Here is a 144,179-nt window from a genome sequence, read left to right as displayed (position 1 = left end):
GGCGTTATCGCCCACTTTGGGAAAGACTGACGTAGCCAAATGACCTTACTCCTCCACTGCACTGTGTCCCAACCGCCACTTGAAGCATATTTCTGTATTCCTTGATACGTGTCCGGCACGCACGCCGCCGGGGCGCGCCTCCGCGCCATTAATCTGCCGTCGGGCGCGTGACGGCGGACGCCCTCGGCACACCACCGAAATAAATTGATGGGAAACAGCAAACTAAAGAAAACACTCATAACCAGAAATGGTGTGGAAATGAGTAAATGACAGCTTGAATTTCGGGTTCATCTGGTAGTCAAGTCCTTAGTAGTATACAGGCAGAATAGATGAGCAGTTAGATAAAAGATAAACACACGTTTAATTTTGCAATTTTTAGTATGTTATTAAGGCCTTAAAGTAGCAATAATAAGAGACTTCCTTCATTTTATCATAACGTTAAGAATATCTGGTATCGCTCCTTGTCTGTTTCACCGCAACATCTATTGTTATTGCTCGTACCGTGATTTTCTGTTATTACATCGATAGTCTTTCTTGCAACACTGCGCCCGCCGGATAATTGCATCCCCACTGGAGGATGAAACTATCTCCAACAATTTAATTTAATATCCCATAATGCCAGCTATCCCGGCCAACCCGGCCATACGCAGTAACCCGCCGCAAAAAAGGGATGAATGGGAAGATGGACAGAGCGATAGGACGCCAGAATAATATTCGGATCACTCCATTGTGAATTTGTGGAGATAGACGTTGATTATTGTTTCAGTGAGAGCTAGGGCTTTCGGTGTTGTGTTTGTAATTTATTTTATGGAAATTATTTTGGATAATCTTGCCAACAAAAGAAAGAAATATACGGTCAGACAATAAATGTAAACAATTTTTAAGTCTAATCAAGGTCGAAATTAGACGAATACTTACCAAGATAACAGGGGTTCTTCCCAGACGTTGAATCACAGGGTCACAGGTCACTAAAAAGTCCACGTAAAATGTAAACTTAGCACTTAACTTTTCGGCGTGAAACCAAAGTTTAAATAAGTACCTATGATGATTTTAAATTATTAGTATGACGAAAGTCTCAAAAAACAACCCTCTCGGTTAACTTATCAGGATTATTCAGTCAGGACACGCATGGCGGCATTTTTTGGCAGTTACTTAAAAAAATGTTATTTTTGTGCGTTCTCGTAGCGATGAGTCACGATTTGCCTCGACTTTTTGCTTCAACCATTTGCCTCCAGCCATCCATAGCTGATCAGGGAATCGGGGTAACGAAAATACAGAACAATAATAGTGTTTTTTACTTCACGTCCCCGACTAGGCTGAATGGCAATACAAATAAAAGCAAATTGAGTGTGTCGAGGGCGAAAGCAATCAACTAAACAAATTCACGTTTTATTATTTCTATAGGAACTCTAAAATATATTATATTAATGTAATCTTTTTTTTTACATAAAAGTTTAATGTACCTTATTACACTCTCATTTTTGTTTGGCTGAAACAAACTTACGAGCGAAAATATCAACATCAATATTCCATCTTGCACCAGGTTGAGGTGACGACAAGGTATTAGGTAATTTATAACACATAATAGGTTATTCTTGTTTGAGGTAATCATAAAAATTACAATAATTGTATCTAGTATCACAGCCTTGTATTGTATTTCTAACACGTATCTATTTGCTAAACTTGGAAATTATGTAGAGCTCATCCCTACATTTGGTCACTGTGCGCCACCTAGTGGCACAGTGTGTTGACGATTCGAAAAATTGTGCTCGGTAGGACGTACAGTCGTTATTTTTCGTTATGTGAAGCTAGTTTTTCCCTTCGGGTGTAGATGTCGTTGCAAGTTGCAAACTTTAATTTTTTTTAATACTAGACAAGGCAGATATAAATATGAGAATCGCTATGAATGAATGTGAGAGCACCATTTTTTGTATCGACTACTATCTGAATAGTAAACAAATACGTAACTCATATCTATTTAAACATCAAAATTATTAAAGCTATGTTTTAAGGATTTAATTTTTTCTTTACTTATTTATTTTGTGTTATGCGTTTTACATTCACTTACTGAAAGTTACTTACTGAAAACAGATTTTCAAAGCATTTAGTTGTGTTGGTACGATGTGCATTTACTTACAATAATTTTATTCCATAGTTATTTAAAAAAATAGCGTTAAAAAATCTAACTGCCTAAGATGGGAACACCGAACACCTTTCCATTGCAATAACTTTGCACAAAAGCGAAGCTTTCGCTTAGTATTCAATTACATTTTTATTGTTATTATAATTTAATAAAGAAAAAGTTTATTTAATTTATATTTAATAATTAAATTAAAAATTGCTATAAGTAAACAATCATGATAAATCAATCAGTAATTCAATATCAATTTTCTATGTTTAATAAAAAAACAGAACACACAATTCAATTAACAATAATGAGGTAATCATAAATATTACAATAATTGTATCTAGTATCACAGCCTTCACAACTATCACTCATCTGTTTGTTGGCAAATCTATTTTAATAAATAATAATCTGTTACTGCCACCACGTCCGAAAGTCGAAGGGGTTGAACGCCTGCACCTTCACTTCGTTTCGTTTCGTCTGCGTCTCAGACTTGTACAGGAACATGCCCCGGGAGTTGTCGCTGCAACTGAACCCCAGTGCAGTCAGGTTTCCTCGGCAGTCGGCCCGCATGAGCTCGTCCCAGCTGCCGCACTGGCGGCCCGTCAGCGCCCCCTCATCCATCACTGACGCCGCGTATAACCGCCAGGCCTGCGCGTGGTCGCACTCTATCGTTATCCCTCTATCCAAACACTCTGGCTGCTTCACCAGCACCCCGTTCACGTAAATGTCCACGTGCCCCACCGGCTGCTCCAGACCCAACACCCCAGCGCTGGAATGCACCACCTGCACGAACTTGGCATCTCTTCGGCCCAGTCTAAAGTCCGCTCTACCAAAACAAGGCTTAGCTGGATCTAATGCAGTAATCCTCCCAATTTTTCCACTTAGTCTTTTCTGCACTAACTTCCCAGTGATTCCAGCCACGTGGGCTCCTAAACTGAAGCCTATTATGTGAATAGAAGAAAGGGGAACTCCCTTTTTATTCAGGTTCTTGATGAATTCGAAAATGAGGTTGGCAAGGGGATTGACTCGTGATGCTGAGGCGATGTAGCCTCGGCAGAAGCATAGTCTTGTGTCGAGAACGAGGACTGATGGATGTTTGTTGAGCAGAGCATTCACCAGAGCCTCCGAAGATTCGTCAGTGGGGGTGTTCCACCACCCCGGTATGTATAGCACCAAGGGGTATGGTGGCCGGTACTCTATGGTTTTGTGGGCGCGGGACAGACGCAACTTTCTTCGGCCGGAAGCGGAGAACTCTACCACTTCTATGAGCGGTAGTTCAGCGGTGTACTGCCGAGAATACAGCAGCTCCAATGGTAAAACTTCACCTGGAATGGGAAAAATTCAATCATTAACATTTGATGTAAATAATATTACGCAGTTAATAGCACTGCGCAGAACATTATTTTTTCATTTGTTTTGAGTCACAACTCAATCTTTGAGACAATTTCTTGCGTTATCTCAATCAAGAGCGAAGATAAGTACGAATTTTACGAAATTATTATAGGTATAGATTAATAAGCCCTGTCATGTCACGTTTATAGCTTAACCTATTAGACCATGAGTAGTTTAACCTATTCCTTAGTAACTATTATTTTCTGAAAATAAACATTAATCACAGGATATAGTAAACATTACTTTTAAAGTGGATTCTTTTGTACAATGCTAATTTATTTTTGTTGGGTTCCTAGTAAAAGTTTGACGAATGTTATGTCTGTTAATATCCCAGGTCAAAAGTCAACTACTGCTTTATACCAAAATTCGTAAAATACGGACCGAAAACCTAAAAGATGGACTTGCGTATTTAGTAGTGGATGATATCATTCATATATTCCTTTAAGCTGATTAACAAAAATACATATTAATACCAGCAGTTCCAGCGTTTGAGGTCAAGTTTAGTTACTCATCGTTTATCAATAACTACGTGATATTTGCATGTCAGAGTGACAAACGGACGATTTGCTTACATATTTAAAAACATTTATTTACAGTGATGTGGCCTCACCTTGTACGAACTGCCTTGTTTTAATTTGCTACTCATCATAGTACTACACGTCTAGTAGTATAGTACTACACTAGTATTATATTATCCGTGGTACTACTCATCATAGTATTACGCGAATTAATAACTTAAATAGTTAAGTTAAGATTGTTGTACTAGTATTTTTTTCTCTTCTCATATCGTACCTATACAGTGTGAGTCACGTTAAAGTGTACATATGAAAATAGATGAAACTAGACCTATTTTTATCGACAAAAAAGAGGTCAAAATTTTTTTGAGATTCACAACAGAAAATCAAACCCAGAACTGAGAGTCTAACGAGTTCTTCTTTCTAACCACGTCTTGGACTCTACTACTAAGATTACTTTGCTGAAAAAACATACAGTCTAAATTGAGACCCTCCTCCTTTTTAGAGTGGATTCGACCAAACCAGAGTAAATATTAATCTCAGAATAAATCGTTAGTTTTGACATATTTCCCATACTGAAACTGTCAATGTGCCAGTTATACCAGGAGTTATTATCGGATAAATATTTGGTCGAATCGGGTCTTAGCCGGTTAAAAAGAAACTTCTTATACTTAGAAATTATATTTTAAAATTAGTCGATTTTCTGTGTAAGAAAAGCAAACAGGAACTGATGACTCACTCATCACGAAATCTCAGAAACTACAAGTGCTATGAGTCTCAAATTGCATAGTGGTTCCTATTAGAACGTAGGTGCTCTTTAAGACGGGATTTTACAAAATTCAACCTTAGGGGTTGAATTTAGGGGGTAAAACAGGGTCCACGCGTACGAAGTCGCGGGGAGGCCGCAATATTCCTTGGCTTCATCGATTTTGTGCACGTTTTTCTTTGTTTGGACGTTCCATTTAATAGTTCAAGGTTTATATTTATCCACTGGCATACCTTTAATATTAATAATTTCTATTAAGAACACAGAAAAATAGAAACATAATCCATAATAGTGTCATTAATTCAAAACTCCTACGCAATTTATCCGGTTTTGAATGCTTTGCCATAGAATTATTTAAATTATACGATTTATAAATAAATTAGACTTTGCCTTATAAAGTTGATAAATTCCAATGATGTTTACAGAATTTAACTATAAAAATTGAAGGAAGTATTCTTCTACTCTATAAATGCGAAAGTAACTCTGTCTGTCTGTCTGTCTGTCTGTCTGTCTGTCTGTCTGTCTGTCTGTCTGTCTGTTACGCTTTCCCGCTTAAACCTCGCAACCGATTTTGATGAAATTTGGCATAGAGATAGTTTGAGTCCCGGGAAAGAACATAGGATAGTTTTTATCCCGGTTTTTGAAACAGGGACGCGCGCGATAAAGTTTTTCTGTGACAGACAAAATTCCACGCGGGCGAAGCCGCGGGCGGAAAGCTAGTAAATTAATAAATTTTCTCGACTTTTGGTTTGGTTATATCGTACTCGTGCATAAACATTTAAGTAGGTACTTCAGCCCTTATTTCTCTTGCTCATTATTTTATTGTTTATATTACTCGTAAATAGGTTAAAAATAAATGTCCTTAACACATAAAAACAAAAGAATACACCTATATGGCGTTAAAACAGCCTTCGTCTAGATTGCTAGACTTGAGTGTTTTATTTAATTCTATGCCATTATCTGCTGCGGTAATATTTGGCAGTACAATGGAAACGGCACTTGTATTGTTCCTTTAATTCAACAATCCGTCAGATGCTTCTCACGAACCCAAGATATACTATTAAATAGTAAGCTCTTGAACAAACCTGACGTATGTTATAAGGTCGCGTCGGTATTCGAATCTGTAATGTTAAGGCCAGATCAACAATGTGTCGATTATGCCACCGCGTTTGTTTGAAAGTAGCAATTTGATATATCGTCATTATTTATTTGTCCTTCTCCTACTTTAATTGGAGTTAAATGCACGATAGAGTTCAAAAAGAGATTCTAATGCACGTTTTCACCATCAATCCCTAATTTTTAAGTAACCCCTATGAACACAAAATTCCTGTTATGTGTTACCATAGGGGTCACTTAAAAATTAGGGATTAATGGTGAAAACGGGCATATGTCTATTTGTTTATTTACATAAAAAATGTCTGTTTATAAACGTTTATTTAGTATAACTAGCGGCCGCCCGCGACTTCGTACGCGTGGATCCCGTTTTACCCCTTTCGGAGTGGAGTTTCGTAAAATCATTTCTTGGCGGATGCCTACGTCATAACATCTACCTGCATGTCAAATTTCAGCCCGATCCGTCTAGTGGTTTGGGCAGTCAGTCACCTTTGAGTTATTAGATACTTTTGTAAAACAAAAGTTAAAAAAAATTACTTTTGAATAGAGCCGTTTGTTTATTATTAGGCTTCTTGATACTCAATCTCATACGAAATTTAATTGGTTATCAAACTAACACTGATTATTCATGATATTTCCTAGTTGTACTTAACAGAACTTTTTATACCAGAACTCATTAGTCCACATAATAACTTGGTATCTCTTTCCGTGATAACAAAATCCAATCCAATAAAACACGAAACATACACGAATTTGATGCAGTCTTGACGAACTCTTCAAAATTGGTCCTCAGGAACGGGGGTAGGATCGCTCCGAGGGTGGCGAGCGTCTCCGCGCTCGCGAGCCGCTCGTTCGCGAGCAGCGAGGCGAGCAGAATAACCGCGGCGAGCGGAGCGTGCTTCGCGGGCGGTGCACGCGTGCGCATCGCTGGCACTGTGCGCGGCCGCATCACTGCGCGGCGGACGACCCACGCGCCCTTGATATAGTGATGGGTAAGTCGATTGAATTTTATATTAGCGATAACTGTTATTTTGAGACATGAGTAATGTCAGGGGAAGAGTTATTTTTCTTATACCTAGGTAACTACTATGTGTTATTCAATACTGATACAGCTCATGGCGAAACACAAAGTATCCAGTTTTTTTTTATTTAATACATCTTACACGGAAAAGGAAAGTGATGTCATCGTAAACTCAACTAAAATTATTTTAATTAATCAGTCTGGATTTCTATTGTTATATTAATCTAGATTCTAAGCTTAACAAGCGTTATACTACATAGTTAGTTAGTGATATTGATTTGATATTACTATTTTGAAAATTTATAATATTTTATGTAAAATACCGCTGAAAACTTGTATTGCTTTAATACAGCGTATTTTAAAAAATGCTACTTGTTCTTATGAAGAATTGTAGAGACTTGCGCAAAATGGAGAATCTGAAAAAAAACCATTTGGACATTTTCCTAAAGTTCCTATAAAATATTTATTATAACTTTCGTTTCTAATTTGAATAAATGTAATATCGACATAAGGTGAGGCAGCACTGGCCGTGTCCAGCCTTCACCTCGACTCTCGGTTTCGGCGCCGTCAGCATACGTCATGGCGCCCATCGTACACGTAATAATCTAATTAATCAACAAATATAAACAAAACATGATCGATTCGTAACAAATATTTGGACAACAGGTAGAGTTTTTTTGCACATCTGGAGCTTTGTTTTACGTATACAAAAACGTGCAAAAGATTTTTTCTAGCTGGCTACGGCTTAACATTAAAACTACATATTTATTTATGAAAAATAATGTAATTTAAAATAAATAAAGCATACCATCGAACCTGCCATCGTATTTCATAGACAAGTTCGTGCGATATCATTAGGTACATATTTTAAAGTTTCTTTAGGGCTGATTTTTCAATCGTCGGATAACATATAACTGAAGAATAAGTTTGGCACACTTCAGTCAAAAGCTAACCAGCGATTGAAAAATCAACCCTTAATGTATTAAAACTATGGATTGTTTTATTTTAAATCGACAGTTAAATTACTTGAGAATAATTTAATTTCTCTGATAAAATAAATGCAAAAATTATAAATTAAATTGAAATAAAAAACTACATTATTATTTCAAAAGATGAATGAAAGGATCAATATTTTTGCTTCGTTCATTGTCCCGTATCATTTGACACTTTAATGTGCGCGTGACCGCGTGGAATCGTAACTGCCTAATTATGGTCTAATACGTCGCTCCTGGATGTGGTTTAGGTGCAGGCAGCTGCATTTATTGGTATTCCCGTTTTATTTTTATTGTGTTCGCTAACTGTGTCTTCTAGGTAGGAACTAAACGTATAATAGCCGCGATAGCCGAACGGTGAAGGGGTCGAACTAGCCGACTCGTGATCCGAGGAACGAAGGTTTGAATCCCGCCACCGCTCGATTATTGTGGAACAAGCATATTTAAACTGGGTTGCACCATCTTACTTTGTCTGTAACAAATGTCAAAAATTTGTCAAACTCCATACAAAAATCACCGGTCAACTTCAATCAATCAACTTTAATTACGGTCAAAGTTTGGTGGTGCAACTCAGCCTTAGTTTACCACGATTATTAGGGAACGAACGGGGTTATTAGTAATTTGTTTAAGGACATTATTAAAGGTGTTTCCGTTCCTTTAGGCTAATAATTTCAATTGGGAAGTGAATAAAATTAGTTAGTTAATGCATAAAATAATCGAATACTTGATCGTTAAAGTACGAGTAAAACCTTGCCTAACACATAAAATAAATATAAAATGATTACACAATACCTGGTCTACTGCCGTAGAAAATGCAAATGAAGGGTTCGTTAACGTTATTAGTTGTTATGGTCGATTTAAAATCTAAATAAAATTATTTTCGGCAAGAACTTCAAATGTTGTGTTACAGCTAACAGTTAAGTAGTCATACAGTTTATAATCATCGTTAACGAATTTCCGTCAGTTAAAAAAGGTCAAGTTCAAATCAAACATCTAACTAAATATTTATTCTTTGAACGATGAAAGGATTCATTCATAGATACTGAGAATTACTTTCCTAATGAGATTGACTAATTCCTAAAACGAGTGTGTATTTGACTATAAATAATTCTTATTTATTTAATCTCCAATTCCTTTGCTTCTGCTCTCGCACTCGCGTTATATGTGGAAGCTGGAAACATTGAATTTTCAGATAGATCAAGTTTATTCTGCAACCTTTTCTGATACCGTTTGACAGAGCTCGTGAAGCATTTTCAGGATCAGTAACCAGTTTTTTGATGTTTTGTACATACAATAATATGTAGTTTAGAAAAAATCGAGTGAGATCACTTATCGTTTCCACCATGTATTAGTCCATTCGTTTATAGGTCAGCCATGAAAAGAGTTTAAGCGATGGTCGTCCCGTGTGGTACAACAATGGGTCGAACCATTGCCATTGAACAATGAACATACTTACTTACAGCACGACACGAGGTGCTCGTGATAGACACTGCTGTTAGCTCATAAAACTCATTTATTTCTGTAAGTAGGCTTTAAAAAAGCACTTTTACATGTCCCAAGCTTTATTTGACTTTAAAGCTTGGGACATGTAAAAGTGCTTTTTTAAAGCTTTATTTGACTTTGATATGCCACTCTATTTCAAAGTTGTAAGTGGCTGCAGATTTTTGCTGTTTGGATACGTGAATCGTAACAATGCCAACTAACTTGACCGAATCGGATAAAAAATAAAAATGATAAAGATTTAAAATGGGTCACAAGCTTCTTAGGTATTCAATAAAACCTCCATCCTCCTACTAAGTCACACTTGCAGTGCCGCTCCCTGCCTAATCTGTTTAAAAGTCACATATTTCACCGACTTAGGTACTTACTAAAGACTTACCTACTGGAATAACGCAGTGTCTCTAGCCATTATATTACCATAGTTTTGTACGGATCCAATACAGAACCATTGATATTACGAAAAAAGTAACGTATTGCTTACTAAAATCCCTAGATTAATTTTAGCTACAAGTGTGATTTCTAAGATAATACATTATGACCGCATACAACGCACTTGGTGTTCTCAGCCTTCAGTGAGGCTGCGACGTCCACTTACGGCACTTACACATTTATCCCATTATCGGACTCCTGCGCAACGAACACGAACGATTGCTAAACAGTTGAATGTAAACTGGCATTATCCTCCAAAGCGATCACGTCACGCACCTATGTCTGGAATTGACAATGATTTTTCTATACTGCGAGTGTAAGATTTCCACACTAAAGTATTCACAATAATAGGGCCCAATGGCCGCCAGAGGGCCCTGCTGCCTTGCCGATTGCAACATATCTAATAGTTACTCAATCATTTAAATAAATATTATTCTGTAGCATTTAAGGCAATGCGACACCTATAGAAGCTGCATTAATTATGATTGTTATCTTAAATGTCGACCAATAATGTCAGAGCAGTTACGCAGAATATTTCACTGGTTCACTTTTTTGGCACTAGTTCACATTTTCAATAAGTACCCTAGGTACTCGTTGAATATCACTACATACTATAAAACAAAGTCGCTTTTCGCTGTCTGTCCCTATGTATGCTTAGATCTTGAAAACTACACAATGGATTTTGATGCGGTTTTTTTAATAGGTAGATAGAGTGATTCATGAGGAAGGTACTTAGCACCTGTGCGAAGCCGGGGCGGGTCGCTAGTCATTCATAAAGACGTCGTTGTTAGATATGTTTGTAATTTTTGTCCAATTCAACGAATTTATTTATTTGTTGTAGAGGTTTCTTGTTTGGCATACCTAATAAAAGTTATTGTTACAAAACAAATACATGAGTAGAACTCGTTGAAATGTTTTGAAGTCTTCTCTGCCGAATGTCAACGGCATAAGGGACATGTTGGATTGACCGTCGTGACTGCTTTATGATTGTTTTCATTGATATGTTTTTATTAATATTAATACTGAATGCAAACATAAGATTTGGGCTACTTTATAAATATAAACTCAATGATATAAAATATCAGTTCAACTCCGAGTGTATCAGGGGAAGGCAATTGGAGAAGTAATAATTGCGTTTGATCTGGGAATTTGAAACATGTAAGTAGAAATTACAATTTGTAAAGTAGGTAATAGTTTTTTTTTTAGAAAATATCAATTAGTGCATATTTTTCAGGAATCAATTGAAAATTATTCTGGTTACCATGATGCATATTTTGATCATCAAATCATCGGTAGGTAAACCTTTAAAAATTATAATTACTTATATGCCCGTTTTCACCATCAATCCATAATTTTTAGGTGATCCCTATGAAAACAAAATACCTGTTATGTGTTACCATAGGGATCACTTAAAAATTAGGGATTGATGGTGAAAACGGGCATAGACACGCTTTTGTAGCTAAGTTTAAATTTTACATTTAACGATTCAATGTTAAGAAAAAAAAAGAATTGTAAAAGCCGCTAAGCCAGTGGCATTTTAACGTAATTTATCTCACCTCTAGGTGAGATGGGTCGACGAGGCTGATAAAAGGGGACCAATCGATATGGACATATTCTTCGACAGAGTTGTTTTAATTGGCGCCGACTTTGCGAAACTGAAAGAAACTATGGGTGAAAAATACCCATCGGACTGGAAGGATCTGAAAAACGAGTACATAGCTCCCGGCGTGTTTGTGACTCATCAGCACATACTGACGTCATATAACCCTTTCAGAAGACTCTTCATCGTGCCCAACGAAGTCAACCAAGTAATGTTCGTGAGCGTGCTAATGGAGCGCGCGATAATAAAGCCTAAACTACATCAATACAAACTAAAAAACATTACATTCCACTGCGGTCACCAAATCATACCAATCCCCAAGCATAGGTTGAGAAAAGATAGACAAATGCATGGGAACGATGGACTGCATAGCCCAGTCCATGACTTGATGGTGTTGCAAATAGAAAGTACACAACTTAATTTTACAAATAGTTCGGAACTGCATTCGTTCGACCAGTACATCCCGGGTGAATATAAAGTCGCTGGCCCCACGATCACCACTGTTGCAACTAAAGCAGATGATCTGAGCGCAGAAGGCATCAAATTTGTGTCGTTGGGATTCAAAAACATTCGGCGTATCAAAAAAAAGGCTAAATTGGTTTCGAGGACTTATGACGAAGACGAGAATGTACTTGTGGACTGCGAAGAACTAATGCCCGTGTATTGGGGCTACTTCATCTGCGTCAGGAACGACGACCACCAGCGCGGCGCGAGCTCGGGCGCGCTGCTGTTCCACGACACCAAGTTGTTCGGCGTCGGCAGCTTCGCTCTGACAAAATGCAACGAAAGTATACTGGTCTTCACTGATGTAAGACCGTATCATGAATTAATATTCAATACTTGTATGGATATACTTGCTGAACCCACTACCACTTCTACCACTACCAGTACTAGTACTACCACACTTAGACCGTACGCTTAGCGTAAAATTTGTATGGGGATAGTTCACTTTGTGATACCGCCACCAAATTTTAATAATTATGTTGTTAAGCATGCTATTCTGGCTTAAAAACCGTCGGGAGCCCATCTGTAAAATGTCCGGTCCTGGAGAATAGACGTCATCAAAATGTTGGCCGACGCATTTTTAAAATTGCTTTTATTCTTGTTCTAACAACCTTATTCGCATGTGTGGGGTATCAAATGGAAGGTAATTAAATGGTTTATAATGCTGTAATATCGTCACATGAAATATGAATTGCTGTAAGGGACAAATTGTTGAAATTGAGTTTTATATGTGTGAGAAAATAAATCATTTATTATTATTATTATTTTTCAAAAGAATTTTGATCTCGACCGAGCAACATAGGGCGCAGTGCTGTGGAACCGGAGGATAAAAATTTACAAACATTTTACAGATGGGCTCCCGACGATTTTACTATGACGTGACGACTCCGTGCACTCTCGGAATGTGTGAAACAAGCCCACCACCGAAATATTTACATAAATAAATACTCGTAGAGCACTGGAAGTTATTGTTAGTTGATAAAAGATTTTTATAATAGTGTTCCGAGTCGTGACGTGCGGGGCGGACCGATTTTTTTGCACGCAAGTGTATCATCCCGGAATCCAAACCCACGACCTCCCATTTACTGTCAAAGCTATTCAAAATCATCATTCGTTTTCAAGTTGAGTTATTATTTTTATTGTATGTACCTACCAGCTACCTACTCCAACAGTAAGACTAACCGGCAATAATGTGACGTGGATGTGGTAGGCTCAGCTTCTGTATCGTTTACAGCTCAAGATCACAATCGAAACTTGCATTTTTTTTACACTTTGCTCCTCAATTTTATATAACGAAAGGTAGTCAGCGAATTACCTGATCTAAATACCTACTAATTTGATCACGATATATTATGTACATTATAATAAAAAAAATCTGAGATAGTAAGTACCTACATATCGATGGTGGAAGTATCAATTAATGTAAGGGACATTTTGGCCAAAATGAGTTATATATACCAACGCATTCAGAATTTTCGGCTCTATCGATTATACCATCTTGATATCTTTAAAAAAACTGTTGGTTTTAACTTTTTTGAACTCATTGAACCTTACTTCATTTTAAACTTTTTGATTTATCATAATTAGGCCCTTACGTTAATATGCATATAGGATATCAATTACTTTTTTTGGTGGTGATATGCATTTAATGCCTCCCACTCCTACTACACTTTTGAACACTAAGTTGTCTTGTCTCTATCTTTTTTCTGTTCATTTTTACGCAGTTGGTTTTTTGACCGAGGGGCTGAAGGCTCTTCAGAAGCTGTTCAATTCCGTCATCCTCGAAGGAAAAACGCCTACGGCATGGCACAGAAGTGTGGTGATACTCTTCTTCAAAAAAGGCGACAAAACCTTGTTGAAGAATTATAGACCCATCTCACTTATGAGCTATGTCTACAAGTTGTTTTCGAGAGTCATTACGAATCGTCTCGCTCGTAAGTTCGATGACTTCCAGCCTCTCAAACAAGCCGGTTTCCGAAAAAGCTTTCGTACACCCCATACATACGCCACGGCAGATTATACAGAAGACCGAGGAGTATAGTCAGTCACTTTGCCTGGCGTTTTTGGACTATGAGAAAGCTTCGATCGAGACTTGGGCAGTACCTACTACAGTTTCTTCAACGGTGTCAAATTGACTATATCGATACATCGAAGTGTAAGGCTTGTACGAAAACGCCACAATGTCGTTCCGTCTTCAGGATCAAGACTCGAAACCAGTTGCAGCAGCAGACAGGGGGAACTGAAAACTCCGAAACTGTTCACCACCTGGAGAACTGCTTCTGGACTGGAACGGATTCGGCATAAATATCAACGGTGAGTAAATAACCCACCTTCGATTCGCACTCTAATGGTTGGATACTCTACACTCGGCAGTTGTTGACAATTATTATATACAGTACAAACAGTCCAGTTAGGCTGGTTATAGTGTCACGCGGACCGTCCAGTGCGGATCCGCTCCACACAGCCGATCTGTAAACTTCAAGGAAGCGTTTTAGAGTAATGCGGTCCGCAGGAATCGCTCGCTCCCTAGCAGTTCATACAGATTGGCTGTGCGGAGCGATCCGCACTGACGGTCCGCGTGACACTAAAACCAGCCTTAGGTAGGTCCAACTTCGAGGAAGAGGTCAATCGTCGAATCCAACTCGGCTGGCAACGTTCAGGAAGCTTCGCGATATTCTCACGTCTGAAATATCGCACTGTCTCAAGACAAAAGTCTTTGATAACTTATGGATCTATGACGTGGTCGCTTACTGTGGGCCTCATAAGAAGACTCAAGGTCAAAGGCGATGGAGCGTGCTATGCTCGTAGTGATTGAACCAGAAATGACGTGATCCGCAGGAGAACCAAAGTGACTGACATAGTCCGCAGAATCGCTAAAATCAAGTGGCAGTGAGTGGAGCTCGTAGCTTGCAAAGCTGATGGCCGCTGGGGCAGAAAAATTCTTGAGTGGTGACCACGAGCTGGAAGACGTAATGTGCTGCAGACCTCCACTAGGTCGACCGACGATCTGGTGAAGGTTGTAGGAGGTGCCTGGATGCGGGCGGCGCAGGACCGGTTGTTGTGGAAATCCTTGGCGGAAGACCTCTGTCCAGCAATGGACGTCATTCGGCTAAAACGAACGAACGATGATTGAAAAAAAACCTAACTGCGTAAAAATGAACAGAAAAAGATAGAAACAAGACAACTTGTTCACAAATGCAGACGTAGGCATCATCAGTGACTAAATGTTTTGTTGGTGATGTGTATTTGATGCCTCCAACTGCATTTGTGAACACCAAGTTGTCTTGTTTCTATCTCTTCTCTTCGTTTTGTTAATGAAAACTCGAATGCAACCTCTACTTACATCAGGTTTCAATGTTAAAATTGTCAAGTTACAATAATATTACTGTAGTATTTATTCCTAAATGTACCTTACAACATACATGACATTCCATACTGTGAAATTTCAACATTGTAAGGTACAGTCAAGCTCGTTTTTTTAATGTAAGGGACATGCTATCTTTTAAACTACCCATTTTTCGAAAATTTGGCGTTTATATGGCGAAAATATTATGAAAGAACAGAAAATTCTAAGAAACTTTGCCATAGAAACGATTTAAATCGTAACATCTCATAAAAAGATATTGAGGTATAAAGAAAAAAAAATCGTTTTTTGGCTCTCCTGAAAAGTCGTGTTTTGTCCCTTACAGTAATTGATATTTCCACCATCGATCTGTATAAGTTTTTTGCGCAACTTATTCTAAACAGGGCCCATTTTAAGTCCTGAAGAAGTGGTGGGATTAAATTAATACTGAAAAGCACTTTTTAACAGAGATGTTATGGATTTCTGTAACCGTAACCGAAACTTTCGGATATCCGAAATAAAAATATATCGGTAACCGTAACCTATTCAAAAGTTTCGGATAGTTTCGGATGTAGGCAGAGTCAAGCAAGTCCCTACGCTGATTTAGTGATTGTTGTGCCTTGTTCCATAAAATGAAAGCTTTTTATTACCAACCATAGGAGCGCGACAGATGCCAAATAAATCTCTTCTGTACCCATTCTATTCGTATGGAATGAACCGTGTTGGACAACTTTTGCGATTTGCATTCTGCACAGATATCCGTATCCGTAGGTAACCGAAATCGGTATAATATTATTTGTATATCCGTAACCGTATTCATAACATCCCTAATTTTTAAAAGCCTATTTGCGGAAAATAATTAAATTAATAAAACCTTTTATTGTGCCAACGCCATGCCACGGTCCTGCTGCGCCTGCGCTTATAGTGCTGCGACTGCTAGCGCCGCAGACAGATGATATCGATGCGCTACGGAACTAACGTTTTGCTATTAATGCCACCAACTCACCTTGGTTTTTGGCGGTCGCTAAATATTGTATGATGAATATCGGAGTTGTTAGATAACTACGGACTAAAGTTAACAGTTTGAGCATTTTTATTGTACATAATGACTTATGAAATCCTTGAATCTACCATACACATAATGGTTTTTAAATCTAACCTACCATGGTCTGTGTAGTATTGTTTATAAACAATTTAAATAAAATGTCATCATCCGGTCAATTAGTCTCCTCTCTTCAAATTACCAGGGGCAAATGGAAAATTTGGTCCACTCATCCTACGTTGGCATGGGGAGGCCTAAATTTTAGCATATTTTAAATAAACAAAGTCTTTATTTTCTCATCACAAACATTACAATGACACAAGTTATTCAATATATTACAATTCATAAAACAAAGTTGTTTGTGTAAGACTGATGACTGTGATAGGAATTGTATACCTGCAGTACAGGTCATCAGGCTCCCACCACCCCAGATATTGACACAATTTAAAATGAATTAGAAAACCGCTAGTATAATGTTATATTATTTCTAGCTTTCGTCCCGCGGCTTCGCCCGCGTGGAATTTTGTCTGTCACAGAAAAACTTTATCGCGCGCGTCCCTGTTTCAAAAACCGAGATAAAAACTATCCTTTGTCCTTTACCGGGACTCAAACTATCTCGATGCCAAATTTCATCAAAATCGGTTCTGTGGTTTAGGCGTGAAAGCAAGACAGACAGAGTTACATTCGCATTTATAATATTAGTATAGATTATGCGGGAAACCCGTCTCAGCAAATCATTTCATGCATTTTTGCATTAAATCAAGCTACATATTTGCAACAATCTTAGCAGTTATAGAATCAAGCAATTGTGGAAATTCGACCCATTACATGGGCTTTATATGCCATAAGTGGTAACCTTTGGAAGCAGTACTGAAACACCATGGCGACAGCAAGGATCCCGTTGTGTGCACTTCTTTTGGTGTTGATCGTAGAAAATGTATGGAGCGGTCCAGCAGTGAGTACATAGTCATATTTTATTAGTTTAATACTTATATTTCCTTCAAATAAAAATTACTTACATCTTAATTCATTGGTAATCGAATGTGAATTATCAATGATCATCCACCTCCTATTTTCAAGCTGTCTTAATATATTTGTTTATTTGTCTTAATTCAGTTGTGTCTCCGACCTATTACTTATACGACTTGCCCATATAAATAAGCCAAAGTTCATGTTGAGTACTGCTCAAGTTGATGCTTGGCATAGCTGCTTTAACTGAAAAAATTAACAAGCCAACGTTCCCCAGTTCTACCACGACCCAGAATCGTCGCACCCGCTGTCGGCTGTATCGGGGCTGAGCTCCCGTCTGGCGGCGCACGCGCAGCGCGACGACGCGCGCCTGCCGCTGCCCACGCCGCAGGAGCTGGAAGCCATCAAGAAGGTCGCGCAGATCCTGGTCATGCTGGGGGAACAGGTACTAGGGTAGGCTTGCTGTTCAGTTCTGTTCCTTGTTCTTTTGTGCCTAAGGATCATTATAGCGTGCTCTGGCTGACGCTGCTAAACCGCAGGAGCAGGAGGCCATCAAGAAGGTCGCGCAGATCCTGGTTATGCTGGGGGAACAGGTACTGGGGTAGGCTTGCTGTTCAGTTCTGTTCCTTGTTCCCATGTGCTTAAGGATCATAATAGCGTGCTCTGGCTGACGCTGCGAAACCGCAGGAGCAGGAGGCCATCAAGAAGTTCGCGCAGATCCTGGTTATGCTGGGGGAACAGGTACTGGGGTAGGCTTGCTGTTCAGTTCTGTTCCTTGTTCCTATGTTCTTAAGGATCATTGTAGCGTGCTCTGGTTGACGCTGCGAAACCGCAGGAGCAGAAGGCCATCAAGAAGGTCGCCCAGATCCTGGTTATGCTGGGAGAACAGGTATTGGGGTAGGCTTGCTGTTCAATTCTGTTCCTTGTTCCTATGTTCTTAAGGATCATTATAGCGTGCTCTGGCTGCCGCTGCGATGCCGCAGGAGCTGGAGGTCATCAAGAAGGTCGCGCAGATCCTGGTTATGCTTGGAGAACAGGTATTGGGGTAGGCTTGCTGTTCAGTTCTGTTCCTTGCTCCTATGTGCCTAAGGATCATTATAGCGTGCTCTGGCTGCCGCTGCCCACGCCGCAGGAGCTGGAGGCCATCAAGAAGGTCGCACAGATCCTGGTTATGCTGGGAGAACAGGTATTGGGGTAGGCTTGCTGTTCAGTTCTGTTCCTTGTTCCTATGTGCCTAAGGATCATTATACCGTGACCTACTGGCAGCCGCTGACCACGCCGCAGGAGCTAAAGGCCATCAAGAAGGTCGCGCAGATCCTGGTCATGCTGGAAGAACAGGTATTGGGGTAGGCTTGCTGTTCAGGTCTGTTCCTTGTTCCTATGTGCCTAAGGATCATTATATAGCGTGACCTACTGGCTGCCTCTGACCACGCCGCAGTCGCGAAGGTCACGCAGATCCGAGGATCTGCGTGACGAGTCATGCTGGGAGGAAAGGTAGACTGGCTTCTTAGTTCTGTCACATGATACTCGTTCTAGGAGCTTAGCACGACCGGGCTGCAGGAGTTAGGGGCTATTTCATCATTTTGTATGTATGTAGTACGTAATTTAGAGACGTTGCGAAGCGATCACGAACGTCAAATTTTGTCTACACTCTCAATGCATGCATAACAATGAAACTTATTGCAGATATGTAAACAATGACGTAATGATTTCAGGTCATCCCAGCGATAATTGGCGACCCGCCGTCCCCGGGCAACTGCGAGGGAGCAGTCGAAGACGTCCCCAATGACATCGTCAATAATCCCTAACTAAACGTACTATATTTTTGAAATCCAATTTACAATTAGTAAATTAAACAAACAACGAAGGCAGACAGCAGCTAAAATAATGCCAAGAAACTTATGAATAAAAACCGTTGTTTGAATTTGTAAGCTCTTCTCAAAACTAAAATAGCGCCAACAAATGTCCCTTACGGCCTGATTCCACCAAACTTTTATCCGAGAATACCTCCTGCTGGTATAACTGACACATTGACAGTATCTAGTAATATATAAAAATGTCGAATAACTGACTTTTTATTCTGAGATTAATATTCACTCTTGATTGGTCGAATCCACCTTAAGTCTGTCATTTATTTTCCTATAAAATTCAAGGTTAAGGCTATAGTTAAATGTAACATCTTTTAAAAATACGTCATTGAACACTAATTCAAGATAAATCATCTCGGTAATGCTTAAAACAATGCAGATTTAATCTCGTATTATTTTGGCCAGTATCGCAACCTCACGCAGGTGTGGCGACATCTCATTGAGAGCAGTTTCGCAAAGGACGCTTCTTTTAATTCTCTAACTACGGCATTATATCCGAATCGTTTGCCTAACCGCTCGTAGGCGCACGAGCGGAAAGATCTCTTAACAAATCTACACAATAATATTTATTTTGACAGTAAAGACATCATAACCATAACCTTAACAAATAAAATCATACAACAAAAGGCCAAAGAAGTTTATCTATTACGCAAGCATTTTTATCAAAAATATTGTAAACTGGATTTCAGAAGTTATCTTGAATTAACTTTATTTTGCTATTTAACTAGTTATTGTTTGTGCCAAGCTGTTATTTATATTTAATAATACAAAAATGTTTTATTAGCGACTGTTTCTTTAGAAATATAAGTAAGCTTAAATAAATTAATCAATGCAAATTAGATTTTTGTTTTTGTTTACTTCCGTTATAATATCTGTTATCCTTCATATCACATTTTTTCCACATTATTTTGATTATAATTTTATAGTTAATATGTTACTATAATCGTATGGTATAATATACTACGTGATTACACAATAAAATACATTACAATAAAATCAATTGTCGTTCTTTAATTATGCAGAGGTTATTGTGTGATTTACTAACTATAGTTTATAAGACCTTTGTTACTAACACTTTTATGGGCTATGCCTGAAATAAATACCTTTTATTTATTTTATTTATTTATTACATTACACGTTAGGCGTGGCGTAGGTCGAATGACATTTTAATTATTTTTACTAATTGTTTATACATGCAAACATAATTTTTATTCGATTGGCAAACAACCATTTGTTAGAAAACAAACAACTTAGGTGTGTACGCATATTGTTAAAATATGTTACTCTACAAAAACAAGTTTACGTATCTCTTCGTTTGATCCGTGGTGACCTCCGCATGAAGTGGTAGACCCATCGGAAGGTCAGGTGGAACACCAGCTCGGCCACGGATATCAGGGAAACCCCCAGCATAAAACAGATGTGACAGCTGATTGTGGCTGAAAATTGAGTAATAGTCCAGTCATTTAAGCTTAAATTAGGTAAGAATCTCGGAATTCGAGATACCCAGCTGTAAGTCTGTAAATACTTGTATATTGACACCCTAAAAGTTGTCTCAAAACCTACATATGGTAGGGTGTAAGCAACTATTAAATTTTAAGGTCAAAGGTCACAAAAATCGGTTTTTTGCGCTTTTTTTGGAAATATCTCATTTCCTATGGGTTTTTTGCTATTTGTATTTATTATCAATATTGTAGAATACTAAATTCTCTACAAATTTTGTTTAAAAAAAATTTTTATACGGTGAACCGTTTTCGAGATAGAGAGCGGCCGCTAGTACCTACTTATAATAAATCTGTAGAGGTCAATTCTATACATGAAATATATTTTCAAAATAACTATCAGGGGGTGATTGGTGATCGATACTGATGCCAAAAATGCAATCAGTAAAATTTTTGTCTGTCTGTCTGTCCGTCTGTATGTTCCTTATAGAAACAAAAACTACTCGACGGATTTTAACGAAACTTGGTACAATTATTCTTCATACACCTGGGCAGGTTATAGTATACTTAGGAATTCCCACGGGAACAGGAATTAGCGGGAAAATCCTTTTGTATGAAAAATCTAAACGCTTAACGGAAGTTAGACGCTTGAAATTTGGCATGTAGGTACCTTAGTAAACTTAAAGCTTATTTACAACAAGGAATTCCCGAAATTCCCACGGGAATTTGCGCTTAAGTTGACCTGAAGTGATGCAGTGACCGCGCGCTCTCCGCCCTCTATCTCGAAAACGGTTCACCGTATAAAAAAATTTTTGAAGCAAAATTTGTAGAGAATTTAGTATTCTACAATATTGATAATAAATACAAATAGCAAAAAACCCATAGGAAATGAGATATTTCTAAAAAACGCGCAAAATACCGATTTTTGTGACCGTTGACCTTGAAATTTAATAGTTGCTTACACCCTACCATATCGCACGTCCTCTAAAAAACTGTCATAACACAGAAAAAGTGTGATTTTAGTTATAAATGTAGTTTTATTTCGCTTTCGATTTCCTATCGATGGAAAAAACAGCCGTATCTGTGGTATGAAAAAAAGATACTAGATGGCGCAAGTGTCAGTTTTCACGGGAGCAGGAATTTGCATGACTCACTCACGAACAGTGTCGTATAGATACTTGCGACGAGTGGACGTGTATTAGTGATCGTGAAAACTGTCATAACCTGTCTTGGGGCTGTATTTTGGGTAAGTTAATTTCAAATTGCATAAATACAATGCGTGCAAAACTGTCATAACACGTAATACTACAGTTTAGTGCATTCATTATTTATTAAAAGTTCGTAATGTTATCCAAAAGAGTGTTACATTATAGTTTATGGCGTTGTTTTACTCAAAATTTCCAGTAGTTTGTGTTTTTTTTGTAGGCAAAACAGATGCATTCTAGGTTGTGTCACTTTTTTCTTTTTATTGAGCAAAAACTTGTGCAAACTGATTAAAAAAAGAGACACGATATAGGTTATGTCTTTTTTATTCATTCCAGTTTTAGATATTTTAAGTTATACGTGCTTGGAATTCTGTAATATTGTAGGTTATGGCCGTTTTGTATCTGACATATCCAATCTTCTTTTCGTTTACTGTTTAGTAACGAAGTGTGTTTCGTGTGTTTATTATGTGTGTGTGTGTGTTTATATTGTGTCAGATTATTATGATAGCTCTTATAATAAACTATAATGTTTATAAATCTAATAGGAACATCAAAAAGTCACATAAAAAGTTTTTCCTTAAGCTAAGGTACACATAATCAGTCATATCCATCCAAATTTAAGGTAGTACTCTCGTAGATTTAATCTTAAATAAACATGAAATTACAAACTTTTGAAAAAAGAGGCATAATTTGGGATGTGGTTGCTCTCTACCAAACTCAGAAGATCCCTTTTTTTATTTTCTTTAAGATTTGGTTTACATTTTTATAAGCCGGTTTCATTTTAATATTTCTAGCGGACAGTTGCTTTTTTGTGATTTGAACTTCCTGAAACACAGTTTGTTTATATGAGTGTTTAATAAAAACTTTAGAGGGTTCACCTTGAATCACCTTGAAAACTTTTATTTCAGCTGTTTTTAAATTTTTGGCATTAAAACCCATATCGTCAGCTAAACTTTTCATAGAGAAAAAAATCTTTAAAACTCATTTCATTTACATGGTATGGGTTGCCTTTCTTCTTGGCATTGCGTATTATTTGAGCGTACTGGCTGGGGACATAAATTGGTCCAGATCTGAGGTTCTTCTTTATAGATTTTTCTATGGTGGAATGAACTGAATCCCCTTCATTCTGGGTGTGGCCTGTTATAAGGTATTTGTGGGTTATTGATTTAATATTGGCATACTTTATCAAAGCGAAAATATACATAGAAAAAATAAAAATTCAGGTTATTTAATTTTGACTTATAATAGAAGACAGAAACATCTCCTTTTGGAATTTGAAGCACAGCTTGAACAATCTATAAAGAAGAACCTCAGATCTGGACCAATTTATGTCCCCAGCCAGTACGCTCAAATAATACGCAATGCCAAGAAGAAAGGCAACCCATACCATGTAAATGAAATGAGTTTTAAAGATTTTTTCTCTATGAAAAGTTTAGCTGACGATATGGGTTTTAATGCCAAAAATTTAAAAACAGCTGAAATAAAAGTTTTCAAGGTGATTCAAGGTGAACCCTCTAAAGTTTTTATTAAACACTCATATAAACAAACTGTGTTTCAGGAAGTTCAAATCACAAAAAAGCAACTGTCCGCTAGAAATATTAAAATGAAACCGGCTTATAAATGTAAACCAAATCTTAAAGAAAATAAAAAAGGGATCTTCTGAGTTTGGTAGAGAGCAACCACATCCCAAATTTTTATGCCTCTTTTTTCAAAAGTTTGTAATTTCATGTTTATTTAAGATTAAATCTACGACAGTACCTTAAATTTGGATGGATATGACTGATTATGTACCTTAGCTTAAGGAAAGACTTTTTATGTGACTTTTTGATGTTCCTATTAGATTTATAAACATTATAGCTTATTATAAGAGCTATTATAATAAATAATTCCATTTGCATATATTGTATTATTACATAAATTACAACACCCTAATCAAAAAAAGTGTCATATTATGGGCCATTTTTTATAAATTTAAGGAAAAATCTATATTTTTGCAACCTTTTTTCCAACTTAAAATTTTCTCAAGTAAGTTTAATAAATTGTCCATAAAATTCATATAAAACGATTAAGAAATTCATCTACCGAGTGATCATAACATTGTTACGAAGTCAAAAAAAAACTTAAAACCGCTTTTTCTCGAAACACGCTTTTTTATGTTGTGACAGTCTTTTAGAGGACGTGCGATATGTAGGTTTTGAGACAACTTTTAGGGTGTCAATATACACATATTTACAGACTTACAGCTGGGTATCTCGAATTCCGAGGTGAACTTACTATAATGACTGGACTATAAAGCTCTGTATCAGTGAGATATCCTACTAATATTATAAATGCGAAAGTTTGGATGTCTGGATGTTTGTTATTCTTTCACGCAAAAACTGCTATAATTACGGATTTTGATGAAACTTTACAGTATTATTGTTTATAACCCAGAACAACGAATAGGCTATAATTTATGACGATCTGTGACAAACGAAATTTTACGCGGGTGAAGCCGCGGGGAAAAGCTAGTAAAATATAAAACAGAAGATTTGAGAGACACAGCACTTGTGAAAGTCTGTGAGGAAGTCCTTTGTCCAGCAGTGGACGGAATGCTAGAATGAACGAAAAGATATTTGTTTCACGACACTTACCAAAGGCCTCGTACCAGCTCATGTTGATTTCCACGTTGTACACCTGGTGTTTGAGCGTCGTGTAGTAGAACCGCAGCACTGTTGTGTTGGCGAGCGATACAGCTAATCTACAACAAGACAATGTCATTGTACTCACGAAATGAAACTACTCAAGAGAAGTAATGATAAGACTTCAGGAAACATCTTGTTGAGAGTGAGACCCTTTTTAACGTTTCGTTAATATTGAAGAGGATAATGAACAACGGTGTCAGAGAACACTGAGCTTGTAACAGTGTAGGTGTGACATAAACTGCAGATTGATTCAGCAGATTGAGGCAGCTCTCATCAGCCATCATACCAAAATAGTACGCTCTAATTGCCAGCATCAATAGTCAATAGAAGGGACAAAGTCAATTGATCCGTCCACGAGAACATTAATCTAGAGCCATTTAAAAGTATCTCGTACGCAAGTACAGTCACGGAATGAAAAGGTTTGTCAGTTTTCAAATTGATTCCTTCAACGAATCGCGAGCACATATTACCTTTTGAAACTATGTTACAGAATAATCTCGAGTTAGAGAAAATAATCTTTAACTGTTCGTAAGTAAAGTTCAAAATTATTCAGATCAAAGTTGTTTGACGATTTATCTTGTCAAGAAGATTATCATGATTGATAAACTAAAACCTTCTTGTTGGTTCAACCTGCCATTATTATGTCTATTAAATAAATAAAAAACTATTGTCAATTATTGGTCAATGTCATCACTGCATTGCACTGATGGGATAGAAAAATAAACAAGCAAAACCTTATTCGTTAGCAAACGTCATATTTATTTAAATGTTAGCAGTAGTACTGTTTCTTGCACTGTTATGTTGGCAGGTTTGACTCTTACAGTACCTAGTGCAAGCGAAAACCGACACTAAGGTGACGAACCTTTTCATTCCGCGACTGTACATTATGTCCAATGGATATAAACGTCAAACGATTTGTGATAGCTTTATTTGATTGTATTCTGGCAGAGGATTTCGACGGAGAAGAAGCAAGCAGCAAAATCACCTGAACTGATTGCTGAACAGCTTCTCGGAGCGATAGTAGAGCGTGTGGAAAGCGTTGGCGGAGTGGTAGATGCGCGCGCAGTCGGGCTCGCAGGCGGGGCACGACTGCGAGTCCTGCAGCTCCTCGCCCAGACTGGCGTCCTGCATGTCCCCCGGGTAGTAGTACCTCATCTTCTCTGGGCGTTGATAAAAGTAAACTTAGAGCTTCATGATCATTTCAAGACACATGATGGTCAATAATTGGTCACTGCTGAACATAGGTCTCCCCCAATTATGGGAAACCAATTGGAAATTGGCGAGAGTCTTCATCATAGTCATCATTTCAGACACAGGATGGTCACTGCTTAACATAGGTCTCCTCCAATTTCAGGATAACCAATTGAAAATTGGCGATTTCCTACTATAACTACGTCATAGACGAAAGCGATGGAAAAGCAGCTTATCACAGCTTGAAGATGTTGACAATGGCTGTTTTTTTCATTCTATGTATAACCTTATTTATGCCAATTTCTTCACCAACACACTAATGTCCTCAATCGTAATCGTTGACAAAATGCATAGCAGTAGATGAGCCGTAAGCCAATGCTTAAGCTTATTTTGTTTGGTCCAGTAGAGTTTATTTTGCAAGGAAACGCTTAAAAAATGTTGTTACTTTACCCCTATGTTTGTACAAGCACTGAAGATGCTCCGTGGTGCAGACGATGTCGGTGGCGTTGCGCGGCAGGTAGAAAGGCACGCAATTGCATATCGCCATGGTGACCGCGCGGCGGCATTCTGTCAGGCACCAGGCGAAACTACTACGAGGGGACTGGCTGATTCGACATCCTCGCTATAAAAAGAAACCATGCTATCATCTGTACAAGGAATGAAGCTATAGTTTCTCCCAACGCAATAATAAATTCAGTGATTCCATATTAATGCCACAATACTTCCTTTGCAAGATATGTTTAAAATGATGATCTTTTGGATGAAGAACGCTCTTAGAAGAAACAGAATCGAAGAACCGAATCACATCTATTATTCAAAGATTCCTTTAGACAATGTGCTTGAATCAAGCCATCAAACTTGGAAGAATCTAAAAGTTGTCAGACAGATTTCTATTTCCAGACAGATTATTTTCCTGATAGTTTCTTTGCTGCAAATTTACTGTCAACTGTTGGCCTGCAAAACCTGTCAGAGTGTCAGGTATACTAGTTTTTTTTTCATCTTTCTGACGTTTTTGAAGACGATTTGATCTTTCTTTCTTTTCTTTCTGAAGTCAAAGAGACTTATAGAATACCCACCCTCTCCTCGTCGAAGTACTCCACGGAGTCAGCTACGTACTGCGCGTGCGCCTCCAGCTTGAAGTAGACTGAGTCGTTGATTCCTGCGCAGTACGTGCGCACCGCGCCGCTTTCCAGTAGCGGGTATTCATCGCCGTCGAACACCATCACCTGGAATCATTCGCAGTTTGATCTAGCGGTGTTTCTTTTCAAATTCAGAATTTTTATAAGTATGGAGCCCCTTTTCTTGGCACCAATATAGTTTGCCCGACCATCAATACGGAACAACATATCTGCTGGTGCTGAGTAGAAGTAAAGGAAGAAATTTAACAATGGCCATTGTTTGCCTCGCAGGGATATCCCCTCTTGTTTCCATCACTGCAATTCCTGCATATAACAAGGCTACTGTTTGGCAGCCCAACCAACAAAGGTTGAGCATTAGTCCTGAGATAAGGAAATACATACAATTTAATGGTTTCGAAGTGAGCAAACTTTTTCAATTATAATTTAAAACTCACATCCAAACCGATTAGAGTGGGGCGTCGGATGACCGCAAAGTCATCAGGGTTCTCCTTCACAACCACCAGCAGTCCATGGTTCACGCCGGTCCTGTCGAGTGTCTTTGCTCCGTTATTCATATCCACTGGGCTAAAAATAGAAGTTAAGCCCGTTAACTTTTCGTTTAAACAGATGCAGATTTAGAAAGCTGTGATCTCTTTTTGTTCTGTTGTCAGAACTTACTAGTATCTAGAGTTGAAGACACAGCAGAAGCCGAGGGGAGTGGCCCTCTCTGCAAACATGATCTGGCAGTCAATCAGGCGGCCGCGCCAGGAACACTTCTTAAGGATGGAAGAACACTTAGGTGCCAGCTGGAATTTTAATTTTAAATTAAATTCTATTTAGTATCTCCTCTCCATGCCAAGTAGACCAAATCCTTCACTTAATTAATTTGAGGGGGGGGGGGGGGGTTGTGCTCTTACCTACAGTGGAGACTAATGACTTGATGATGATGACATAGTACTAGGAAAATTTCATTATTGATTTATTATTACTTTACCTTACCTTATACATAAGATCGGTTATGTTAAAGTTGTTATCTATCTTGTAAAGGAAGCGTAGAAACTGCAGGTCCTCATTCTTCGGTCGGGAGCTAGTGATCATCGCTCCGAAGTTCTTTAGATAGGTCTTTATGTCCTCTCTCGAGAGTGATCTGTTATTATCTTTTGCAACCCTGAAATCAGTCATAACTTGTGAAAGAATGTGATTGTGACAAATCAATGGTTATGAAAAAACGTGAGCACCTGTTGTTAAAATTAAAGCAATGTCACAGATCTTACCATGTCGTGTGGGCTGTAACTTCTGAGAAAAATAGGAGGCTGATATGTTTTGGACGGAATCATTTTATTTTCCGGACAAGCAAGTGGATTAAACCAAACTGGGAACAAATACACAGAGTGATCTAACACTAAGCGTCTCGCAACTGAGGATCAAAACCAGATCCTCTGAGTACCTATAGAGAATCCAACTTGACTAGTACCACGGAAAGCCTCCGAATACCTGTCACCGAATAGAAACTGGCCATCATACGCACAGCTCATAAGCATAAAGCTAAAGTGCCTTCTTGCTTACGAGGCAATAGGCTAGTTTCCTAAAAAAAATTTTTTAGTCCGTCATGTTTAATATCAAAAAATATTGGACACATATATTTTTATTTGTCAATCTAACAAATAATTACATAGTTATGGTGCGTTGAAGTTCCGCACGACGTCACAACGTGCGGCACTTTTTATGCACGCATTGACGTCACGGGCCTCTTCTTATGAACTTTGGCGCGCTTTATCTCTTTAAATTTTCATTAGTTTGAAAAAGTGAAAAATACGTGTAGAGTATTTTTTGATAAGTTAACTGACGGACTAATTAAAACTTTTGCTTTTTGACCCAGGAAACATCCCTAGGGCACTGAGGACGTACTCGCTAGCCTCAAGGTTGATTTGCAGATGAGCACGTGAACGTGGCCTGTAGCAGTTATACACAGCTCATCAGCGTATAGCTAGAGTACCTTCTCACTGACGAGACAGTTGTTGCAAGTGCCGAGGATTCTTGCAATCATACGCACAGTTCATCAGCATAGAGCTCGAGTGCCTTCTCGCTGACGAGGCAGTTGCTGCAAATACCGACGGCCGGGAAGGGCACGGAGGGCGCGCCCTCGCTATCCTGGAGGTTGATCTGCAGCGGAGGACGCACGCGCGCCCTGTAGCAGTTGAACGCCACCCACGACGAGCCCCAGATCATGAGGAGGAGCATGATGATCCTGTAGCACCACCTAGGAAAGCCGTGGCTCTAGCTTTTACGTGGAATTTGAGTTTGAAGATCGAAGAAAACGTACTTATGTCGTTGAAAGGCATTATTGTAATTCTATAAGCAGTACAGCTACTTACTCGTACTTAATTGAGTGAGATTTGAGAAATTGAAGAGCTACTTTATTGCACCAACCACGATATTTCCACGGATAATAAAAACGATGGGATCTTTTATTTTGAAATCACTGATTACTTCAATGGTACCTAAGCGATAATTCACCGCCAGGTGATTTGATAAAGCATGAAACTAACAGGCGTACCTACAAATTGGCTCACTTTAGCTCACTTTCAAAGAATTTACATACTTATGGTAACATACTTGTATGTTACCCACCTCATAGCCGTCGGAGAGTCCTTATCCGTCGCGAATCTGACGCCCTTGATCGTGCAGTGCGTGACGTACTCCTTGAAAGCGTCCACCAGACTCCTGCGCAGCCTCTCCTCCAGACTCTCGGCCTGTTGCCAGCTCAGCTTCACGCCGCTCTTGGCCTTGTACTTGGACCAGACGGCCGGGTCTACTGTGCGCATTGTGGGGATTAGGCTGAACCGAACAGAACAGAATAACCTTGGTACTTCGGTTTTGTTCCCCAGTCGATGAAGCACCTGATGTCGTGCCCTGAGTGCCCAAGCAACTGCACTCAGGAGGATTTGATGAGTGCTACTGACAACGCCACTCTTGTGGCGGAGTTTTGGGCTGACACTGTGTAGGTTTGTAGTCGACACGAAAAGAAGAAGACCTAGGTACTTGGTAGTTCAGCCCGTAATTCAAGTAGGAGTAATAAGAACATCTTTTCCTGGTTTAACTGTATTTACAATAGCAGAGAATAGCGGTATTTATAAATTATTTTATTGTAACTTAATTGATGGTCAATCCCTCACTGCACGACTGCACGAATCACTCCACAATAAAAATCATACCGCATGCAATTAATATTCGCGTGACAGTAGCATGATTGTACTTGTACATTTAAAACAGTTCCATGATAGTTTCAATTATTTACTTTGTTTTTATTTACCTCGTTCAGATATTTTCACATTTTACTAAATTAACAATTACTCTATTTAACTGTTGTATGCCACGCCATGAAGTTAAACCTATAACTGCAGCTTATTTTAGTTCTCGTACGCATTCGTGGTTAGTTTAATAGATGAATATTAATTAGTAGAGGTAAGATAGCCAGTTCCTCCGTGGTTGAGGATTCCGGGTGAAATTCGCTTCCACCTTCGGCCTGATCGTCACTTGCCATCACGTGAGATACAGACCAAGAGCGTTCTCGTTGTGGATAAAAAAAATTAACTGATTTCTTTTAACTGTTGTTTCCATTCGAAATTTGCATTCGCACAAAATGTTTTCTACGTACACTTGCAAACTGATGAAATTTTTTCTTCGAAAATTCTCTGTTCTCCATTTGCCATCATGTAAATGTTTGCATTCCAAAATGATTAGGGGTTCTGTGTCCTCTGAACTTCAGTTCAGTATTTAGGTATTAGGATTAAATAACTATTACATAGAAAATCACTAAGTAGGTACCTACTAAAATATTAATTAATGAACCTGATCAAATTGCTATTAAGAAAAATATGTTTCCTTTTATACAAGTAGGTCAATTATACAATCAGGGCACTAAAGTTATACAAGCTTATGTAAAGTAAAAAACAGAATCAATGCGGTAACTCTTTATTTCGTTTGTAAATATTATAATCCAACTTTATTAAACGAGTAGGTATAATTTCAAACTTTTCAAGGTATATTAATTACGAAAATCTGTTTTGGATAGTAAAATATTTAATTAAATATTTTAAAATTCTGTTCTATTTATTTATTTATTTAATTTGATTTTGTTATATTATCTGAAAGGTAATAAGTTCATATAAATAGTAGGTATTTTTCCATCGTAGGCGTAATTACATGAGTAAATTACAAAAATATTGTCCAATCTCTCTTATTCTTTACCTATCACACCATAACTATGCAGACTGGGGTCGCACCCTGTATAGGAAAATAGTTCACAAAATTAAAACATTAAAATAATCCTTTATTACAGTTTCACAAAGAACTGAAACTCCTGAAACATCAATTTTAAATTGTGTACGAAATGTGGTTTCATTTTTAATTATATTATTTTTACATTTGAAATTATCATTACGTATATTAGACAACATTAAAAACAGAATTATTATAGGTAGCTTAGGTTGCTGTTAATCATTTTAATTTCTGTGAACTATTTTAATTCAAACACACACAGCCCATCATTACATGACAGCCCCTTACACTAATGCACCTTTGGCGTCGATACTGAACTTAACATAAATAAATAACGTCTAACCAAAACATTGTACAACGTAACATTAACTAAATCATTGGTTTTTCAAAATAACGAAAATATTTTAAATATTTGCAAAGTTAATTTTCTTAAATATAAATGCGTAAAATTCCAAAATCTAAAATACAAGCAAGAAGGTAACTAACATATTTTTAATTCCAAAGGAAAAATAGCTTTACATTTAACTAAAAAGCCTTCTATTCAGTGCAGCTAAGCAGACACGAAGCTATCTTATAGCCCTGAAAATAAATTAGTGCTTACTAGTTCACTAAACTTCTTTAATTACAAGTATCTACAATTTATACATCGATCGAAACAATTAATTCTTATAATTTCGAAGAACATTTAAAACTACTATATTAAAATTATTTCATTCAAGACATGTTTGATTATTATCCATGAGTCAAGATCAAGAATAGGAACGAATAGCTATTCTCTTCTTTCTTCTTATTGTGCCCAAAGTTCATTATTTCAACTACTCTCTAGTTACAAAAGAGATAATAAGAAGCAGTCAGTTTTATTTAAATTTAAAAAACATGTCAAAAAGTATAGCGGTCCGCTTAATGATAGTGAAATAGTGCATCAGTAACGAGTTATGATTGAAGAAGTACCCGCAGTTACCCTCAGCAATTTAAAGCTTGAACATACTGAATGAGTCGAACGAATCGAATGTCTGGTGGTTCAGCAGATGAGTAGAAGATAAGCTCCTCACGTTTGGGAAATTGAAATGTTCTCTTCGTAATGATATTGATACATTAGTGAGAACTAACAGTTCAGCAGTAAACAAAAACTAATCCAGCAGAAGATGATGGTCCATGAGATCAGAAGATAAGCTCCTTGCCCATGATAAATTGAAGTGTCCTCTTCACAAACACAGATATTAAAGGGTCCAAGACCAGACACAAAGCTTGAAGAAAAACTACATCCAGCAGAAGCCAATATTAATGTTGATAAGGATCTAAATCCTGTGCACTTTGCCGCTGGTGCCTACACGTGCGCGGGCACAAGCGGCGCGCGCGCAGGCGCGTGTCACAGGTAGGCCACAAACAGCAGCATCGACAGCAGCAGCAGCGACGCGCCGCTCACGCCCAGCCGGGACGACTTGGACAGGATACTCTTCCCTGGAACGAGATTACTTGGATTAGTTATGACGTCCAATGACAGAAACCAAGAGCATGAATATTCAACGAGATTGATCTTTAGAAATATCTACAAAACAAAGCAATGGAAGGAGTTAGTTGAATTTAAACGCTTAACCATTCGCGACAGTAAGAATTAAAAAGGGCACGTCGATAACACAATCTTATTTCCTGACAAAGCCGAGACTTGATGATACAGAACTTGCAGACGCAGAAACATAAGATAATTCGGCATCAATATTAATCGTCTTGGTTTGTTTGGAAGATTCTGCTTTACAATCTGGTTCTATTGTCGCAGATGAAAGGAACCTTGCAGCTCAACCTAAAGCTAGGATTCTCACATCGTTCAGCCAGCTTGCGATAGCAGCAGCAGTCCCTTAGACGTGTGTAGCGGACGCAGTCGTGCGCCAGGGGACGACACCTCGCTGGGCCGACGTAGCTGGTGTGCGGCAGCCAGGGGAAGGGCTCGGCCAGGAAGGGCAGCAGTGGTCGGAAAACATGCGCGTCTCCCGGTACTCAATAAGTCAGAGGATACTCACATCGTTCAGCCAGCTCGCGGTAGCAGCAGCAGTCTCTCAGGTGCGGCAGCCAGGGGAATGGCTCGGGCAGGAAGCGCCGCTCGCAGCAGCAGCGGTCGGCCAGCACGCGTGTCTCACACTACTCCATAAGTCAGTCAGCAGCAGTCTCTCAGGCGCGCATAGCGGACGCAGTCATGCGCCAGGGGACGACACCTCGCTGGGCCGACGTAGCAGGTGTGCGGCAGCCAGGGGAATGGCTCGGGCAGGAAGCGTCGCACGCAGCAGCTGTGGTCGGCCAGCACGCTCATCTCACAGTACTCCATAAGTCAGAGGATACTCACATCGTTCAGCCAGCTTGCGATAGCAGCAGCAGTCCCTCAGGCGCGCATACCGCACGCAGTCGTGTGCCAATGGCCGGCAGCGCGCCGGGCCTACGTAGCATGTGTGCGGCAGCCAGGGGAACGGCTCGGGCAGGAAGCGCCGCTCGCAGCAGCAGTGGTCGGCCAGCACGTGCGTCTCGCAGTACTTTAAGTCAAAGAATACTCACATCACTCAGCCAGCTTGCGATAGCAGCAGCAGTCTCTCAGGCGCGCGTAGCGGACGCAGTCATGTGCCAGCGGACGGCACCTCTCTGGTCCTACGTAGCAGGTGTGTGGTAGCCAAGGGAAGGGCTCGGGCAGAAAGCGCTACTCGCAGCACTCAAGCACGCTGCCCTTTAAGTTTGAGGATACTCACATCGCTCAGCCAGCTTGCGGTAGCAGCAGCAGTCCCTCAGGCGCGCATACCGCACGCAGTCGTGTGCCAATGGCCGGCAGCGCGCCGGGCCTACGTAGCAAGTGTGCGGCAGCAGCAGTGGTCGGCCAGCACGCGCGTCTCACACTACTCCATAAGTTAGATGATACTCACATCGCTCAGCCAGCTTGCGATAGCAGCAGCAGTCCCTTAGACGTGCGTAGCGCACGCAGTCGTGTGCCAATGGCCGGCAGCGCGCGGGCCCGACGTAGCAGGTGTGCGGCAGCCAAGGGAACGGCTCGGGCAGGAAGCGCCGCTCGCAGCAGCAGTGGTCGGCCAGCACGCGCGTCTCGCAGTACTCCATCTCGCTGCGGCTGCAGGTACCGCAGCCCGCGCGGGTCGATGGCACTGGAATGAGGAGAGGACAGTTGAAAATTACTGGATTCCACATTTTATGACCCTGACAGCAGCAGAAAAAAAGACACGTATATGGGATGCTGCTCGGTTTCTGGGATGATACAGGCAAGAAGAAAGAACACGATCAGTCACAATGAACCAATCAGGATACAACGTTTTTGGGGGAAAAGTCCAGTCGAACCGAAAATTCGAACTACCTAACTAACTACATGAGCACCAAAAATGGGAGATAATGAAGGTACTTTGGTGGCGTTCTTTTAAAGCAATCCTTGATCTGTTGGCCTAAGTTATTTTCAGCAGATGTCACAAGATCAAGCAAATTGAAGGAATCTTTTAAATTATAAAAACTTAGAGCCAAGCCAAGCAAACCAAACAACAACTTTAAAATTAGATTCCAGTGAAAGTTGCCGAGTAGCAATTGGATCTTGAGAATCCAATCAATCCGAAGAAACGATATTTGGAGTTGAAAATAAACTGGACGAAATAGAATCGTCAAATGTTTGTCTAGATTGCGTTCAAAGCGGCGTAGCTCAAAATTAGTTTATCATACATTCATACGACAAATATGCCAATTCTGTATTCCATTCATTCAATGTGGTGCGAACATTTGAGGCAATGCGTTTCCTATCAAATGTTTGAACAATGGTTTGCAATGATTTATGCCGGAGAACCACAGCCTGTTACATAATGCATTCCCATATGTGGCTTCGCACTGAGCCTTTATGTCTGGTGGTTTATAATAAGTGCGGGTATATTGACGAATTAGTCACTGCATTGCTTGCTGTGGCAGTTTACCGTCTATTATTATTGTTGTTAGTACCTCGTAGTCGTGGAAAATAGACGTTTTTATGCAATCACGTAAAAGCGTGGTGGCGTGAAAAATGGAGAAAAAACATGATGACAAAGTAAAATCGAAGGTTGCAAGTGTACCGACGGTTCCGCTCGACCAAGCGCCATCACGGAACAAATACAACACTTTTCTGTTGTTAACGACTAATAAAACGTTTTTTGCTTTACTTAGTTCCGGAACCCTAAAACATAATACCATATTCTCAAGGTACCTATGCCTACCTCATCAAATCAGTAGCAATGGATTCGATACTGCTGCTATTTATTAGACCAAATGAACATAAAAGCCTACAAAAATAAACATTATTTTTTTAAGGTTACCCCTTATCAAATAATGATGACTAGCTTTTCATACTTTCCAACATTTATTTTAAGTTACCTACGATTTGTAAGCCCACTGCTATGACTCATTTAAAACTTTACAACTTTAACCTCTAAACAGTACCCCAGTACTTTGTAAACAAATTAAGACTAGTTGTTTTGGGAGTTAGTCAATGTCACAGCGCCCTGCCTCCAAACCTTGGTGATGCTGCACCGTGTCATTTGGCTGCCCCGCCCTCGGCCTTGGCTTAATCATTGGTTGAGAACATTGCTGAAATCTAATTAACTGACATTGGGATGTAATTATGGTGGAAACTCATGAGTACGAGGATTAATGACTAATAGGTTTCACCTTACCAATGTATAATTCCATATCGTCGCAAACTAAAAGTTAAATTAAATTCAACAGGAAAAATACATACTTAAAAGTCATTATATTTTGCAATAATTACTTATGCCCATTTTCGTAGTTTAGAGGATCGTTTAACTAAAGTGATGCTTAGTTAGGAAACGCTCGAGGGATTGATGGTGAAAACGGGCATTAGGCTATTAAATAGCGCTTTTAAGGTATTAAAAGAACCACACCGTTAAACCGCCATAATTATTTTATCCTTTTTTTATCTACAACAAGGAAGCTCTTGGCCTGTATCTCACCTTCATCATCTTCATCATCATCATCATCATTTCAGCCATAGGACGTCCACTGCTGAACATAGGCCTCCCGCAATGCTTTCCATGTTGCCCGGTTGGTAGCCATAGCGGCCTGCGTCCAGCGCCTTGCTGTTTTATGATTAAGCTTACATACAAGGCTACTATTATGTATTCTGTGATACAAGTAATACCAGTAATACTTAGTTATCTTAGGGAGCGCGCACATGGTTGACTTTGTGGACTTTGTGAGTGTGTGGTTTAATAGTTAGTAAATGGTAGGATAGTATAGCACATGCACCCTGTAAAAGGGCATAGCAAGTATTTATTAAACTTAAATATATTATTTTACTTCATTAATTCTTACTTTAGATAAATTAAAATTTTATAATAAAAAAATAAATTACAATATTAGATTGGGTAGTACAATTTTATTATTAACTAGCTTTCCGCCCGCGGCTTCGCCCGCGTGGAATTTTGTCCGTCACAGAAAAAATATCGCGCGCGTCCCTGTTTCAAAAACCGGCATAAAAACTATCCTATATCCTTTCCCGGGACTCAAACTATCTCTATGCCAAATTTCATCAAAATCGGTTCAGTGGTTTAGGCGTGAAAGAGAGACAGACAGACAGACAGACAGAGTTACTTTCGCATTTATAATATTAGTATAGAAGATAGATTTTGTTATTTCATTATATGTATTTCATTTAATAATATACACTCGGCATCAAATAAATCGCACCTCCCGCAACAAGCACTTTTCAAAAGTATGCATCCTCACTTCCCACCAACAGTGGTACTATTTGAAAGCCTAGTTCTAAGCTTAATTTCATTAAAGGAAAGGCTTTTACCCCAAAAATGTCTCTTTAGAAGGATCCAGAGTCACTTCTTCAAAAAATAGGTAGTTACGCTTGAGCCAACTTTTATGGCTATAAAACTGTTAAGTTGGGATTAATCGCTATCCATCTGTTAAAGAGGACACGTGAGGTCATTATTTGGTTTTATAACCATAAAAATTGGTCTTATTGATCCCACAGGTGAGCCCAAAGTGAGGTTATTTTTCAAGTCACATTTATGGTATATGTTAATCATTTATTAAGAAATTAAATGTGTTTTTCTTTAAGGATATTTATTGGGCTTTCAAATAACACCAATATTATTGGGGCACCATGATTATGTCAGAAGAAAATCTTTAAAGTTCGCGTCGCGGAAGGTGCGATTTATTTGACGTTGAGTATATTTCAAAATTGCAGCCTAGTATAATATTCATCAATTTAGTAAAAATGAGTAAAATCTCTATGTAGTCCCTATAAAAAATTGAATTTGTTTTGAAGTGTAAAAAAAGATAAACTTGTCACGATGCCAAAAGTCAACCGTGTGCGCGCGCCTTTACATGGTGCGAGCATTCAAGCGTGACGATGTACTCTCGAGTTCGCCAAACGCGTCTAAACAAGGGTAGTTGGTGTGAAATAATATTAAATTAAAAAGTGGGTACTATCACAAGATGATATTAACGGCTTGTGAGGGAGGCCAGTCTCATTTATTATTTCGTTGCAGACGCGTGGTGCGAATTCTCTGCAACTAATTATTCTTTTTTTCGGGTTTATTGGATTTATCGGTGTAGATTTCGGTAAAATCAAGATAGAAACTGAAGTGAATACCTAGTAAGTGTAAAAAAGTGTGATGTTTAAACTGTGAAGTGACAAAATTACCAAGAGGGTGTTCTTCATGGACCGCAAAAGTCGCGAGATGGAAAAGTAACAAGGTAGGATTTATATTTTCTAATGGTTTTCTACATTTTTGTTGTTGTTGTTAATTTTGTGCTTTAACCTAATCAACCGTTTGACTCGTAGGGAATTCTAATCTTGATTGGATACAAATATTCGAATTTTAGTGTGAAGTTTTGGTCGTTAAATATTTAATTTGCCTACCGTATTGCGTATTTATTATTGAAGTGCGCAATAACAGACCCTGTAGGAGAAGTACTTATTGCCCTCGCACCCTCTGACGTCACCACCAGCCTCAGTTGGCTATGACTCACTTGTTTTGATTGCCCACCCCCTGCCCTGGTTTTGTTTATCGCTTGTTTGTTCACACGACAAAGCAAATATGTACCTACCTACAGGTACAGTCTACGGAACACCCTGCTAGAATTTTTTGAAACACATCCCTCCTGGCTAGAGATGGGTTTGTAGCCAGCTAGTTTGGATAATAACTGATTTTTATCTATTAATAGCCATTATTAGCCATCCATTGGCTAGTAACCCTGCTATTAATAGTTTCTTACGTTTTTTCTTCCACCTTTAAAATCAAATCAATATTAAAATCAAATATTACTCAAAGAAACAATACGAAAGGAATTACCAAAATTCTCAAGGGAAAGGGAAATAGCGGGAAAATCCTTTTGTATGAAAAATCTAAACCGCTTAAGTTAGACGCTTGAAATTTGGCATGTAGGTACATTAGTAAACTTAAAGCTTAGTTACAACAAGGAATTCCCGATATTCCCACGGGAACGGGAATTAGCGGGAAAATCCTTTTGTATGAAAAATCTAAACCGCTTAAGTCAGACGCTTGAAATTTGGCATGTAGGTACATTAGGAAACTCAAAGCTTAGTTACAACAAGGAATTCCCGAAATTCCCACGGTATTGGGAATTAGCTGGAAAATCCTTTTGTATGAAAAAAGTAAACCGCTTAAGTTACACGCTTGAAATTTGGCATGTAGATACCTTAGTAAACTGAAAGCTTAGTTACAACAAGGAATTCCCGAAATTCCCACGGGAACGGGAATTAGCGGGAAAATCCTTTTGTATGAAAAATCTAAACCGCTTAAGTTAGACGCTTGAAATTTGGCATGCAGGTACCTTAGTAAACTTAAAGCTTAGTTACAACAGGATTTTCCAAAATTCCCACGGGAACGAGAGTTAAAAAAACATTTGTAAATGTTTTTTCCCGCTAACTCCCGTTCCGTGGGAATTTTGCAATATCCTGTTGTAACTAAGCTTTAAGTTTACTAAGGTACCTGCATGCCAAATTTCAAGCGTCTATCTTACGCGGTTTAGATTTTTTCATATAATTTTTTTTTCCCGCTGATTCCCGTTACCGTTGGAATTTTGCAATATTCTGTTGTAATTAAGCTTTAAGTTTACTAAGGTACCTGCATGCCACATTTCAAGCGTCTAACTTAAGCGGTTTAGATTTTTCATACCAAAGGATTTTCCCGCTAATTCCCGTTCCCGTAGGAATTTCGGGAATTCCTTTCTTAGTGCACCTCTACGGTACCTAAGCTACGTCCCTTCCAAATTTCAAGTGCATATGTTTAGCCGTTTAGGCTGTGCGTTGATATGTCACTAAGTCAGTCAGTTTCTCCTTTTATACATATATTTAGACTAGCGGCCGCCCGCGATTTCGTACGCGTGGATCCCGTTTTAGCCCCTACATCTATCTTACGCGGTTTAGATTTTTTCATACAAATGTTTTTTCCCGCTAACTCCCGTTCCCGTGGGAATTTTGCAATATCCTCTTGTAACTAAGCTTTGAGTTTACTAAGGTACCTGCATGCCAAATTTCAAGCGTCTATCTTACGTGGTTTAGATTTTTTTATACAAATGTTTTTTCCCGCTAACTCCCGTTCCCGTGGGAATTTTGCAATATCCTCTTGTAACTAAGCTTTGACTTTACTAAGGTACCTGCATGCCAAATTTCAAGCGTCTATGTTACGTGGTTTAGATTTTTTCATACAAATGTTTTTTCCCGCTAACTCCCGTTTCCGTGGGAATTTTGCAATATCCTCTTGTAACTAAGCTTTAAGTTTACTAAGGTACCTGCATGCCAAATTTCAAGCGTCTAACTTAAGCGGTTTAGATTTTTCATACAAAAGGATTTTCCCGCTTATTCCCGTGCCCGTGGGAATTTCGGGTATTCCTTTCTTAATGCACCTCTACGGTACCTAAGCTACGTCCCTTCCAAATTTCAAGTGCTAAATTTGTAAACTATGAAGGGATATGTTTAATCATTAGTATAACATTAATAGCAGGGTTACCATCTGAAATCGGCTATTATTGGCTATTAATGGCTAATAACTGCTTTTAATCCGTTACTAGCCAATTGCTATTAATCGGATTATTAGCACTTACCCATCTCTACTCCTGGCGCAGTTGGATAAATAGCATATAGTTTGTCGTTAAAAGTGTAGGTTAAGTAACCTACTGAAAGTTTACGTAACAGAAAAATAAAGCAATCGGCACTTGGCATTACTTTGAAAGTTAATTGAGAGTTTTTAAAGTTGAGAGTTTTTATCTCATTCAAAAAACCTTCAAAGAAAGTCGTTTAAAATTCGTAGCACCTTGAAAAATCTCTCATCAATCCGAATGTTATAAAAGTGTAGTAACTATTATACTTCATTGTATAACAAAAATCATTTTTCTTATTTGCGTTACATGCCTAATTAACTATCTGTTTTATGGTCGTAAACCGTATTAATTGACGAAAGCCGAACAGATTGCAAAGTAATAGGTATTGATTAACAATGGGTTTTCACAGCTGATCCGACCTTGGGAGCTCAGTAGGGCTGCCAGCTTGGGGAACCAACAAAAGGGGTCCTTGAGGACAGAAGATATCATTCAAAAGGGCAGAACGTTTGTGAATTGATTCATTTGCCTTAAAGTAATCGAGCATTTATACTTATTACTTTTTTGACAGTGTAATTAATTTTGCAGACAACAATAGTTATTCTTTTATCGCTCAGCGTATGTTAGGTTAGGTTAGGACCTGTTACATATTGCATAATTATGCAATTTAATAAAAAACAGTGTATTGCATGTTAAATAACCCAAATTCCTTTTTATCGGTCATTACATACATTACATAAGTAACAACCGTTACGTTTCGATTAATTTTACTAAGTCTAGCAATGCATCAATGGTTTTATATTACATATACTAATTAAAACATTTAGTGAACATGTGAATAACCCAATGCAATTTTGTTTTAAACACATTAATACACGTGTTTGCTTTAGCATTGTCAAACCTAATCGAATTTTTCGCGATTTCCAAAAATGGAATCCGATTAACAAGACAACATGATAACAAAGGCGGAGCTTTGTTTTGTGTAGATAACGTAAAAGTATGTAAATTCACGATAAGCATTTTTGAAGTTGTAAATAATTTAAAAATGCAAAAATTGCATTCGGGTAAAACTTAATATTATATTTGCGTCAACCCTGAGCATCGTAATAGTAGGTACTGGAGCTATGTCCAACAATTAATAATACTTCGTAGTGCAATTAGTAAGCAACGCCGTGATTACGGCTAGTTTAGAGAACCACCAGAGACATTCAAGACGCTGGCCATGAGAAAACAATGTGCTAACAACTACGAGTCATTTAAGCGAATACTGAAATTGGATACCAATTTTCAATCAGTTCTTATAGTTGCAACATGCGATTTTCCTTTTCAAACATCCATTCATAAAGTACTAAAGTAGTTGAACGATGGAGGTGGGGCGACCCCCTGTCAATGTGTTTAGTGGGACAGTTCAGTGTAGTTCATCTATAGTCGACTGCCCTTACCAGTCGATTATTTAACCAATAATTTAATACTACTTATCCGAAATATAGGTACATTTTCAAATCCCGTTAACACCGTGACTACAATCTTTTAACGTTTCTATTCTCAAAACTATCATTATCTTCATTTTATCACTGCTGTAACAAACTTGAAGTCAGATTATAATCCGCCATGGGCGTCTACCATGGCTCAATCATCATTACCCTCCATTAGGCTCATCACAGGAGTCCATCCAGATTAAATGACACCGATGCGGAGATAGGCGGCAATTTTTGTAATTCGCAGCCATTTGCACGGCGCATCGCCCATTAGCCCGCGGGCGACAATCACGCAAATTAAATGTGCGCGCATTTGTGTACTTGAACACTATAGGGCTGCATCTGGGATCAAGATTTTCTATGTCGTTTTGTATTAAGTATTATGAAAATTCTCGAATCAGATATTCTGGCCCAGAACTTCTGGGTTTGATTTTCGGATGGGGAATGAATCCACCCTGTCCTGGTTTAATTAGAATATTGCAGTTTTGAATCGATAATAATAGGTGGTTTGAAATAATAATTATCTTAAAAACGTACTAAATCTTACTCAGACCGGAATTTAGATCTCAGGTGTAATCAACCCACACGACTTAAAAAATTAATACTTTAACTCTTATTTTTTACTTGTGAATAGTAGTAGTTACACTCGCGTTATGCAAAGTAATTTCGAGAACAGGTACTAAAATCTAGACTGCTACAAAAGAATTTAAATTGCAAAGCATTCAAAGTGTAGTTGATACCGTTACGTAGGTATAGTTACTAAATTGATCTTTGGGACGCTCCATTGTTTGTACTTATTTATTGTCTCGGTTTTTGCTAGCACCAGGCTATAAAGACAAGTTATTTTTTCTTATTTTATTAGATATTACATACTGTCTATTTGCATTCATGTCTCTACTGTCTAGTTCAGCCAAAAATAACCTGATGAATAACTAGGTACTGATTGAATTTCTTTAATATTTTAGCTTTTTTTTTTTATTTATTTATATGGCATACCAACAACATATATTTTATACTCTTATGATTAACATTTATGAAGATAACATTTCTGATATATATGTCACTTAAGGGTAAGCACAACATTCAGACGGTTTTCTTTTAAATTACATATTATTTAAGAGATTTAAAGCTTTAATATTTTCAGCTTCAAGCGCACTTAAAGCGCTCTATCATGTCATTCTATGAAGCAGTATCGCATATCCCCCAGCGGACCTTCTAATTGCCGCCGCCTACGGACACGTGGTGGAAGCGATCTAACCGCCGTCGTTATGTCATTGTGTTAAGTACTTGTTGTTGGCGGAGACACGGCTGTTAATCGCGAAACTGATACACTCGCGGCCATCATTAGGCACTGACCACAGAGACATTGAAGTCTATAAGAGTAGGAGGTTGCGCAGTAGTGAAATTCATAGTACATATTTTTGTTTTTAATCTGCAAGATCGAAAACTGATCTTGTGGTGTGCTTTAAAAAAATAAAAGTTTTTATTTTGATGAGCATTCATGCACTATACGGGTCTTTAAAGTCAAACGGTTACCAAATCAACGACATTTTAAATTTGAGGGTAAGGGGAGTCTACCTACAGACTAGCTGACCTTCACTTCTAAGATTTTATCGACGGTCAAGCACAGTTACACAGGAGTTGCAGTGGTAGAAAACCCTGGGAACGAGTATTACTTACTGGGAATATTTCAAATAGAAACTAAAATTACGGGAAAATGTATGAATGAATCTATTTAGCAATTAATAAGAACGCAACGAAACACTAACTGAGGGTGATAGTTTTCAGTTCTTTTAAGTTTTTTTATGTTTTTTCCCATTTATACATTTTATGGAACTCTCTTATCTTTTCGTGACATCTTCAGATGTAAAGCCCACATTGTTGCTGATCAATTTGCCACCATGATTCATGGCCCTAATAGCTGATGTGTTGATATCACAGTGCCTCTTAACTAAAGTCAACACTATAAATATAACTGGGGATACTACTGAAATTAATGGGCATCTAGATGAACTGTCTTCGGTAGATCACAGAATTGTACGCTTCAAAATATTGAGAAATATGAATACAGAGAGTCTTTCTTAGGAAACGGATACAAGCTAATTTTTTTTGTCCTCTTAGCTTGCCTCTCATCTTATGAAAGTAATAATGAGGCCGAAGGTATTCGTAGATATAATAACGTTATTGCAATTGCACTGATAAAGAAGGTATTTGAATAATTGTTGTAATACGTTTACGCCCTCTATGTACCAAAAGCACTCTTACATCTGTTATGTTAAGATGATGAGTCTAGTCTAGATCATTCTACGTTTGTATTATTGTAATTACTAGTAACCTTCAAGGTAACCCAATTAATCTCGTTCTCCTAATCCCGTCACCGCCTGATTCACTCGGTAGTCGGAACTACAATTAAACGGCTCGTTAATTGAGGTTGCGACACAAGCCAATTCGGGAATCTGAGGGCCAGGGCCATGCGGGCTCAAAGATTCCCAGAAGAATGCATTAAATGTTTAATAATTTCCATTTGTAAATTATCAATCTAAAATCAAGCGTTTCGATCGATATGCCAGAGGCTTGCACGATCGGCTAGTGATACCAGTTTGTTCTTTGATATGAGTCAGGAAATAAAATAGCCAACAGCCGCGTGCAGTGCGTAAGCAAGGATATAAGGTTACATTCATGAACTATTTTATAAACTAGAAAACGTAACAATTAAATCGTGTTCAGACCAGTATAATCGGACGAGCACCAGCGACAATAAACTGCCTACTTCTTTTTAGATCACGCAGCTATTAATGTTAAATCATCTAATTCTGGATTCCTGGAGCTTGAGTCACGTTTAAGAACACCTTGACTTATATTTAAAGAGAACAATACTCATTTAAATACGGCATTTTCCACGAAGCAAGTTAGTCATGAAGCTGAGCTTCTAGCCTATGAAAGCGGCCTTCCGAGCCTCAGCGGTAGAGATGAAGTACCTACTCCTTGTAGCGGACTTCCACCAAGCTCTCTTAAGTGCATCAAGAGATTCACGCGAGCATCTGTGGCCTTTTATGAGAATGGTCTAGAAAGAAATATGTCTCACTATCATCAAGGTGCTCCACGAAGTACTTACTCCTCGTATCGCATCTCCACGACGCTCTCATCGGACCTCCAATGCTCTTAGTAGTTCACACGAGCATCAGAAGAGTTCTATAGAATCCTGGTATAGACTAGGAATATGAGCTTACCATCGTCAAGGTGGAGCTCTGCCGCGGCCTTTGGTGGCGTCGGTGGTGGAGATGTCGTGCTCCACGAAGTACTCCTTGTATCACATCTCTATAACATTCTCGTTGGTGCCCCAGGGCTCCGAGTGGTTCACGCGACCATACGAGGAGTTCTATAGAATCCTGGTATAGACAAGGAATATGAACTTACCATCGTCAAGGTGAAGCTCTGCCGCGGCTTTGCGGGCGTCGGCGGTGGAGATGTCGTGCTCCACGAAGTACTCCTTGTATCACATCTCTATAACATTCTCGTTGGCGCCCCCAGGGCTCCGAGTGGTTCACGCGACCATTCCAGGAGTTCTATAGAATCCTGGTAACTAGGAATATGAGCTTACCATCGTCAAGGTGGAGCTCTGCCGCGGCCTTGCGGGCGTCGGCAGTGGAGATGTCGTGCTCCACGAAGTACTCCTCGTAGCGCATCTCCACGACGCTCTCGTCGCACCTCCAATGCTCTTAGTGGTTCACACGAGCATCTGAGGAGTTCTCTCGAATCCTGGTATAGACTAGGAATATGAACTTACCATCGTCAAGGTGGAGCTCTGCCGCAGCCTTGCGGGCGTCGGCGGTGGAGATGTCGTGCTCCACGAAGTACTCCTTGTATCACATCTCTATAACATTCTCGTTGGTGCCCCAGGGCTCCGAGTGGTTCACGCGACCATACGAGGAGTTCTATAGAATCCTGGTATAGACTAGGAATATGAACTTACCATCGTCAAGGTGAAGCTCTGCCGCGGCTTTGCGGGCGTCGGCGGTGGAGATGTCGTGCTCCACGAAGTACTCCTTGTATCACATCTCTATAACATTCTCGTTGGTGCCCCAGGGCTCCGAGTGGTTCACGCGACCATTCGAGGAGTTCTATAGAATCCTGGTAACTAGGAATATGAGCTTACCATCGTCAAGGTGGAGCTCTGCCGCGGCCTTGCGGGCGTCGGCGGTGGAGATGTCGTGCTCCACGAAGTACTCCTCGTAGCGCACCTCCACGACGTTCTCGTCGTGCCTCAGGTGCTCGGAGTGGTTCACGCGGGAGGTGTTCGCGCGTCCCGTGCCCACCGGCTTGGAAGCTGCCGCGTGTCTGACCTAGGAGTGATGAAACATTTAGCTAGAAACCCAGATTTAATGAAAAAAAGTTCAATGACAATAATGACATCCAACATACATTTTTATTGCAAAATAATAGCTAATAAACACACAACCAGTGTTTAGCTGGAAGTGCAGGTCTGTGCTTAAGTTACGACGGTCATGTTTAAATTCTCTGACGATGAATTATGACGTAATTTTTTCGGACTTTTTATTCTTTTGTTCCGGTTTTTTCGAATATTGTTTTTCCATTGAGCACAACTAGTTGATCGGCTCAGTTCTCTCTCTCGTGAATCCCTCTTCATGTAGAAAGCTACGTCAATGCAATTCTGTATCCTTTTTTAATACTGCTAAAAAGACTTACCAACACCTCTGGCACCCTGAAGATGACGTCTCCCGCGACAACTGCCAGCAGAGGCAAGACGGCCCACGCCGCCACCATCCCATCTCACTCTTAGTGTAGCGCCGCTCGCACTGAAAACAAAAAACGATGGTTGGTGCATGGACTCCCCAAACTTTAGGAAGGCTTTGTTATCTTAAAGGCATTCTCTCCCATAATAGTTTAAGTCTAAGTAGAAATTAGTGGTTATAAAGGACTTTGATCCTTTTTGTGTCGATAGGTCAAAAATGTATTTCGACACGATTTCTAATCACTTTCACCATTATTAGAAAGCGCACGCCTAGCATCGGATGCGCCGGTGCAGCGGTGCCGTGTTCATCCTCATTGCGAGCAGTTAGCATTTCCCACTGGTCTCCAGTTCGGTGCAGCCTTCTTGGAAATGCTGGTGCACTTCCATAGGGTTGCCAAACCTAATTTATTTAAAATTCAGAATGTTTTGGCTTAAACTTTTTCATTTTTTTTAATTCAAAATCTGTAAACTTTATTTCCTGAAAATGCTCAACTTTCCTATTTGAAATCAAAAAATCAAAATCAAAAATATTTATTCAGTTTAGACCACAAGTGGCACTTATGAACGTCAAAATGTAGTAAAAAATAAAAAAGAAGAAGAAACCCCCAATAATCTGCAATAATAATGAACAAGACAATTCTAAGGTGGAGGTAAGGTAAAGTGCAAGACTACAATAAACTTGATTGTCTTAATTTTTAAAATTCATTACAATTTAACTTCTTTTTTGTATTCGAACATAAACTGTATATCGAACATAAACCAGGCAGGCAACCCTCGTGAAGGACACTGCACTGGATACCATTAAGCATCTAATAGTTCTATTGTATTGGGCTCGTAAATTCGCAGCGCGAATATCGTGTTGCGCTTCTTGAATTTATAAGGATCTTTTATACTGATAGGTGCTAAAATGCATAGCAAATTACTTTTCAAACACCTAGGTATTTAGTGGAGAGGTAGGTAACTAACATCCTGTCTCTAAAATAATTTATTTGTAACCTAGCTAGTATTTTAGAATACATAATACAACTCGCTCATGTCGGGTTTGAACTGGAGACTCTTGCTAGACTGAAGCGCAGTTACTTTTGTCAATTAAGCTACAGGGGTTCAGCCCAACGCACGTTTGAACATCACGTTCCAATACTTTAGCATCATTTAACGATAATTGAAAATACGTGATAACTTTAATTAATTAATTGAACTGAAATGTTTAGTAAACATCCGTAATCTACTTTAGATCAGTGAAATATTTAAGAACCTGTGTTTACAGCTTCTCGAAATCTGATTTCATTTCTCTGATCTCAGTCAATTCTACTTTCTTTCGTCATGCTGCTTCAGTCTCGACTCTCGAGGGTTGCTCAACAGTCATATGAGTAGAAATCAGAGTAACTTGATCCAATGAAAAAGCGTCCAAAAACTTTTATATTTATCCATAAATAGTTAGTCAGTTTGTCCCAAGTCCCTCCGCGTCGTGCCACTAGTCTCGTAGGTCAGTCACATCGCGGCGAGCAAATTGCAGCATTCGTATGCAACCCGCGCCTGCCTCGCAGCGCGTGTGGTTGGAGGTCCTGCTCACATGCTGTCCAGAAGAGAAGGACAGAAGTTCTAATGCTAATGAGCATTCTTACGACTTAGCTGTGATTGATTTTGCAATATCGTTTTGAAGGACTTCAATAAGAAAATTAACTAAGTATTAATAAATATTTAGTATTATTTTACACTACCGTCAACTCTTTCAGGCAGATTTGGTTCCATCTAAGTACTAGTTCTTGTTTTCTAGATATTATGAGACATCAAACCGACAAAAATATTTACTCGTACTTAATAACTACTTAATACTTACCTACTTTCCATACCATTTCAAATTCTACTTTTTGGAAGCGAGCTTTTTACAGAGGCTTATCTGAAAATACTTTTCATTTCGATGTAGAGAAGTTGACAATTAACCCTTCTCGTAAAACTTTTTATTGTTAATCATGCTAGTTAACATAAAACGGACCATACGGTGCTAGATACTTTAAAATTATACGTTGTAAATCTCTCCATAAACCTAAATATGCCAAGGTCGCCAACCGAAATACCTCCTGGGTTGAAACCCACATTGTTACACATTGTTTTCGTAACATAAAATATAAGACGCGGCCCATATTGTAGTGGACATCAAAGAGCTTATACTGTGGGTAGGTAGGACGGTAGCTGGTGGATCGCCGGAGTGCGGATTTACGAGGTTTTGAAACAGGGTAAAGTGCTCGCCGGGACTGACACTAAACGCTTTTCACGACTGTTGTTAGTTATATTATTAAATGGCCAGTTAAGATTATTTCTCTGTTTGTCTCTAAAACTGTACATTTCAAATTTAACTGTATTTCAGCGATGTTTTGAAACTAGAGAAGAGCGATGAATCTTTCCATTCCAATTCATTAAACTTCAGCTTTTAATAATGTTTGTTGTTTGCTCAAAAACTTTATAGAGATAACGTGATGGTGTAAAATAGATATGAGAACTTTTTTGAAAGTATTCTCATAAAAAGTCGTAGAATGACTACATAAATTTTCTCACTAATTATTTATCGTTGAACACGCTTAATTGACTTAAAATTTAATAATCGCAACGTTAGTGGATTTCTTCCAACGGTTCAAGTTAGGGCCTGCTGATGCATAATCATCAAAGCCAGCTAATGGAATAGGCATCGTTTGTGTACCTTTAGTGGGTCAGTAGGGCTCGTAGGGCTCCGTGCTCGCGCGCACGTATTCGGGAACCGTTAGAAGGATGCACCTGGTTACAAGTGAATCTATCAATATTCAGCGTTTAGTATGTGATTAAAGTCATCATCGTCAATCGATCATTATGTATTTTGCAGAAAACCATTTGCTATAGGATCAAGTAGTAGAGTCTAGTCTTTTGAAGGACTGTAGGTTGTTATTGACGTTGTTGATCAATTTCCAATAGACGTTATGCCATTAATTTAACTGTCTGAAAATTGTATTGGATTCCTGGAAAATCCTTTAGATGAAAATAAATATGACAAATAAAAATATAGCAGAGTCGCTTACAAAGTGTTCAAACTTTATGTTTAGTCACCATAATACAAGTTCTGGTTAGTTTGGGCATAGATAAATTGGCATAAATAGATAGCATTTAAGTTTCGCAGTTTAAAACCGTGTTCCACTAAGAAATCACATGACGCATTTTCTATTTATTTTTAACCTTGATTTTATCCCGATTCGGATTACACTCATCGGTAGGATTTACTTCCATTTTTACGACACACATTTTATTGAAGTGTTAACAGCAGCCGAACGGGCACGATAATGCATCCTCAAGGATGCTCTATGAATGCCATCTCATTATTTTAACTATTTTTACCAGCGTGTGAACTATTCCGTTGGTAGAGGTGGTGATTCACTCTTATTTTCATGTATTCAAGTGAAATGTTTCTTGAAGTCCAATTTAAAACTTTTTAGGCCCGATTCGACCAAACTTTTATCCGATAATAACTCCCGGTATAACTGGCACATTGACAGTTTCAGTATGGGAAATATTATGTCAAAACTGACGATTTATTCTGAGATTAATATTCACTCCATTACTGGTCGAATCTACCCTTACGCCGATCCCCACGGTTTTGGTAGTCTAGTGCTTAGAGTTTGAGACGTTGATCTAGGTTGAAGTAGGTCCTAGGTTCAATTTTCAAACAAAATCACATTGCGTATTATTTCCATTGGTTAGGACATTGTAGACGAAATTGATTTTCCAAAATATGATCCTAATCCGAAGGATAGGATTATGCAATGTTGATGTATGATGATAGCTGCTTCTAAAGTATAGGTAATAAAAAGAGAAGTCGTGTTTAGTGAGTAATAAAATCACTTTTATGCCACAGAATACATTGTAAACAGATAACTAGTTCTATTGCCCGTGAATAGTAAATAATACTATTCATTAGACGCTAACAAGGACGAGTTATGCCATCCCTAGATCGTTAACAGGAGTGTCACAGTCACGACTTTGACCTTCTAACTAAAGTTTGAATAAGTTTGGTCAACATAACACTTTTATAATAACAAGAGCTGGTAAATAATTCGTGACCACTCAATTTATAGAGGTTACAAGAGAATTAATATACCTTTTCAGTTAGCAATTATTATCCACACCAGCATGCACTTACAATAAATCATATCTTTACACTTTACAATTTTGAATAGCTAATACTTGATAACGCCCGTATTCACAAACGATGCTTGCTTAAGGGAAGCAGCAAATCGAACGCACAGTGTTGAATAGAGCTCTGTGATTGGTTTGTTTGTCAACCTGTGCGTCAACGCGCACTGTAAGACCTCATAGTAATGTTTGTGAATACGAGCGTTAGTTCCGCTTTTAAACGGATTTACATTTCTCTGAGATCGCGTACATCACATTATAAATACATGAAAATTAAGATAACCTAACCATGATAACGACTAGAAAACAAAGAAAATTAAACATTCCTTGATTAGTTAATGTTTTTACAATCGATAAGGAAAATGGCGATCGCGGATGGTGTAACGAGAGCGCATAATCGATACTGGAGCGCTGCGCGGGCGCATCTTTGTAACCCGACGCCGCGGTTCCGCTTCCGCGACACATCTGACTTCTCCATTACACTTGCAAACGATTCCTGAACTTTAATGATTTAAAACACATTCTTGCAGTTCAGCTTCTAATCTTTCCCTCCCTCTGTGTATTCGTAAATAATTCTGAAGCACTTAAGTACAAAATATAATAATAAACTAGCTATAACAATACATAAGTGCCACCAATTGGTCTAAATTGAATAAAATATTTTTGATTTTGATTTCGATTTCATACTTTATTTATAGTAGTAAGTCTTCAGGAGTCATCACAATAACATTTTCACTAACAAAATTCGAACCCGCAACGAAAATGGCACTGTTCATCGCCACTATGTAACATGGCTGACTCACACCCATAGCATAAACATAATATTGTGTAATATTAATTAATGGTTTAAGTAAACCTTGTCCTTCTAGGACAGTGGATTCCAAGCACTTGAAAGCCTTTCGAAACTGATAGCTTACTGATAAGATAAGCCGACCCTCTGCCTTCTCTCGCCGCAGCAACTTGCAATGTTTACTTGCGCTTTATCTTAAAGCACTTACTACTTGGTAAATCTATAGCTTAAGTAGGTAAGTGTATTTGATTAAGGTTGATTAAGTAAGAGGTGTAAGAACTCATGATTAATACTTCTTAACTGATACCATTCCTTGTACTTAACCAGGATTAACTATCTTATTTAAAGAAAAGTAACTATTCCTGCATGAGCACCTATGTTATTTTAAATGAAAAAAGGAAATTAGTTCAACTGTGTAACTTGCAGAACATTCAATAATTTTTATTTAGATTTTGTTTTGTCGGCTTAAGTCAGTGTTAAGAGAATCCGGAATTGGGTGCGTCCAATACCAAGAAACTGCCGGAACCTTCTATGGGCGGCTATCAAAATAGTAACTAGTCACATACTTAACAGTTAGGTAATGGAAATTAGTACTCAATATAGGTACACTGAGTACTAATTTCTGTGAATCCCCTGCCGCAGCTTATCTTTATCGCAAGCGGCGTTTGCTCAGCGGGAGCGGCCGCGGCGGCGTCAACAGACCTCTTTGTCGCGGCAGATTTGCCGAAGATAGATAAACTATAACTATATCCTGGCCCGTATCACTAGTGTATGGTACCTTTATCACACGTGTGGATTTGGGACAAATTCTTAATCATATCTTTATGTACCGCTTCTACGGCTATGGTATTTACTTCATTCACCGATCGGTGGGATAATTTAAACAAACACTTCTATAACATATAAATAAGAAATTTAGAGTCAGAGTAATCAGGTTCGGTTTGAGAATGTAGGGGAATTACATAAACGTGAAGTCATACTAATGTTGGGTTGCACGGGTTGCACGGGTTGCACCATCTTACTTTAACTTTGACAAAAGTAAAAAAATTGTTATATTCTATACAAAAAACACCGGTTAACGTTATAGTTACGGTCAAAATTAGCTGGTGCAACTCAGCCTAAGGAATCTAATCTATGTTCCTAATCTCTATGTACAAACCTTTTATCTATAATACTTAATTTTGGTAAATCTCTCTTTATTTATTTACACTTTGTAAGAGCTTTACTACTACATGCAGACGTTCTATGTATTGCATTTCTCGAGTAGCGGTCAGAATGAGAACGGTGTCGGCGCTACAAAAACTCTCCCGAGACCAATTGGACTGAATAACTGACACTTAGGTTGTTTTTTAGCATCAGTCTCTTTCAATACTGTACTTTACCTTTTTATGCTACCAAAATATTAGATGAATTACAGTTACATTGCATTTCTAGAAAGTAATAATGTAAAGGAACGCGTTATAAGAATATTGCTTTAGTTTTCAATCACATTCAATTTAAAATCAGAAACAGTCTATGTATGATTTAATTTCGGTACGATTCCCAGTGGGGGTAAAGTTTTCTGTTCGGTTTAGTAGTTGGTAGGGCTTATTCTAAGTCTTCCATTTGAGTTTAGTTATCAGAATCAGACTCTACCAGCGATTGATATATCCCAAAGTATAGTAATAAACTAAACACAAATTATAACTTAGTCTGTTTTTACAATTAACACATCACTTTACACGTGCAAAAGTACTATTTATCATTGAACATTCGATCGTAAGTAATAAAATACAATGTTGTTTACGGCGACAACAAAATTTTCACTCAATTTAAATTGTTTATTTCCTTTTATGTAAAGCCTTTTAGATATACGAGTCGTCGTGGTTATGAGTCACGTTATTACTATAACTTAGCACCTAAGCACAATGCTTCTGTTAATGTTAGATTAGAGCAACATAGTGAAGGAATCAATCAACGCATTGTTAATCAGCAATTACAGCTGCCCGCGGAACAAAGTAACGTACCGTTCCGCTCCGTCGCTGCTGTTGAGTTCATCTATAGATTGTAAATATGCCGTTTTTGCCTTTTAATAAAAACCGACGTACACCGTAATAATTTATCAGTCCAGTTGTTACTATCTGTTGACTTGCACCAAATTATAATCTAAGACTCATTTTGAACAGAAAGTTGCTATTAGTGTAAGTCATCAAACAAGTTTGTGCTGAAACGTTTCTCTATATGTTACCTGATCAGTAGTTTTCACGTAATAATAACATGATACTTTCTGCTCATTCTCAGCAACTTGCATCACATGATGCCGGCCAAGATTCCTTTCATCTTTATAAGTTGTAACAGCTGGAGCCAAAAACCTGGAGTCAGACTTATGAGTATTTGCTGAACATCATGTATTTTTGAATCCAAATGCGGGTGATCCAAGAATATAACCAAACTAGGATCAAAAACACTATTTCACCGTGTTTACTCTATTTGATGCTATATGCGCCTTTAGAGGGACATGGTAACCGAAGCAATCCCATCGAAAATACAATATTACCTACATGAAAAATATGTCTCTACCTTTTTTCCGGTTAATGCTCCTTTCTTTGTCTCCCGTTCATTGATAAAATAAAATATAACTGACCGATCCGCACACGCATCGCCGCGCTCCAGTAGGCCCTCGAAGGGTTCTCCGCTCAAGCGTGCTGTCACTACCATTACAACACCACTTATTTCATCACTCATTTACTTTACAGTTTACACAATTATTCTGGGCATAGGGCTTGATAGTTTGTTTCAATGTAAAGTTTGTTAAAATAAGTTTTCACGTTAATTTTTTCCAATAATAAATATTGTGTCCCTAGTATTTATACGTAGAATCAGTGAATATTATAAATACTAAAACCGTTTGGTTCAAGTCTCTAAATTTCTTCATAAACTGAAAGCTCAACTACTTCAGAGTAAAATAGCTTCCAAAAACCATGCAAGTAGAGTAGTGAATTCGCCCTAATTTGAAATAGAACTACGTAATTGGTAGTCTCTACGAAATGTTCGTAGCAATCAGGAGCGCTTAATGAAGCTGCGAATAAATATACTTGATAATAATTCTATAATAACGAGCAACAAGTATTACAAAGTAATGAAGCATATGTAACACAATTAGTGGCTTCGATATTAACTAGAGTATTATGCCAGTAGTATAAAAAATATTATGTTAGGTTACATGAAGTACCGATAAAAAGTAATAACCGCAAAATTTTGTAACAGTCATTGACTAACGTATTCTTACTGTTCGTACTTTTTAAAGTTAACCGAAGTTTGGTATCGCTCCCTATCGTCCGTTGACCTTCAGTCACGGGTCGTCGACCCGCCCTAACGCGAGGGGTCCCAGCTTGGGGCAGGTGGGCCCCGTGCCCCCGTCTCATCCGAAGTAGGTCAAGACACACACTGTCTGATTTTGAATGGGGTGACTTAATCCGTGAACACTTTACTTTCGAGTCGATGGATTAAATTCAGTGTAAGAATAATAAGCCAGAATAATAGGCGCAGACCACCGACTTTTACTTGGCCAATAGTTGGTTCGGGCTGAAAGTGCGCACTTTACACCGATTTGGTATCGGCCGATTCTTCATACCTACAATAAATGCGGGCTCAACTAGTCGGTGGTCTGTGCCTAGCCTAAAGGCAATAAAGTCGGTTACTGCAAAAATCGGTTTATTCAAAAACCTCAATCATCACATAGGTACTCGTACGTAATTAGGTTAATCAATAAGATCACTTTGTATGAATCCGCAATTCATTCGCATAAAATCCAACACAAAGCTCTTGTATTATAAAAGGGGAGCCCTACCTACAACATACAAAGTCCGCGTATCCGCCCGTCGCGAGATGCGACAATGGAGCCTCCACAAAGGAAACTCTACACAAACATGATAATATAATATGCTTGATAGACATTATTATGTTAATACGGCGGCGACTCAATGCGGAATAACACCGGCCTGCTCTACATTCGCTGGTCACGGGAATTTCAGTCGACTGATATTGTCACTTGGCAAGATATGCGCTTGATAGGCCACGCTAGAGTTTAATAATCCATCTACAATCTACATATTATAAAACTAGCTTTCCGCCCGCGGCTTATTTTTTGGTTTTTTATATGTATACTAACCTATGACACTCAGCAATAATGTGGCTTTCTATTGGTGAAATTTTTAAAATCGGTTCAGTAGATCCCGAGATTACCCCTTACAATTTAACAAATATACAAACACACAAACTTTACATCTTTATAATATTAGTATAGTTTGGGATATGGTTAACTAATTCACTATTTCGTCTTAGTAGCCGAAGTATAGAAAAAATATTCGTTTCCCTGATTTCACGACTCCATCATTTAATGGTTTTGTTATTTATTTAATGCTTTTAGTTACTACATATTTAGAGTGGTTTCATCTCAATTTTTTTTTTATATCGATTCATTATTTAGTAAATTAATAATAAAGAAAGACGACTAACAGACGACAATGTTCTGTTCAAAGCTAAGCAAACGTTTATGATCTATGTCCGCTCAAAAGTCTTAACTCTACTAGGATTGTTTTGTTACATTCGTGGCTTTGTAACGTTAATATTGCTCTACAAATGATCCCAATTTAAGTAAAGTCGCTTCTATTCAACTTATTATCAACCTATGAATGGCAAATCGCGTAACGCGCAGTCATAATCGCTCGGAAGTGGGCGCGGCGCGCGCGCAGACAAAGCGATGAATTATGCAGTAGAATGCGCGCCTTTGGCGATAGATCCACATGTCGCTTATCGCGGAATTACTTAGTACCTTTTACTAGCTAATTTACCGCTAACTTCAATTTCAAGTGAAAAAAAATAATGGAGTCCTGAAAAGTACCTACATAGATCGGGTCGACTCTACGTCCTGTTGACCACTCAAGTACACGTGCGATTCAATGAATGCGATCCATCGCAGTAGGTACCAAAATTCTTTTGTAACATGTAATAGTGTATAGGTACTTGTCCATAATTTAAACTGTGAACCTTAAATGTAATGACCGACTAAGTCCAGAAATTGTACTAATGCGCGAAGGTAATTCGCTGATTTAGCCGGTAAATAGGATGTCCTGGCCCGAATCCACCTTGAGGCGATTTAGGCAATTCGTGTCTTTTGCGACACTTGGGTACTTTGCTCATTGACGGGCTGGTCGGAAAATGAAGTCCATTTAAAGATAAACGGAGTTTTAGATATTCACAAGGTGAAGTCTTCAGACACGCGAACCGGATTATGACAAAAGAAATACAAACATCTATACAGCAAGGTCGAAGGATTCCACTTTGGAGCTATCAGCTGAATCTGTTACATCAGGGGCAGTAGCATCGATTGTACAAACCTATTTGTGCAAAATGTATTAGAAATGAGGGTCCCATAGAAAAGTAAATCTTATTTTCAGATATTTTTATAGCCAAACTGTAAGTGCCCCGGACACTCATTTTTTAAACCTCTGTAGTATTTCCGCCGTATTACTTAACATTACTCGTACACTATAGCATGTTCCGTTTCAAAAACAAACCAATTAATCATCTTAGTATTACAATAGCATTTCAACCTTCGATTCGTCCAACTGAACTTGAAACCTAAGTGTTTATTATTCGTCCAATATCGGTTAGTAGCATCAATAATCGGTTCCTAGAGCCTGCCGCGTCAGCTGATTTGCACACAATGATACAAAAACGCGGTGAAGCAACACTAGCTCACCAACCGATTGCGCTTTCTCATACTTACAATAGGCTAAGGCAAACACAGTCATTCGTTGTTTTTGCTAATAAAATCGAAAAAATTTCATAATAGTCGCGTAAACCGCGTAGTTAAGTTGTATTGTACGGTAACTCGCGTAACAGATGCAGTCAACAACACACAATATCGTGTTTTGATTTTAAAATTGTAAAGTACACATTGATTTGTTATTATTTTAGATAGAGGTGCGTAACTTTTCCTTTAGTTACTTGAATTACCTTCGAAATAAATTTTTGGCGTTATTGTTCTCTGGAATATAATTTCACAAGAAATCGTTATTATCAGTCTTCAACGAAATCAAGTATAACGCTACTTCTACACTACACTATCTCTATCGGTGCGATCTTGTCCTTAAAAAGTTTACAAACAATGAATCTCTATCTAGAATCATAGTCTAGCTCACACACGCTAGAGTTGTCACGTCTATGTTCATAGGCATTGTGTTTCAGCTATTCTCAGCGTATTTCTCAAGTAAGTAGCTCCACGTCAAAAACCCATCTAGTGATCTATGACTGGTATCACGTCCCAAATCAAGCATCAATGGTAGTAAAGTCAACGTTAGCGTTTCTACAATCGCCAGGTCATCGCGGCTCACTCGGCCGGTGCCGATTTTATAATCAGCACGATCAAACATTAGAGTTAGGCGTAATGTACACTGCTTATTTTTTAAGCACAAAATGTCTGAATAATGTTCTTCTACTGGGTGCCACCAGCCCCCCTAGACAAAACGCACTTTTTGATCGATTCGAAAATCGAATCCGTCAAAACTCCATACAAAAAAGGGGCTTTTCGACCACTTTTCGACTGGTTTGCGATTATAATTTGCACTTTGTCTAGACCCACAGATTCTGCCATGGTCATCCTGCGAAAGAACACGAAGGTTTGTCTGTAATGGGCTAAACCTGTCACTCTGCCGTAAGGTTTTATGATATTGTCATGCTTCTTTTTTCTGAGTTCTTCCACTAAAAGATTATGACACCTAGTCATAAAGATTAAAACTCTGGACCGTATTTTCACGGATTCGGAAAGGACGTAGTGCAAAACCGCTCTTATAGGTGAATATCGTTATCAACTTCATTAATTCTTGCAGGAATATGTATTAAATGTACGATTAGCTGACCGGTACTTCGTGTACACGTAGCCTTAGGTTTGATGAATGAGTAGCTTGGATTGATTACCGTGACTCATGCTTCACGAAGGGCTGAGTTTTATTTCGCATGGTGTTCGTACATTAAGAAATAAAATGTGACCTTTCAAGTGTCGGGATAGTTAGTTCACAGTTCATCGTAACAGTTTCCATGCACGATATGTGAGGACCTTAACTGAAGTCTGCACGAAACTGTATAATAATAGAAGCGGTGATTTTGAAATACTCTTTGCATTAACTTCAATTAACGAAATAGGCCAGCGGTGGACGCTATATTAATGAACGTTTTATACTAAGCCATGTTTACTACTTACCGTAAGTTAGTTAAAATCCATTTATTGACAAGCGATGTGTCACCATTCTTCTGCAGTAAAACAGAGATGCTCAGTAAACTCATTTTTTTTACAACCTAACCTGTCAGCTGGTACCTAAATGTAAATGAAATTGTATGATGGTCTAAAAAATTGCAGGAGTTTAACTAAAAAAACTTCGAAAAAATTATTCAACCGCTTCTACTAAGTAATCGTTGACGATCAGCCAAATGATACGAAAAAGGAATACCTACCTAATCAGGCGCCGTATGAGTTTATGGCTATACATGTTTTATTACCTGTCTACGAGGTGTGGCTATTAAATAACGAGACTGATGCTGCTACAGGAGAAGTGCGCATGCGCCTAGCGCCAGCAACCAACAGCTGTTAGCGTGAAGCCTTCTCTTTCGAATGAAGTGCCTCTCGCTTCTGTAAACAAATTAGTATAGCCGTAGTCTTCGTTCGCAGTAGAGTTGTTTTTTTGTTTCGCCGGAAAAATGTTAAGTATAACCACAGAATAAGTAATAGTACAGGTACAGAAGGATTACTCCGCAAGACGATTTAAATAAATGCGAGTCTTGCTACGACGCGATAAAGTGGAATTCAACTCGCACAGCACTACGTACCTACAATTTTATTCACCTACAAGTTTTGTCTCTTTCTATCGCGTGCCTCTGAACTCTTCTTACGCTGTTAGGGTTGCTGTCTAGTGAAAAAATAATTTATCTACTTATATACTATACCTTTCAGCATCTTTAGGAAGCGAAAAAAAAGATAAATCCGGTAGATTTCTTTTCGAATTTAAACACCCGAACGCCGCACAATATTTCTTTCTCTTTATGTCCATTTTTAAATAATACTTCGATCATAGAATTAGGTACCTACTACAACGAACGCCAGCGTCCTGACGGGCGCGCGCGTGAAACTCGACTGATATAATACCCGCCGGCGGGGCGCTTCGCTGTAGGTAATTATCGGATGTACCGCGCGGAGTGAGCCAGGCCTGGTATAACAGTATCTAGCAACGAATTGTTGTGAAATTTCATATGAAACTTGAAAAAACCGCTACTGAAACTTATAATTTATTGAAAGAAGTGTATGGCAATGAATTTTTATCGCTTGCACGTGTTTTTGAGTGGTTTAATCCTTTTTAAAATGGCCAAGAAGACGTTCAAGATGATTCACGCCCGGGTCGCCCTTCCGCGTCAAAAACTGATGACAATATCGAAAAAATCGGTAATCTAATTCGAACTGACCGTCGGTAAAGTATTCGTGCGATTGCTGAAACTGTACGAATTGATAAAGAATCCGTACGGTAATATTTGCCGTACGGATTCTTTATCAATTCGTATCGTATCACAATTTTACACATGCAAAAAGTGTGTGCCAAAATGGTGCCTAAAATTCTCACTTTTGAACAACAAGAAGCTCGCAAAAATGTTTGTACTGACACTTTGAATGCCTTATTCGCCGGATCTTGCGCCGTGCGACTTCTATCTGTTTCCTAAGGTGAAGTCTGCATTAAAAGAACCAAGATTTGAGTCTGTTGAAGCTGTGAAAGAGAAAGCGGCACGCGTCTTGAAGGAGCTGACAGAAGAAGACTTCCAGCACTGTTTCGAACAATGGAAGATTCGCATGGAGCGTTGTAGAGATAGAGGAGGGGTGTATATTGAGGGTGATATTATGTAAAAAAGTATAAAATCAAAATAAAATGTTTTACAGCGTCAGTCTCGTTATTTAATAGCCATACCTCGTATCTTAAATGAAAATGATTATGTCGTTCCTTGCAAGTTAGTACGTTAAAAAAGTCTAAAGTCAAAGTCAAAGTCAAAATTTCTTTATTTGTGTAGACTAATAAATAGTTGTTACAAATCGTCATTTTGCTCTTAAGGAGCCTCTACATGTCTCATAATCTTTTTACCCTACCAGCGCTTCGAGACCAACATTTGGCAAGTGCTGAGAAGAAGCGCCGCAACAAACTCAGTCACCACTGTCTGCCGGTTAAAAATAAATAGAGCAGTAGTAGTACATTCGATTCAGGAGCAGTTCACTGAATTTACCATACATTCTTGTATGGTGTATCTTATAAGAATGGGTATACAAAATTGCGTGGTATATTAAACAAGGTAGTGACGTGCTAATATCTAGACTACAGATTAGGATACTTAATAAATACTAGTAGAAATGACTCGCATACATAAATTTGAATAACTAGGATTGACCAGTCCCCGAAAGCAGCGCCTGTTCACAGACATGACTACTACTACCTCTACTCCTACTGTTTCTCAGGCGGCGTATCAACCTAGGCGGCGTAAAGTGTAAACTCGAATTGTCCCAATTGAGGAATTGAGGCCTGTGAACATCCAAATTGGTAGAAACACGCAACTACTTGAGATCTCCGGGATGTTCTCTGTAGCTGTGCCTTAAATAAATAAATAAAATAAAATAAAATAAAAAAATACTCGAAAGGATTTTAGGATACAGTGGAAAACACAAATGGTTAAATAATTTGATCAAATTCTTTGACTCTTAGAAAACGCAAGTTCGCCAAATGAGTTCAAAATTAAATCTCTCCTTAAATAAGTACATAGTTTGTGGTTTTTGAATGTTTTATGTATGTTTAATAACAATGTAATTCCTGTGTGTCTGTCGTTGATCTCTGCCCCAAGAAAACAATAGAAAATATTAATGTTTTGACAAGGGTTCACGATGACAGTCAGTTGTTTGGAGACCCTGATTTCTCGCGTCAAGGTCCCAAAACATCAACATCCTAAAATATTGTAATAAATAAATATATTTACCATTTTCTTCAGTAAAACACTCAATGCTAAAGGCCATGTCTACTATTCTTTATTTAAACATTTCGTGTCGATCCTTCTTTTTGATCATATTTTGGTCCTAACTGTAATGTAGCAGGTTCCTTCAGAAACTTCTCATCCTACGTCTCCCAATAACTTTCATTTACCTAATTCGCCTAGGATATCCCTAAGCTAAGACTTTAAGAGCTACCCAAGCTTAAACACATAGGATAACCCTCTGTGGATAATATAACGAACTATGAACTTAAATTCGAGATTGAGATTCGCTATATCCGCGTCCCCAAGTTACCTTACTTTATAATAGGACTCTATGGAAATCCATTGTCAATTTGTCATAAACAAAGGCCTTTTTTATTTTTCCTAAAGTAATCCGCCACTTTTCAGTAGGTTCTTCTGATCTGAGCAATCAGCCGTCCTTTGAAAGTGAACTCTGGCGTGTCTGCTCTGGCGCAGCCGACACGCGAGCGTTTGCTTTCAATCAACTCAGGTGACATCGTAAAGACGCCAATATGTTCAGTAAAACCGCAATAAAGCTGGATACAGTAACCGTTTGGCAATGAACTTAACATCTTTAGTCAATCAAAATTAAGTAGGAATGTGGATTGAGGGAATTATCTGAAATTATGGCGCATTGGCGCCATTTAAAATAAATAAATAAAATTTCAACGCAATGGTGTTCCATTGCTGTTTATTTGTTGGTAGAGTCATTCAGAAAACGATATTTTTCTTATTATCTTACATGTAAACTACTTAGGTGTGTAATTCCTTTAACAACTTCAATATGGTTGTCCTCTTATATTATTTCCGTTTGCTAGTATGTAGAGCGGTCCTTTAAACAGATTCATTTAAATTCTGCCTTAATAATCAATAATATCGATTCACAACATTCACCACCTTTATCTTTTTACCTGAAAATCCTAAATCCCTTTATTAATCCGTCTGTCGGTTCGGCCTCCGAGACCATTAAAAACAACTTGAAACGAACTACCTATGAATAAGTTTAGATAGGTTACCTACTCTTTGTTGTTCGTACCTACGTTCAATATTTCGATATAAATAGATAAATAGTTATAATCCTTATTAACGACTATTTAATCCGCCTAAAAGATTATTTAAGCTTTAAACTGTCAATCCTATGACCGAGTAGAGTCATTAATCACTTTATCACCGGCCTTATCATAGGACTACTGAACGTCCCAAATCCGGACATACTACAATAATATTTGTCGGCTCTCTTTGGATTAAGACATCATAACGACTTACAAGATTGATCGATTCGTTGAGCCTCTTGATAATATTCCGAAATAAGGTTTGTAGGTACCTAATACTTCGAAAGAACAGCAAAAATAAACGAAAATTAGTTCTTTTATCAAAACGATTTTGAACCATCGTAAGATTCGCCTAACTCAACTTACCGCTCAAAAGGCGAATGTAACATTATTGTTTAGAGCTTACAAAGCTTCAGCTTTATAGAAAGTTTTCTTTTACGGGTTATTATAAACAGCTTCCGAAAGATTTTTAGTTAAGATTAGCAACTCTACCTTTTTCTCAAAAAGAAACGTTGTTTTTATTATCGGACTGGGCTGAGTAGAGGCTAGATCGACCACATTTTCTTTGCTTAACTGCTACACTGTTTAGTAGCTATGATTGGTGACTGACAGTGGTTAACGCCAAGAGAATTAGACATCAAACGTGCTTTATACTTCCTCTGCGTAAAAAGGGCTGTCCTCTGTGCCTACTAGACCGTGCCAGGCAATCAGCTACGCTATTACCACAGTTTACAATACACAAGGGTGTTACTTCATATTACGGCGCGTTAGCAGTCGCCGATAAATGACTTTGTTTAGCAAACTAACGTGCGTAGCTTTGCGCTTAAAGTAACTATGGATTGAACACAGTTTTGATTTTACTCTACATAATTTTATTGCCTAACTACCTATCTCCTTTTAAATAAATAAATAGTTTGTTTTACAGAGCAATTTAATATAATATTTACGCTTTTTTACCAACTTGGAATCCAATAATCTCAAAAATAACATCTCTATCATAACTAGGACGTAAACATTATATAAATTATTTTGTATCGATTGAAAATAAAAGCATACTTACATACTAACGTTAATATGATAACATTAACTTTTTACCTGAGTTACGCTAATCAGTAACTAATTTACTTTAGATTATTATCGGAATATTACAAAAGTTCCGATAAAAAACTAGGAACGATACGCGCAACATAAGAAAAGTTATGATAGACAATAAATCCTAAATCAATTTTACTTTTTCAAAATTTTGTGTTTAAGATACACAGAACAAAACAACCTGCATAAATATTATATTAAACTAATAAAATTAAACTGCAAAGCAACAAGATTTGCAAAGCTCAATAACGTCAAGACTCACAAAGTCACAGCCGGCTTCGGCGATCGATCGGAGGGTGCAACTCCAACCCCTATTCACTGATTATAATTTTCAGTTTCCTCACTACCACTTTTTAATTTAGCACTATTCAGTCACTGCATTTATTTTCGTTGAGACGTAGCGATGTTAGTGCGACGATCGTGACCGACGCGGAGCATCCTTCAACAACCGCAATACGCATGCGTCTTGCGCGGCGGCGGCCACCCGACTGCTGCGCCGCTTTTATCTGTCTAACTAACCCCTTCGGAAGCGGCGGGAAAACGCGCGGGAAATAAAGGAAAATGCCCATCGGTTTTTTATTTTTATTACAAAATCTACTGATACATTGATTAATACAGAAATTAAAAGATAACAATAACGAATTCGTAAGTCTTTAGACCCGCTATTGACAAATCAACAACAAAATTAATATCAAAATAAACTTCATTTGAAAACAATTACATTAATCACAATCGAAACTTAAAAACTAAACATCTTTGACATAAAGTAAAATAATATTCGAATGGTTTATAAAATGCATTGAAAAATTGTTAAGGATTAGATTTGTTAACGGTAAGTACGAGTCCTGTGCCATAAGTTGATATTATGTATTTTTTGATGATTTCTCCATACAATAAATCTCCTCCGCAAAAATGGCTTCCAGACTTGGGAAAAGTTGACAATATGTGCGTTCATTGCGTTTCATATGTACTTATGCCTAATACTTACACGCTAAATTGCCTTAAAAATTAAATCCTTTCGTCCATCCCATTCAAAGTTCTTTCAAAATTCGCCTTTCAAAAGTTATGCCCATTAACAATCCAGATGTCGCTGTTATTCATAAAACAACCATGATTCAAACTGTCCTTATATCAGATTCATATAGCATAAGAAATCATGCAGATGGTGAAATTAATGGTGTATAAAAAATTGATTGATGATGATGATGGTGATGATGAGGGTGAAACATGATGGGCTTGGAGGTGCGATACACACAAAATGAAGTCATTGCTGCACGCTATCATGAGGTCAACGCGAGCAATCTAAGCTTGCAGATGTTATAGCTTTATGTTTGGAAGTGATTACGCGATAAAGTTTTCAATGCGCAAAGGTGGTGAAATTGATGTGACAACTACCAATGAATCTTATTTGTGTGAACCGTCCTTCAGCTGCTAACTGAAATCTAACATTACAAACTTTCCTACAAGGCATAACCCTTTCAAAGTCACTTTTCACGCCCTTTTGAAACGTCATCTGAGATAAGAAGCGAAAACAAAACAAAAAGTTAGCCTATCTTATTCCTAACTAAGCCTAAGTCAGTCTGCCTTTATTCATCGAATGGTGAGTTCAAAAATGGTGCAGATTGGGCGTGTTACTCCCAAGCCGGTCGACACGTAGCAAGCAGTAGCGTATATCTACTTACTATTTGGTATTGCAAGACTATTTTAATATGGGAATTTTACTTGTGTAAAAATTAGTACTGAAATGACGGTGTTCTTGTTATGGGATTTGATTTTATTTGGGAACATTTAATTTGAAATAATTCAAAACAAATGAAGGTTCGACCAAACCAACGCGTGCAGTCGCTCGCGTGCGCGATGGCGATAACAATGGCGATCAGTAGTATCGCCATCGTCATCTCAATCGCGCACGCGTGCTGCACGCGTAGATTTGGTCGAACCTTTAATGATGATTCTGATTCTGAATATTGTGATTGCTCTAACTCTGTAATGCATTCGATATCGTGCGATATCGCATGCACCCAGGCTTTGGAGGCGTGTCGAGCGTCTCCAGAATAGCCCACGCATCCGCTGGGGAGCCGGGCAACCCATCTCTGTGGCATTGCCGCGGCTGACTTACCTACACTTAGCACTAGCTTACGACTAAGCTTACCATACTAACTTCATACTTGGCGTATCTTTTTATTAATGTATCATTCCACGATTTACTCTTCTAGAGATAGATATGAAACATAGAAACAGTCAACAAAATCAATTATTTACTGCATGAAACACACAATAAAAAGATGGACTTCTCTACTTCAATATGACTCATACATCTCTTGGGAGACAAGTCGTGGAAAGAGAAATCCGACTAAGCGAAAACATCGATATAAAAAATTAAATTAATTTTCACACACTTATCAGAAGTTCATTATCAGAAAATAAAATCTACTTTTCGGAATGTGAATGATCTTTTAGTTTTCCAAATAAAATATTGGAAAAGAACTAGTAAGAGACACCAAGTACAAAGTATTAAACCTAAATGCAGCCCGACAGCAAATACAATCGTCATCGCGTATCAGTTAGGAATGTTTTTAAGAAACTATTTAATCGAATTGGCAATGCATTATTTGAATGGCAAATGTTGGCTTGAAAATATTTTTATAGGTCTCTTTGTATTTGCTGTCAAGTTACAGAATCTTATTGGGTGTGGAGACATTTCTCTCGTAGTCATCAAGTCCGTGGTTTTAGTACGAAATCACTATGAACGCAATTTTGAAAAGAACACTGAGTTGGTGATTGCGTGAGATGTTTTTTCACATAGTGAATCACACATAAAGCAGTACTGATGAAAGTACAAAATTACACAGTAGTAAATGAATGGTTTTATTGCTTATGGCAACTATTACAGTGAGTTTGAGTTCTACACAAGCTTTGGCAGGTCGACAGCACATCAGACTATAGATATTACAACATGACATTAAGATGAAAGATAATGTTTAGCTTGTGCTGTCGTCTACAAACTACGCAAGCCGTCGCGTGTTCCGCTTTTTTCTTGGGAACATATCCACACAGGTCTTAAAAAGTGATTATAGCGGACGTTTTGCAGCAATGTAGACGTATAGCTATCTAACTTTACACATTTGTTTCAGGAATTACATAAGATTATATACTGTTCAGTTTAATGAGCTGTTGTGTGTCGCCAGAATGTCACCTACCATAAGCACTACTCCTCAACTGATTTTGAATCTTACAACTAATGCCGGTTTTCTGTAATCAATCCTTAACTAAATTCATTCATCAATTTTCAAATTACAATATGTTTTGGTCAAAATATCTGTGGTTTTCGATGTTTTTACATTTTCATATTGTTGTTTATAAGACAATTTAAACAATATTAAAGTGTAAAAGCATAAAAAATTATGGATATTTGATCGAAAACAGATTGAAATTTGACAGTCAAAGAACGGATTTGGACAAGAATCGATTTTAGGGAACCAGCCTAAGAGCGCTTTCACATTAGAGCGTTTTTATAATGTGAAGGCATGCATCCGCTGTCACATAGTATGTAATTATCGCGCGTCAGTAGCGTGTTTGTCGCGCTGCTAATCGCCTAAAAGTGAAAGCGGTAAGTCAAAGTTCAAAATCGTTTGGTGTATAGTCTGGTCCGTGAGCACGTAGAATTTTGTCCAATGACCCCTAGCTACCCATCCTTATCGCTCGCGCGTAATTATATTGTTGTCGCGACTGTGCGACCCGCAGTGAGTGTGCGAGCGCTATAGCAACATAATTACGCGGGAGCAATAAGGACGGGTAGCTAGGGGTCATTGGACAAAATTCTACGTGCTCACGGACCGGGCTTTAGATCAGCTTATGGTAGAGTCATCGGTGGAAGTGTCTGGTTCGTGCTAGGCCTGCGCGGGCGGCGGGTCGCGCGCGGCGAGGCACTCGTAGCCGTACTTGAGGATGTAGCCGAAGCGCGCGTCCTGCGCCAGCGCGGACAGCGCCGGCGCCGCTAATAGCTCCTCCGCGCCTGGCAGCACTAGCTCCACCTCGCCGCCTGGATTGAAGACCGTTTATTATAATAAGGTACTTGACACTAAAGTATTTAAGACATGAGGACAATGCATTGTTTACGCTTTTTTCAGGAAAATACTTGAATTTTTATACCCACCAGCTACGGGGGCAGCTAGTGAGTTATGTGGGGTTCTCCCAGCCAGAAGGGCAGGATTTACCCACTAAAAACCTGAAGTTGCCCTTGGTAAGCCATATGTTTATTCCTAGTTTCACACGTCACCCCTGTTGAAGGTCAAGATGCGGAACACAGCCACGCTTATAGTGTTCGTTTACAAGTTCTAAATTGCCCTATGATTTTCATTTAATTATTTTCATTTTCATTATTTCAGTCAATTGGAGTTCAAAGCGACCCTCACCCAGCGCCTTTGTGCACTTTAAACTTGCACTTTGGGGTGTGGTATTCACGCTGCGCTTATCGGTACGTGGTCTTTCGAACAAGCTTATAATAGGTATGCATCGTCTTTCACCAGACACTTACTTTCCAGCCAGCCCTATTTGCTTGATGCTCGATTGTTCTTTTTGGCACATGGATCAGAGAAATTTGTAGGGAGTCAAGCAAAGCGCCCGGGGAAAAGAGCCCAGAGCAAGTACCCGCGCGCTCTCCCGAGATTCGGTTCGTACGCCGTGAGGCAGGAAGAACCATGGGTGGTGGTGGGATTTGTTCTTTTTGGCGCCGTGACACCATTTGCCGCCACTTCTTTATAACGCAAGCGAGCGACGTTAGCATAAGGAATGTAGTGTGTCCTCCTGTCTCCAGACATGCACTCACCCATGAGGTGCACGAGGTCGATGAGGCGGAAGAACAAGCGGCGCTGCAGCTCGTCGGCCGGCGCCTCCACGCGGCACGCCGCCCAGTCGTCGCGCACGATGCTCGCGCACCACACCTGCACACACAAATGATGTACAGTCACGGAATGAAAAGGTTCGTCAGTTTTCAAATTGATTCCTTCAACGAATCGCGAGCACATATTACCTTTTGAAACTATATATAGAGAAAATAATCTTTAACTGTTCGTCAGTAAAGTTCAAAATTATTCAGATCAAAGTTGTTTGACGATTTAACTTGTCAAGAAGATTATTATGATTGATAAACTAAAACCTTCTTGTTGGTTCAACCTGCCATTATCTATTAAATAAAAAAAAACTACGTTTTGTAACATTGATTGTACTGATAGGATAGAAAAATAAACAAGCAAAACCTTATTTGTTAGCAAACGTCATATTTATTTAAATGTTAGCAGCACTGTTTCTTGCACGGTTATGTTGGCAGGTTTGACTCTTACAGTACCTATTGCATGCGAAAACCGACACTAAGGTGACGAACCTTTTCATTCCGCGACTGTACAACATACTTCTATCGGTGAGTGACAATAATATTTTTATTTCTTTACATTTACGAGGGAACGATATAACCCGCAGAATGAGGGTTTTCGCGAATGAAAGATCCGCTAGATGGCGGGACGTGGATGTGGGGTCTGACTGCTGCGTGATTGGTGGATTTTGACATATCTGTCAATGTCATGTCAAAAATAACCAATCATGCAGCATTTGGACCTCGCGTCTGCGTATTGCCATCTGGCGGATTTTTCATTCGCGAAAACCCTCATTGTATAATCAAGTGGCAATGGGCGCGGCACATAGCTCGTAGAGACGATGGCCGTTGGGGCAGAAAAGTTCTCGAGTGGCGACGACGGGCCGGAAGACGTAGCGTGGGCAGGCCTCCCACTAGGTGGACCGACGATCTGGTGAAGGTCGCGGGAAGAACCCTTGGGGGAGATCTTTGTCCAGCAGTAGACGTCATTTGACTGAAACGAACGAGGGAACAATAAGTGTAAAGATAAGTCGACACCAGACGCATAGGCTCGCGAGGCACACTTGTCGTCTTGCTTACTCTACTCTTGTATGAGCAGAATGACCGTTCCTCGCGATCCCATCCACCCGATGTGAACGTTAATTCAATAAGTTTTTGTGTTTGCTTCCAGGGCCGAGGACTTGAAATATTTGGCAACAATAGAGCTGGTTGTACACCAAGAACTAAGCAAGATTGGTTCCCATGATCGGTAGATTACCTTCATGCGCAGATCGTCGCGCCTCTCGATATCAGGTACGTAGTCCGTGAGGTCCAGTGCCTTCTTGTAGTCATACTCTGTCAGGTTCTGGCCCTCTGCGTCGATGTACATCTACGGACAGACAATATAAAATTACTAGATTTGCAAATAAGATAACCGTATCGTATGTATTTAAAACATTAAAAGATCAGTGTGCTTACCATGAGTTTACGTTAGGTGTGCTCGCTAGCGACTGCGTACAAAAATTATATTCAATGTATGACAAATTGTACAGCGCCCCCAGCGGCTACTTTCAAGAACAAAAATCTCCATAGATTTTTTGCGAGCATACCTATCGTAAACGTCGTATCTCTCTTAGAATGCTGTGCCCGACAGGGTCCATAATTGTATCTTATAAAACCATATACATACCACCTCTGTAACATTATGGATGCAATTAAGAATTGAGTATTGAGTAAACTTATGGTAAGCACACAGGATATTTTCGAGAGAATTTCGGGAATATCAAGTGTTTGTTGTGACGTAGATATTTCACCTGGATCATCTCCTCAGGCGGAATAACTTTGGTGTCTTCCGCGTCCAGGCCGTAATGCAGGCGGATGTCCCGCGGCAGCGCGGCGTGCTGGTCGCTGAGCGCCAGGCACGTCTCCACTTTACGCCGCGTCTCGGCGGGCTGGTTCTCCGGCTCGTCGGATGCCAGGATACACAGCTTGGCTAGGGATGCCATGGTCTGGAACGAGGTAAGCATGTTTTAAAATCATTATTATCAGCCTAGAGCAGTTTACAGTCAAACATAACTAGATCTTTATCAGTTTAGAGCACTGTTGGACGTAGAATTAAATTTTAACTTCTTGGCGTGTGGCGACCAGCTTCTGCTAGCAACACCAGGAAAACCGGCAAATACACTTGAACAACAGGCGGTTGTTTGTAGCAATATTGTGGTCTACAATCGGGCACCTGGCCTGCATTTCCTGTGTAGCTAGTGTTTTCAACTAGCCCCCAAAAGTTAACCCCAGCACCGAAAACAGAAATGGCGGAAGCTTGTAACCAAGCAGCAAGCTCTGTATGTCTGTATGACCTTCTAGATTTAGACCTTCACTCATAACAACTTTTCATTTTTTGGATCAAAGTTAGACTCCATAATAGTAACTTCTCTGCTTGTGATCACTCTATCTGAACCAGAATGGGAAATTCTGTAACTCTTGACATTATGAGCTGACAAGTAGCCCGTATACTCACAGTCATCCTATTAACCGAGTCCTGCTCCTCGCCAGCCAGCTGCGCTAACGCCGGCGCGGCAGCGCTGTAGTCGCGCGCCGTCAGCCGCTGCAGCGCTAATAGATGAGCTCTGGTGGGCGAGGCCTGCAGCCACGCCGTCAGCTTAGAAGCTACGTTGGGCCGCTCGCAGCGGACCAAAGCGGAGACTAGAGGCCCGCCGCCGTCCACGATCTGAGCGAATGCTAACTCGGCCACGCCCTGCAAGGATTGAGACGCTGATAAATTGTTCGAAAGGTAATTACGTCATTGGTTGTTTTTCAATGACAGTTATTTACGCTCACTAGTTGACGCAAATGCGACAGTTCACCAAATGGCGTCAATGTCTTCGTCATTAGCGAGTGACAGTGGATTTACTATACAGTGGCGTCATCTAGTTTTGAACTATGTATTTCATTGTAAAGAGTTGTCATTACACTGAAAGTTTGAGACAGTAAGGGCGCCTATAAATTAGACGCGCGAGGAAGCGTTGCAGTGGCTGCAGAGCTTGCTGCGCCACTCATAATTTTTATACAATTTTAGATGCGCAGTTGCAGCGATACTACCTAAGTGACAGTGTGACAAAGACGTGTGGCTGTTGCGCTTCTAGATGCTGTATGGTTGTATGAAAACTAGTAGTGGCGCGGCACAGTGGCGTCACTGCAGCGCTTCCATATGCGTCTAATTTGAAGATGCACTAAATTTATTGTCACACTTATTCATCACCTTGCTCAATGTTGCATTACATTTCCCATTTCAGATTACATGGCGTACAGGAGAGTCACGAACACCAACCTCGCTGGGATACTTGTCGACGTAGGCGTAGAGGCGCGGCAGGTCGGCGGCGCGCACGCACAGCTCCACCAGCAGCTCCCACTCGCGGAACTTCTCCGCCAGCACCGCCGCGCGCTCCGTCAGCCCCTCCTCCACTGCACAAGTCATCGTCAGTTCACTCGTGTATTATTGATAGTGCCATCCACGAAGACGCGCACCACCATTCGTCCTTATCGTTTATAGTTTACTAGGTTTTTTCCCGCGGCTTCACCCGCGTGAAATTTAGTTTGTCACAGATCGTCATAAATAATAGCCTATAAGTTATTCTGGATATATGATTCTCAGTAGTTTTTGCGTGAAAGAGTAACAAACATGTTGACATCCAGACATCCATACAAACTTTCGTATTTATAATATTAGTAGGATGTATGCATGTTTGCATGTTTCCGCTGATGTTTGAGCGCTAACGGTACACCCTAATTATCATAAGTCCACACGCACACCACAATAATTTCGCGAATGACGCTCGGATCAAACTCCCCGCACACCGCGCTTCCCTTGAACAAAAATTGGCGGGGCGAATCTTAGTGGATGGCCAGTAGGACCTTTTCGAGACACTTTAACGTCCCAAATACAGTTTGGTATAGGCGGTAGGGCCCCACACCTCTGTCGGGTAGCGATAAGAAGTGGACGAAAACCTTAAGTCACCTTTATCAGCCTTGATCTCCAGCCGGCTCATCCTCGTCATTTATCAGGATATAGTATTTTACGTTCTGCGGATACTTTATTAAACTCTAATGGCGTCAATTTATTCATACCCCACTTCCTGATCAGAAAATAGTGTTAAGTTCTGTGGATGCTTTATTAAATGATAACGGCGTCAATTTATTCATACCCCCACTTCTTGACCTCAACGCTGTCATGTGATTTCTTTTTGTGCTATTTAGTCCTTTTATTGTAGAGCCCAAAGTAGTAATTTGACTTCCTTAACCACGTAAGTACGAGTATGATGATAAATGGATATTTGAAACTATTGGATTCAGGCTAAGTTGCACCACCTATTTTAACCGTGAGTAAAACCATAACCGGTGTTTTCTGTATAGAGTTAAACAGACTTTTGACGTGTGTTAAAGTTATAAGGTGGTACAACCCAGCTTTATAATTTAGTCATAGTAATGTTAACATATTTTCATCACATATTTTTGTGCTGTAAGAATTCCTACCCTACCATTCCCACACCTACCCAAGCTGGAAATTTAGACCTCTGTCCAGATTCCAAGGTTCAGAGATTGGTTCCGTGCTCTAAACAGACGGTCCTGAAGTAACACAGTGCGAGCTCCGAGGCCGAGTTCCGTGACCCGAGGTTCCTGGCCAAGTGTTCCGCGTTCGTTGTCGAGTCCGAGTTCCGCGCCTGAGTTCCGAAGGCCGAGTTCCGAGTTCGAGGTGCCGACTGAATGTGCTTAGTTCCTCTACGGGGCCGAGTTCCAAGTCGAAGTTCTGCGGAACAGTAGCAGAGTCTGAATTCCCAGCTTCGTTTCCCGTCGTTAAATCCATAAACCATCCATACTTCTATATCCTTCGACACCCATTTTATACCATATCTTTTACTGCATATCTGGAGGTAAGTGGGATAGGTTTGGTAACTTTAGGTATAGGCGTTAGGTTCTTGTGGCAGTGAAGAGATTCGGGAGAGTTTGTTTTTTATGTCAAATGCCGCAAGATTCTAAACGTGTACACTGTTACAGGTCTGTTACGACGTCACATATTATTATGTCAACACTTCACTGCCGCAGGAACCTAGTTCTTTCTCATATTTGGCGTTACCTTTTTAAAACTGATGGTTTAGGGAAGATTTCTTTTGGATAAGCCGTTGCATAGTTCGATTGAGGGATTCGTTCCGCTTTTGTCTCAGCTGGAGAAGAAGCAGGCGTTTACAAAAATACTCAAATTACTACTTTGGGTTCTATAAGACTGGTTTTAGAATCACGCTGACCGTCAGCGATGACAACCGAAATGTATGAGCGTCGGCGCCGAGCGATCAGTGTCACTCAGGAACATTCCCTTCAATTGCATACATTTGGATCTGTCAGCATCGACGATTAGCGAGCGGTCAGCGCGATTCTAAAATTTCATGTTTTTTATTTCATTTATTTATTCAAAACCGGCCTAAATTAATAGATAACATTTATTTATAGCAAAAAAGAAATCACTTGCTATAGAATAGGACAGTTTTCATGATTTACGCTAGAACGTCCTAAGGTCTATTCTCGCGCGCGGGAGTATGCCTGTGGACGCTTATGGCCCGGTTTCCACCAAGGGGAGTGGAGAAGTGTTTTGAATAACAGAATCATTATTTCCACTTCTCCGCTCCGCACAGCTGTCAAATTCAATAGAAAAGTTAAACTGCCTGATACTTTAAGCTCTACTCCGCTCCGCTTTGGTGGAAACCGGGCCTATTGGTCCTTATGTAACTGTCCAATACTTAACGGACAGTGGGCTTCCTTGTCCTCTACTGGTGGACATCAGGGATCTCGGTGCAGTTCTGTTCAGTCCAGGAGGTCCTTGGGGGGGATTCGAAATCCTGCTGGGGGCCGACTAGGGGCCTGTTCAGTCCAGGAGAGCTCTGGGGGGAAATCGAAATCCTGCCCCCCAGGGTGTCCGACCAGAGGGAACAACAGGACTGCACCAGGATCTCATACTCACTGAAGGGGCGGATGATGTCCTGGCTGAGCTTGTCGTGCACGTGGCGCGTGTGCGGCGCGCGCAGCGGGGCCGCGTCGGACAGCAGGCGGTCGGCCAGCGCGCCCGCCGTCTCGCACAGCTGCCACCGCACGTTCGGATCCGGGCAGTTGTGTGCAGATTGGCTGTGGTGTAAGTTATGTCAATAAGGAGGCGGAAGGGACACGAGAGAGGTAGGGAGGTTTTCTGTAGCCACGCCTACCGTAACATAGGAGATTATTATACTGAAACACGCTAGGCAATTCAAATCAAATCATTTATTAATTCATAAACATAGGTCTCCTTCTCGTAGTCTGATTTTTCTACTGCTGTTTTCTCTTCTTCTCGTAGTCTGCCACCAGGCACTAGATGGCGCTGTACCACACTACCAGTCCTGCCTCCAGGCACTTAGATGGCGCTGTATGACGCCGCGTAGTCCTGCCTCCAGGCACTAGATGCCGCTGTACCACGCCGCGTAGTCCTCCCTCCAGGCACTAGATGCCGCTGTACCACGCCGCGTAGTCCTCCCTCCAGGCACTAGATGCCGCTGTAGCACGCCGCGTAGTCCTGCCTCCAGGCACTAGATGCCGCTGTAGCACGCCGCGTAGTCCTCCCTCCAGGCACTAGATGCCGCTGTACCACGCCGCGTAGTCCTCCCTCCAGGCACTAGATGCCGCTGTAGCACGCCGCGTAGTCCTGCCTCCAGGCACTAGATGGCGCTGTAGCACGCCGCGTAGTCCTGCCTCCAGGCACTAGATGGCGCTGTAGCACGCCGCGTAGTCCTGCCTCCAGGCACTAGATGGCGCTGTCCCACGCCGCGTAGTCCTGCCTCCAGGCACTAGATGGAACTGGAGGGAGGTTACTAAAGGCCACGCCTACCGTGACATAGGAAATGACTGTGAAACACACTAGGCAAATCATTTATTAATTATTCATAAGCATAGGTCTCCTTCTCGTAGTCTTTTTTTCTCCTCGCGCTGTACCACGCCGCGTAGTCCTGCCACCAGGCACTAGATGGCGCTGTAGCACGCCGCGTAGTCCTGCTCCAGGCACTAGATGGCGCTGTACCACGCCACGTAGTCCTGCCTCCAGGCACTACATGCCGCTGTACCACGCCGCGTAGTCCTGCCACCAGGCACTAGATGGCGCTGTATGACGCCGCGTAGTCCACTAAGAACTAGATGGCGCTGTATCACAGCGCATAGACCTGCCACCAGGAACGTAGTCTTCTTCTAGTAGTCTTTTCTTCTTCTAGTAGTCTTCTCTTCTCGTAGTCTACTCTTCTTCTCGTAGTCTTCTCTTCTCGTAGTCTACTCTTCTTCTCGTAGTCTTCTCTTCTCGTAGTCTACTCTTCTTCTCGTAGTCTTCTCTTCTCGTAGTCTACTCTTCTTCTCGTAGTCTTCTCTTCTTCTTTTTTTCGCGTATCCTTTTCCTCGTCTTCTCTTCTTCTCGTAGTGTTCTTGCCTTCTCGTAGTCTTCATCTCTTCGTCTTCTTTTTCTCGTAGTCTTCATCTGTTCTTCTCGTAATGTTCTCTTCTCCTTGTCTTCTTCCTTTCTTTTCGTAGTCTTCTCTTCTCTTATCCTCATTTTCTTCTCTCCTTCTCGTAGTCTACTTCTTTTCGTCTTCTTCTCATCTTCCTCTCGACTCGTCTTCTTCTTCCTAAAACCAACGTAAGGGCGACAGTTGCTCGTCGGAAATGTCTCTGCAGGTTAAACTCCGTGCGAAATCCAAATTCATTTCGATCTTTAACCGGAAAAAACGGTAATAATAACGGTATTATTCAAACCGGTTTCAAGTCTTGCTCCTAAGAACGCTTTGGGTGAAAACAACTAAAACGGGACCATTCCCACCGTTGCAACTCCTGTGTAGCCAGGATCTAGAGCTTGACCGCCAATAAAAACCCAACCAGTGAAGGTCAAGTTTGTCCCGGGGAAAGTTGACAACAAGTAAAGCCTGGTCTCATGGACCAGTACCAGTACGTAGAATTTTGTCGTTGCACAGTCGCGACAGCAATATAATTACGCACGAGCGATAAGGATGGGTAGCTTGGGGTCATTGGACAAAATTCTACGTGCTCACGGACCAGGCTTTAGTTGAATCTTAAAAGGACATACACCATCTAACATGTGTCGATGGTTTTGACCAGGGGTCTCGATCCGTCATATCCGGTCCGCCACTGCCATCAATCCGGTCCGCGACAGTTTAATACGAAGTCTATGTTTGCATAGGTGGGCCGAAAAATTAAAATTGATATGGCCCTTGCAACATACCGAAAAAAATATTATGGCCCCAAGGCTTCAAAGTTTGAAGACCCCTGGTTTTGACAATAGGTTGCATCAAAGCCTAGTCGAAGGCTGGTTTTAGTGTCACGCAGACCGTCAGCGCGGATGGCTCCGCACAGCCGATCTGTATGAACTGCTAGGGAGCGAGCGGTTCCTCCGGACCGCATTACTCTAAAACGCTCCCTAGATACAGATCGACTGTGCGGAGCGGAGCCGCACCGGACGGTCCGCGTGACACTAAAACCAGCCTAAGATCTAAAGTATAGCCTATCTATTCCGCAAGCCAACCCTTGGCACAAGCTAAACAGTATCTGTACTTACGTGAGAGCCAGGCGTAGCATCTGTACAAGTGCGGGCAGTAAGGCGCGAGGCCCGAGCGGCGGCGCGGGCGCGGGCGCGGCGCCGCACACCTCGGCCGCCCACGCCGCGCGGCACTTGTGCGCCTCGCCTAGCACCGTCTGCGAATAAATACAGTGTTCATTAAATTTTAATACCTATGTTATTTGTTAAACTTACCCTAAACTAGCACTGTCTGAATGGGCGGTAATTATCTGTAGGCCTAGGATGCGCGCCGCGATAAGCGTTATCACGCCATATTATCGATTTTTCACATACATTTTGACGTCTATAAAGTATATCACGGTGCGCATCCTAGCCTGGCACGTATAGGTATATTTTTAATTCCTATGTCACAATTTTTGTATAAAATTGGTTTGTTAACTAATAAAACATTTTTGATTTCAATTTTTTGATTTTGATTTCTCCTTCTTCTTTTTTTCTTTTTTTTCATGGGTAGTATACGTGCGTGTATACAAAATGTATACAGTCACTTGATGCTAATGCAGAACTTCACTAAGGATATTCACATAAGGCAATAAGGGTATTTGCCACAATCTAGTAATCACACACGCGCCATGTGTACGAAAAGCCTGTACATAAGTTTAATTAAAGTCGCCCGCTGTGCCTTTTCCGGAGGAACATAGACGACGACGGTAGAATCTTACACGGGTGCACAGGCGAGTGCCCGGTGGCGTACCGTACACCTAATAATGCACGGAAATATTCCCCACGACACTACTGGTAGTGTGGTGTTTGGTAGTGCGGTGGGTCAGAAGGGCCTGCTGCATACGTAACTCGTGAATACGTCATACACATGCGCTGCTTTTTTTATGCAAAACAAGGTAGGTATTTGACCACAATCGTACCTGATGTTAAGTGGGATGTTCATACTATTTTTAGATAGATAGATAGATAAAACGTTTATTTGCATAACAGAAACACACATTACAAACAGAAAGTACCAAAAGTAGGACAAAATAGTACCCTCAGGACAATATGACATGGTATGGTAAGACAGAAATAAAAAGAAAAAAAATCATTATGACATACAATATAGGTACACACTTTATACAGAAATGTGTGTCGCAGCAATGCAAAACGGCAATAGCTCAGTAATTGGTTTACTTAAAAGCAAACCACTGATTTTCAGCTATAGCCTAAGGACGAAAGAACGCGCGTAACACGTCAACGTGACGGTTGGGGTGTGGTGAGTTTAAGTACATAAATATAACTAAATAGATTAAGATATTTATGATAAAGAGGAAAGGAGAAAATACACTGATAAAAATAATATAAAAATAAAAATTATGCAAATTATGCCAGGGTTCAACAAAACAACCACGCATGAAACCACTGGACCAGATCAGAAACCACTACCAAGGCGCAATCAGGTTACAGGTTTTTGCGACTCCAATAATGCAGATTTAAGCAGAGTCTTAAATGCATGCTTTGATTTGGCTGCTCTTATTGGAGGTGGTATATTGTTCCAACACTTAGTAGCCTGGTAGCGGAAACTGCCCGTGAAACCTACAGTTCTGTGCTTGTGCATCGCTAGGGGTACACGGGCAGATCTGGGCAGACCAGGCCCGTAACGCCTATGGAAATCAGAAAACCTCAGTTTAGCATGCAGGTACTCGGGACTTTCTAGCGAAACGAGATCGAACATAAGGGTGGCCATATGTAGCCTTCTGCGGGATTCCATATTCAGCATGGACGCACTATTTAGAAACGGTGATACATGTGTTCGTGGAGGTATATTAAAGCAAAAACGGGCACATGCGTTTTGCACACGTTGTATTATGCTTTTCGTTTTACTAAAGAGGCGTGGCCCGTACACGAGGTCACCATAATTAAGTCGTGACAATACCAGCGATTCGCAGAGTACGATACGCGACTTTTCGGACAAAAGATTACGGACCCTGTATAAAATCTTCAGTCGATAGAAACAGCTTCTGACGAGACCCAGCACATGGCTCTCGAAGCGCAAACCAGCGTCAAAAACGATGCCCAGATTTCTCGTTTCCTTAACCATCTCAATAACTGTGTCCATAATTTTTACTACAGGATCAGCGTTCACAATCCTTTCAGTCAACTTTGACGAACCAAGAACCATAAGCTTAGACTTAGTCGGATTCAGTGACAGAGCGTTGTCATTTGACCAGATAGCAATAGCGTCCAAATCATCGTTCAGTGCGCGTGAGGCAGCATGTATCTCAGTTGGGTCACTGGCGATATAAAGTTGAACATCGTCTGCATAACAATGGTATTTGCAGTGTTTGATTACATGTACCAGGTCTGCACTATATAAAATAAACAAGAGTGGACCCAATATAGAACCCTGAGGAACCCCACGATTGACCACACTGGGCTCCGAAATCGAGTATGAACCGTCTTCCTTTCGAAGTTTGACCGATTGATGCCGGCCACTCAGATAGCTCGCAAACCATGTAACTGTATGAGTGTCGAAACCATAGTAAGACATCTTGGCAAGAAGCAATGGGATGCTTATACTATCGAATGCACGTGAGAAATCCAGCAGTGCCATCAAAGTGCCCCGTCCATCATCCTGATCGGCAAGTATATTATCGGTCACATCGAGAAGTGCCGTGACAGTACCACGGCCTTTTCGGAAACCAGATTGATGGGACGGAAGGAGCCTATTGCCTTCTATGTATTTAACCAGTTGCGCGTGTATTGCCTTTTCCAATATTTTTGATAGAAATGGAAGAATGCTTATCGGTCGAAGGTCCTTTAGTTCGGCGGGGTGATCGACTTTCGGCAATGGGGTTATCAGTGCACTTTTCCATTGATGAGGAAATACCCCTGTCGCTATTGAGCTATTGATAATACTGGTAATAACAGGTAACGATTGCTGTAGAGTAAGCACGATCATGTCCCTGCTGATGCCGTCACTACCAATTGCATTAGATTTAATGGCGCTAATATATTTTGCTACCTCAAACTCCCTAACAGGACACAGCGTGAATGGTGGCTTGGAATCGTCAAAGCGATGATGAACAAAATATGACAATTGAGAAATTGAAATGGTATTGGTCCCAGGTACATTTAAGAAATGAGAATTAATGTTGTTAGCGTTATCGAAACATTCCGGCAAGCAATCGCTTTCATCGGCGCTCAACAGTACCTTTTCCTTTACATTTCGCCAAAATGCTTTACCATTGCTGACATTTTTATTAACAAAATGATTAAAATAAGCGCGTTTTTCATTATAAATGCTAGTGGAAACAATGGCTTTAAGATCTTTATAGTATTTCTTATGTACTATAGATTTTGTGCGTCGATATTTTTCATATGCCTCATTACGAAGGTTCATCATAAATTTGATCATGTTCGTTATCCACGGCAGCGATTGAGCCGGTTTGATCTTTCTCGTAATTAGCGGCGCGTGAATATCGAAAAGAGAGAGAAGCCGGTCGTTAAATTCGCCAACCATATCTTCCACACTAGGGATACTTGACACCTCCTCCCAGTCTATCGCGGACAAATCAGTCTCAAACTGAGCCAAGTCAATATCCCTTATAGGTCTAAATGTTATCACCTTTGCGGGGACCTTAAGTTTCTTCAGTGAAAGAATGACATTAACCATTTTGTGGCCGATGGACCCGGTAATGTTAGAAACAAAAACATCTCGTATTTTACAGTTTGTACAGACCAAATCTATAAGTGTGTCGGAGTTAGCGGATAGATGTGTTGGTTCCCGCACAACCTGCTTTAGGTCCAAATACTGAAGAAAACCCTCCAATTTGGAAACCCTACTATCGCGATTATCTAGTAAATTAATATTAAAGTCTCCCAACAGAACAAGGCAATCGTGGTTCGCGAGGGAAACCACTGATTCCGTCAGTGCATCAAGAAATGTATCCTCGTTAACCCATTGAGGTCTATATGCCGTCCCGATTACAACACGGAAGCCATTCACCTGTGTTGACAACCACAACTGTTCAATATCTGCGACGGGGTGCTTCAAAAAGCGCACGCGTAGATCCCGCTTGACATAAAACCCGACGCCACCGCCCCTACCGCCACGCATGTGTCGCGGGCGTGGGGCGTTGCGCAGCTTGTACCCTGGCACGACAGGCGCACGCGCCTCCTGGCCAGCCGGCAGCCAAGTCTCGTTTATAGCAACTACATCCGCGTCAAACCTTTTCATTGCCACGATAAAGTCATCATGACCGGTTCCCAAAGATCCAGCATTATACAGCGCCAATTTAAGATATTTTGTTTTAGAGATCATTTCTTAAAGTAAATTAATAAAAAGACTTCAAAGTGTAAGCTTGTGTATTTCATGTTTGAATTATTAGATATAATAATATAAATAAAATATACTGTATAAAAATAAAAATATTTTTTAGTTAAATATGCAATACTTACAATAACTGTGGTCAACAATACATAAAATAAGTCTTTACCAAATAAAAATAAGTTAAAATTACATGAACGTATATAGTATAAACAGTAAAACAATGTGTAATAATAATTATAGAAAGTCATGATATCAGAGTGTTGACACAAAAGACGTTCATCGGAAAAACCAGCAGTATTGCCCTGCATCACCACGACACACACACCGTCATACAAATAATCTAGAGTAAAATTATGGTTAAGCTTTTCAGATACCAAAAAATATGCAAGTGACAATATAAAAAAAACAAACAAGAGTAAACATCCCATGGCCAATGTAAAATTTCCCACACAAGTCTCTCCAGCAATAAAACACAAAAAGTAAAGTACATCACTCACACTATTTGAAAACAAAACTTTTAACAAGCCCATACAAATCAATAGTATTAAGACAGCAACCAGATAATAGAAGAGAAACAAACAGCAATTACAATCAAAATACATTTTTAAAATATTATGGATAATTGTAACAATTCCGTAAACTCTTATAAAGTAACAACTGATGTTAAAAATTGTTAGAGTCGCCATCACAGGGCAGCCATCACTATTTACCATCAACAAACGAACCAATGGCATCAGCACCAAAAACCCGGACCAAATCGGCCTCAGTGTAGAGACGAATGCGCGGAGAGTCTTTGCCGGGATGCTGACGCACATATATCCGGCCATCTCGTGTCCACACAAAACGCCATCCAAGCCGCTTGCCCAGATCACGTGCACGCCTAAATAACTGTCTATTGGTTTTTGTTAGTCTTTCATTAAGATAAAAACGACACGACGCTCCAGGAAGTCCAGTTCCCTCCGTAGTAGCACCTCGACGCACCCTGGCGGCCTGAAGCAATTGGTCCCGCAGCGCGCGCCGCGCCATCCGTACGACAATGGGGCGCGGGCGCGCAGGCGGCTCGCCGGACTCAGACTTGCGACCCACACGCGTGGCACTTACGATGTCCTGGTTACACAAAGCAACACCCAGTTTGCTTGCCAGGACCGTGACCACATGCGACAGACTTTCCTCCTTCTGTTCAGGTATGCAGGAGATTTCAACGTCGTTCAGAAGAAGGTCTTGATCTCTATCGTTCAGTTCAGCCTTCAGATGCTCAATAGAGGCCGCAAGGGATTTTTGTGTCTGGTCGTTGGGCTGACTGTCCTCCAAAACCTGCATACGCTCTTCGAGCTTACTAATGCGACTTTCACTCTCAGTGACTCTCTTAGAAATCGATGCTATAGTTTCATTAAGCTGCTGTATTTGTACTCTGTTGGCCCTGAGCTCTTCCCGCATCTCTTCTTTAAATGAGCGCAACTCCATAGCAAATATTTGATAGTCAGACATCTCAACGGTAATATTATGAGCAGTGTCATTTAAGTTACCCATAAAGGTTAATGACTGCTCAGTGGCCGACATGTCCAATTGTACAGGACTTTTGGTTGCAGCTCCTCTCTGCAGTGTGACGCCCTCGGCTGCAGCACGGACAGGGGTGTTGGTGTTGTCCAATTTCGGCTGGTTGCTCTTGCAGAGAGCGCATCGCCAGGCATCCTTGAAATCTTTTGGTAGTGTGTTGTTAAATCTCTTCTGCGAGACGTTAGCGCAAATCAAGTCGTAATACTGGCCGCAGCCATTACACAACAAAAATCTTTTGTCCTCAATAACAACACGGCACCCTCCACAGATAATTTTGTTCGGTGCCATTTTTCAAAAATATATTATTTAAAAGAGGAAATCCCAAAAAAAAAAAAAAAAAAAAAATATGTCACTTCGAGATTTGAACCAGGGTCCCAAGACAAGTGAACTTTAATCGCACGCTACGCTCACAACACCACGGTGCTACGCAGTGAGCGGGCGAAATTGTCTATTATGTGTCTGCGGTGATTTTACGATCGCAGACGAAGATCAACGATCCGATCCGAGCGCAGTGAGTTCAATGACCGACCTCGCCTAGCAAGGACACACGACACTATCGGTCACCACCACACGTTCAAAATGTAACAGCTGATTTTATAAATTCGTTCACTGTTTTAAAACTAGTCCACTTTTTAACACTCAAGGTTCACAGTTAGATAGATTTAGCAATTAGCGATGTAACTTTAAATTCACCACACATCAATTGTTCGGATAAATCATTGTAAACATTAAGATACACAGGAGCAAAATAAACACGTCCGCCCCGCTTCCGCGCCCCGCGCGTCGTCTGTTCGATACAGACACGCGCGAGTTTTAGCGGAAACCCTAAGCACAGAATAAGTAATAGTACAGGTACAGAAGGATTACTCCGCAAGACGATTTAAATAAATGCGAGTCTTGCTGCGACGCGATACAGTGGAATTCAGCTCGCACAGCACTACGTACCTACAATTTTATTCACCTACAAGTTTTGTCTCTTTCTATCGCGTGCCTCTGAACTCTTCTTACGCTGTTAGGGTTGCTGTCTAGTGAAAAAAATAATTAATCTACTTATATGTCATGAGGTACGTACCTCATGACACGTATGTATGTAAGTACGCATTCATTATGGAAAACCTTGGGAGAGGCCTTTGTCCAGCAGTGGACGTCATTTTGCTGAAACGAACGAACGCATTCTGAGCAGTAGTCATGGTAGGTTAGGTTCCTATACTATCCTAAGAATTATTGATTACCTACATGGCCAACATACCTTTCAGCATCTTTGGGAAGCGAAAAAAAAACGCCGCACAATATTTCTTTCTCTTTATGTCCATTTTTAAATAATACTTCGATCATAAAATTATAATCATACTACAACGCACGCCAGCGTCCTGACGGGCGTGCGCGTGACACTCGACTGATATAATACCCGCCGGCGGGGCGCTTCGCTGTAGGTAATTATCGGATGTACCGCGCGGAGTGAGCCAGGCCTGCCCTAAGGGACGTCTAGAGACAAAACAATAAAGTTCAAAATTTCTAAGCTAATAACGTGTACGTACATTAATGATGTTCATAGACGCGTGCACGTGCGCGGCGTGCGCGCGCGGGTCGGGCGTGGCACGCGCGTGCGGCAGCGTGGCGAGTGCGCGCAGCACGCGGCTGATGCGCGACACGCGCCGGTAGCACGCGTCCGCCGGCGCCAGCGCGCCCGACGCTAGTGCCGCCTCCACTTCGGGCTCCTCTTCTACCTCGCCGCTGTCGCCGCACACCACCTGCGATTTTGAAAGGGGCATATTAGTTAAACGTAGTACACAATCACACACAAATATTAGCCTACTAGCTTTCCGCCCGCGGCTTCGCCCGCGTGGAATTTTGCCTGTCAGAGAAAAACAATATCGCGCGCGTATTTGCTCACCGTTTAGACCTACCCTGGACTACGACAAACATTTTAAAACCAAAACATACGGGTCGAATTGAGAACCTCCTCCTTTTTTTGAAGTCGGTTGAAAATCAGCTCAATCGGCCCAGCCGTTCCCGAGTTTTAATCAGACTAACGAACATCAATTTTTATTTATATGGATGATGACATATTAACACTGTTAGGAATCTATAGCTAAACAATTGGAAGTTTTAAGCGTTCACTCTGCAGTCTCACTCTGTGCAATTCTGATACTTGTACAATCGACAACTTCATGGCGCATTGTTACATATCTCTTTATTAACACATTGTCCATGAGAGCATAGCGATGAATTTCTGCCTAAGGTTTAGATTTCTTTTTAAGCTGACGTCGATCACGTAGAATAAATAAATAAATTATAATAAAATAAAAAAGACGACATTAGGAATAAGCACGTCGCTGACATTGCAATACGATGTCTCATATACATAGAATTATGTATTTCGACAACAGCGTAGAAGTAAATTCAAGCCTAAAGGCGGCCTTGCTACATTGGCGAATTGTAAACGGAGCGGCAGGCACGCCGCGGTCGCCAAAATGCTTGCAAAATGCCGCGGCGCCTCCGCCCAGAAAACGCTTGCGATCCGCCAGTGGCAAGGCTCTTAGTGCTTGTTCACGTTGACTCACGGGCGCGGTGACGAAATATCAAACATATGTAGTGATTCCAAGTGTTCACGTACGAAACGCACGTGCGGTCTAACTAGCGGGCAAGCTAGCGACTGGCGCGCGCGGAGCGCTCGCGGTAATTTCAACGCGTGAAGATGTTTGTGTGTGTTCATGTCAAACTAGCGGCGGCGCGCGCGTTTCACTCGCGACGTCAGGTAAGTTCAACCAGTTTGAACTTGTCGCTAGAAACGATATCATAGTACGTCACACTCGCGCGAACGCCTGGTGGTTAAGGCTTGGTATTTCTTCTAAAGTAGGTATTTCGCGCTGTCAAAATCTGCGCGCGCAATTCTTCGCCGAAAACAGCGCGTCAAAGAGCTCCCGCCACAATTTCCAGCTACACAGTATAGAAATACGCAGTTGGTTAGGTTAGGTTGACTTCCTTCCCTTCAAGCGTCACACTCACAACACTTTCTAATAGAAATCATATCCAAGTGATACAAATTAAAACACCTTTCAGACTTTTTGGGAATATATTCTAGAATCGAATAAATATAAAATATAACTGCAGAAGTAAACACGGTTCAAAGTGGCCGTGGCGTCGCCCGACCTTCTGGAAGTTCTGCGCCGGCTTAAGAATTTCAAGATTACGTCGAGCGATTGGATTTTTTTTTTATGATAAGTTACTCTTAGTAGCGATTATTTAGAGCTTGGATAATAAATTTAATTATAGTTGTTGCAATTCACGAAGCTTTGCATGTGGATAATAACATTAATCAGTATAGGTACGCATCAATTTTGTTCAGTCTCTTTGTTTATTAATAAATAAAAATATCATACTAAAATTGCAGAAACATATTTGTTTGTATTGGTCTGGGTGTTTTCTTTCTATAATATGTATGACATATGTACGGGGTTCTGTACCTATCGAAAATTGCTATGAGCATCACACGCGGTTACCTGCGTACCTCTGTGCACTCATGGGAGTTTAAGCAGAGGTCCCTAAAGTTTGACTTTGAGCTTTGTTTATAGTCATTACGAAGCAGACTGATGGGAAACTGCACTGTCTTGAATTCGAAAGGGTAATTTGACGGTGTTTGGGGAATTCTAGGAATAAATACAGAGTCTCCTCATTGAGATTGAGATTTCAATTTGAGATTTCACTTGACATTGAACACAATCAATGGAGTTTTCAAACACTTGTAAAAATAAAAAGTAATTAAATCAAAGGCACTAAGTAGTATTGATATCAACTTCGAAGAAAATGACTGCCAAAATTACTTTCTACCCGTTCCACACGTCTTTCATGAATTATATTAAGGTATTGTTAAACTAAATTTCAAGTAGATTGAACCAAGGAATCACTTTGTCCCATACAAAATTTGCCCCCTTTTTTCACCCCCTTCATTTCATGACCCCATTTCGGAAAATCTTTTCTTATGAGATGCCTACGTCATAAAAAGAACACACCTTCCAACTTTCAGGTCTCTACGATATCCGTCAGTCATTTAGGACAAAGCATTTTTATTAGTTGTTCAAAACTCTATCGTTCCAGGTATGTCATTGACAGGAGGGCGCTACTATCTTAATGGGTTATTCATTAGTCCACTTGACATTTCAGAATCGTTTGACTTTAGATACCTAAGCGATTTGATATTCGGAGTCTTTTAATGAAATCAAGTTCTGGAATAACTTGAGGTGTTGTACCCGATCAAGCTTTTCATTGCAGGACAGTTAAATAGTTTTATTATTAGTTTCTTCTCTAAGTCTTAATTTGTCAGAGTAGGTAAAGGCTCCATGAGAGCAAAATTTAGCTTTATAATAGTTTTTAATTTTTTTCTTGAAATATTTGACGCCTTGTAATCTCTTGTAATCTCTCGTTAATATAGGTCCACACAAATAAAGAATGTTTGACTTCGACTTTAATAATTATGCTCTTACATAATTATAAATAAACTAGCTTTCCGCCCGCCGCTTCGCCCCAACCTTATTGGTATTCCATGTATGTGTCTTTTAACTGAGTTCTGTTAAACATTTCATGTAAAATTTGTCCAATTATAACTCTATTTACATCTGCATCTGTAAGCAAGGATTCATGTTCTCCAGCCCAGATGCCGAGTAAACAGAATCGTCTTTCAGTGACGTGCAGCTGCCCCTATATTTGACCCACTGACCTAATTTTTTATTATTTATTTGTGTCAGTGTGCTCTTCTAAAGAGTGAAGACGATTGTATGTAGGTACTATTAAAATGTAATTTTAACTCATTGGTTTTGTCTCATATTTGAGGAATGTATCATGAGTAGAGTCTTAGTTTAAAAGGATGCCAACGATTTAAATTTCAATAGGTAGACAAAATTCAGAATTCTTAATTATCAAAAATTTTAGCTTTCTCCAGTAACACTGGTATTATTATACTGTGACTTATCAAAGTCATCATTGTCAAAAATATTGACAAATCGAGAACTGTCACGGCCAAAAAACTGGCACGCGTCCGTCCTCCGTAAGCGCCACCGCGCGACTGATTGAGATTGTCCAAGCCGTCATGGGCGATTTTTTCCACATTTTTTAACATAGTAACTAAATAAGACGCAATATAAAAATTTCATCCGTTAAAAGCCCTCAAGTTATTTCTGAACTTTAGTTTAGTAAAAGATTCAGAATCTCAAATCGCTTATTTTAAAAATAAAACCATAATTAGAAAACGAATAGAGGTAACTTTGGGAATTTATTCTATCGAGTCAACTTCATCAAATCGTGTTTCCATCCGTTAATAGCCCTAGAAAATATCCTCAACTATGCCCAAAAAAAATCTTAGCCTTTAATTTTACTGTTTAGTACCTCAAAAATGAAAAATGAAAACCTCATTTTCGCCATTTTCTCTGTTACCCGGCCTTAATGTGAACACGAGCTCGCAACGTTTCCCGCGCCCGCACCCGCCCCCGCGCCCGCGCGTACCTACGTGAACAAGCACTTAATGTTTCCTTTTCCTCCCCCAGGAGGCGCACCTGGTAGATGGCGGCGTCGATGAGCTGCGCGTCGGGCCCGTGCTGCAGGCGGCGCAGCGCCGCGGCGATGGCCAACTGTTCTGCTAGTCCACACAACGCCCACACCGTGCTCTGCACTCCGCCGCCAGACTCTAACCGACAACCAAAACATGTCAAAAATAATACAATTTCCATGGGAAAATAAACTTTATCAATTTAATAAGTATTTCATTTCAAACACTGCTTTCATTTTCTTACACTGGTCGCACGTCTACTTGCGCATCTAGAAAATACCGTAGGTCTACAGCTATACAAATGAATAGGCATAGGTAAAACTCACTCGAGGCAGTCAAATGCCCGCCAAAGAAAGCCCATAACGCATGGCTATTATGTATGTATGTTGCTACGCGCCGTAGGCTGTTGGTGACCGGGAAAATACCTCTTGAAGCTAGTTGGTGGTCACTAAAAGTGAGCCCACAAATAAAAAAACACTTACAAATGAATGCTATTAATCGTTTCATCCACGAAGACGCGCCCCACCAATCTTTGGTTGAGGGAAGCGCGGGTTGCGGGGAGTTTGATCCGAATAATCCGAGCGTCATTATTGTAGTGTGTGTGTGCACTCATGGATAAAATTTTGCATCTATCGATAACACTCAAACATTAGCGTAAGGATGGTGGGGCGCGTCTTCGTGGATGAAACAATCTATACAAATGAATGCTAGCTTCGCCAGCGACAACAGGTGCCCGCATTTATGCGTCTTAATGTTCTCCACCATCGGCGCGGTTCGCACACCAGAAGACGAAGACTCACATCTCCACTCCTCTAGTCTCGTCTTCTTTCAACTTCTGAAAACCGGGCCTATTTATGGTAAGTTTAAGGTGATTTGCTCACCCGTGGACACGAGCTGCAGACGGCGCAGCAGGCCGTGCGCGCGCAGGAAGTCGCGGAACAGCGTGAAGGCGCGCTGCTTGTCGCGCAGCTGGTGCGTCTGCTGCAGCGCCGCCGAGCTGCCCAGCGACACGCGCGTGCGAAGCCCGCCCGCGCGGGACTTCCATCTGCAAACAGATAGAATGAAATACTGAAAACGTCATTTATAATACATAAAACAAAACAAAATCAAAATTATTAACGCTTCAGTGGAACTTTAGTGGCTTAAGGCCTCCGCACAGCGGAGTGACGTTCGAAAGACGGTAGTATGCGTCAGCACCGCGCGATCGCGATGCCAGCTCTGCAAAACATAGAGTCTCGACGATTGCTCGCTAAAGCAAAACGACGACGCTTAAAACACTAGTGATAGTGTGGTGTCCTAAATCTAACATTCTGGAATGGAGGCATTGCAACGACACGTGCAGCGTTGACCGACGACCTCATAAAAGTAGTAGGAAGGCGCTAGATGCAGGTCGCTAAAAGGCAGCCAATCTGAAAATCAGACCTCCCGCTTATGTGGACGTTATGTAGCTGAATGATGATGATAAAGGCGCTGGATGCAGCTCGTTCCTAACCGGTCAATTAGGAAATCATTTGAGGACGACTATGTTCAGCAATGGACACCCCAAGGCTAAGATGCATTCTGCTCTTCGGTTGGCGCGCCGCAGGTGTCACAGGAAGGCAGTGCACCCACCTGGGGTCTCCGGCCGGGATGTCGTCCAGCATCTCCGCGGCGATGGCGAGCACGGTGGTGTCGAGCGCGGCGTCGACGTCGGGCTCGGGCGCGGACGGGAACAGCTGCTCGAGGTTGGCGCGCCGCAGGTGTCACAGGAAGGCAGTGCACCCACCTGGGGTCTCCGGCCGGGATGTCGTCCAGCATCTCCGCGGCGATGGCGAGCACGGTGGTGTCGAGCGCGGCGTCGACGTCGGGCTCGGGCGCGGACGGGAACAGCTGCTCGAGGTTGGCGCGCCGCAGGTGTCACAGGAAGGCAGTGCACCCACCTGGGGTCTCCGGCCGGGATGTCGTCCAGCATCTCCGCGGCGATGGCGAGCACGGTGGTGTCGAGCGCGGCGTCGACGTCGGGCTCGGGCGCGGACGGGAACAGCTGCTCGAGGTTGGCGCGCCGCAGGTGTCACAGGAAGGCAGTGCACCCACCTGGGGTCTCCGGCCGGGATGTCGTCCAGCATCTCCGCGGCGATGGCGAGCACGGTGGTGTCGAGCGCGGCGTCGACGTCGGGCTCGGGCGCGGACGGGAACAGCTGCTCGAGGTTGGCGCGCCGCAGGTGTCACAGGAAGGCAGTGCACCCACCTGGGGTCTCCGGCCGGGATGTCGTCCAGCATCTCCGCGGCGATGGCGAGCACGGTGGTGTCGAGCGCGGCGTCGACGTCGGGCTCGGGCGCGGACGGGAACAGCTGCTCGAGGTTGGCGCGCCGCAGGTGTCACAGGAAGGCAGTGCACCCACCTGGGGTCTCCGGCCGGGATGTCGTCCAGCATCTCCGCGGCGATGGCGAGCACGGTGGTGTCGAGCGCGGCGTCGACGTCGGGCTCGGGCGCGGACGGGAACAGCTGCTCGAGGTTGGCGCGCCGCAGGTGTCACAGGAAGGCAGTGCACCCACCTGGGGTCTCCGGCCGGGATGTCGTCCAGCATCTCCGCGGCGATGGCGAGCACGGTGGTGTCGAGCGCGGCGTCGACGTCGGGCTCGGGCGCGGACGGGAACAGCTGCGCGAGGATGGCGCGGCAGGCGGTCGCGTCGCGTCGCAGGTGGAATAAGAAGGCCGTCTTCAGCTTGCCGCACGCGTCTGTCGTCACCATGCTCACCTGGAAACAATATTATATGAGTAAAAAACAAATCGTACACCCCGCTGCATCGTCAACAGCAACGAGTACATTACACTTATCTAACGCGAAATGAGTTCAGCGCCTGAGATATGGGTGCAGCACAAAAGGAGTGACGTATGACACTACAGATCATACAAATCTGAAGCTCATCTGAAATCTTGCTGACGTTTGACAAGACAAAAACACCTATAGTCACAAATATCTCTAAAGTAGTACAAGTTTAAAGTGACTCACCTCATGTGGATCTATCTCGTACAGCGAAAGGTTTCCGTCGTACATATCGGAGGGGCACGGTGAGCCCAGGGGGCTGTCACATAAGGACCTAGAAAGAAACAAAAAATATTTTATTTATCGGAACAGTCCAGAATAGTAGTTCTTCTTTTTGAGTTTCCAATGAACTCGTTAACTACTGAGATTTATCGTGTTTATTTATACATTGTTATGTATCATTTGCTCACTTCTCGGTGCTTACTTTGGACCTCATGAGAAGGCTCAAAGTCACCCAAAGGTCGAAGGAGCGTGCTATACTCGGAGTTTCTCTGCGTGATTGAATCAGAAATGAGGAGAATCAAAGTGATCGACATAGCTCGTAAAGCTGAGGGCCGCTGGGGCAGAAAAATTCTCGAGTGGCGACCACGAGCCGGAAGACGTAGTGTGGGCAGGCCTTCCGCTAGATGGACCGACGATCTGGTGAAGGTCGCGGGAGGTGCCTGGATGCAAGCGGCGCAGGACCGGTATTTGTGGAAATCTTTGGGGGAGACCTTTGTCCAGCAGTGGGCGTCATTCGTCAACGAACGAACGAAGTATAATTTGATAGCTTAGTCGGCGGGTGCAGGATACGGTCGTCCGCCTACACGTCTGACGTGTCCCTACGTGTTCTATTTTATTCTAAAGGTGTACTCACGGCGTCTCACGTCCGAAATACCGCAGTGTCTCAAGTCAAAAGTATTTGACCAGTGTGTGTTGCCAGTGATGGTGTATGGCTCTGAGACGTGGTCGCTTACTATGGGCCTCATAAGAAGGCTCAAGGTCACCCAAAGAGCGATGGAGCGTGCTATGCTCGGAGTTTCCCTGCGTGATCGAATCAGAAATGAGGAGATCCGTAGAAGAACCAGAGTGACTGACATAGCCCGCAGAATCGCTAAAATCAAGTGGCAGTGGGCGGGGCACATAGCTCGAAGAGCTGATGGCCGCTGGGGCAGGAAAGTTCTTGAGTGGCGACCACGAGCTGGAAGACGTAGCGTGGGCAGGCCTCCCACTAGGTGGACCGACGATCTGGTGAAGGTCGCGAGAAGTACCTGGATGCAAGCGGCGCAGGACCGGTCTTTGTGGAAATCCTTGGGGGAGGCCTTTGTCCAGCAGTGGACGTCTTTCGGCTGAAACGAACGAACGAACGAACGAACTCACGGCGTGGGCGCCAGGTTGTCGGCGGCGGCGAGCGCCAGCACGCCGTGCTTCTTGCTGAACAGCAGCGGCCGCGCCCAGGATGCGGTCGTCCGCCGACACGTGTGCCGTGTCCCTAGTGTACTCACGGCGTGGGCGCCAGGTTGTCGGCGGCGGCGAGCGCCAGCACGCCGTGCTTCTTGCTGAACAGCAGCGGCCGCGCCCAGGATGCGGTCGTCCGCCGACACGTGTGCCGTGTCCCTAGTGTACTCACGGCGTGGGCGCCAGGTTGTCGGCGGCGGCGAGCGCCAGCACGCCGTGCTTCTTGCTGAACAGCAGCGGCCGCGCCCAGGATGCGGTCGTCCGCCGACACGTGTGCCGTGTCCCTAGTGTACTCACGGCGTGGGCGCCAGGTTGTCGGCGGCGGCGAGCGCCAGCACGCCGTGCTTCTTGCTGAACAGCAGCGGCCGCGCCCAGGATGCGGTCGTCCGCCGACACGTGTGCCGTGTCCCTAGTGTACTCACGGCGTGGGCGCCAGGTTGTCGGCGGCGGCGAGCGCCAGCACGCCGTGCTTCTTGCTGAACAGCAGCGGCCGCGCCCAGGATGCGGTCGTCCGCCGACACGTGTGCCGTGTCCCTAGTGTACTCACGGCGTGGGCGCCAGGTTGTCGGCGGCGGCGAGCGCCAGCACGCCGTGCTTCTTGCTGAACAGCAGCGGCCGCGCCCAGGATGCGGTCGTCCGCCGACACGTGTGCCGTGTCCCTAGTGTACTCACGGCGTGGGCGCCAGGTTGTCGGCGGCGGCGAGCGCCAGCACGCCGTGCTTCTTGCTGAACAGCAGCGGCCGCGCCCAGGATGCGGTCGTCCGCCGACACGTGTGCCGTGTCCCTAGTGTACTCACGGCGTGGGCGCCAGGTTGTCGGCGGCGGCGAGCGCCAGCACGCCGTGCTTCTTGCTGAACAGCAGCGGCCGCGCCCAGGATGCGGTCGTCCGCCGACACGTGTGCCGTGTCCCTAGTGTACTCACGGCGTGGGCGCCAGGTTGTCGGCGGCGGCGAGCGCCAGCACGCCGTGCTTCTTGCTGAACAGCAGCGGCCGCGCCCAGGATGCGGTCGTCCGCCGACACGTGTGCCGTGTCCCTAGTGTACTCACGGCGTGGGCGCCAGGTTGTCGGCGGCGGCGAGCGCCAGCACGCCGTGCTTCTTGCTGAACAGCAGCGGCCGCGCCCAGGATGCGGTCGTCCGCCGACACGTGTGCCGTGTCCCTAGTGTACTCACGGCGTGGGCGCCAGGTTGTCGGCGGCGGCGAGCGCCAGCACGCCGTGCTTCTTGCTGAACAGCAGCGGCCGCGCCCAGGATGCGGTCGTCCGCCGACACGTGTGCCGTGTCCCTAGTGTACTCACGGCGTGGGCGCCAGGTTGTCGGCGGCGGCGAGCGCCAGCACGCCGTGCTTCTTGCTGAACAGCAGCGGCCGCGCCCAGGATGCGGTCGTCCGCCGACACGTGTGCCGTGTCCCTAGTGTACTCACGGCGTGGGCGCCAGGTTGTCGGCGGCGGCGAGCGCCAGCACGCCGTGCTTCTTGCTGAACAGCAGCGGCCGCGCCCAGGATGCGGTCGTCCGCCGACACGTGTGCCGTGTCCCTAGTGTACTCACGGCGTGGGCGCCAGGTTGTCGGCGGCGGCGAGCGCCAGCACGCCGTGCTTCTTGCTGAACAGCAGCGGCCGCGCCCAGGATGCGGTCGTCCGCCGACACGTGTGCCGTGTCCCTAGTGTACTCACGGCGTGGGCGCCAGGTTGTCGGCGGCGGCGAGCGCCAGCACGCCGTGCTTCTTGCTGAACAGCAGCGGCCGCGCCCAGGATGCGGTCGTCCGCCGACACGTGTGCCGTGTCCCTAGTGTACTCACGGCGTGGGCGCCAGGTTGTCGGCGGCGGCGAGCGCCAGCACGCCGTGCTTCTTGCTGAACAGCAGCGGCCGCGCCCAGGATGCGGTCGTCCGCCGACACGTGTGCCGTGTCCCTAGTGTACTCACGGCGTGGGCGCCAGGTTGTCGGCGGCGGCGAGCGCCAGCACGCCGTGCTTCTTGCTGAACAGCAGCGGCCGCGCCCAGGATGCGGTCGTCCGCCGACACGTGTGCCGTGTCCCTAGTGTACTCACGGCGTGGGCGCCAGGTTGTCGGCGGCGGCGAGCGCCAGCACGCCGTGCTTCTTGCTGAACAGCAGCGGCCGCGCCCAGGATGCGGTCGTCCGCCGACACGTGTGCCGTGTCCCTAGTGTACTCACGGCGTGGGCGCCAGGTTGTCGGCGGCGGCGAGCGCCAGCACGCCGTGCTTCTTGCTGAACAGCAGCGGCCGCGCCCAGGATGCGGTCGTCCGCCGACACGTGTGCCGTGTCCCTAGTGTACTCACGGCGTGGGCGCCAGGTTGTCGGCGGCGGCGAGCGCCAGCACGCCGTGCTTCTTGCTGAACAGCAGCGGCCGCGCCCAGGATGCGGTCGTCCGCCGACACGTGTGCCGTGTCCCTAGTGTACTCACGGCGTGGGCGCCAGGTTGTCGGCGGCGGCGAGCGCCAGCACGCCGTGCTTCTTGCTGAACAGCAGCGGCCGCGCCCAGGATGCGGTCGTCCGCCGACACGTGTGCCGTGTCCCTAGTGTACTCACGGCGTGGGCGCCAGGTTGTCGGCGGCGGCGAGCGCCAGCACGCCGTGCTTCTTGCTGAACAGCAGCGGCCGCGCCCAGGATGCGGTCGTCCGCCGACACGTGTGCCGTGTCCCTAGTGTACTCACGGCGTGGGCGCCAGGTTGTCGGCGGCGGCGAGCGCCAGCACGCCGTGCTTCTTGCTGAACAGCAGCGGCCGCGCCCAGGATGCGGTCGTCCGCCGACACGTGTGCCGTGTCCCTAGTGTACTCACGGCGTGGGCGCCAGGTTGTCGGCGGCGGCGAGCGCCAGCACGCCGTGCTTCTTGCTGAACAGCAGCGGCACGCCGCCGCAAAGCTCGGCGCCCAGGATGCGGTCGCCTTCCGCCGACACGTCGATGAAGTCCACTTTGTCGTTGGATACCGTGCCTGAAAGTAAAGCATATCGATATAATAGCACTGCCACGGGATGAGGGGAGATGAGACGACGACGCTCGAATGACGCTAGTGTGGGAAAACCTTAGGCTCCGCCTATCTGGAGCGCTTCTTGCCAGAAGAAATTGAATGCGTTTACGAACGAAAAATTTATAGGCCTCTGGCGAGTAATTTTAACATTATTCTCTTATCAAAATCATATCAAATCAAAAATATTTATTCAATTTTGACTAATATTTCGGCACTTTTAAACGTCAAAGAACGCACTTTACAATATGTCTTCTTATCTTTTATCTACCAGTCTCCTATAAGATCGAAGACCAATGAAAACTTTCAACATGTAATACTGTAATACAGCAGAGCGTGCGGCCCGAGCGGCAGGAAGCGCGGCGGCGGCTGCTCCGCGTCCTGCGCCCAGCTCCTGAGGCACCAGTGACGTCACGCGCGGGCTGGCCGGCTCCTCCAGAGATGTGACACTCACTGTACCTTACAACAGTACACTCACTGGACACGAGCGCGAGGTAGGTGGGCGTGTACAGCAGAGCGTGCGGCCCGAGCGGCAGGAAGCGCGGCGGCGGCTGCTCCGCGTCCTGCGCCCAGCTCCTGAGAGGCACCAGTGACGTCACGCGTGGGTTCGCCGGGTCTTCCACCGAGATGTGGGCTGAGGGAAAATAAGCGTTGAATTAGTAAAAACAATCATCATCATTTCAGCCATAGGACGTCCACTGTTGAACATAGGCCTCCCCCAACGTTTTCCATGTTGATCGATTGGTAGTGGCCTGCGTCCAGCGCTTCCCTGCTACCTTTATGATGTCGTCGGTTTATGAGATCGAATCAGAAATGAGGAGATCCGTAAACGAACTAAAGTCGCTGACGTAACCCGATAGATTAGCAAGCTGAAGTGGCAATGGGCAGGGCACATAGTACGCAGAACTGACGGCCGATGGGGCAGCAAAGTTCTGGAATGGAAGCCGGGTACCGGAAAACGCAGCGTGGGACGTCCACCAATAAGGTGGACCAACGACATCAAAAACTTAATTTTTTATATTAAATACTTGTTTGTAGAAGAACTGTAATGTCAAGAGTTGTCATTTTCTGAATAGATAAAAAAAAATTACATAAAATATCCTCCGCAAATAACAATTTAATATACAGCGACATCTGCTCGCAAAAACAAAATTTCGAACTCCGTGTGACAAAATACTGCGTCACGCGGCCGTGACGTGCGTAGCATTGCATGTACTCATATGCTCTAGCAAAGAGGACATCGAGAAAGAGTGTAACTGATGGCTCAGAGAATGAGTGTAAATGAATATGCTTGGTTGAATAAAGGTTTTTATTATTATTATTATTATGTTTGTACACTTTGGAGCTCACGGGTCAAAAGTGGCCCGGTCCTTTATAAGGCTTGCGTGGGGATACAGATCCAACACGTAGAGGCCGTTTTAAGCGCAAAATAATCGACAAAAGTGAAAGTGGTGCACATGCTGGATCTAGTCTCTGACTATATCATGGGATGTAGCCAGAGACCATCCCCAGCCTGTGCACAGGAGCTATTGCAGTTATTGGAGAATGGACTAGGGTTATGGATGAAGGATGGATGGACTGGTTACTGGGCTATGGATGGAGACTACGGGACACCTACCTGGTTCAGTCTCGGACTGAAAAAATGGCAGGCGGTGACTAGCCAGCGACTAAATGGCCCCCCCCTGGCGTCATGGGTCGTATAGACCGGACTGAGGGGCAACATTGGCGTCTGCCAGCTCAGGGGTGTAGAGAGGTGTGCTGCGCTTTCTCCGAAGTTACTCGCGGCGTTATGCCCTTTAACACTTCCACCCCTGGAGCATATAGCTCTAGCGACTCCACTCTGGCCGGCCGGTTAAGGCAAGCCAGAGGTGAAAGTCTGCAGACCCTCTCGGATTCCACTTCGGCAAGCCGAAGACGAGGGTCTTGACCGACTCTCGGGAGCACTCGGATTAACAACTGGCCCCGTGGTGTCGCTACTCACCAACAGCTCGCCACAAAGCTGCCCTGCGGGGCTTATTATTATTATTATTGTTCATACGCACCGATGGCCAGGCGCGACTCGGGCGAGCGCGCCACGTTGACGGCGGAGATGAGCAAGAGGATGCCGTTGGAGCCGCTCGCACGCACGTCCAGGGCCGTGATCTCCACGCTGCTCAGGTCACCTGCAATAATAAAGATATGATTTGCATTATGCACTGGCCCATTTATTGTCCCGAAGCAGTGGTAGGGTTAATATTGGGACGTGTAAAAGCGCTTTTTTAAAGCCTATTTGCAAAAATAAATGAATTTTATGAATTTTATGAATTTTATGAATTTATTTAACTTCGCCGTAAAACATAAATGTCATTTATTTTCTATAAATAGGTTCTAAGAACTAGTTGCCCGATAGTGGTCCTGTCTTAAAAAAAAGTTAATTTTCATTTGTTCGTTTCAGCCAAATGACGTCCACTGCTGGACAAAGGCCTCCTCCAAGGTTTTCCACAATGCACGGTCCTGCGCTGCCCGCATCCAGGCTCTTCCCGCGACCTAAATTTTACTATTTTTTTTTTTACTTAAAAACCTTATCTTAGCAATAACAAACAACAAAAAAAAGAATTAGATAAATCAGTACAGCTGTTCACGCGTGATGCCGTGACCAACTTTTCCCGTGGATATCGTAGTCACTAAGGGATCCCCAACCTGTCTCACTACAGAACGGATAGTGCCATGTCGGTAGGTTTCTCACTCGGTGGACCGACGATCTGGTGAAGGTCGCAGACAGCACCTCGATGGCAGCGTTGGATCGGTTGCTGTGAAAATCTTTCAAGGATGTTCCGTAGAAGATCCATCAATTATGCAGTGGTCCATCCTTTGGTTGAAATTACCGCCAATAAAAATCCAACCAGTGAAGGTTAAGTTTGTCCCGGGAGAAAGTTAAACTGTTATTGGGCCCGTAGCATTAATCATAAGAACATAGGAGGAGTTATGATGATAATATTATGCCAACTGTGCGGCTGCTATGTATGTAAGGCCTCAGCCTCGAACTTAGCGGGCAGCGGGGCGGGAGCGGCGGCGGCGCGGCAGCGGCAGGATCTTATGCGTGAAATCAAATAGACCGGTTCTCGAAAACAGCGGCGCGGCAGCGGCGCCGGAGCGGGCAACGAGCGGGCAGCGGCGAAGGAGCGGGTAACGAGCGGGCAGCGCACTCCTTCTTTTGCCCACAATAAATCGAGCGTTAGAAATAAATTTGAATCGAAATAAAATTGTCGCCGTTGTTCAGACATTTCGTTTGCGAATAAAAACAAATATCTCGACAACACAACCCCGAACACAACACTTCGCCGCTAAAGCGCCGCGCGAGCTGCCCGCTTGTTTCGAGAACGGGTCTGCGTTGCCCGCCCCGCTCCCGCGCCGCCGCCGCCGCCGCCGCCGCCCCGCTGCCCGCTAAGTTCGAGGCTGAGGCCTAACATGTCACCATTTTACCTATGATTCACAATAAATGATTTTGTATTTGTATTTGCTGCCGCCACTACACCGGGCCCGCAGCACTCACCGTGCGGCGCGTGTGTGGCGCGCGCGTGCGCGTCGGTGAGCGCGCGGCGCAGGCTGTGCTCGTGCAGCTCGGCGCCGCGCCACGCCTGCAGCAGCGGCCGCCTGCTGCCGCCACTACACCGGGCCCGCAGCACTCACCGTGCGGCGCGTGTGTGGCGCGCGCGTGCGCGTCGGTGAGCGCGCGGCGCAGGCTGTGCTCGTGCAGCTCGGCGCCGCGCCACGCCTGCAGCAGCGGCCGCCTGCTGCCGCCACTACACCGGGCCCGCAGCACTCACCGTGCGGCGCGTGTGTGGCGCGCGCGTGCGCGTCGGTGAGCGCGCGGCGCAGGCTGTGCTCGTGCAGCTCGGCGCCGCGCCACGCCTGCAGCAGCGGCCGCCTGCTGCCGCCACTACACCGGGCCCGCAGCACTCACCGTGCGGCGCGTGTGTGGCGCGCGCGTGCGCGTCGGTGAGCGCGCGGCGCAGGCTGTGCTCGTGCAGCTCGGCGCCGCGCCACGCCTGCAGCAGCGGCCGCCTGCTGCCGCCACTACACCGGGCCCGCAGCACTCACCGTGCGGCGCGTGTGTGGCGCGCGCGTGCGCGTCGGTGAGCGCGCGGCGCAGGCTGTGCTCGTGCAGCTCGGCGCCGCGCCACGCCTGCAGCAGCGGCCGCCTGCTGCCGCCACTACACCGGGCCCGCAGCACTCACCGTGCGGCGCGTGTGTGGCGCGCGCGTGCGCGTCGGTGAGCGCGCGGCGCAGGCTGTGCTCGTGCAGCTCGGCGCCGCGCCACGCCTGCAGCAGCGGCCGCCTGCTGCCGCCACTACACCGGGCCCGCAGCACTCACCGTGCGGCGCGTGTGTGGCGCGCGCGTGCGCGTCGGTGAGCGCGCGGCGCAGGCTGTGCTCGTGCAGCTCGGCGCCGCGCCACGCCTGCAGCAGCGGCCGCCTGCTGCCGCCACTACACCGGGCCCGCAGCACTCACCGTGCGGCGCGTGTGTGGCGCGCGCGTGCGCGTCGGTGAGCGCGCGGCGCAGGCTGTGCTCGTGCAGCTCGGCGCCGCGCCACGCCTGCAGCAGCGGCCGCCTGCTGCCGCCACTACACCGGGCCCGCAGCACTCACCGTGCGGCGCGTGTGTGGCGCGCGCGTGCGCGTCGGTGAGCGCGCGGCGCAGGCTGTGCTCGTGCAGCTCGGCGCCGCGCCACGCCTGCAGCAGCGGCCCGCCCGCGCCCGCGCCTCCTACCAACACCACGCATCCCTCCTCGCCTTCCGGACACGCTTCTAGGGGGCCTTCGGAGATCACCACCAGACCCACGAGCTTCTGTGAGTACAGACAAGGACGTAAATGTAACGAGATTCTAGTAACCAAGGTCTAAAGCAGCGGTTCCCAAACTTATTTTGTCTACTGCCCACTTAGACAATAAATTCTTTTTAGCGCCCCCATTTGTAGTAGAGTGTCGAATGCTCAGTCGGTGTCTAAGTGTCCTCCTAGTAAATGACGCCTCCCAAGCCTCTATACAACGTCCGATTTTTTTTTTTTTGGGTTTCTTACCGCCCCCCTTTAGAGCCTGCAGCGCCCACAAGGGGGCGTTATCGCCCACTTTGAGAAAGACTGGTCTAAAGAAACAGTCTTTCATTGTTATATTCCCTCTGCGGCCAAAGCGCACACGTTATGCCACTTACGGTGTCAGCATGGGCAGGCATGGATCCGAAGAACAGCAGCGACACGCGCCGGCCGATCCCGCCGAGCCAGCCGCTTGGCGGCCGCAGCACTCGGCACGTCACTGTCGCGCGACCCTCTGTAACAAAGATATCACTTTAGTTTCAAGCAAAAAAGGATGTTCACTCACTGCTGGGAAAACACTCCTCCAAAAAGACCAGTCCCATATCCCCAGATGCTTGCCGCCACCTTCATATATCGTCAGTCCATCGAGTGGGAGACCTGCCTATATCACATCTTCCTGTCAGTATTTTATTCTCATTTTTTTCATAACTCATCATTCTGGAACCCACATAGTTTCTCATCGATCCCCCATCGATCCAGGAGTCCTAAGCTTTCACTATTTTCACGACTTGTTGGATAGATCACTGATGTAGATTGTGTACATAGGACCAGCACCGAGCCTTGGTGTACTCCTGCTTCTATTAGGCAGATTGATGACAGAGACTCCTCGCATTTGCCGGAACTGCCCGCACTACGCACCGTGGCGGCGCGGCTGCAGCAGCACGACGGAGCAGGTGGTGGTGGCCAGCAGCAGACGGCCGCCGGCGTGCAGCAGCCGCTCGCACTCCTGGCCGCCCAGCTCGCAGCTGACGTCGGCCATGGCGCTGGCGTGCCCCACCGACCACCAGTAGCGCACCACGCCCTCCGGCGACACGCCCACGCACGACGGCATCTATAGACAAAGAGCCTCTTAAATAAATGCACTCAAAGAACATCAGAAGAACCCAGATACACATACAGAAGTAGGGGAGCGAGGGGCTTGTTGTAACAGGGGTAAGTAGTAACAGGCTCTTTTCACTAGGATCTTAAACGCAATTGACGTATGTCTTTGACTCGATTTAACCTTTATACCGCGCCGTATCATGTTGCCATAGCTAGTGTCCCGCCGGCCGGCGCAATGAGCAGAAGTATGCACGTGCTTAATTTTTGCCAGGTAATATAAAATTGTACTGTCGTAAAATATCGGTTTGCGTTATTATTACTGACTAATTTCAAATGTTCTATATCTTATTTCCATTCAAATTTATCTATCTCTGATAATATGTAACAGTTTTTATGATTGCTAAATTGTTTAAATAGTTATCTTGATAAATGTTCAAAATCATACCATGGGGTTAGTTGTAACAAAATGCGGGGGCTTGTTGTAACATGTTACAATTAATAATTACGAAGCATACCTTAGATATAAATAATTTAATCACTGTGATTTAAAAGTGCGAATATAATTATAAGCAGTGTTTAACTAAATAAGACTGCTAATTACTTAATTTTTAGGTGTTGCTTACTAAAAAAGTGTATTTACGTTGATTTTTGATAAGAATTATATAATACTTACTTTTAAAAGATGTGAATTTTATTAAAAACAAGCAAAAAATAAATTATTAAAGGTATTATTGTCTTTTTTTGGCGTTACTACTTGCCCCGGTAGATGTTACAACTTGCCCCAAGCACGAGGTAAGTTGTAACACCGCACTTCTTCTAGAAAATAATTGATTGTAAAATAATGACCAATATTTATGGTATTATTTTTACTTGATTTGGTACAGGAAGAGTTACAGCATCCATCCATCTTTATTTAGTAGACATTTAATCAATAGATCTCAAGATATATTAGTTTTAATGAAAACTGTTACAACAAGCCCCTCGCTCCCCTACTCATTCTCTAATTAGTTTGCGAGTGAGACTGCAACAGACACCTAAAATAAGTAATCACAGTCAGCAAGCCTTTTTCGCAATAACCCAGCTGTCACACTTACCTGTGCCCCATCCTCATAGAACAACTCCACTAAATCAGCTTTATGCGCCAGGTCTGTCGCGCGGTCACGCCACCACATGCCTGCTCTCGACAATACCATGATTACCTGTGCCCCTCAGCTCCACCATGTCCACTTTAAGGGCCAGATCAGTCTGTGGCAACGTTAGCTTCCTGGGACGAGGTCCACGCGCGGCCACGCGCCTGATGAATGACAATCCTCCTTACATGGGCAAATTTTCATGGAACAGCTCCACCAAGTCTGATTTATACGCCAGATCAGTCTGCAGCAGTATAAGCTACCTGACCCATGTACATTTGATTCCACACGACTAATAACCATCCTTACCTGTGCTCCATCCTCATAGAACAGCTCCACCAAGTCCGCCTTATGCGCCAGGTCCGTCTGCGGCAAGGTAAGCTCCCTGGCCTGCGAGGGCGCTTTGTCCATAGCAGCGCTAACTAATACCTTGCTTCAGAACTCCCAGAATCAGAAAGTTTTTGTCTCTATAACCCAGCATCTGCACACTTACCTGTGCTCCATCCTCATAGAACAGCTCCACTAAATCTGCCTTATGCGCCAGGTCAGTCTGCGGCAAGGTAAGCTCCCTAGCCTGCGCGGGCGGCGCGGGCGCGGGTGAAGCGGGCGCGGCGCCGGCGGCGGGCTCGCGCGGCCACGCCACCACGCGTCGGCCCGCCACCAGCCAGCACCAACCGCAGGGAGAGAGCCGGACGCTCACTTCGCCACTGGCTGTTGAAACAAAAGAGAACTCGGGTGATTGAGGAAGTTGAAATAGCAAATAACATGGAGAACAGAATTTTTTTGTTGGAGTGCCCCACTAACTCTCATATTCACAAACATTACTATGAGGTCTCACAGTGCGCGTGGACACACAGAGTGACACGAACCAATCACAGAGCTCTATTCAACACTGCGTTCAACTTGCTGCTTCATAATGTGAAGCAAGCAACATTTGTGAATCTAGGCGCAAGACATATCAAGTGCTGCATAGTACTTTCTGGCTGTGCATAAAACCAGTTGATTTAGTTAGTTGAAATAACAAACAACATAGGAGAATGGATTACCCATCAAATCAAATCATTTATTTCGCTTGAAAGTGGTACATGCAGGGTTCGAAAATATTATCAGATATACAGGGTGGAATTTTGAAATGCCACCTGGAGGGAAAGTACTCATAATATTGTAGATAGAAAATTTTTCTCAAAGAAAACATTCCTTTATTTTTGATAAGAAATAGAACTGCATTAAAAGATTTCCAAAAATTTCGAATATCTTTGAATGCAGTTCTTTTTCTTTTCAAAAATAAAAGAATGTTTTCTTTCAGTAAATTTTTCTATCTACAGTATTAAGAGTACTTTCCCTCCAGGTGGCATTACAAAATTCCACCCTGTATATCTGATAAATATCATAAATATCGGATATTTTCGAACCCTGGATACATGTACATAATTGGCCTACAAAATCTACTAAAAAACATTGTTATTACAGATTGATATTGTGCTGTGTACTGTCCTTAAATAAATAAATAAAGATGGTAAAGTAGATTAGAGTAGGATCACACATCTCACTAGAGTATGGTATGCATGTCGAGTGCTGCAGAGTGCTTTTGCCTAAATCAAGTATGTAAAAAAAATACCATTTTTGATACATTAAAAATTTAATTTAATGCATGCTCCTATCACTAATAAAAAGCTTTAATAAAACTTACCAAAAGTAAGTGTCTCTGTGACCATCACCGGCAACGGTGAGCCGTAGGTCTCGACTGTGCTGATGGGTGTCTTGTAAATCACGTCTCCATTCTGTGCTCCAGGCGACTGAATATATTTGCTGGCAAACACAAAGGGTAGATGTTTGAAGCATATTGTAAGTGCAAAGCAAGCTATAAAATTTGTCCATCAAAAACTTGATCAATTAGCCTGAGCATTGGGACATAACATGTTCAAGTAAGTTGAGAACAGAAAGGAACCAGCTCAAACTCAAATATCACAAAATTAATCCATAATTATTTTCGTTTTTGGGTTAAAAGTAGGTAACCTAACTTTTGTTATTTTTTTAACCCTGACGCCAAAAAATAAGGCTGGTCAATGAAAATAAAATTTCTGATAACGTTGAACTACCTACCCTCATTGATTTTTACAATTTGCAATTTCATCGAACATGGCTGGGAGGTTACTTACTTTTGGTTTTTCCTTGCAGACATCCCAATGGGTTTTCTGCCGGTTATAGATTGTCTCACACGGGGAGAGAAAGGGCTCCTCATGCCCCCGGTATTGCTAAACTCCATTATTCACTAATTTAACACTAATAATCCAAATAAAACAGCAACATAAAATAACCGACACAACACGCCAAATCAAAAATAAAATCAATAATTTGCACTTCGTGCGTGAACTTCGTCCGAATCATAGAGAAAAGTAATACATAGGAAATAGAGAACCCTCTCTGTCAAATTTTTGAGCCTACTAATTGACAGCCTGGTGTTAAATTCCCTGTACTTAACCTACGTACGTAACGCTCACATACATACATAGTACACGCACACATACATACATAAAGTCCACGCACACATACACACAGTTCACGCACACATAGGCCCTCATAACCTTCAAAGAATTATTGTTTTTATGATGTACAATGTAGAATTTTTTCAAATCCATTATTTTGAAAATATTTATCTTTATGGTGTACGTATTGTATTATTTTCAAAACAATGGATTTGGAAAAATTCTACATTGCACATGGAAATGCAAATAAGTAAACAAAAACTTTTGAATTTAATAATTTTACTTTATTTATGAACACACATAATATTATACACCAAAAGCGTCTTTTCGCAAAGTTTTCAACAACACTAAAAAGCATTTGCACATTGAGAAAACTCAGATCACTTGTGAACATAACAGAAAGTTTCTTCGCGATTCACGAAGGAACGAACAAAACTCCGATGAACCAGAACAGCAGCAGGTACGAAGGAATGAACTTGAATTTGACTCGACGACTCTTCAATACTTTAATAGGGCCACAGAAAACTTAAATGATGGCTAAGAAAACAAGAATGCATTTAACATAACTAAAACAACACCGGCCATTTTGGAGGAAAAACAAAGTTGCCATATGTTAAATAGTAATTTCTACTACTCTATTATGTAAATTATAACAAAAATGTCAATGTTCAGTTTTAAATTAAAACAAATTAATTTCATTTAAAAAAAAGTTTTCACATTGTAATTAACAATATTCTCAAATATATTTTAACTAAGAAAAAAATGAAAATATGAAGGAAACAGGAGCAGCGACATCTAGAGCGTTTTAGGATAGTTAAAAAGTATTTGAATTTATTCACCGATGTCGCTGTTTGGAAGCAAGTTTCACTTCGATGACCGTTGTATGGAAGTTTCCACACCCTGGTCCGAATCTCTCTAATCTGTGGTCCGAATTGCAGGCACGTTGCACTTTTTTAGATGATTAAAAATTTTAACAGCAATAATTTACTTCAACCGGTTTCGGACTGATAATTTCGATAGTCTACAATCGATTCAAAAATTGAATACTAAAAAAAGTCTCAGTCAGAGTTAATAAAATTATTTTTTTTAAATAAAAAGCAATATTGAATTTTACCAATCATGTAATTTAACACCACGCTTGGTCAAAGATTTTAATCTTGGTCAGAGGCACGGGGTGGAAACGCCATTGTCTCATCTGTGGTCTGAGGTGAAAGAGGTATCGATTTCGATACCTTGGAAATGTGGAACTGTTGGATATAGGTCGCGCAATCAGAGTTGAGGCCATCAACACAAGCAAAGACTTAATGAAGAATGTTCACTGATTTCATTTTCTAGCTATTTGTATTCTTTAAATAAAAAATACAAGTGATAAAATTATTTCCATACGTCAATTAGTTTCCAAAACATTGAATTTTAAATAATAATATATGCGGGCAGCCGGCCGGCCCGCGCGTGAGGTCATAGTACAAGTACTCGCTCAAAGCACAAAATATAACAGAAGGTAAACTCATGTATGTACCTCGCTTTGCATACCTCTCTCGCTCGCACGTCGGCCGTCACGCTAGGGTTGTCTTGTCATGTGTTGCGTTTATTTCGTTATGATAGAAAAATGTTACTCTTAATACTATGCAAGAAAGACTATAACAGATATCCACGTATTCTTATTTATATTTAGTACGTTATTATAGTAATAGTTTGCAAACAAATACACGAGAAGGAAGTAGTATTTAGTTGAGTGGTTGACACTATTATCCAATCCAACTAATATTATAAATGCGAAAGTTTGGATGTCTGGATGTTTGTTGCTCTTTCACGCAAAAACTACTGAACGGATTTTAATGTAACTTTACAGTATTATTGTTTATAACCCTGAATAACATTTAGGCTATAATTTATGACGATCTGTGACAAACTAAATTTCACGCGGGTGAAGCCGCGGGCAAAAGCTAGTCATCCAATAATTCCTAAAACCTCTCTAAAACAATTCGATATTCCTAATAATTGAGTTGGCTTTCAATTTCAATTGAAATTCAAATAAATAACTTACTTACCTCACCGAATCAACTGGTAATTAAAAAAAATGAAAATTCGGTATTTAATGATGAGTTTAAGCAACCAAATACCGAACAATTATAATACGACTTTTTCTGTTCACTCATTTTCGTCAATTTCGCAAAACAAAATAATATCACAGGCGGTTGACCGGCGCGTGACTCAAGCGAACCACAGCGAACGTGTGGCGAACGTCTGTCGCGTCACGTCGCGCTCGCATTCGTCCAAGACAGTCTTGCTAGAGCGGTGTCTATGTGTGCGTGGCTCGAGCACGTTTAGTATGGAGTTTGTCTTCTGTTATATTTTGTGCTCAAAGTTTGTACGGGTAGAACAAAATCAAAAAAGTTGAATTAAACCCACTTCTAGACAATTCGGACTGTATTGTAACAATAATATACGTCACGCGTAGTCACTTGACTGTTGGCGGGACATTGCAACGGTGTTTTAAAGGTATATCACGAAAGTTGAATGGAATAGGCGCTCACACTGTTGTCACCCCCTGATGCTTGGCACCCGGGGTGGACTGCCCCCCCACCCCCCTTAAGCCGCTACTGAATAACACAATATCACACATTCAAGTTCAAATAATAATAAAGTCGTCGCTCTTATGAAGGTTTGGCCAAACCAACGCGTGCAGCATGCAGAGATGGGTAGTGGGTAAAAACCCATTTCACCCGATTGGGTTAAAACTGGGTGATTTGGGTAAAAACCCGGTTTTTACCCATTATCACCCATTCTGGTGGGTGAAAACAAAAATAGCGTTTATTTTAAGTGAGAAGTGGTATTTGTTGCTAAGGGCGGTTCGATTTCAAGTTTTTAAGCAGAAGTACTTTGTAGTTGGTGTTGTTATTAGTAACTTTATACCGTAATGTCATCAAAGAGAGAGTTTGGCATCCCCCCCCCCTCCCCTCCCCCCCTCCCCCCCTCCATGTCCTTGCCATGATCACAAATTATTGTGTTCCTACTAAATTTCTTCTAAATCGGTTCAACGATTCTTGAAATAACACCATTTTATAAAATAATTGGTCACATCATCATAACGTGATCAATTTTACGATTTGGCCACGATATAAATGCATATTAGTGTTAAATTTGATTTATTACTTATTAATCAATAAACTTAAATGAGAAAAATTCAATAAAAATAAAGAAAAGATACCAATTGAAATAATTACAAAATTATTTGTTTTCACCCGGTGTAAACACCCACGGGTGGAATGAAACGGGTTTTTATTGGGTTTTTACCCTCATGTGGGTTTTTACCCGGGTGGAAACCCATCTCTAGTGGAGGGTAAGTAATAAAGTTGAACGAGAAGCAAGATCAATCTGTTTGAACTTTGAATGGTTCTAATTTATTATTTATTGGACTTTAGTGTACAAATCTGGTTTTATTTTGTGTTCTGAAGTGCAGTGAAGTTATAAATATATGAAAACATTATAATACTTCGAATTTGAGCGCCCATCTATAGAAATTCTATGAGCAATTATTATAAACCTCCCACTGAGGAATATGGATGGAGGATGAACACATCGTGTAAGTCACACAACGAAAGTTGAGGCCATCAAGCAAGACAAGCAAAGATCTGTGCCACGATTACGCTAATTTTTAACGAAGGAGCGCGTCTGTATTGGAGACGTTAAAAATTAGCGTAATCGGGGCCCTGTACGAGATACAGTACAGCCAATCAACGTCTTGGAAATTTTCCTATTGGACTATAGGTCGCGCAATCAGAGTTGAGGCCATGAATACAAGCAAAGATTTTATTCTGTATTTGCATACTCTGATGTCTCGCACGCACAGTGAGTTTGACAAGAACTTTCTGTCTCGCTTGCAGATATTTAAGGTTCGGCCAAATCAACGCGTGCAGCCTGCGTGTACGATGGCGATAACGATCAGTAGAAATCAGTAGGAACACCACCGCCAGCGCCATTGCGCACGCATGCCTAGAGATGGGTTTCCACCCGGGTAAAAACCCACATGAGGGTAAAAACCCAATAAAAACCCGTTTCATTCCACCCGTGGGTGTTTACACCGGGTGAAAACAAATAATTTTGTAATTATTTCAATTGGTATCTTTTCTTTATTTTTATTGAATTTTTCTCATTTAAGTTTATTGATTAATAAGTAATAAATCAAATTTAACACTAATATGCATTTATATCGTGGCCAAATCGTAAAATTGATCACGTTATGATGATGTGACCAATTATTTTATAAAATGGTGTTATTTCAAGAATCGTTGAACCGATTTAGAAGAAATTTAGTAGGAACACAATAATTTGTGATCATGGCAAGGACATGGAGGGGGGAGGGGGGAGGGGGGGGATGCCAAACTCTCTCTTTGATGACATTACGGTATAAAGTTACTAATAACAACACCAACTACAAAGTACTTCTGCTTAAAAACTTGAAATCGAACCGCCCTTCCGCCACTGTAACGCATTGTAACGTTTTTCAAGACCTCCTCTCCCCCCAGATTGCATTACGTAACACTAGAACGCCCCCTTAGCAACAAATACCACTTCTCACTTAAAAAAAACGCTATTTTTGTTTTCACCCACCAGAATGGGTGATAATGGGTAAAAACCGGGTTTTTACCCAAATCACCCAGTTTTAACCCAATCGGGTGAAATGGGTTTTTACCCACTACCCATCTCTACCCTCCACGGAATCATTCTGTAATAAAGTAGTGGTTATAAAAGTTACAACACTAGAAGCTGAAATGTCATTGTCAGCGTAGAAGAAACAAATTGTCAAAAGCAAATCCGTTTTTCGTCAACGGTTCCCGCTTTTGTTGATTTATTTTTTGGTCATTTCGTGATTAATGTTATCACAAGTGTTTTTAGGCATGTGTTTTCGGTAGCCAAATTGTGCGTGAAAAGCTTCCAAGATGCACATAAAATCTATAGTGCTGGACGGTTTCAAATCGTATGGTAACCGAGTTGAAGTCACCGGTTTTGACCCAGAATTCAACGCTATCACGGGCTTGAATGGCACTGGAAAGTCGAATATATTGGATTCGATATGTTTCGTGTTGGGAATAACCAATCTATCGAACGTAAAGTATCAAAGTTGAGCGGATATGAAAGGTGTTTGTTTGGTTATCTTTCTCCCGCCAATTGTTTCATTGTTTGTAAACGCTGCAGGTGCGTGCAGGCAGTCTGCAGGAGTTGATATACAAGCATGGACAGGCTGGGATCACCAAGGCGACGGTCAGCATTACGTTCGACAACAGAGATAAGAGGCAGTGTCCGATTGGTTATGAGAATCATGATGAAATCACTGTTACTAGACAGGTTTGTTATTTACTAGTTACCTTTAAAGAGACACTGCATATTCCAATAGAAAAATCCAAATTAGTTTAAAAAAATCAACTATAATAATTTTAATAAAGTTTTGAAAGTTTGACAAGAATTGGATTTAATAATATGCACCATCTCAGTTGTATTCAATAAAGATATTAATGATTTGTTTAATTAGACTCTGGTAACTTTCAGGTGGTAATGGGAGGCAAGAACAAGTATTTGATCAACGGTATAAATGTGCAGAACAAGAGAGTCAGTGATCTTTTCTGCTCAGTTCAACTCAATGTGAACAACCCGCACTTCCTTATAATGCAGGGACGCATCACAAAAGTGCTCAATATGAAGCCACCTGAGGTAAAATAATACTTGTTTTATTTATGAAAAGTTTACATGTGTAAAAGTGCTTTTTAAAAAACTGCTGTTTAAAAGTCTTTTTGCAGAAATTAAATTACTTCATGATTTGTTATGGTAAGAAAGGTATCAAATCACAGTTATGTAGATATAGGTATAAAATCACACATAGTACCTACATAAATATAGATAAATATTTTTCTGTTTCCTAGATTTTGTCTATGGTGGAAGAAGCAGCCGGCACCAGGATGTATGAAGCTAAGAAGCAAGCTGCTCAGAAGACCATTGAGAAGAAGGATGCTAAGCTGAGAGAATTGAATGATGTATGTAAAATGAAAAACATTTTGTTTATAATCATTATTATTATGTTTAACAAACTGCTTTATAGAAATACTTGTAATATTAAAACCTATGGTGCAGCAAAATAAAGCAGTTTTAGTAAATTAATAAGCATCAAGCAATCTAATGCAGATTACAGTTTTCATCTTATGATGTCCTTCTATGTCTGCTTGTATACTTCTTTTGTAACCTTAATATTAATAGTATATGTCATCTTTCAGATAATAAGGGAAGATATAGCACCCAAACTGCAGAAGCTGCAAGATGAGCGCTCTCAGTTTCAAGAGTACCAGAAGGTGGTGAGAGAGCTGGAGAACCTCACCAGGCTCTATGTGGCTTGGAAGTAAGTATACTGTTTATCACAATATTTTATGTACAAGCTAGTGATCACAGCATCATAAAAGTTTCAGGTTGTCTTATGTGAGCAGCCTACTACATGCTTAAACATGCAGCATAGAGCTTCTGTGTATACTTGATATAAAATCTATTCATAACTAGCGGCCGCCCGCGACTTCGTACGCGTGGATCCCGTTTTATCCCCTTTAAATTTTTCCTGAATTTTCTTTGCTATAAACCTCACGGAGCCCGAGACCTTTCCAACGAATGCAAAACCGTGGAAATCGGTTCGTGCGTTCTGGAGTTATAGCGTCAGGGAGGAAAACCCGACTTATTTTTATATAGTAGATTGTATAGTTCATTGAAATTTGTTTCATGACATTTGCATGCAACATGTAATTGGTTGATGACCTTTTTTCTGTATTCTACATATCAATACCTACCTGTACCCTACTTAATGGCCAATAATATGTTGGAGTTTCTTTATGTTAATAATGTTAAATTACTTTCCCACAGATATGTGAGTGCCGAGAAAAGTGCCAAGGAAGCAGAAGCCAAAGTGACTGAGGTACAGGACGACATCAAGAGCAAGAAGGAAAACATTAAACATAATGAAAAGGAGGCTAAAGACTTGGACAAACAAGTTGTAGAGCTTAATAAGAAGTTGGATGAGGTTAGTATCAAGAAACTTGTTTGGTAATGTAGGTAATGCACAAATCAAAAGTGGGAAGAATCTTAAAAAACCTTTTTTCAGAATTAGTAGGGAATTTAGTGCAAGAACCCCTCCACTTTGGTATAGAAGGCTCATTTTTGCACCAGTTGTTCTTTGGGTGCTCCTGAGTAGATTTCCGTCGGTAGACATCGGGAGCCCCCCCTGTGGTAGCAGGGGGAGGGGGGGCAAGTTTCCTTCTGCCGCGCTTCACTTTAAGGCGCATATCTTCAAAACTATAGGTATTAGGGCAAGTGTGGTGTCATTTTCGGATAATTAAAGGATGGCGAATTCATTTCTAGAACAAACTTTTTGCCTTTTCATACAAAAAATAGAAATATTGAGAAAAAATCACAAAAACCAAAAAGTATTTTTTTAAATAAACGTCGTTTACTTTTAAACCATTGGAGATAATCTAATAAAAAAAATATGTACTGAAAGCTACATTTACCAGGATTATAAATATATACCATTGTATGGTACTTTTTTCGAAAAAAGTAGGTGAAAAAAATTTTTTCTTCAGGACACAGCGGGCGAATTTTACTGCGCGTCGGAAAAAAATATTTATTTTATCCATGAATTCATACTATTTGGTTCAAAAGCAAGTAAGGATTATTATTTTATAATTTATTTATAGTTCCTGGCACATCAAGCTAACATGATTTGTAATTTTTCTTCAATTAATTTTGAACTCTATGTGTAAGACATAAGGTTGAAAATAGCTTAAATACATTTTAATATTGAAAATATCGCAAGAAGAAAGCACTAAATAAAGAACTTGAATTTGTCTAAACGTCTAATGATTCATCATCATCATCATCATCATGTCAGCCACAGTCATGTCGTCCACTGCTGAACTAAACTGAACTGCTGTCGAATGATTTTATTATTTTAATTAACACTTATTTCTACATACTATTGTACCAGTGATTTAACGGAAAGGAAAGTGAGGATTAATAATCATAGTACGGGAGATCATTTTTAGCACAAAGGCTTCGGCTGTGACCATTATAGTTGTTTGTTCAGACAGCACCAGCTTCTGCACTACTTCTTGCACTTACATCTCACCATTTTCAGGCAAGCTTCGGCAGCTACGGGTAAATCGGTTCATGTAGGCTTCGTGTTGCTATTGACTCTGGTCCACCCCCAACCAGTCGGGTAAAGGGAAGACTGAGTCGGTTGCTTGCAACTGACCCTATACGCGAACCCCTTGATATACTGCCAGTAGCCAATGCTGATACAAAGCTGTCTGGGTTATTTTATGTAGGGCCATACCTAAGCGTAGTCCACAGCGAGCCATTAGGATCTTTATTCTCCCTTTTTTATCCCTATCATCCAAAAAAATCCTATCCATTAGTTAGGTGAATTAAGCGTCTGAGTGAAAGCCAGATAATAGTATTCTGATGCCGGATATGCTGACCCAAGCAGACACATCCTTACAGTATTAAGTGTTTCATGGACCCCACATGTATTCCAAATGCTCGAGAGCTTCTGTTGTTAGGCCCATTTTGTGGGACATGTGGTTTGCTCTCCAGTTTGCGTACCTGTAATTTCTTGGGCTTACCTTTGATGAGTTTTCTCCATGACCCTGTATTCCCTTTAAGAATGATTTTGAGAGGCTTATATCGCGTTGAAGCTTTCCCATTCAGCCCTGTGCTTCTTGGATATGGCCATATTATGGCCATGAGGTATGCTTTTAGATAAAGATACTATCAGTTCTGACCCAATAGGTATCGTCTCTGACCCTTGTCTCGCTAGACTGTCGGCTCTCTCATTGCATTCGATCCTTGTATGTCCAGGTATCCCACATCAGGTACACTTTGTCATGCCTTCTGAGTTTGTTCATCTTTAAGATTGCATCTAGAATAATTTTAAACTCAATCTTCACTGAGGCGATGGCTTTGTTTGAGTGCTGCCTGGCTGTGGCTCAGGATGTAAATATTGCGTTTTTTACACCCCTGTTTTTAGTGCACACATTTATAGCGTAGAATTCAGCTTGAAATACTGTAGCAAACCTCCTTAAACGTTCACTGTGTTCGTGTTTACAGTAGACGCCCGCTCCCGTTCCCAAGGCCATCTTGGCTTGGAGCTGTCAGTAAACCAGATTAGGCTGTTCTGTTGGGATTATGGTCCTATTTTCTAGTCGTCCACTGGTATTGTTTTAGATCAAGTACCTCCTACTATTACTACATGCTTGACTATGAACGAGTGCTGTAAGTACCCACAAACCTAGACAGTTTTGTATCAGAATCGGCTACGGGCAGTATATCAAGGGCAGTAATCATGTCTTTATGATTTTTTCAAGTTATTTAAAATTTAGTCGGTATATCAAGGGGTTCGCGTATAGGGTCAGTTGCAAGCAACCGACTCAGTCTTTCCTTTACCCGACTGGTTGGGGGTGGACCAGAGTCGATAGCAACATGGAGCCTACATGGACCGATTTGCCCGTAGCTGCCGAAGCTTGCCTGGAAATGGTGAGATGTAAGTGCAAGAAGTAGTGCAGAAGCTGGTGCTGTCTGAACAAACAACTATAATGGTCACAGCCGAAGCCTTTGTGCTAAAAATAATCTCCCGTACTATGATTATCAATCCTCACTTTCCTCATACTTACCTTTCCGTTAAATCACTGGTACAATAGTATGCAGAAATAAGTGTTAATTAAAATAATAATAATCATTAGACGTTTAGACAAATTCAAGTTCTTTATTTAGTGCTTTCTTCTTATGATATTTTCAATGTTAAAATGTATTAAGCTATTTTCAACCTTATGTCTTACACATAGAGTTCAAAATTACTTGAAGAAAAATTACAAATCATGTTAGCTTGATGTGCCAGGAACTATAAATAAATTCTAAAATAATAATCCTTACTTGCTTATGAACCAAATAGTATGAATTCATGGATAAAATAAATATTTTTTTCCGACGCGCAGTAAAATTCGCCCGCTGTGTCCTGAAGAAAAAAATTTTTTCACCTACTTTTTTCGAAAAAAGTACCATACAATGGTATATATTTATAATCCTGGTGAATGTAGCTTTCAGTACATATTTTTTTTATTAGATTATCTCCAATGGTTTAAAAGTAAACGACGTTTATTTAAAAAAATACTTTTTGGTTTTTGTGAATTTTTCTCAATATTTCTTTTTTTTTGTATGAAAAGGCAAAAAGTTTGTTCTAGAAATGAATTCGCCATCCTTTAATTATTCGAAAATGACACCACACTTGCCCTAATACCTATAGTTTTGAAGATATGCGCCTTAAAGTGAAGCGCGGCAGAAGGAAACTTGCCCCCCCTCCCCCTGCTACCACAGGGGGGGCTCCCGATGTCTACCGACGGAAATCTACTCAGGAGCACCCAAAGAACAACTGGTGCAAAAATGAGCCTTCTATACCAAAGTGGAGGGGTCTCCATACAAATCATTGCACTAAATTCCCTACTAAATGTACCCTAAGTAATATTTTACAATTTCTTGACAATATTAAATATTTCTTGAAGGTTCAATGAGGGTTTTCGCGTATGAAAAATCCGCCAGATGGCAATACGTAGACGCGAGGTCCAAATACTGCATGATTGGTTATTTTTGACATGACATTGACAGATATGTCAAAATCCACCAATCACGCAGCAGTCAGACCCCACATCCACGTCCCGCCATCTAGCGGATCTTTCATACGCGAAAACCCTCATTAAGTTTCTGCACCTCAGTTTTCTAAAATGTTACTTTTTAGTAACTGGGTTGTCTTTTTTTTTAATTTTTTTTTTCACCACTTTTTGTATGTTTTTCTCTTTGTAGAATTAAGTATGTCAGAAATAAACGATTTGATTTAATTATTCCAGGAAAGCGGCAGCGTCCTAAAAGATCTAGAAATAGAGTTACAAGTGCACGAGAAAACCGAAGCGTCCGCGAGTGCCGGTTTCAAAGCGGCCAAGGACGCGCTCGCCTCGCACGAGAAGAAGGCGCGCCTGCTCAGCAGGGCCCTGGCCGACGACGAGGCAGCGCTGGGCGCTAAGAGGACAGTGCTGAGCGAGGTACAGGGCTCTTTCCAGCCTTTTAGACCCAGTCCTGACTTACTTGACTTGACTTAAGGTCCTATGTCACCCAAAGGGCGATGGAGCGGGCTATGCTCGGAGTTTCCCTGCGTGATAGAATCAGAAATGAGGAGATCCGCAGGAGAACCAAAGTAACCGACATAGCTCGCAGAATTGCTAAAATCAAGTGGCAGTGGGCGGGGCACATAGCTCGTAGAGACAATGGCCGTTGAGGTAGGAAAGATCTCGAGTGGCGACCACGGGCTGGAAGACGTAGCGTGGGCAGGCCTCTTACTTGGTGGACCGACGATCTGGTAAAGGTCGCGGGAAGAGCCTGGATGCGGGCAGCGCAGGACCGTTCATTGTGGAAAACCTTGGGGGAGGCCTTTGTCCAGCAGTGGACGTCATTTGGCTGAAACGAACGAAGGTCCTATGTCCCCTAGATGGGGCAGAGGGCGTCCACAACAGTCCTCCATCTCGTTCGGTCTTGAGCTTCGCGCTTGATATCGCTCCAGGTCTTGCCGATTTTCTTCGCCTCGTCTGCTACAGTGCGCCGCCAAGTTTCCACGTTTGCGTTTTCCTTGGGGGTTCCAATCCAGAGCCTGCTTAGACCCACTCCTGACCTCTATGAAACAACCCTAGCAAAAGCAGTCCTGAGCTCTAGGAAATAGCTCTAAACAAAATATGAAGTTCCTTTCAATCACTTTCCTCAGGACTTTGGTACGAAAAAATAAGTTTAAAAATAATTTGCATTTTACGACCCCATTTTTGATGAGCAGATTCTGAGAAATCTAAATTCAAGCTGCTCCACAATATAAAAATAAACCCCTGACTACAAATTATATTTATCTTACCGTCCTGTCGGTCAGGTATCGTCCACCTTCGAGAACCTTCGCGCGGCGAGTGAAGCCAGCGAGACCGCGCTGGCTGAAGCGCAGCAGAAGTTCTTGGCTGTCAGCACGGGGCTAGAGGGTGCCTCCGAGTCGCTGCAGGATCAACTCATGGGTAGGTTAAGGTTTTTACGGTACTTCTTTTCATAACTTATGAATGTACTTGCGATTAGTCAGCGTGTGTTTTTGTTACGGGAAAAGTCACCAAGACTTCTGATGTGCTTCAGTGTACACCATGCAGCTCTTATTAAATCACCCCTTCTGCACTGCTTTATTACTGCAGAAATGTTTTACCTAGGGAAGCATTATGCCAAAATTGTTTTGATTATTATCTGATACGACTTGATTGTGTTTAGGCGACCGCCTTAAATTCTCGGTAATATTCAGCGTAGTTACTAATATTACGTTTTTCTTCACATAGCGGCGAAGGCAGCAGCCTCAGAGGCGTCGACTCGCATCACACAAAGCACGATGGAGCGTGAGCACGCGCAGAAGCGGCTGAAAGCGCTTGAACGCGAGTTCCAGACCAACAGCGCGCAGTACCAGCGCGACCAGGACGCCATACGGAGTCACAGCGCGCAGGTGGAGAAGCTGCAGGTATGAATTAGGCTTCTTCTGATGCTTTCACTATGTTATCATGGAAAAGTCTATTAGATTTGCTTCAGAAGACTTACTTTGGAAGAATCTAGTACCAGGTTGTATGAGAAGCGTTCACTAGCAGACTTCGGAAGCGGCCACAGCTTGCTTCTGAAGCGGCCACAGTTTCCTTCAGAAGCGTCCATGCTTCGGGAGTTTCCAGTAGGCTATAAGATTTAAGTTAAACTTTCGCGTTCCAATTTAAATACGTAAAAGGTGTAAACGTCAAGCCGTGAGTACATAATGTAACTCATTAATGAACGTCGAGTTAAGCTCTGTGTCTTACTATTTCAGTAAGCTAATAACGGAGAATCTTCTGGATGGGTTGTTTCGGAAGCGTCTTCTAGACTACTTCGGATTTATCCACCATTCTGCATTAGAAGCGATCATTAGGTTACTCAGAAGCGTTTGTCTGGCTGCTTCCGTAGCGTCCATCTATTTTGGAAGCACCCAATACGCTTTTTATGAAGCTTCTATTTGGTTGCGTCGGAAGCGTCCACTAGTCCTTTATTGAATACACAAACATCTATTAGTCTTTAAAAATGAAAGTCTACCATCATTCTTGCGATCCATCCACTAACTATTTATTCCTGCATCACCCAGGGCGAGTTATCCAAGATGAACTTCAGCGAGGAGCGTAACACGCAGCTCAAGGAATCCACTCGCTCGCTGCAAGGCCTCATCCGCTCCAAGCGAGATGTAGTGGATAACCTGTCAGCGAGGCTGCAGCGCTGCGACTTCAAGTACTCGCCGCCGCAGCCTAACTTCGACAGCAGGCGGGTGTCTGGTAAGTCTGCATAGATTTTTTTATCCACAACGTGGAAGCTCTTGACCTGTATCTCACCTGATGGTAAGTGACGATCATGCCGGAGGTGGAAGCGAGCTTTACCCAGAATCCTCAACCACGGAGGAACTGGCTACCTTACCTCTATCTACTCTAGAGTAGCTTTGAAGCCACGATAGCCGAACGGTAAAGGGGTTGGACTGGCCGACTCGAAACGTGGGTTCGAACCCCACCGCCGCTCGACTATTGTGGTGAGCCCACTCGTAATACAAGCAACGCTTACCACGAGGGGCTAACGGGACTATTAGTAATTTGTGAAATGCAAATTACATATCTTTTATGAAACAAAAATATAAAATTACTGAAACTACATATTTTTGCCCTCAATTAGAACAATATGCTGAAAAGCGTTCGATAAGGTAAATAAGCGCGACAGCAAATGTGACCTTTGACTGACATACACTCTTTTTCAGGTACAATCTGCCGGCTGATCGATGTGTGTGACCCGGTGTACTGCACAGCTTTAGAAACTGCAGCTGGTGGACGGGTAAGTATAATTTACCAGTTGACACTTCCCTCACTTCTTGACATACAATTTTTATGAACTGTCTTTACACGCGATGGGACTTTTATAAAACTTTTAATTGTAAGGGAATATTGTTTTCAGCTATACAACGTGGTGGTAGACACAGAGGTGACGAGTAAGCTGCTCCTGCAACGAGGCAACCTGCAGACCAGGACGACTATCATACCGCTCAACAAAATCTCCGGGCACGTCATAGACGCACAGACTGTCAGGCGCGCGCAGGAAATCGTAAGTGAATTTTATGAAATTAGTTAAACAAATGGACAAAGGGTTATAAATATTCATAAAGCTAATAAGTTGAAGATTTGGGACATGTTAATAGGTATTATACGACATGGAAAGATATAGACGGAAAGTTTTTATATTCGTGCGAGCTTAGTTGGTTTACAATGTCTCCTAGACAGTATTCACATAGTTCATAGATCCCTTATGATGCTTGTTCTGAGACTTCACACAATCTTGGTTTTGTGTGTACAACATCTTACTCGTAATACTCTTCTAATAAGTCGCTATTTTGTCAAACCATACCATATACAGGGTGTCCCGTAATGTAACGCCAAGCCGGAACTGGGTGTTGAGGCAAGTTGTGCTGGTTATCAGAAAAATATAAAAAAAAATCTATGTGGCATATTTTCAAAATAATAGGCATTTAAAAAAAAATCTAAAAATTCTACTCCAGGTGACGGTCCTTTTACTCGTGTTGCCACAAATCTTCACTTTTTCCAAATTTTTTTTTTGTTATGTAACTCTGAATAATCCTTCTCTAAATTGTTATCAAAATTACAAAACCAGCTGCTCCAGCTTGGATGAAAAAAATACATTATTCCCAAAAACAATTTCAAAATAAAAATTTTGCCTAGTTTATACTGACTGTACTGAAAAAAAAAATGTACTACGCGAGTGTGGCAAGTGACGTCATAATTTGGCGCATTTAGTAAGGATTCCAAAATGGTATAACACTTGGTAAATTTTTGCTGTAATTGTCGACAATTTTTGGTTTTTTGGAAATAGTCCCGTTTTAAACTTTATCAACCTTGGTTAAAAATTATTATTCTAATGTGCCCAAAATTCATGTTTCAAGTTTCTGTGACTGACTACCGTACAGTCAGTCACAGAAACTTTTGTCACCATGACAGCAATTATTAGTTGACATACTGTGACAAAAGTCACCCGTGCGCGCGCGCCTTTACATGTACCAGATCTACTAATTATTTGTTTGTGTCGTTCTTTACTGTGAGTGTCTCGCATTGTTTTAGGTGGTGATACTAACAAAAAAAAAAAAAAACTCAATGAAGAATGGAATAAATAAATTATCACCGGGCAATCTTCAAATTTCACTGTCCACCGTGTCTCGTTAAACACTCGACATTGGCGAAACCAGTGTGCTTCAAATACGCACCATTGAAGCCATTAAACAGAATAATAATAATAATACCTGCTCTGCCTGCACTTGTACTTGGTAACAGGGATAATAAGGATATGAAGTTTCGGTTATGGATACGGTTACGGATATTAGAATAATATTATACCGGTTTCGGTTACGGTCACGGATATGAAATCATTTCAGATCAGAAAGTTTCGGATAATTTCGGTTACGGAATTATTAGAATTTCAAAAATGTAGGTATAATACAAATAGCAAGATGCTGCGTGAGCGTGACCCACATAGCTACTTTATGTACCAACTAAGACGACACCTATGTATGATAAAGGTAAAACAGGCTGGCATATTAGATGGTGCCAGCGAATGCCAGACAAGTTGGTAACAAATACATATTAAGATTTAAGGTACAATTCCAAGACGGGCCGCAGACCGCAAACTGCAAAACTATGAAATCGGCAGCGCGGCATTGCAGCTGCGGCGTGTATACTGCAGATTTCATAGAGTTTTGCAGTTTGGAATTGTACCCTTAGACTCCGCCTTTATCCGAAACTATCCGTAACTTTTGAATCAGTTTCGGTTACCTACGGTTATGGATATTTTTTTATTTCGGATATCCGATAGTTTCGGTTACGGTTACGGATATCCATAACATCCCTGCTTGGTAAGATGGCCCTCTCCGTCCCGCTCATACCTTTTAAAATGGCTTCTCCACCTCACTTAAGCCAGAAACTTGAATTTTGGGCACATTAGAATAATATTTTTAACCAAGGTAGATAAAGTTAAAAACGGGATTATTTCCAATAAACAAAAATTGTCGACAATTACAGCAAGATTTTACAAAGTGTTATACCATTTTGGAATCCTTACTAAATGCGCCAAATTATGACGTCACTTGCCACACTCGCGCAGTACATTTTTTTTTCAGTACAGTCAGTTTTAACTAGGCAAAATTTTTATTTTGATATTTTTTTTGGGAATAATGTATTTTTTTCATCCAAGTTAGAGCAGCTGGTTTTGTAATTTTGATAACAATTTAGAGAAGCATTATTCAGGGTTACATAACAAAAAAAAAAATTGGAAAAAGTCAAGATTTGTGGCAACACGAGTAAAAAGACCGTCACCGGGAGTAGAATTTTTTGAATTTTTTTAAATGCCTATTATTTTGACAATATGCCACATAGATTTTTTTTTATATTTTTCTGATAACTAGCATAATTTGCCTCAACACCCAGTTCCGGCTTGACGTTACATTACGGGACACCCTGTATACTTTCCCTCAAGAAGATAGAGTGGCTTGGCTGTGAAGATCGTGCTGTGTGTCACTCTTTGGTGGCCTACGCTAAGGCCCTTTTCACACGTCCCGGTTGCCGGCTAACCGGCGCCGCCGGGTATCCGGTGGTGAAGTGTATGGGCATGGTACGTAGCTTTCACATGTTCCGGCGTAATTAATCCGGCATGCCCATACACTTCACGGCGCCGGTTAGCCGGCAACCGGGACGTGTGAAAAGGGCCTAAGGGTGGAGATTATTAAAGCTAATGATGACGATGTTTATTCAGGGTGGCGGTCCAGAAAACGTCCAACTGGCTCTCGACCTAATCAAATTCGAGCCGCACCTCCGTCCGGCCATGGCGTGGGTATTCGGCGGCACGCTGGTGTGCCGCGACCTGGACACGGCCAAGCGCGTGACGTTTCACCGCGACGTGCGCCGCCGCTGCGTCACGCTCGATGGAGACGTGTTTGATCCGTCTGGAACACTGTCAGGAGGCGCCCGTGCTAAGGTGGGTGTTATACCTTCATCTAACTTGCTCTAGACCTATAACATTTGGGCTGCATCTCCATTTGGCCATGGTGTGAGACGGCCAAGCGCGTGACGTTCCTCTAACTTGCTCTAGACCTGATAACATTTGAGCCATACCTACGTCCGGCCATGGCCGTGGGTGTGTTGTTAGTTATTGTTCCACCGCGAAATGCGCCGCCGCTGCGTCACGCTCGACGGAGATGTGTTCGATCCTTCTGGGACGCTGTCTGGAGGCGCGCGGGCTAAGGTGGGTGCTATGCCTTCATCTAACTTGCTCTAGACGGCCATGGCGTGGGTGTGACACGGCCAAGTGCGTGACGTGAAACGTGCGCCGCCGCTGCGTCACGCTAGACGGAGATGTCTTTGATCCGTCTGGGACGCTGTCTGGAGGCGCCCGCGCTAAGGTGGGTGCTATGTCTTCGTCTAACAAGCTATAGAGCTGATAAAGTTTGAGCCTCACTTCCGTCCGACCATGGCGTGGGTGTGAGACGGCCAAGCGCGTCACCTTCCAACGCGACGTGCGCCGCCGCTGCGTCACGCTCGATGGAGATGTCTTTGATCCGTCTGGGACGCTGTCTGGTGGAGCGCGGGCTAAGGTGGGTGCTATACCTTCATCTAACTTGCTCTAGACCAGTGGTTCTTAACCTTTAAGTCACGAGGGACCATTTTACCAAATTTCTGTCTTGTCAAAGACCACTTATTTTTTTTCTTCAAAATCCTATGAAAGGGGAGGTCGATTTCTCTCCCACTGTGCGCCGTTTGCGTTGTGTTGACTCGACTTATCACATCACGTCACTTGTTTATTACGATGTCTTCGTGGACCACTTGGAATGCCTCCAGGGACCACCAGTGGTCCGCGGACCACCGGTTAAGAACCACTACTCTAGACGACCATGGCGTAGGTGTGACACGGCCAAGCGCGTCACCTTCCACCGCGACGTGCGCCGCCGCTGCGTCACGCTCGACGGAGACGTGTTCGATCCGTCTGGGACGCTGTCTGGTGGAGCGCGGGCTAAGGTGGGTGCTATACGAAGGTATTGTAGATGAAGATCTAACTTGCTCTAAAGCCCGGTCTGTGAGCACGTAGAATTTTGTCCAATGACCCCAAGCTACCTATCCTTATCGCTCGCGTGTAATTTATTGATGTCGCGCTCGCACACTCACTGCGGGCGCCCGTCGCACAGTCGCGACAGCAATATAATTACGCGTGAGCGATAAGGATGGGTAGCTTGGGGTCATTAGACAAATTTATACGTGCTCACAGACCGGGCTTTAGACCTGATAACATTTGGGCTGCATCTCCATTTGGCCATGGTGTGAGACGGCCAAGCGCGTCACCTTCCACCGCGACGTGCGCCGCCGCTGCGTCACGCTCGACGGAGACGTGTTCGATCCTTCTGGGACGCTGTCAGGAGGCGCGCGGGCTAAGGTGGGTGCTATGCCTTCATCTAACTTGCTGTAGACCTGATAACATTCGAGTTGCACCTCTGTCCGGCCAAGGCGTGGGTGTGAGACGGCCAAGCGCGTGACCTTCCACCGCGACGTGCGCCGTCGCTGCGTCACTCTAGATCAGTGTTTTTCAACCTGTGGAGACGCTGTTTCATTGGTCCCAAATTAACTAAGAAAAGCGAGTACCTTGTGATCATACGATACAATTTATTTTACACAGGGCGGCTCAGTGCTGGTCCAGCTGCAGGAGCTGAAGGAAGCAGAAGCGCAGCTGCAGCAAGCCGAAGCGCAGTACCAGCAGTGCAGCGCCGAGCTGGCCTCCACGCAGCACGCCGCCGAGAAATATGCGCACACGCAGCAGAGGTAATGTAACCAGAATCGCACTAAGCGTTTCGATGACTCTTTTATAATGCGAACAGCTAGGGACTGGAATTCGTTGCTTGCTGATGTCTTTCCCGAAAATTATAATCCGGGCCTTTTCAAGGCAAGAGTGAATAGGCACTTACAGGGCAGATATGCACCACCATCCTAGACTGCATCCCACTTAACATCAGGTGCGATTGTGGTCAAATACCTGCCTTGTTTTGCATAAAAAAAAAGAATGTGACTGAGTTTCTTGCGCTGCTTCTTCACAGCACTGGCCCTTTTATTGTTCCGAAGCAATGGTAGGGTTAAAGTAATACTGGGACGTGTAAAAGCGCTTCTTAAAAACCTATTTGTGGAAAATAAAAGTTTTTGTGTTTTTATGATATACAGTGGTGACTGAGTTTGTTGCGGCGTTTCTTCTCAGCACTTGCCAAATGTTCGTCTCGAAACGCTGGTAGGGTAAAAAGATTATGAGACATGTAGAGCAAAGTGACGATTTGTAAGAACTATTTATTAGTCTAAACATTTTTTTTTTATTTTTTTATTTTTTTTTTATTATGAATTCAAAATCAAAATCAAAAAATATTCAAAATCAAAAAATATTTATTCAGTTTAGACCACAAGTGGCACTTATGATTGGCAATTATTTATGAATCAATGACATCAGTGCCTCAAGTTTCCTTTTGATCGGCACCTTAACGGATTCTGAATATTCATTTGTTGTAGGTACGAAATGATGTCTCACGAATTGGAAGTGATAAAGGCGAGATTAGCGACTACATCACACGCGCAAACGCATGCCGAGATTGAGAGTTTGCGAGCTCAAGTGAGTATATTACATAATTAACATTTGTGTACTAAGGAGGTAAAAGAACAAAATAAATAAATGTAACTTTGCTCAAGGTGGAAGAACTGTCAGCGGCAGTAGAAAGAGACAAAGTGACACAGAAAGAGACAGCGGCTAAAGCGAGGGAACTAGAAGCGAAAGTAAAAGACATCAAAGGTCACAGAGAGAGGTACGTAAAATTGCATTTCCCATCACCAATGACGAAGGAAACAAATTACGGCTCAAATAACTATGACTCCAATTTTTATCCTATTTTAGAGAGTTCAAAAAAGCCGAAGCGGAATTGAAAAAGGCGAAAAAAGAAGCGGAACAGCACAGCAGTTCGTGGAAACAGAGAGAGCAGGAGTTTGAAACTCTGCGGTTGGAAGTGACGGAGCTGGAGCAAGCCGTCGCCAGCAGTAAGCAGACGCTGCAGGAAACCGTGGAAGCAGCAGTGGGATTGCAGGAGAGCTTGCAAGATGCGAAGGAGGAACACACTAAGGCTACAGTAAGTAGTTCAAAAGTCCCTATTACTAAAGCAGCGGGAGCAGGAGTTCGAGACTCTGCGGTTGGAAGTGACGGAGCTGGAGCAAGCCGTTGCTACCAGTAAGCAGACGCTGCAGGAAACCGTGGAAGCAGCAGTGGGATTGCAGGAGAGCTTGCAAGATGCGAAGGAGGAACACACTAAGGCTACAGTAAGTAGTTCAAAAGTCCCTATTACTAAAGCAGCGGGAGCAGGAGTTCGAGACTCTGCGGTTGGAAGTGACGGAGCTGGAGCAAGCCGTCGCCAGCAGTAAGCAGACGCTGCAGGAAACTGTGGAGGCAGCAGTGGGGTTGCAGGAGAGCTTGCAAGACGCGAAGGAGGAACACACTAAGGCTACAGTAAGTAGTTCAAAAGTCTATTACTAAAGCAGCGGGAGCAGGAGTTTGAAACTGCGGTTGGAAGTGACGGAGCTGGAGGAAGCCGTTGCTACCAGTAAGCAGACGCTGCAGGAAACTGTGGAGGCAGCAGTAGGGTTGCAGGAGAGCTTGCAAGATGCGAAGGAGGAACACACTAAGGCTACAGTAAGTAGTTCAAAAGTCCCTATTACTAAAGCAGCGGGAGCAGGAGTTTGAAAGTGCGGTTGGAAGTGACGGAGCTGGAGCAAGCCGTCGCTACCAGTAAGCAGACGCTGCAGGAAACTGTGGAGGCAGCAGTAGGGTTGCAGGAGAGCTTGCAAGACGCGAAGGAGGAACACACTAAGGCTACAGTAAGTAGTTCAAAAGTCCCTATTACTAAAGCAGCGGGAGCAGGAGTTCGAGACTCTGCGGTTGGAAGTGACGGAGCTGGAGCAAGCCGTCGCCAGCAGTAAGCAGACGCTGCAGGAAACTGTGGAGGCAGCAGTGGGGTTGCAGGAGAGCTTGCAAGACGCGAAGGAGGAACACACTAAGGCTACAGTAAGTAGTTCAAAAGTCTATTACTAAAGCAGCGGGAGCAGGAGTTTGAAACTGCGGTTGGAAGTGACGGAGCTGGAGCAAGCCGTCGCCAGCAGTAAGCAGACGCTGCAGGAAACTGTGGAGGCAGCAGTAGGGTTGCAGGAGAGCTTGCAAGATGCGAAGGAGGAACACACTAAGGCTACAGTAAGTAGTTCAAAAGTCCCTATTACTAAAGCAGCGGGAGCAGGAGTTTGAAACTGCGGTTGGAAGTGACGGAGCTGGAGCAAGCCGTCGCCAGCAGTAAGCAGACGCTGCAGGAAACTGTGGAGGCAGCAGTGGGGTTGCAGGAGAGCTTGCAAGATGCGAAGGAGGAACACACTAAAGCTACAGTAAGAAGTTTAAAATAGTCCCTATTTTTTTACTATAGTTTCAACCAAGGGACTTCCACCTATGTTTCTTTTCTAGCTTTTTAACTAAAGGACGTCCACCTCTGGACAAATACCTTCCCCAAGGATTTCGTGGTTTTGTCCGTGGTTGCCTCTTCTACTTTCTTGATTTTCTACTTCGTGTCAAGTGTAATTAAAACTATGCATATTATTTTAGGAAGCAGTAAAAGAGATTCAGTCTCGAATAAAGAAGCAGAAGCTAGAGATAGCAAGTCGCAGCAGCGACATATCGCGGCTGCATCAAAAGAAGGAACAGCTGGGGAAAAGTAACGCTGAGCTGGAACTCAAGATCAAGGAGCTCGACTATAAGATCAAGGAGTTGCAAGGCGAAGCAGCTGAGTGTGCTAAAAGGGTATGTGATTGGAATAACTATTTAAACTTTATAATATTTTAAACTATTATGTTGCATTTTTTACTATAAAATTATCACTTCACGGGATTTATTGCAACAATATCTATTTTAACGGTAAATAATATTTACCATGCCTCTATATCTTCGAGGTAGGAAAGTTCGTAAACTTACATCAAGAAATGTTCTTAAAGGCTAAAGATCAAACAAACCGGCAACTTCGAAACCCAGATAGACTAGTACTAGACACGATACCAAAAACAACGCGTTATAAAAAAAATTGTTATGCCATGTGTATCACGCTCTATAACCAGATACCTAAACACATCAAACTGCTCCCAAAATCCCGGTTTGGAAAAGTTCTACGAGAGTGGCTTTTAAAAAATACGTTTTATTCAGTGGATGAGTTCTTAAAGTACAAAGAATAACTTGAATGTTGTATGGTATAATATGGTTGATGCATGGATTTATTGACTGATCATAATTGACATTAAAGGACAATGTTCATTTCTGGCCTGGCGTGGACAAGCTGCTAATGAAAATATGAATTTGCCAAAAAATTTTAATTAATTTTTAAAGTATTCACTTAGTGTAACTTTGTATCAATGTGCCTTTATAAAAATCCAATTTAAATAGTACTTTAGGTGATAATTACAACTTCCTGTCTTTAACACTCATTTCAGTGTTGCCAAAATGAATCTTATCGGTAAGAATCGATTCATATCGATTAATGTTCGACTATGACAATTATTATTTTTTTAAATACGTATTCAAAAAATGACATTTATAAAACCTTTTTAATATTCTAATAACACTACCAAAAATATTTATAACTAAATGAAACCTTATTTCACACACACCTTATTATACACCTTATTTCGAGTCATCAAAAAATACAATCGATTTTTATATCGATTATTTTTATTAATCACCACATTATTAGCATGGCAGCACTGAAAATATTGTCACAGCTGTTATCTGTCATTCGCTTTGTTTTGAATTTTTCATCGTGAGTATTGTTTAGTTCTCAAAACCAAGTCTTTGCCAAAATAAAAGCAGAAGAGTGTTGTATAAGTTTCCCTTTTGACGTCTTTATTTTTTTGACCATGGTCCTCGATGCTTCCCTTCCCGATGACCCTGGCATACTCTCGAACTACGAATCTCACTCAACCAATGACCAATGGCTCACTTTCGGACATCGAACCTTGCCTAAACGCCGACCACGGCTTACGTATGGACTCCGACCCGAGCCCCAATGTTAACCCCAGCCCGATTTTGGATAATGCAACTAGCAATTCCTCAATCTCATGAGGAACCTATGATATGTATCAATTGTATAGCTGACATGATGCAGAGGAGGCGACATAGCCTAGAGCTTATTAAGTTCAGTTGGTTATAATGTCAGTGGATGACTCCTCAGCTGGTAAGTTATTGAATGAGCGTGTGGACTTGTTGAATACCTTTTACAATGTATTTGATCAACTACCTTTACCGTAGATTACCATAATCCTAATAAAACTTTTTTTTTAGATTGATAACAGCAGTGTATGTTGTCACTCATGTTGGACCGTGGTCACGGTGTGGCTCTGCACCAATCAAGGACAAATAATATTTCAAATGAAGAAGCAACCACTAGCACTGGTCACAGTTAAAGTGGATTGTCTTTATTACAAATACGTTCCATAGACTGCATATTAACACGGAAAGAGAATCACGTATTCGAAAATAATGTAATAATGGAACAGATTTCACCTCGTCAAGTAAGTTTTTTTATAATTATTTTTTATATTTTATTAAAGACATTGGCTTGATATATTTGAACAAAGTGTATATTTTTTTCTATACAAATACTTCTTACTTATAGATAAAAATTGACATCACATCTCAATATCTTAAAGAATGAATTTTGGATGATACCATAATTAATTTCTTTGTTTCAGCTGCGGGGATCTGACCAAATATGTAATTCTTAAGTGGCAGTGAGCTGATCGAGCTTCTACACATGCTGTGGAGCCCCAACAAACACATGATGGGACGAGGATTCATTTGCCCTGATATTGGCCGAATAACAGTAGGTTGCTGTGCTCATGTTATGACAATTTTGTGGTTTTTGAGCTGGGCAAGGTATCAGGAACATGTATTTCCACCTGCCTAGTTCCTAGACAATATTTTATTGACCCATGAGTCAGATTAAAATAATAATAATAAAAAAAAGGTGTTTTATTTTGCTTCTAACCTTTCTAGTTTTAAGCAAAAAAAAATTTTTTTAAGGACTTGGATACAAAATGATATTTATATTCTGTTTCTTACTGGTATAGACTATTTAATAAATAACAAATTACATGCTGTAATGTCTGTCCACCTCAGGCCAAAGGTCCCATACTAAGTGGGCATAACCCTTTAATTTTCTCACTCTGTAACCATTCTGTATATTTGCATGTCATAGTCTATGACTAAATAGGTCTTAAGTAACATTATATTCTAATCAAATAAGAACTACTCTGTAACCACCTATTTAAAGCAAATAAATGATTATTATTATTATTATTATTATTATGTTTGTACGCTTTGGAGCTCACGGGTCAAAAGTGGCCCGGTCCTTTATAAGGCTTGCGTGGGGATACAGATCCAACACGTAGAGGCCGTTTTAAGCGCAAAATTATCGACAAAAGTGAAAGTGGTGCACATGCTGGATCTAGTCTCTGACTATATCATGAGATGTAGCCAGAGACCATCCCCAGCCTGTGCACAGGAGCTATTGAAGTTATTGGAGAATGGACTAGGGTTATGGATGAAGGATGGATGGACTGGTTACTGGGCTATGGATGGAGACTACGGGTCACCTGCCTGGTTCATAGTCTCGGACTGAATAAATGGCAGGCGGTGACTAGCCAGCGACTAAATGGGCCCCCCCTGGCGTCATGGGTCGTATAGACCGGACTGAGGGGCAACATTGGCGTCTGCCAGCTCAGGGGTGTAGAGAGGTGTGCTGCGCTTTCTCCGAAGTTACTCGCGGCGTTATGCCCTTTAACACTTCCACCCCTGGAGCATATAGCTCTAGCGACTCCACTCTGGACGGCCGGCTAAGGCAAGCCAGAGGTGAAAGTCCTGCAGACCCTCTTGGATTCCACTTCGGCAAGCCGAAGACGAGGGTCTTGACCGACTCTCGGGAGCACTCGGGTTAACAACTGGCCCCGTGGTGTCGCTACTCACCAACAGCTCGCCACAAAGCTGCCCTGCGGGGCTTATTATTATTATTATTACCCTCCCGACGTTTCGGCTCGGTTGCCGAAACGTTAAATATTATTTACCGTTAAAATAGATATTGTTGCAATAAATCCCGTGAAGTGATAATTTTATTTAAACTTTCATTATCTTCATGTTATTTGTTCTGAACTGCAGAAGGACTTCTTTTATAATTTATCAGAAGCAAATGAAAGATTTAGGCTGAGTTGCACCATGTTACTTTAACTTTGACAAACGTCAAAAATTTGTCATATTCCATACAAAATACACCGGTTATTGCTATAGTTACGGTCAAAGATAGGTGGTGCAACTCAGCCTTAGTTTACACTTTCCACATTGGCCAGACTGGTTTAGGACTGATGTTCGATATTTGCTCAACTGGCATCCACAGAATACCAGTGGTCGAGACGTGCTCTATTCCATTACGGTTTATCACCCTGTCTGTACAGTAGCAAATGCCGTCGAAAAATATAAAAAAAATACAAGGATCAATACATATTAGTGGGATTCTTTGATAGCATAAGATTTACATGAACCGAGCTGCAAACAAAAGCTTCCAAAAGTTGTATTGACAGCAGTACATCAAGATAAACACTGTAGCATGTTAGTTATAATAGACCGATGTGCTCTCGACTGTACCAAATTGTTCTCTCTGTTATGACATCACCTAAATAAGTATTGTCTCTTCATAGATAAAGTCCCTCGAAGCCGAGCACACGTGGATCCCGAGCGAGCGCGAGTATTTCGGCGCGGCGGGCGGCCTTTACGACTTCGCCGCGCGCCAGGCCAGTGTGGCGGGGCAACGTCTTCAGCAGTTGGCAGATAGGAGAGACAAGCTGGCTAGGGGACTCAATGCGAGAGCTCACACGCTGCTGGGGAAGGAAGAGGAACAGGTGAGGGTTGCATACAGATACGCCATGAAACGTCTGCATCAGGTGACCAACCGCAGGGATAAGCTAACTAAAGGCTCAATCCGAGAGCACACACGCTGCTGGGGAAGGAAGAGACAGGTGAGTGTAACTACAACTAGTGATGGAACGTCTGCAACAGCTGACTGACAGGAGTGTCAAGCTGAAGGAGACGTAATGCTATGGTACACATGTAGGGCTCTATGAATTCGCGGCGCGCCAGGCCAGCGTCGCGGGGCAGCGTCTGCAGCAGCTGGCAGACAGGAGAGACAAGCTGGCTAGAGGACTCATGCTTTGTTGGGGAAGGAGGAAGAACAGGTGAGCGTAAAAGATGGTAGAAAAAAACGGGCAGTAAGTTAGGAGTTGACGGGATAAAGTTCACAAGCTGGCCGAAAGGAGGAACAATCTGCCCCGAGGACTCGGTGCCAGGGCGCACACTTTCTTGAGGAAGTAGGAGGGACAGAAAAGATCAGCTTACAGCTTTTCTTAGGCTATCTTAAGTTATTTTAGGACGATGGAACGTTTGCCAGAGATGGCGAATCGTAGGGACAATCTGGTTAGACTTAATACCAGGGTGAGCGCAAAGATTTCGCCGCGCGCCAGGCCAGCGTCGCGGGGCAGCGTCTGCAGCAGTTGGCAGACAGGAGAGACAAGCTGGCTAGAGGACTTAACGCCAGAGCGCACACTTTGCTGGGGAAGGAGGAAGAAACACTTGAGCGTAAAAGATGGTAGAGAAAAATGGGTAGTAGATTAGGAGTTGATGGGATAAAGTTCACTAGCTGGCGCACACTTTCTTAAGGAAGCAGAAGGCACAGAAGAGGTTAGCTTACAGCTCTTCTCAAGACTATCTTAAGCTATCTTAGGACAGTGAAACGTTTGCCTGAGATGGCCAACCGTAGGGACATTCTGGTAAGACGCGAAAGGCGAAAAATAGATATTATAATCCAAAAAAACTTTATTAACATACCTACCTTGATTTCGTATTGAATATAGCTTTGTATTTCAGTACCAAGACGTGATGCGTAAGAAGAAGATCGTGGAAGCGGACCGCGCTAAGCTGGTTCAAGTGATGGCGGAACTCGACGAGAAGAAGAAAAAGACGCTGGTCACGGCATGCGAGCAGGTCAACAAGGACTTCGGTTCCATCTTCAGTACATTGCTGCCTGGTGCACAAGCAAGACTTAAGCCGCCTGACGGGCTTACCGTGTTGGACGGGCTAGAGGTAAGCTAAATGTGGTTGTTTCCACTGCACGCATGCTAACGTTGTTATTGTCGAGAAGAAGACGGTGGTGACGGCGTGCGAGCAGGTCAACAAGGACTTCGGTTCCATCTTCAGTACATTGCTGCCCGGTGCCCAGGCAAGACTCAAGCCGCCTGATGGGCTTACCGTGTTGGACGGGCTGGAGGTAATCTAAATGTGATTGTTTTCACTGCACGCATGCTAACGTTGTTATTGACAAGAAGAAGACGCTGGTGACGGCGTGCGAGCAGGACAACAAGGACTTCGGCTCCATCTTCAGCACATTGCTGCCTGGTGCACAAGCAAGACTTAAGCCGCCTGACGGGCTTACCGTGTTGGACGGGCTAGAGGTAAGCTAAATGTGGTTGTTTCCACTGCACGCATGCTAACGTTGTTATTGTCGAGAAGAAGACGGTGGTGACGGCGTGCGAGCAGGTCAACAAGGACTTCGGTTCCATCTTCAGTACATTGCTGCCCGGTGCCCAGGCAAGACTCAAGCCGCCTGATGGGCTTACCGTGTTGGACGGGCTGGAGGTAATCTAAATGTGATTGTTTCCACTGCACGCATGCTAACGTTGTTATTGATGAGAAGAAGAACACGCTGGTGACGGCGTGCGAGCAGGTCAACAAGGACTTCGGCTCCATCTTTAGTACATTGCTGCCTGGTGCACAAGCAAGACTCAAGCCGCCTGATGGGCTTACGGTGCTGGACGGGCTGGAGGTAATCTAAATGTGATTGTTTTTCCAATGCACGCATGCTAACGTTGTTATTGACGAAAGATGCTGGTGACGGCGTGCGAGCAGGTCAACAAGGACTTCGGCTCCATCTTCAGTACATTGCTGCCTGGTGCACAAGCAAGACTCAAGCCGCCTGATGGGCTTACCGTGTTGGACGGGCTGGAGGTAAGCTAAATGTGATTGTTTCCACTGCACGCATGCTAACGTTGTTATTGTCGAGAAGAAGACGCTGGTGACGGCGTGCGAGCAGGTCAACAAGGACTTCGGCTCCATCTTCAGCACATTGCTGCCTGGTGCACAAGCAAGACTCAAGCCGCCTGATGGGCTTACTGTGTTGGACGGGCTAGAGGTAATTACATGTGGTTGTTTTTGCACTGCACGCATGTGAGTGTTGTTATGGCGTGTTGAAAACAACTGCTCGTAATTATACAATCGGCTGATTTAATCGATTTGTTATTTAGATCTTTTCATCCAAAGGAAAGTCGACTTCTGGTAGGATTTCCGCCACGATCATTCCTCGCCACCCGCACTCAGGTTTTTCCCTAAATCTCACCAGATTGTCGGCTAAGTGGGAAGCTTGCCTAGGTCCTGCTCTCTTCGCCACTTATTTTTTTAGCAATGCTGCGGGCTATGTTGTTTCTCCTATAGATCTCCTCATTTCTGATTCGATCACACAGGAAAACTCCGAGCATAGCACGTTCTCGATATAGTAACAAAATATGAACGCTTTAAATTGTCCTCACGGCGTAGTTAAGAAACTGTAATGTCAAAAGTATAGTGTAGGATGAATTTAACCTCTAACCTATCTTGCAGGTGAAGGTGGGCTTCAACAACACGTGGAAGGAGTCTCTGGGCGAGCTCAGTGGCGGCCAGCGCTCGCTGGTGGCGCTGTCGCTGGTACTGGCCATGCTGCTGTTCAAGCCCGCTCCGCTGTACATCCTGGACGAAGTGGACGCGGCCTTAGACCTGTCGCATACGCAGAACATCGGGCATATGTTGAAGCAGCACTTTACGCACTCACAGGTATATAATATGCCATGATCTTGCAGTCTATCTAGTTGTTCCTACGTGCTGTCATTACTGCTGCCTTGCTGCTGTTCAAGCCGGCCCCGCTGTACATCCTGGATGAAGTGGAAGCGGGGTTAGACTTATCGCATACGCAGAATATCGGCCATAATGCTGAAGCAGCACTTTACGCACTCACAGGTATACATCAACTCACATAGTTATCTCTCTATAATAGTCTGGTCTTCGAGCACGTAGAATTTTGTAATTACCCGCGAGCGACAAGGATGGGTAGCTTGGGGTCATTGGACAAAATTCTACGTGCTCACAGACCGGGCTTTAGTCGCTGGTGCTGCCATGCTGCTGTTCAAGCCTGTTCCGCTGAACATCCTGGATTATTCTTCTACTATCTTACTAGTTCTCTAGATCTGCAAGCTCCATTGTACATCCCTGATGAGGTGGACACGTCCTTGAGCCTGTGACATACGCAGAATAAATGCACCCCAATCTGTCTTGCTCTAGCCAATCAGAGCCCAGGACACATTATTATCTAGACAAAATAAATACTAACCAATTTCTCGTCCACAGTTCATAATAGTCTCGCTGAAGGATGGAATGTTCAACAACGCCAACGTGCTATTCCGGACCAAATTCGTGGACGGCATGTCCTCCGTCCAGCGCACCGTCAACTCCAGGAGATGATCCCGCCACGACTCGGCCGAAGACGCAAGTGAAAGCAGTGGTCCGATGTGGACAACTGGACACACATTTGTGTATAAAGTACGAAATGGTTACGAAATATTTTAATATAGAATAGATAACTATCACAAACAGTTTCGACGTTGATGTTCACGTCCAAGTTGTGTCAAATGTGCGAAATAGGTACGAAATATTTCAATATAGGAAAGTGTGTTCTCCATTTTTTTGGTGCGAAAATATTTTATTCTAATTGGTCTTATATTACAAGTATATTTCACATGATCGATGCTATCGATATAATGTGCCTTGTTTGTTGAAAGTATAAAGAACTTGTTGTGCCATAAAAGATTGTTTAAATTCCATATGATTGTTTTTATGTTAGACCATGCTATAGTTAGCCTTCACTGCCTTCACTGTTTTTCTGGGCCTGTATGTATGTTATAATTTTTTTCGATTGATTGATTCTATTTTTTCGATCAACATTTCTTATACAGCCGGGACATGTTATTAAATATTTCGTAAACGTCCATAAATGAAATGGTGCGGGCTTTTGGACCCACATCTCAGTGCATTGCACAATAATCTAGCTTTAAGTATTTGTAATTATAAAGTACAATATTTTAAAGCCGTGTTTTTATTATTTGATACTTTGTACCTGCTTAGAAGTTTATACAATCAAGACGTTTTGTGTTAGTATTTTTTCCTGAAAATAAAATTGAATTGTAAAATTAGGTCACAAACTTTAGCAGCACGTGACGTAGTGCGAGTGGTACGCTTGCTAATAAAATTAAAAGCTTGATAACTATTGGACACAAAAATATAAGAACAAATTCCAGTCGGTATATAATTTAAAATCGGCGGTGTCTCGTAAGAACCAACTATGATGTTAATTTAAAGTAGGTAGGTTTTTGACGTTCAATTTACTAAATGTTTTTTGCTTTTATCAGTTGGCGCCACTAACGAGAAGATGAAATAGTGGCGCCAACTGTTGGTTATGATATTTTATTTATTTTGTTAACTTGTTAACTTGCCTGCAGCTAATAAATTCACTTCTAAATAATACTGTAGGGTACTAAGATCAGAAGGCAATAAACTCGCATCGTGCTAGACGATTGCATTAAACCCTACAAGAATACTGGAGTAATAAGATTAGCAATATTCAAGTCTGTATGTGTTTACGAGTGTGTTGACTGTCTGCGTCTGGCTTAGTTGCCACAGTAAACACACTGAAAAATCGGTAGTGATAGTCCAATAAGATAATCAAAACGCGTTTTATGTAACCAATATCAAGTACTACTATTTTTATTGGTTAACATTAATAAGGTCAAGGTCAGTAATAAAGTCTTGAAATGTTAAGAATTAATTCTATGATAAGCTTAAGGCTTGGTATTTCTGCTAAAGTAGGTATTTCGCGCTGTCAAAATCTGCGCGCGCAATACTTCGCCGAAGACAGCGCGCCAAAGAGCTCTCGCGGCTACACAGTATAGAAATACGCAGTTTAGAAATACGCAGTTGGTTAGGTTAGGTTGACTTCCTTCCGTTCAAGCGTCACACTCATAGCACTTTCTAATACAAATCATATCCAAGTGATACAAATTAAAACAACTTTCAAAATTTTTAGGAATATATTTTAGAATCGAATAAATTTAGAATATAACTGCCAAAGTAAACACGGTTCAAAGAGGCGTGGCGTCACCCGACCTTCCGGAAGTTCCGCGCCGGCTAAAAGAATTTCAAGATTACGTCACCCGACCTATCGGTAGATCCTCGGGAGCTTGAACGATTGGAAAAACATTTTATGATCAGTTACTCGTAGTAGCGATTATTTAGAGCTTGGATAATAAATTATAGTTGTTGCAATTCACGAAACTTTGCATGAGGTTAATTACATTAATCAGTACACGCATCAATTTTGTTCAGTCTTTTTGTTTATTAATAAATAAAAATATCATACTAAAATTGCATACATATTTGTTTGTATTGGTCTGGGTGTTTTCTTTCCATAATTTATGTATAACGTATGTACGGGGCTCTGTATCAAAAATCACTATGAGCAATGAGCATCACACACGGTTACCTGGAGTGCATTACCGCAGCAAATTTTTTATAAATGTTGTGCTTTAGAGAGTCGAGAGTATAGCAGATAATTAGTCCATCGTGAGCAGAAATTTGTCCACTAATAGCAAAATTCGTTCAAATTATAGTTTAGGAAAAAACAGATTTTGCTGGGGTAACGTTTCAAACATTACCCTGGCAAATTTTTTTTTTTTGAAAGTCGTTCTATCCCAGAACCAAATACATGGATAGATAGCTCTTGTTGCGTAGTAATTTGTCCACGAATAGCAAAATTTGTTCGTGTTCCGGTTCTCAAGTTATTTAGAATTTTGCTGGGGTGATGTTTAGTGATGTCCCAGATCTCGTAAATAGCTCAACGCAGAAGTTTGAAAAAAATACCAATGATAGACCTTGATATGTCTAAATTAGTTCAAACATTAGTCATTGATTTGAATGATAAACACCAGTGTAATTAAAAGATTTCGAAATTCAGATAAAACGGATTTGTGAGTAAACCAGTACTCTTACAATCGAATAAAAAGGTGTAGCATGTACCCTTGGTACACCTTTATAACCACAGTAAATATAAATGATGTGGCTTTGCGCAAAAGAGAGATTTCAAGAAATCTAATTTATTTTAACAGTCTTACTTTCGTGGCCGAATACGCGATTCCCTTATAACAAGGGAACATGGCATACAATGGACAAATTAAAATGTTCCTTGAATAAGCTATCCTGTTAACTTCAGCTTTATATTACGACTTATAATAAAGTTATCGAACTGCAAAAAAATATCAGGAATTCTTCTATAAGCCGACCAAATTATAAAGGTTACAAAAAAGCGACCGTTCCATACATCTACTCCAGTTTTAAATCCGTTGACATCTGCTGCATCTGCCATATTTTTGGTTAGAAGATTCTTCCATCTTGCAGCGTAGACCTTTAGCTACAGACCTTAGACAGTATTTTTGTGAAAATTCTTACGCATGGTGGAGGAAGGGACGCTCTAGACACTCAAGTCTACAAGGAGTCACATGAACTCCAGTTTTAAATCCGTTGACATCTGCTGCATCTGCCATCTTTTTGGCTAGAAGATTCTTCTATCTTGCAGCTTAGACCTTTAGCTACAGACCTTAGACAGTATTTTTGAAACATTCTTACGCATGGTGGAGGAAGGGACGCTCTAGAGACTCAAGTCTACAAGGAGTCATATGAACTCCAGTTTTAAATCCGTTGATATCTGCTGCATCTGCCATCTTTTTGGCTAGAAGATTCTTCTATCTTACAGCTTAGACCTTTAGCTACAGACCTTAGACAGTATTTTTTATTATTTATTTGTGTCAGTGTGCTCTTCTAAAGAGTGTAAGACGATTGTATGTATGTTAGGGTGGTCCTTATTTTTCGACTTTTGAATTTTCCCCGGGGCACTTTCTCATTCGATTATATACCTCTAAATATGAAATTATAGTCTATCCAATATAGCTTGATTAGAATGACAGCTGTCATCAAAAGTAACGACATAACTTTGTACTAGCGATCAATGAGAGCAAAATATTGGCGGACAAGAAATAATTCACGTCTGACCTACAAACAATATTTTCGACGACAGTGCTTCCAATAAAAATGATAATTTCGTGTAAATGCAGCGTTAAATTACACCAATAAGTAGTAATTCGAAATTATAAAAATCAAGCTAGAGTATTAACGACGTCTCTACAAGGTTATCTCGAGTTACAAAAATGTTAGTGTTGGGACATATCGACAAATGTCATATTAAATTAAAACTATTTTTTTAACATATTTAACAATTTTTTTTTCTAACTCATTTTTTAACATATTTCAGTCAAGTTATGCGTTTTTCTAAATGTTCACTATTAAAAACCAAAAAACATTTCATTCTTAAATAATCAAACATCGGAAATCAATCACCGGTAATTTTTTGGGTATTCATAGCACCGTTGCTCTAGAAGAGATGCCCACCGCCCTCTAGCGAGAGGAAAAAACCACTGAAGAACACTGATGATAATGACTACGACTTAGGTTGTACACCCTTGACATGAATTTTAAATTTTACTGTCTTTAAATTTAAATCATAATTGTCATTTTTATGAATAAAGATATATGAAGAAAAATTGGGTGCATTTTTTCATATCATTTTTTCGAAAACTTATCGATACATCTATGTGAACCGTACGAAACATACCCATCACTAGTCACATTCGTTTGACAGCCGTCATTCTAATCAAGCTATATTGGATAGACTATAGCTATTTTTGTTTTTTTTTTGGTTAAAATTTAGAGGTCGCTACCAGCTGTCAAAATATTTACAAAAGCTTTGAAGATCTTAAATCATGGTTTCATAAATGTTTTATTTTAGTGTTTATATCACATTTTACGTGCAAATGAACATCGCATAGATAGAATGGACAATCGCTTCTTGTCCCCTTCTCCCCTCAACCCCTCTTTTATACCGACCATGGTACCGACGCGTCGAGATACTAACAAGTAAACTCTTATAATTATCTTAAAAATAATTGATTCAAATATGTACATTGTACATAATATCTTATTTCATAGCAACAACAATAATTTTGTAATATTTTTATTTGGCTTAGGCTTTAAAAATAAATGAATCTAACAAATACAGATTTTGTGTTTTTACTTAAAATTCAAACCTTGGTAGCGACCCCTAAATGTCTTTTAAAAATTAAAAAAATAATAATGAAAGACTTTCATTATGGTATATATTCAAATTACGTGGTGCCCCGCAAAATATAAGAAAAAAATTTTTTTTTGTAGGAATAAGGACCACCCTAATGTATGTACTATTAAAATGAAATTTTAACTCATTGGTTTTGTCTCATATTTGAGGAATGTACTATGTATCATGAGTAGAGTCTTCGTTTAAAAGGATGCGAACGATTTAAATTTCAATAGGTAGACAAAATTGATAATTCTTAATTATCAAAAATTTAAGCTTTCTCCAGTAACACTGATATTATTATACTGTGACTCATCAAAGTCATCATTGTCAAAAATATTGACAAATCGCGAACTGTCACGGCCAAAAAACTGACACGCGTCCGTCCTCCGTAAGCGCCACCGCGCGACTGATTGAGATTGTTCAAGCCGTCATGGACGATTTTTTCCACATTTTTTAACATTGTAACTAAATAAGACGCAATATAAAAATTTCATCCGTTAAAAGCCCTCAAGTTATTTCTGAACTTTAGTTTAGTAAAAGATTTAGAATCTCAAATCGCTTAATTTAAAAATAAAACCATAAATAGAAAACGAATAGAGGTAACTTTGGGAATTTTTTCTATCGAGTCAACTTCATCAAATCGTGTTTCCATCCGTTAATAGCCCTAGAAAATATCTTCAACTATGCCCAATAAAAATCTTAGCCTTTAATTTTACTGTTCAGTACCTCAAAAATGAAAAATGAAAACCTCATTTTCGCCATTTTCGCTGCTACCCGGCCTTAATCTTATGAATATAAATTGTGTAAGTTTTACGTATAAATAATCTACAGTTTTTTTTTCTTTATTTATTTATTAATTGGGTTTTGTAAATTATAATCTACAGTTTTGGAACAAAGTAATACAATAATATTAAGGCGGTACTTGATACATAAAGTATGTAGTGTTATTAGGGGCATGATGATAGACTTAAAATAATAATTCTCTGTTCATCGTGTTGCGTGTTCAAAACAATTTGAAACGACCTACTGCCAATGTGTACTGTGGCATCGTCGAAACCACTTTATGTTGCTGATTACGTTCGCATTCTAATGTACATTTTCAGCTTTGCGGTTTGCTAATAAAATAAAGGGTGGTTGTATGTGAGATAGTCAAAACTGTTGAATTAAAATTCAAATATTATATTGAATATCAGTGAGTCGACATCTATTTGTTAGTATATTTGAATTTGTAATGAAGATTAGTGAAAAGTAAACCTATTTTAATAAGATGTTTACAGGCGTACACTGTAGGTACTGTAGTAACCTTGCAGATAATTTTATTGGGAAAGTTTTCAGATAGTTCCCGTAAAGTAAAGCTCTAAGGTAAAGTACTGAAATCCTTGAGTGCAGAGGTTGACAATAAGCTTATCCGCTTCTCGGAAACTGAGATAGCTGTTGGTGTTAACAATCTAAAGCAGTCTAGGAATCTAGCGAGTTAGCGGGTAAGTTCCTAATTCTGCCGCACTTTACTAACTCTTCGCTGATTAAGTAACGGTAAGTCGGTGTAGGCAACGGTAACGAAAGATAATCACGCGACCAAAAGTGACGTATGCAGTGCTCGTATTTTGTTTCATATAATTAAGTCTGACTATGCTTTTTTACTGAATTTATTTTCAGAGAATCCTAAATTAAAAATTTCATTAAGAGAATCCTAAATTAAATAACTTTAAAATTGTGATGGTTATGTCACCATTACAATTTTTAAATTATAATTTTTAGCCAGGCCAAACGCTTTTATGTCGCAGTGCATATCGTCACAACATAAACTTCTCTGCACTGTGTTACGGAAATTTTTAAATTTTGAAAGTACCTTCATGGTCCTGTCCAAATTTTAATACATTAGAGTAGACTTCTCTGTTATCGAGCCACTAACATTTCTGTCCAACTCACCCGTGCTGGGTATTAGCATATTCGCAATCACACCGTGTTACACTTGAGCATTTGTTCCAGAATCACGTAGGGCCGTTATATTTCGTGTTTACTGGTGTTGCCAACCCGCCCGGCGCGCCTTGCGGAATATTGTAATGGAAAAACATGCTACATAACGTGGATGATATTATTTTTGCGTTATTTTTAGCTTCTCGAGAACTCATAAAAATATTCCGATGGATAAATCAGAGATTTATTAAGTTTGTGGAATGAAGGAATTATGTGGAAATTGTTATATTTATAAAAAATCTAAAGAAATGGCCTCAAAAATAGTGAGTCTGACAAATTGTCTCACTGCGACTACTTATTGTCAAGTTAGTAACAAACAAACAGTCTGTTCTCTACTGCGCCTCATGCTGACGGATACCTGAAGGAACCTGAACATAATACCATCTTATATCGAAATAAACCTTTCATAAACTGTAACGACAAGAAAACTGTCTCGATGGCGCCGTATTCATGGCCCGAGTGCGCAATTCATCGCGAGTAAAAATTCTATTACGTCTGCACTATAAACATTTGCCGACCCACCGTCTCGTGGGAAATAAAACTTTTACTATTCGCAGCTTTAATATCTGGGATTGATCCCACTCGCAGGTATAATGCCCGTTTTATTGGGCAGCAGTAAAGGTGGCGCACATTAGTGTCGGCCAGATGATCCCCGGGGATCAAGCCGGTGTTTCGTCGAAGAAGGGTAAGTAGACGAGTGTCACGTTGATAACTGCAGGACCCGTGGTGAAATCTTAATAGGTTGTTAAATAAATGTAAAATGTTTTCTGGCCTTCTTTGCATTGTGGAATCTCACGTTAAGCCTATGTAAATTCTGACATAATTTAAGTTAGCTACCGAAATTAATAATTAGTAACTTGAAAGGAAATTTAATAATTCAACAGCATCTCTGGAGAAATATTCGATATCTACTTTCCTAATAGCTGTAGAAAGACCGGCTTTATAATAATACGAAGTCAATGGCTGTAAGATTTCATATCCGGATAGGTCCCGGGAGGCGCGGCCGTCTGGCGGATGGGAGCTGAACATTTGTTCTAGGCGAGATAGCTTCGATTGCTGACAGATTAAATAACAACCTACGGTAGGTACGGTATTAAAATCACTTTAGAAAGAAGAAACTTTTGTATGTCCTCTAAAAATATCCAGAATGATTTATCTAACGCGCACTCAAAAAAACTAATTATTTACCACTGGTCAATTTTACGAGCATTCATGTAACCGATGTGGTGACTAAACATGTAAGCGCTTTGGGTTTTCTGTAAGCTTATTATGTTGCTCATTAAATAAATAAAAAAATAAAAATATCTGGCATTCAATTTCACAAGACCGAAAGCTAGAATACCAAGGCAAAAAAATCCCTAGCAATAAAACTATCACCCGATAAATCCATTTTGTTCATCAGTTTCCTCCATAATATTTTAGTGCCGCATCCGATGTCACAATATCCTCGAAGAGGTTTCCACCTGCGAGCTGCTGAATGGCCCAATAATGCTCGAGAGCACTCTTAAAGTACTCTCAGGTGTTGCGAGGCGGCGACTAGTGTGAACGATCGCTGGACTAGGCTAGCACAATATTTTTATACCTATCCTTTGTTGGTAAAGTGATTTGGAGGTTCCGATGTTTGCTTTCATACTAAACTTGTTCGTGTAAAGTAGGTATTTCAGAAAAGAATCATAAAAGGAAGATAAGTATCTAACCAGGTTATAATGAACACAATAAAATATTAAGGTGCGTATTATAACGATGCTTAGGGAAAAGGGAATAATTAATTACAAATTACAACAATTCTGGTTATAGGTAATTAATATCTAAGCTCAGATTATGTGTAGAAATAAGTACCTAAGTAGGTTGGTAAAATTAACGAATACTTGGGGTTTTCAATAAAATAAAATCATCATGAAATCGTACATTGAAAAGTACCTTAAAGTTAGGCTGTATGTTCAAATGTCATTGCCGTAAAAAAAGTTTGTGATTTTCCGCGGGCACCTTTTCCATAACCTCAAAAACGTAAAAAAGTGGTGATGCTATTTATTTTGTGAAGTGTTTTTGTGGATGTGCAGTGTTCGTATAATGAATATTGAAGATAATTAAACGTTCAACTTCGGTAAGTAATGCTTTGATTCATCTAAGTAGGTACATGTTCGTCCGTAACTTTTTCATATAGTTTAATTTGCAAGGAAAAGTTTGCGTACGGCGTACCTACAAACTTATGGCGCAGTTAAACTATGCGGGAAATTGATCGAATCATAATAGTTTAATGTAAATACACAGTTCAATTCGTTTCGCCGTGAGCGGCCCATACTTTGGTGTGTGTGTGTAGGCCCGGTATTCGCGCTTCTTTCGATCAATTTCCCGCATAGTGTAGAGCTGCGTCGCTAAACTTT

General features: G+C 41.8%; 5 protein-coding genes and 1 long non-coding RNA gene across 6 annotated transcripts; 2 read left to right on the top strand and 4 right to left on the bottom strand.

Annotated features, from left to right (window-relative positions):
* Positions 1-2,397: 2,397 nt before the first annotated feature.
* On the bottom strand, positions 2,398-6,863 carry LOC135080914 (lipase member I-like). Its single transcript, XM_063975646.1, has 2 exons — positions 6,662-6,863; positions 2,398-3,453 (listed from the first exon to the last, which is right to left on the bottom strand). Exons 1-2 carry the CDS (start codon positions 6,861-6,863, stop codon positions 2,540-2,542), a joined length of 1,116 nt encoding a protein of 371 aa, XP_063831716.1. The 3' UTR covers positions 2,398-2,539.
* A 10,807-nt stretch (positions 6,864-17,670) lies between these two features.
* LOC135080444 (uncharacterized) lies at positions 17,671-20,021 on the top strand. The gene is made up of 2 exons (XR_010259016.1): positions 17,671-17,759; positions 19,030-20,021. It is a non-coding gene; the product is annotated as an uncharacterized LOC135080444 (long non-coding RNA).
* Positions 20,022-25,491: 5,470 nt separating this feature from the next.
* Positions 25,492-29,644, bottom strand: LOC135080913 (sodium channel protein Nach-like). The gene is made up of 8 exons (XM_063975644.1): positions 29,451-29,644; positions 28,873-29,067; positions 27,819-27,987; positions 27,498-27,625; positions 27,275-27,404; positions 26,778-26,927; positions 26,152-26,323; positions 25,492-25,670 (listed from the first exon to the last, which is right to left on the bottom strand). The coding sequence occupies exons 1-8, from the start codon at positions 29,642-29,644 to the stop codon at positions 25,492-25,494; spliced, it is 1,317 nt and encodes a 438-aa protein (XP_063831714.1).
* Positions 29,645-31,041: 1,397 nt separating this feature from the next.
* LOC135080442 (uncharacterized) lies at positions 31,042-64,053 on the bottom strand. Its single transcript, XM_063975080.1, has 5 exons — positions 63,838-64,053; positions 46,382-46,491; positions 45,831-46,017; positions 34,004-34,237; positions 31,042-32,561 (listed from the first exon to the last, which is right to left on the bottom strand). The coding sequence occupies exons 2-5, from the start codon at positions 46,457-46,459 to the stop codon at positions 32,470-32,472; spliced, it is 591 nt and encodes a 196-aa protein (XP_063831150.1). The 5' UTR covers positions 46,460-46,491; positions 63,838-64,053; the 3' UTR covers positions 31,042-32,469.
* Positions 64,054-66,949: 2,896 nt separating this feature from the next.
* Positions 66,950-90,539, bottom strand: LOC135080912 (nuclear pore complex protein Nup133). Its single transcript, XM_063975643.1, has 16 exons — positions 90,504-90,539; positions 90,350-90,457; positions 90,196-90,303; positions 90,046-90,149; positions 89,316-89,479; positions 88,442-88,572; positions 84,431-84,643; positions 82,317-83,063; positions 77,054-77,190; positions 74,435-74,595; positions 71,753-71,886; positions 70,943-71,179; positions 70,239-70,433; positions 69,704-69,814; positions 68,404-68,518; positions 66,950-67,617 (listed from the first exon to the last, which is right to left on the bottom strand). Exons 1-16 carry the CDS (start codon positions 90,537-90,539, stop codon positions 67,466-67,468), a joined length of 2,853 nt encoding a protein of 950 aa, XP_063831713.1. The 3' UTR covers positions 66,950-67,465.
* A 19,405-nt stretch (positions 90,540-109,944) lies between these two features.
* On the top strand, positions 109,945-135,508 carry LOC135080911 (structural maintenance of chromosomes protein 2). Its single transcript, XM_063975642.1, has 29 exons — positions 109,945-110,281; positions 110,370-110,519; positions 110,721-110,882; positions 111,092-111,202; positions 111,440-111,561; positions 112,071-112,227; positions 116,102-116,293; positions 117,163-117,298; positions 117,605-117,780; positions 118,423-118,606; positions 119,077-119,150; positions 119,271-119,417; positions 122,130-122,351; positions 122,860-122,967; positions 123,212-123,388; positions 123,693-123,800; positions 124,041-124,183; positions 124,913-125,012; positions 125,090-125,202; positions 125,292-125,520; positions 125,555-125,707; positions 125,742-125,894; positions 126,297-126,415; positions 126,479-126,632; positions 127,032-127,226; positions 131,162-131,362; positions 132,384-132,599; positions 134,169-134,378; positions 134,949-135,508. Exons 1-29 carry the CDS (start codon positions 110,114-110,116, stop codon positions 135,060-135,062), a joined length of 4,494 nt encoding a protein of 1,497 aa, XP_063831712.1. The 5' UTR covers positions 109,945-110,113; the 3' UTR covers positions 135,063-135,508.
* Positions 135,509-144,179: the final 8,671 nt, after the last annotated feature.

The sequence above is a fragment of the Ostrinia nubilalis genome, chromosome 18 (genome assembly GCF_963855985.1).
Source record: "Ostrinia nubilalis chromosome 18, ilOstNubi1.1, whole genome shotgun sequence".
Classification (NCBI taxonomy): Eukaryota; Metazoa; Arthropoda; class Insecta; order Lepidoptera; family Crambidae; genus Ostrinia; species Ostrinia nubilalis.
The sequence above is the reverse complement of the archived record's forward strand: the minus strand, read 5'-3'. Positions and strand labels throughout refer to the sequence as shown.

Excerpts from the sequence above, each read along its gene's own strand:
- LOC135080914 (XM_063975646.1), bottom strand. The coding sequence starts at position 6,863 with ATGCGGCCGCGCACAGTGCCAGCGATGCGCACGCGTGCACCGCCCGCG. Across the intron at positions 3,454-6,661 it reads CAAGACTGCATCAAATTCGT|GTGAAGTTTTACCATTGGAG; the intron begins GTATGTTTCGTG and ends TTCCCATTCCAG.
- LOC135080913 (XM_063975644.1), bottom strand. The coding sequence starts at position 29,644 with ATGCGCACAGTAGACCCGGCCGTCTGGTCCAAGTACAAGGCCAAGAGC. Across the intron at positions 27,988-28,872 it reads GAGCTCTATGCTGATGAACT|GGTTGCAAAAGATAATAACA; the intron begins GTGCGTATGATT and ends GACTGATTTCAG. Across the intron at positions 27,405-27,497 it reads GTCTTCAACTCTAGATACTA|CCCAGTGGATATGAATAACG; the intron begins GTAAGTTCTGAC and ends TTCTATTTTTAG.
- LOC135080442 (XM_063975080.1), bottom strand. The coding sequence starts at position 46,459 with ATGGTGGCGGCGTGGGCCGTCTTGCCTCTGCTGGCAGTTGTCGCGGGA. Across the intron at positions 46,018-46,381 it reads TCAGGGTGCCAGAGGTGTTG|GTCAGACACGCGGCAGCTTC; the intron begins GTAAGTCTTTTT and ends CATCACTCCTAG. Across the intron at positions 34,238-45,830 it reads AGAGCTCCACCTTGACGATG|TGCCATCGACCCGCGCGGGC; the intron begins GTAAGCTCATAT and ends TCCTCATTCCAG.
- LOC135080912 (XM_063975643.1), bottom strand. The coding sequence starts at position 90,539 with ATGCTGGACGACATCCCGGCCGGAGACCCCAGGTGG. Across the intron at positions 90,458-90,503 it reads CGGCCGGAGACCCCAGGTGG|CTGTTCCCGTCCGCGCCCGA; the intron begins GTGCACTGCCTT and ends AACCTCGAGCAG. Across the intron at positions 84,644-88,441 it reads TCGACGCCGCCATCTACCAG|GTGGTGTGCGGCGACAGCGG; the intron begins GTGCGCCTCCTG and ends TCAAAATCGCAG.
- LOC135080911 (XM_063975642.1), top strand. The coding sequence starts at position 110,114 with ATGCACATAAAATCTATAGTGCTGGACGGTTTCAAATCGTATGGTAAC. Across the intron at positions 116,294-117,162 it reads AGAGGACAGTGCTGAGCGAG|GTATCGTCCACCTTCGAGAA; the intron begins GTACAGGGCTCT and ends CCTGTCGGTCAG. Across the intron at positions 131,363-132,383 it reads TGGGGAAGGAAGAGGAACAG|TACCAAGACGTGATGCGTAA; the intron begins GTGAGGGTTGCA and ends TTTGTATTTCAG.